The sequence below is a fragment of the Larus michahellis genome, chromosome 3, assembly GCF_964199755.1.
Source record: "Larus michahellis chromosome 3, bLarMic1.1, whole genome shotgun sequence".
Taxonomy (NCBI): Eukaryota; Metazoa; Chordata; class Aves; order Charadriiformes; family Laridae; genus Larus; species Larus michahellis.
Window position 1 is genome coordinate 15,336,685 of NC_133898.1, and position 143,318 is coordinate 15,480,002.

Genomic DNA, 143,318 nt, shown 5'->3' on the forward strand with positions numbered 1-143,318 from the left:
AATGCTACTTTTTTTGGGCTAGTTTTTCAGCCAGTTGAAACTGCTCCATCAGAGTCAGAGATATGCTAATCAGCAGGAGCTGAAAAGCTCTGTCTCTGCATAAAACCATATAATGCTGTTAGCTGAATTTTTAAACTAACTTTGTACTTTTTGTTTCATTAGCTAAAAATACATACATACGTATATATATATATCTGTACATATATACACAGAAAGAGAGACTATTTCAAGAGAATAAATCAATTTCTCTGTAGTTTTATCGTATTCAAACAAAAACCTATGTATCCTTGGAGATAAGATTGCCTCCCATGACTGGATTTTTACAAAATTGCATTGGGATGAATAGCCATTATCTTCAAGAGTAAAAACACTTAGCACAAGTGCATGGAAATAAACCTGAGCGTTTCAAAGTCCTCTGCAAGCGTGGGCTGTTTTAGCTTTGGAATTTGCAGCGTGCAGGATATAAGGATGCTCAGAAGCTCCCTGAGGTTTTCGCCACAGAGCTGATGGCTGGAGAGGAAGACAGCTCTCCCCGTGTCTGATACCAGGTGGTTTACTCAAAATTCCCAGAGCCTTGCTATTGCTTGACTCTCTTTCTGCTTCCTTGTTTGCTTTGTTTGTTTTTCCTAAATAATGATAACTTGGGTTCTTGAGTGACCAGATCCAAACCCCCAGGCAAAGAGACGTTTCTTATTTCTATTAGCTTGGCAAGTGTTGCTGACAGCGGGGCGTGCAGCAGAGCACCCATCCTGTGGGTCTGGGGTTGGCACTATGAAGGCGAGAGACAAAAGGCGGGGAAGAGAGCAGGAACCGGAGAGCAGTGATTGCTGCGCAGGGCTTTTAGCAGCGGGCCTGAGCTTACTTTGGCCATGCCCAGCACTGTCTGACATGGGTTAGCGCCTCATCCAAATCGAGACAGCTGCCAAAGAGCCCCTTTCTAGTATTTCAGGTTGATGGTGGGGGTGTGAAACTGATACAAGCCCCACTGAGGCTTTCTGGAGCCTTTAAAGGCACTGATGTACTTGTCCTAGGGATAAAGTGCAGGCCGTGCCCTTGCTCCTACTCATCCTCTCTCCCTTTTCTCCTTATCCTCCTGTGAGCATGACCCACAAAGCCTCCTCTTCATCCCTTCCGCAGGCTGGGGGTGGGAAGCACGGCTTTGGCTTCCTCCCCAGATGTGCTTCTCCTCATCTCTGGCTCGCAGGAGGGAAGGCACAGCAAGTGGAACCTGTTTGTCCTCCTTCCCGGGGCCAGCGAGGGATGGCAGCAAACGGATCCCTTTCTGTACTGCTGTGCTTGAGTGGCTCATGTAAGCCAGGAACAGCAGGAAGAACCCAGGCCATGAGCTCTCTGGCAGAGCAGGACAGATGACCATCTAAATACTGCTCAGTGGCAAATGGCTTTCCAGCTAAGTGGAAGCTGCTCAGGAAATACTCTGTTTTCGTAACAGAGGAAGGTTATTTTTTTGCCCAAAGGACAAAAAACTTGTTATTTAAAAAAAAAAACCCAGCCCTCTGAAACCCAGAGAAAACAAGGTATCACGGTTGATGCGTACTTGCGTGGAACAATCTATTTCTTGCCAGGCACTCGTATCCTACAGGTATCCTGGTTGGAGTGTTTGGCTATCCAAGCTCCATGCTGGTGCTTTCAAAGCTTTCTTGCTGATGAAACCCACATCAGCAACAGCGGAGGAAATCAACAGCCACAAAGGAAGAAAGAAAAATCTGAATTCTGAAGAAAGGAACAAGGTATAGAAAGAGGCAGGAGTTGCTGATGTTTCGGGTCCTGCCTGTGTCTGAGCTTTTGAAATTCAGAAGGACTCAGCTGACACTCTACAAACAAAAGTACATTTCCGTTCACTCAATTTTTAAATTCTCCAGAGGTAACAAATGTTGCAAACAGACAGTTCTTGGTATTAGTTCTATTGTACATGATGAATGCACACCGCACTCCCACGCTTGTGCAGAAAAATTGAATAGTCAAAGCAGAATCTAGTTATACATTCCAGATATATCTACTGCTGGGTTCAATATATTCATTACCTGGTATTGTTCCATAGCCCCTTTCGTCAATAGACACGAACAGCGCAATATACAATAAAGGTAAATTGGTGTTCACGTGGTTATGTAGATTTGCTAACTCCCTAAGCAAACTGTCAGTGGAAGTCATCTGGAAGGACGGGTTTCCGCATTTCCGAAAAGACTGGGAGTGCAGATGGGGTCAGAGCATTGCAAAGGCTGCCCCGTTCCCAGGAGAAGCTGGGAACCTGCTTTAGCTGTTGCACTGGCTTTTGGGTGCAAAAAGCGTGGTTGGAAAGGGGGCCACTGAACTGGCCCATTCCCTGACCCGTGGCTGTTCACCCAGCTTGCCCCAGGCGTGGGTTTCAATGCAAACCTTGCCCCAGGCAAGTGCAAGAGCGTGCAAGAGACTCCCACCCACAGCCCTTATACCAGCATCACTCCGCTCCCCACGCTTCTGGATTACAGCCCAGAGTCCTGTCTTGATATCTCTTCAGCCTGCAGGAGGTATTTGTACAACAGCAGGATCCGGGTTCTCTGAAATCTGTCCGTACTTAAGGAAAAGTTGTACTGACTTCGGCTGTGTTTTCCAGTTTTTCCTTAAAATTTAAGAGTCAGGGCTTCCGGGTGTGTTCAGGCAGGCGCAGAGAGATTTTTTACAAGCCTTTCCAGCAGTCTGATAGCTAGCAAAACCAGCTGCCTTTTTTTGGAAAACTGCCACTAAAGAGTAGGAGCCTGTACCATCAAGTGCGTGACACTATTTCTACAATATACCGTGCAATATGTCTTGGGCGCCATCTAAAACTGGCTGTGTTTCACTGGGGGCATAGAGATGGGGGAAAGGAATGGACCTCTACCAGCTTTCCTTCTCGTTCTGGATTCACATCTCGTCATCGCGCTTTCTGTATTTATTTTCTCCTGTATCTAGTCTTCTCACTACACCCTGGCGTGCCGTTCCTAGTCTCAGCTCCCGCGACCGCTGTGGTAAGAGGGTTACAGTCCACCCTGCCACGAACTGGGTCCGCCACAGCTTGGAGGACGTCACAGGCAGGCATTGTGCCTGCAGCTTGTGCGGTGGAAGGGGACGGGCAGGGGCAGAGGAGCTGGCTGAGAACGCGGCCGCAGTTGTACCTGGCGGTCTGTAGTGGGCCGTGGTGGGGGGAAGAGAGCTGCAGAAAGCGCGAGAGGTGCCAGCTCCACACTCCAAGCAGGGAAACAACAGGGAAAGATGATGTCATTCACCGAGTCATATAATTACATGACGTCACAGAGGAGGCAGAAAAGTGGGTGTCTGGCAAACGGTGCTGCTTAGGTAGGCTTGATGCCTGCTGCATAGCTTCTCTTTGGAGTTTGTATTTCCTTTGGCTTTGCCAGTACATCGGTGGCTTTCCGCTGTACTGCAGGAGTGTTTCCACAGTTCTGTGGAAAGAAATCTGTAGATATTTACATTTCCTTCATGGCGAAACTAACCAGAAATCTGTTTTGCTCCAAAGAAGTTGCAACTGTTATTTTCTTTCTTAATGCTGACAAGGACAAGGAGGACAGATCTGCAGCACTAACACAGCAACCCTGAACGCTCCTGTCTTTCTCATTGCAACCTTTATCAAAAGAATGGATCCATGCAATGCCATTTTCTGTTCTCATTGCAATCTTTCTCAGAATAATAAGTTTTTAACCCATCGTGTATCCTGCGAAGAGATAGTGGAGTGGCTGGGGACCCCTATTTGAGGTGGTCTGTAACTTGCCTGGCCACTGACCGCCTTCAGTTGCCTCGCTGAGAAGAGAAAGGAGCCAGATGGAGCCGATGAGTGGAGATGGTGTTAAAGATGTGACACCGGGGTGATGGTTCATTTGAGCCTAACTTGGGGCTGTCCCCAGCCCTGGAAGACAGGATCTTTCTCTCTTCCCCCAGTGGGGCTTACTCTTAAATAATTTGGTTGTACTGGAGCAACTGTGGGGGCCCAGTGCTGCTCTGAATCACTGCAGTGCTGAGATGGGGTGGTCTTCAGAGATGGATTCTCAGCTGTCCCGGCAGCACCCAGGGCTGGAAAACATGGTGGAGCCCTGTAAAACCGTGGCTACTGGGAGAACCTGAGCAGGAAACAACCCGTTGACCATCTGTTCCATAAATAACTTGTGGTCTGCTATCTGGGATGCTAACACCACTTGGTATTGAGCTGTGGTAACCGTTATAGCGAGACGTAACGGCTCGTCAAAGTTGTCAGTTAGAAGAGAAAGGCCAGTGCTCCGGCTCTCTCCTGGGCTCACATTTAGAAAGCCCGTGCCTAATTGTGAATTCAGCTGCAGGTTCCTCCTCTCATCCCAGCCAGGTCGCTTAGCAGTCCCTTGGCTTTCCTGTCTGATCTTTTGGTTCCCTACTGGCACAAACCAGAAAGGAAACAGTGCAGTGCTCAGCTCTTCAAGGGCTGACATAACCAGAAAAGCCAGGCAAACCTTGTCTTTCTTGCTGCCCGTGTTGAGGAGGAGAATACATTTTTAGTGACTCTAAAGGCTTTTGTGACTCCGTCACTTTTTTCTTCTTTTGCTGTGTTAGAGGAAAATTAATCAAGGCATCCGAAACCATTCTAGGTTTGAGGGCATCAAAATAAATCAAAAGTCATTTCTAGGGAAGTTGGAAGCCAGTTTTAATTTAAAAACTTTCTTTCACTGTAAGACATTCCAGAACAGCCACAAAATTACAAGCTCAGAGTTAAAACCAAGCATTGTTGCTGACCTGATTTTTTTCCCCCTTTTCCTCATCCACTGGTAGAAAAAAGGGATTTTTCTATTTCGAAAAATAGAACTTTTATTTTCCTGTGTCCTCCTTCCTCTTTACCAGTGATTTGAATTTTGGTGCAATTTTTAGTGCTGCGTCACTATAGTAATAGCTGTGATAGAGACACTTAACGTAGGATAGGTAGAAGATGACGATGGAAATCACAAAGACGGAGAAGCCAACGGGAAAAGCAGGGGACTGGAGTTGCCCGGAGAAAGGCCAGTTTCCAAACTAGGTCAGCTCGTGTCCTCGGCTCCCATGCAGGAGAGGAATCATGTACATGGATTGCAAAGCAATGTGACCCGTAGAAAAAAGGTTCGCTTAGCTCCAGATTGCCCAGGGGCATTTAGTTGGAATTCAGCCCTTGCCAGCGGGAAGGAAACATGCCCTGCTAGCACATTGTGAGGCGTGAGACCTTGAGTGGAGCTATGGAATGTGTCAGGGGACCTGCATGAGACCCCCAGCCCCTGAAGTGGCGGCTGGAGGATGGGTAGGTCAAAGGACCCTGATGGAAGCCCTGCAGAGTGTCATACATTGGACCACTGGGCACCTCCCCTTGTCACACAAAGCATCTCACAGGCTGGACAAGGGGTGCTCTGGAGAGTTTCTGGCAAATCTCTGGAGAAGAGCTTGTCTCCCCACCTCTCGCAGGGGCTTTCTCAGCTCTGCTGCCCTCCCCAAGGACGGCCCCACCAGGTGGCTGCAGTCAGCGTTGTAGAAAGAACAGGCAGCGGCCACAGCAGTCAGCACTGCGGGAAAGCTGGGACCCTGGAGACCCTCCAAGGCTCTCCAGTCCCAGCCTGGCCCCGTGTGTGTGTGACTTGCTGCCCAGGAGAGTGGTTTTACACCCCTTTTCCCAAAGTGTTGAATTTCCTTTAGAGCATTCACCGCCAGACCCCATGCTGTTTCTCGCTGGGGTGTGAAATACCAAAAAAATACTTTTGTAAACGTCTCTGATTTCCTGCGTTTTTCCTGAAAAGGGCAGGTTTTTAATGCCCTTAATCGCTTCTATTTTAATCAAGGCATTGCTCAGTGTCAACAATTAAACCCAGCACATGACATCAAAAGCTGGCTTTGGATCCTTTTTTTTTTTTTTTTTGCCACGGGGAGGGCCGTGCGCACAAACGTGTCCCCGGCTGCGTTGGACGCTCGGTGGGTGAAGGTCATAGGTAACAGGGCAGGACTCCTTTCTGGTGCTCCTCCAGCTGTGTATGCCAACGATAAAGCCTTAACACCTGAGCATGATAAAGCTTTAACACCCAATTGTGTTGCTCTTGAGCATTCCTGCCTAAGCCCGTCACTCATTCTGTTCCCATGAGGCTCTTGGCAGGATACGAACGGCTCTTCAGTGCTGGAGGTTCCTTCCCTCTTTCAGGAAAACCAGCAAATTGTCTTCCTGTTGGACTTGCCTTACTTCCAGCGCCTTGGGGATGGAAAGCTGGCACAGCATGCGTGCTAGAGACATTCCCCCAGCTTGGCTGGTGTCCACTGAGAGGACTCCGTCTTTAGCCACGGTGCGTATTTCCAGGGAAAACAGCTTGTCAACTGTGCTTCCCAAAGAAAGGGGAACCAAGTCATGCCTCTTCCTGCCTTTGTGGGTTTATCAGTGCTTTCTGACTCTGTCATTGTAGGTGCCAGTTGCCTCTTAGTGGCTGAACCCCCGTGACTCTTGGGCTCCCGTGCTTGCTGTTCCCAGTAAAATGATGTTTTCTCTCTTCTGACTGTGTCTGCCGTAGACTATTCTGGAGTCAAGAGCTGCTGTTTTGCGATGAATCCTCAGGGAGGGCTTTGGGATCATCCCTCGTCCCAGAATCCTTTCCAGCAGGCATCAGGACTGAGTTCAGAAGCTTTAGGAGCCAAACCAAAGCATAGAATCACACAGAACGGCTGAGGTTGGGAGGGGCCTGCGCAGTTCATCTGGTCCAACCTGCCTGCTCAAGCAGGGTCACCTACAGCAGGTTGCCCAGGACCATCTCCCCTTGGGTTTTGAACATCTCCAAGGCAACCTCCCTGGGCAACCTGTACCAGGGTTTAACCATCCCGACAGGAAAAAGTTGTTTTCTCATATGCAGCTGGAATATCATGTGTGTTAATTTGTGCCCGTTTCCTCTGGTCCTCTTGGTTCACATTCTTGAGAAGGGCCTGGTGCCCTCATCTTCATTCCCTCCCTCCCATCAGGTTTATATATATCCATATAGACAAGATACCACCCCCCCTCCAACACACAGACGCCTCCCAGGTTTTCTCTTCTCCCTGCTCAAGCGTGACAGTTTAAAAGCACCAGGAAAAATTTGGCTTCCTTGAGGCTTGTTGGTTTTTGTGTAAGGTGTGGGTGGGTGATGTGTCCACTGTCTTACAAAGTGCCTGCAGTGCTGCTCCTCTCTCTGGAAACGGCTCAGAAAGGGGAACAAAGCCACAGACCAGCTCGTGCACAAAGAATAAGCTAACTTGCCTAGATCCCTTCAGCTGGGAAAAAAAATGGCTGAGGGAAGACATGCCAGGGATCTGAAGAATGATGAATGTCAAGGAGAGGCCATGAAGGGACCGACCTGCATTTCTACTTCCAGCGAAAGACCCAGCTGTTGTCTAGGTCAGAGTGAACACAAAGAGGTGGTTCTTCATAGACCATGTAGTTAAACTATTTGCTCCTGGACACTGTAGAACTTAAATGGTGTACAATCACAGCTTTTCTTGTTAAAAATCCTTCCAGAAAGACTTCTTCTTAAAGGTGACCACACCTGGGAACTGTGAGCCCCACTCCTCCACGTGGTTTGGGAGAACTGCCCATCTCTCACTGCGCAACAGCCTGGAGCAACAGCTTTTTTTCCCCTCCAAGCTTGGCAGCTCGTACGGCTGAAAGTAGAAAATGGGCTTATATTAAAATGTGAACATTTTAATTTATGCATCTGATTGATATTATGCTGTAATTAAATTATATTCCCATGGTGCGTATAACATCAGGGTTGTAGTAATACAAATAATTAGTAATTAACTCTAATCAGATCAGTTAGCAAATGGCAGATTCCAGATGAATAAGCTGGCCAACAGTGTGTGTGGTGAGGAAAGCCAAGGAAGAAAGAAGAAAAGCTAATTTGTGCTGATGGATAAGGGAAGAAGTGAAAATAACAGGAAATTGATTTTCAAGAGAACTCCCTTGCCAAAGAAAACAAGAATGCAATTTTAAAAGATCCTCTAAGCGATAGTCATCGCTCCGCAGCTCAGTTCTTGGAGGATACTCCACTCTGACCTGTCACACCCTGCCCTGAGTCCCTCCCAAATGCTCATGCCTCTTACTATGCCCAAAGGGACCTCCCTAAGCTGCCTCCCAGCTGACAATCCCTTGACGATGACAGGCAATGATGGCACTTCAGTGCCTTCCTCCGCATGCCAACGGCACCTTGGCACGGGAATTTGGGAATGGGTTCCTAACCAGTTGCACCCAATAGTCCCCAGGTAACTGCAGTGTTGCAGGGGCAACTTTGAGCTGCAGAAATGGCTGGAATAGGAAGGCACAGGCATATGTGGTGGAAAGAACAGTCTGAAAACACACCTGGGCATGGGGCTCGGGAAGGACTACAGCACAGGTCACAGGAAATGAGAGGAAGTATCTCGATGGTGCTGCAGATGCACAGAGCCCAACTTGAGCACACTAGGGCACGTCTCCCAAGGCTTCCTCTCTAGCCAGCAGAGAATCACAGCCCTCCAACACGTAATTCAGAGCATTAATCTCTTGCTCTGAATTTCCTTCAGGAGGCACTGGTTTCTATCTGTTACCTAATGCAGAAGTCAGCAGAGACTACCCCTCCCGGGCTGAAGCTAGTTGTCAGGAATCCCTTTCCCTGATTGAGTCCAACAGGAGTTCAACGTTCTGCTGCAGTACAGGTGCCGGAGACACAGGCATGATCTTCATCTCAGCTCTAAGGATGCTGAACTAGTTCCTGATATAGTTGCAAGTCTTTGGAATTCAGGGTCTGGCGAGATCCCAAAGGCAGGAAAAAGGCTTCTGCCTGTTGACCCAGAGAAGTTGTGGATGCGCCATCCCTGGAAGTGTTCAAGGCCAGGCTGGATGGGGCTTTAGGCAGCCTGGTCTAGTGGGAAGTGTCCCTGCCCATGGCAGGGGAGTTGGAACTAGATGATCTTTAAGGTCCCTTCTAACCCAAACCATTCAATGATTCTATGATTCTATGACCTTGCAGAGCCAGATCAGCTGAGGGCATCGTGTCTAACCTTCAAAAGAAGACTGATGTCAGGACTGAATGGGAGCCAGGGGCTTGGGCAGCGTGGGCTGCACAGAGGGAGTGTGTGTCCTGGTGTCTGTTCTGAGAGCACCAGCGTGGAGCAGGTCCACCGTGTCCTCAGTGCCATGAGGCTCTGTCCATCACGAGCCCCATCAACCAGCACTGAGGTTTTGTTTCTCTGAGCTTCTGTTTTCACTCCAGTTGTGTGGGAGCAGCTTCTGTGAGGGGAGACCAGGGGATGAGAAGACCAGATGAGAAGAAGGACATAAGCAAAGGGTTCAGCTTAGAGACTTTTCCCCATACAGATGGTGCTCAAGCCCCTGCTGGCAGGGCTAGGTCCTCCCCTTCAAACCTGGGGAGTCTTTAGGGTAGGGGAAAGTGTCTGAGGTATATGATAGCACGCAAAGAGGTTCTGCTATCACACAACTGGGACATCTTTCCCAGGCAGAAGCAAATACTCCTGCAGACATAGGTAACAGAGGCCAAATCTTGGCACGGGCAGGCTTCTCAGTCCTTCTTTCACACTGCTGCTGAATGGGGCCAGCTGATGCTGCCTCAAGATGCGTTTTGGGTTGGAAGTAGCCTGATTTCCCCTTTACATCTTCCACGGACCGAGAAGCTCACTCCATTGCTCTTTCTTTCCCTTCCGAGCCCCTGCCTGTCTCTCCACCAGGTGCAGGCTGAGCCTGGGTAACGTGGCCAGATGTGCTGTCTTTGCTTCCCTTCCACAGTTTAATGCACAATCCAAGGTGTTAGGAGACCATCCCATGGTCTGCACCACGGTGGCACAAGGAGGGTAAAAGGAGCCATAACAGAAACCCAGCTCCACGTCCCTGCTGATAGGGACACACAGCACACGCAGGATCTGATATAGGTGGCTCGGGACACGCTCTGCTGCCTCTTGATGCAACCGTGTCTGTGTTGGTTCAACATTTTTCACCTGTCCTCTTTCTGCCTGACTGTATCAGGAGGGCATCTGTGCATCAGTCTACTAGACTGTCTCACCCTTCAACTCCAGGATCATGGTCTTCACTGCAGAAAAAAAGAAATATGTGCTTCCAAGGATAGATTACTCAATGGAGAGGGCTTCGGGCAGCTATTCTTCAAGGGGCCAGGGAGAATTTCTCTGCAGAACAATGGAATATAAAAATCTAGGAATGGGACATCCTGTGTGATAGGTAATATTTCAATCTGAACATCTGTTTCTGGCTTGAAACAGAGCAAAATATTGCATTTTGGCAGTTCTCTCTCTCAAAAAAAAAAATAAACAAAATATTTTCAACATTTTCAGTTTGGATATGTCAAACAAAGTTTTAATTAAAAGAAAATCCAAGATGTGCTCTTGCCAGCTGGACTGCAGTCTGATCAGTATCAAATGTTTTGGAGACAAATAATTTCAAAATAAAATAGTCTGTGTTACATCTCAAAAAGGTCAGTGTGAAATATTCTGCCATTCTGAAAGGGTTTCGCTTGTTATTTTCTTAATTATAAAATGTCCTTGAAACAATCATCTTCCTGCAGCCAAGCTTTCCTTTTGATTAAATGACATTTTTCTAATGGAAAATGTTCTAAGCAAACATAAAATGATTAGAAAATGTGACCAGCTCTAATTGCTGCTATGTGCCAAGAGTATGCCAACAGGTCCCTTTTTTGGAGGGCAGCAGGAAAAGGGAGGTTGCGTGGGCTTTTTTTTATTTGGTGATTCAACAAGTCACTGGCTGCTCGAAAGTCCCTGGTAAGAGTTCACAGGCAAAGCTCCAGAAGTGGTCAAATGAATTAATTAATCACATGAAATAATAAAGGAAGGGGAGGACAGGTCGCAATTTGCTCAACCGAGGACTGCCTGCATTTTCATATGTCTCCTTTCTTGGTTAGAGAGGGTGTCCACCGCTCTGATGTGATGAGGGAAGTTGGCATAACAAGGATTTGCGGTACCCCAGTCTGCTACCAGATCCAATGCCAACCATCGTTCTCAAGGCTCAGGTCACCTAATTACTTTCAGACATGACCTTTTTCTGCAGCTTCTTCTACTTAATCGACTGTTCCGGAAGTGCCACTGTTAGATGTCATCTTAAAAATTCTTTTCCTCTTGCAAACAAGCAAGTGTTCAGCCTTCACGGGATGTTTTGGGTTACTTGTTTCATGGCGCAGTTTTGTGAGTTGCCTTTGGCTACCGACAATATTTGTTCCTTGCGCACCTGTATGGTGTGGGGAGTTTCATGGGAGTTTCTTGGGGCTACTGGAGCCCATAGTCCCTGGGACCAGTCCTCAGGGGCACAGGGAACCGGGGCTTGGGATTCCCAGCCTTCTGACTGAAATCCAACAGGTCAACCCCTTCTGGCTTTCCAGTGTTTCAATAGAGGAGTACAAATCAACAGTAGTGACAGAAAATTCCTGGGATCACCCTTCCCACAGGAACGCTATAGACTTTTGCCTTAACCACGTGTGCCAGAAGATCCTGAGGAAAGAGAACGGTGCAGTGGTTCATACTCGTCTTTTCCTCAGGGATGGACCACCAAGCACTGGAATAAAAGTTTTTCTCCTGTCCCTAATCTACAAAGGGGTTTTATCTGTCACCCAAGGGATGGAGTGAGGCACACAGGAGCTGGTGGGGTCCCAGAGACATGCCATGGGGTTTGGCTACGTGTGATCCAGGTGACAGGGCACTGGCTCTGGGATGCTTCTCATCACACCTAGATTGGCAGGTTAGCATCCATACCTGATAATATTCCCTGTTCCTCAAAAGGGCTCGGGAGCAGGAGAGAAATGCCCTTTTTACTGCGCCATGGACCAAGGAATTTGCACCTTTGATGAGAGCAACAGAGCATTGCACAGCTGGAGAACAGCCTGCCATCTGCAGCCAACCCAAATGAGGACACAGCTAAAGGAGGGAGTGACATGCAGAGCCAGAGCTTCACTGTTGGAGACGACGAGAATTTTCTTCCAACCCCAAGGGATGCTATAGACCTTGCTGCAACACAGAAAGCTGTTGGATGGAGGCCAAGAGGAAGGTCCTGCCCTCCCTAGACATTGGGAATGGGGCTGATTTTTCTACAGGTCACTTTATTTTACCCTCTCATGTGAGATTTTCTTGTTTGACTAGTCCATCTCTGCTAGTCAAAACTGGGGACACCCCCAAAAGACACTTATTGTGCTCCAAGGAGGTGGTTGAGCACCATGCCATGTGACCTTGTCCATGCTTTAGAGACCTCTGAGAGAGCCTCTTTGAGCTCCAGTTGCTTGGTGACTGTGCTGCAGTATTTTTGTGTACATGCTCCTTCCTTTATGTCCATGCAGCAGTTGTACCTATGTTATTTCTCGTCTCCAAGATGGCACATTTCCTGGATGAGGCTGTTATTCTGCCATGGCTGTTTAGTTACTCAGAATCAAAGCAGTTTAGTAATAATACAAGCTGTTGCTTCATGAACTTGTTTTTGAAAGAAAATCTATATTACTTAGTCTGCATATTGTGTCATTTGAACATTTATTTATTGTCGTTGGTCTTGCCTCTTCGGTACGTCTCAAATGAGTAGAAAATAATGAATATGCCAGGACTATAGTAGGTGTTCTTAAAATACAATGGACAAACCAGTTCTAGGACAGAATGAAGAAATGTGGCCCCAGTTCTAAATGTGAGTCGATCACAATACCCTGGGTGCCCAAATTGTCCTCCGGCTTTGGGGAAATTCAAAGAGAAGAGTTGCGACTTACTCTGGAAGAACGCCTGCAAAAATGGTGGCCAGCCCACATGCGTTTTCTCTTTTTGCTATGATTTGCACAGGGAAAACATCATTTCTGTGGGCGATGCAGCAGGTTTGTGGAAGATAAGAGGTTGGGGGAGGAGGCAGTACGCTGGAGGGCAAAGTTGTCTTTCAAAGAGAACTGGGCAGGCTGGAGAAATGGATTGATAGGAACATCATGAAGGTCTGTGAAAGCAAACGTGAAGTCCCACCTCTGGGACATAATGACCTGGTCTTGTGAAGTGTGCATATTTAACCAGGAGTCAGCAGGTGCCCCTGCGACACAGGTGGCCCACTGGCTGTATCAGCAAAGAGTGCAGCCAGCAGTGTGGGAGGAGTGATTAGAGCAATTAGAGTGATTATAGTTGCCTCTACCTGGGACTGGTGAGATCCCGCCCAGTCTGGGGATCCCCGGTGAAGAGACAGAGGAACAAACTGGAGCGAGTCCAGTGGAGGCCACCAAGCTGGTTAGGGGCTGAAGCACAGGGCAGTGGGGAGGAGGCCGGAGTGGAGACCTTCAGAAGTCTCTGGGAACCTGATTTATTCTATGGTCCTATATGCAGACCACCACCTCTTATTCCTAGAGATTTCGGGTGACAGGGTGGCTCCAGACAGTTGGTAGACAGCTCAGATGAGCTGCCAGTCCCTGGAGAGCAGCACAGACTCTATTAAGGCTTATCTAAACACATAGAGAAAATCCATGGCCAAGCTGGATCAAGACCTGCCTTCCTAGAAGCTGGGTCCTTTCTGCTGCAAAAGATTTGGCAGCTAAGGATGTGTCCGTACCACTTCCATGCACGACCATCAGCTTGCCCCCACCCAACGCTAGCAAATGATGCATTGGGAAAAGGTGGCAGGGAGAAAAAAAGCAGCCAACAGCTGACTCAAAAGCATGTAGCAGGGAAGCAGCAAAGCCCAGCTCTCGTGAGCTGTTGTCCATTTTGTAGATGATTATTGATCCGTATCGTTGGGCTTTTTTCCTGTTGAAATCCACTGCAGCATTCTCCTTGATGGAGAGCAAGTCAATTGGTTTCTCTGTGTCTTTCTGTTCAGTATCTCACATGTACATTTATGTGCGGTATCTATGTGTATGTGTACATGTATATATGTATGTATATGTATGTATGAACATGTAGTGTATGTACGCACGTGTACATGTACATATATTGCACCAAGAAATGGAATGAGTCTGACAAAAAGGGGGAACACCTCCGAGTTTTCTGTAAGGACGAATTGACTCTGAGAGGTATGCAATACCTGACCTTGTGTTGGGAAGGGAAGGCTACTGTGACCCACCTGGTGCATCACTTCAGGTGCTTTACCTTTGCACAAGCACAGTCTGTTACTTGTCAGGAAAGGCTGTAGGGGGTGTGTTTGACCACGTCGAAATAGCCCACCGTAGAGTTATCGGCCAAGAGAAGGTGGCTTCCTTCCCAGGTGCACGGCACTGGTTGTGTGCTGTTGTGGATTGGATGTGGTAACTTATGGATTCTCTCCTACCTCCCTCCTCGTAAAATCTGTCTCCCAGAGCTCTTTACCACCTCTCTGCTTCCTTCCGCAGACAGCTATACCCTGAAATGCCTAGAGCAGCCTGTCGTAAGTACACCTGGACATGTTCAAAGAGGAAATGTGATGGCATGAAGGAGTAGCACCTGCCTTTTGACCATTGCATGCAGCAGGGTCACCAGAGCTGCCTCATCATCAAGAAATAAGAGGCATCTGTTGTCTTCACCATATCACCATGAGCTGCAACAGGGTGGGTGGCTCCTGCTTTCATTCCTTTCACACAGCTGTGATCCTGGTGTCCACAACACTGTGTCCTGCCCATGAAGTCTGAAGTAAAACCCAATGTTCTGTGTCGCACAAGAGAAGCGGGACGATGGTCTGCGGTGACCAGGCTGCCTGAAGAACCCCACCGTGTTGGTAATGCAGCAGCTGTGAGCAAAGCCCTGCAGCCAGGAAAGAGCATCCTTTGCGATAGCCCGGTACAGAAAGCAGAGTTGGTGCAGGATGCTGAAAAGGGCTGGATTGGTTTAGTCAAGAAAACCGACACTGTTCTTGTTGTCCATCTCTGCTTCTTTTCTTGGATTTGAAGTCATCTGAGCTCAGGACTAGCTACTTGGATGGCATCTTGCTCCAAAGAAACCAGGCACATAACAAGGTCTCTCCTAGGCGCAGCCCTTCTGCGAGTATTCACCCTGCGGTCTTGTGTTGATAACAGGCAAGTGTAACAAACCCTGAGACTATTGAAACCCGTTCTCCCGCAGACTGTGTGCATGATTTATGTGATGTATGTGCCTGTTGTGCAGTCTGACAGAGGCTCCACCACCGGTCCGGGTTCTTAGCAGCCTGAGCGTGTGTTCTCTGATGTCTAATACACGGTGCACTCCCTCCTTGCGCCCTTTCTCTGGGGGCAGTGACTGGGGACATCTCTTCTGTTGCACCGCTCCTTTACTTACTCCTTTAATTGTATCAAAGATGTCCACACCCTCTGTCAAGTTCTGTTGAAAATGCTGACTAAATTAAGAACTCCCTCAGGTTAGAAACGCCCTCCGGCGAGCCATCGTTGCATGCAGTGATGCAGGAAGAAATTAAGGGGAGATTACAGAGGAGCCGCTGGTCGTTGGCTGCCTGTGAATTTCCTTTGCAGCTCACCAGGTGGCATTTCCCAAGCTGTGAAGGGTGCATGGCAGCCAGCCCAGAGAAGGCGGTTGCCACCGCCGCGGGCGTGCAGGCAGGCTGGTGCCTGCCCCAGGTCTGTTCCAGCCTTAGTGTACAGTGATGCTCCCAAGCAGCCTCACTGTGCCCCCTTTTTGCCTCCACAGGGAGCTCTTGCAAGCTGGCCGTATGGTGGGTGTTGCGTGGAAGATGGGAGAAATTCATTTCAGACTGACAGAGCAATAAAAAAACGCTCAAGGACAGGGAGTTGCCCAAATTGAAGGCATCGAGAATCAATGGAGGTAGCAGGGGGTTATGAAATCCCGTCAGATGGCAGATGTAATGTGTAATTAGTCTCTGACCCAGCACATATTTGCTGAGAGTCTCTGTGTTCCCTTGAGCTCTGAGACTTTCACAAAGAGGGGTTTTTTCTTCCCTCTCCGTGAGTCTCCAGCGCTCACCATGCATCTTTTGAGGTTAATCCACAATGACATCCTACATTATATGATTAAGTTGGAGCCTTCTGACCCTGGACTTTACAGCTTGATATTTTTCCTTGTAGTAAATCTCAGCTATCGCTACAGCTTGTCATCTGGTAAAGATATCAGTGCCACTTCTTTGACACCTCCTGGTTGAGCCAATAGGGGATGAAGGTTTCACTTCAGAAAGGGAGGGAAGCAATGCGGCAACTGTAGTCTTTGGGTGACTGGCTTCTCTCATTTCTCTCTGGGATGGCAGAGGCCTTTTGTAAACTGAACAGGATCTCCCTGCATCTAAATACAGGAGGGCAGAGTCCTCCTGTACTACCCCAAAAGTGATGTTTATTAAAAATAAACTTGCCTTTAAGCCTGGAGAGAGCATAAAAGGAGCAATGGCTTCTGCATAACAGGTAAGTTTAAGGGGCAAGTTCAAGCTGAACTGAATGACAGGTACTTTAACTCAGTTTCAAAAAGCTGCATTGAAAAACGAAAGCACCCAGAGTAATTTTCTTGGTGTCCCTCTATACATAAGTAAGCTTTCAAGGGTCTATCTTCACCTGTCAGTACTTCCTCCTGACTTCTTCCAATTCATCGTTCACAGCAGACCTAAGATCCCTGTCTCCTCCCTGGTCACACAACCCTTCCTTTCCCGAAGGAGGGGGGTTACAAACAGAGAATAACCATCAGCAACAGGCAGCCAACAATGAATAATTATCATCTGCAGAGTGCTTGCTTAGTTCAACAATTGCTGACAGCACTTCATAGCCAGTCTCGAATGGTATGGCTCTAAACAGCAGGAGTAAATGGTATAGCAATTTATTAAGATATTCCTCTATCTGACTGTGATGTCCTAGCTCATACAGGTTTGGATACTGTAGCGTCACTCAGAAATACCAGCGTCATCTGGGAAAGGCAGATGCGTACCCTGGTCTTTCTGCCAAATTTGCCTGAGCCCACAATAGGAAGTTCATGCCAGATTTATTCTGGCTGGGGGAGGACAGGTGGGACCTGCTCTGACACAGAGCATATATATGGAAAGATAACAGGACAGCTTATCTCTTGATACATCTGGAACCAGTGGAGCGCTTGCCAGCCCGTGGCCTGTAGCGGTTTGGAGCTGGTCCTCAGGAAGCAAACGCTGGTGGTGTGGTTTCAGTTGCCGTGTGGGTCACACAGGCTGTTCTCTGTGTATAAAAGGACACGAATCTCATGTGGCCACCCAGTATCAGAGCTGTGTTTCCAGCTTAAGCAACAGGGACTTGTGATTATATTTTTTACACTTCTCCTTCCTTCTGCTGCTGAAAAAGGCTAGAAATGCCCCCCCCCCCAATATGTGCATGAAAAGCTGAGTCCTGACTTTGCCAGCCTAAAGTTTTCATCAACATCAAACAAGGTCATAGGCAGCCCAAGGCATCACTTTTACCTTTGGTTCTTGCTTTTGCTCTTGCTGTCAGGTACCTTATAAAAGCTCAAACAACTTTTCTCTCAGCTTCCTAGCTGGGCCCATCAGGATGGCAGGACTTTACACACCTCTCAAGTTGATGCAGAAAGAGGTATTGGTATGCAGTAGAAAAATTTATTCTGTAGCTGGCATCTTCCAGGAGTATCACTGCAGGTGGTGAGGTATATAGCACACCCAAAATCGGGGTGAGCCTCTCTGTCTTCAGAGACGCCGTGTACACATGCAAACCTGAAAGTGTCTGATGTTCCTTGTGTGTGTGTGAATGTGCACTGATTTCTTGATGAAACCATACATCTTTGCAAGGTCCCCCCAGTTATCCACTCTGCTTCTCCATCTCTGTGAGGGTCAAGCCCCTCTCTTCCAGGACGGGCCCACTGGTGTGCTGGCCTGAGGCTGCTGGCCCAGGACACACCACAGACCTACAAGAAAGTTTGTTTCAGGTGCGCGGGTAAAGCAAAGATAGATACTAAAATATGCCTCTGCAACAGGCTGCTTCAGTGTCTCAGAGGGTTGGTAGTTTATAGCTGCCTCCTTAGTCTGGTGCGTTGAGGTGACATGGACAGTGTTTTGAAAGCCAATATTTAGAAAGGCAGCAGATGAAATCACAGAATGGGAGGGTTGGAAGGGACCTCTGGAGATCATCTAGTCCAACCCCCTGCCAGAGCAGGGTCATCTAGAGCAGGTGGCACAGGAACGCGTCCAGGTGGGTTTTGAATGTCTCCAGAGACGGAAACTCCACCACCTCTCTGGGCAGCCTGTGCCAGGGCTCTGCCACCCTCAAAGGAAAGAAGTTCCTCCTCATGTTTAGGTGGAACTTCCTATGCTCAAGTTTGTGCCCGTTACCTCTTGTCCTGTCCCCGGGCACCACTGAAAAGAGCCTGGCCCCATCCTCCTGACACCCACCCTTTAAGTATTTATAAGTGTTGATAAGATCCCCCCTCAGCCATTTTTTTTCCAGACTAAAGAGACCCAAATCCCTCAGCCTTTCTTCATAAGAGAGGTGTTCCAATGCTGTATCAGCTGCTGTATCAGCTCCTCATGTGCGCTATAGACTGAGCAGAAGAAGATACTCCTGCAGGAGGGGAATCCTTCGAGGCAAATGCATCCTCCTGCAAGCCTTTAGACAGCACCAGCGCAGCCCATGTGGTCCTTCTCACATGGTTCTTCTTGCTCTTCCACTAGCTGCCCCTGCTCAGAGGCAGTTCCTCTGCTTCAGGCACGTCACAGCATGTGGCAACCCCAAACTCCGAGTCAAATGCTACCTCTGCAGCATTTCCTTCAAATTTCTCCTTCCTTCATCAGAACCTTCCTGACATTGAGGAGCAAACCCGTCTCATCTGGCTTCAGAGGTCCTTGCTCAGCAGAAGCTCAGACTCTAGCACTGGTGTTGGTGGCGCTTTCTAGTAGTCTTCATGACATAGACTTTTCTTTAGAGGATTATAGCTGTTATGCTGCCAGAGATGCTGCAGCGGGCCATGCCAACATCACTTAAGAGTGATGGAAGAGGCAGGTCCTTGTCCAGCTCCTGGCTGACCCACAGTGCTGGGTAAATACCCATGTGGCAGATATTCAGCAAACTGGACACATACTAAGGCATGAAAGCTATCAACGGGAACTTTATCCCCACTTTGGGCTGCAGTGAGGCCCAGGTCTACCTGCCCAGGATGCAAGCCCCCTTTAGGTCCCCTGCTCACCTCCCTGTCCTGCCACGCCAAGTGCCAGCCCCATGTCGCGTGGTGGGTTGCTCCAGCGTGCGTAGCACAGAGGTACATCCTCAATTTTCCGCCAGGTGATGCTCTCAGAGGTGCTCTTGCTAGGCAGGTGTTTCCCACAGCGCTGCTCCTGTTTACTGTCCCTTGGGGGTCCCTGGAGACATGCAAGCCTCCATTCCCCAGTTTGGGATGCTGTTTTTAAGTGTAGGTGCAACAGCCTCTGTGGCATTTTTAAGGCTGCCCATCTGGGAAAGTTTCTTCTAGCTCCAGAGATGGCTTTTACCTCTCAGGTCAATATTCAGCCTGCAGAGCCATCATCAAAAATCATAAGGCAGACCCCTGAACCACAAGATTGGTTTTAAAATGACATTATTATTATTGTTGGGCATGTATAAGGACCTTAGTCTCTGTATTTGCTTTCTAACTTTTTGAACTGCAGGTTAAATTCAGAGCCGGGCTGGGAAATATTAGGTCTTTTTTTTTTTTTTTTTAAATGAAAAATCTGAGTTTATTATTCAATACCAAAGCTCAGGCTTTAAGAGAGAGTGCTAATTACCCGCAAATCATGCTGACGTAAGGGAAGAGCATGTTATGCATGGCAGCCCGCTTCCTTGACTGCGTGATTCTTTGGGTTGATCTGTGTGCCAGCGACAAAGCACAAGAGCCCGTGGTGAAAGCCAGGTCCTAAGTGGAATGCCTTACCTTGCCCAGATTTGAGCTCATGGAGCACCTGAGTGTTGCAAAAGTGAGTGGGTGTGCTCGCTGCACATCTCGCGTGCTGCGAGGGCCTTCACACAGGGGTAGGGTGGTGGTGTCCTCGGAGTGCTAACTTGAATCCCAACCATCGTTCTCCTTTCTTGTGATGAAACTCACCCAAACACACTTAAATCTGCGTTATTTAGCAAATGGATTGTTCACGTGTGGTGCTCAGCTTTGGGGTCTCGGCCCCTAAAGACTCCCGAGGTGGCGATGGATAACAGGAGCGCGTTTTTCCCAGTCTGGATGTCACCCATGGGCTGAGTGACACAAGCTCTGCTGGCAAAGCATGGGGCCTTTGCTGCGAGTTGATCCATCCCGTTGACACCTAGCTCCCAAGGACCTCCAGCCATGGATATCGCCGAGCCACCTGACTAGCACAGGAGTCACCACGTGGAAGGGCTACGTCTCTGCCCCCTAACAGTGGGAGACCTTGGCCTGGCTGCTGAGGAGCACGAGGCAGAGGGAGATACCCGCGTGTGAACGCAGAGGACCAGCCAGCTCTCCTGAAGCTCTCAGGACCCTGAAGGGCTCCTGTGCGGCACCTCAGATGAGACAGCCACGGCGGTGCTGCTGGGAGTGCAGCTGAGGGCAATGTGTCCCATGCTGCTGCACCTCCTTTCACCCCCAGTCTTTGTGCTTATTTTAGAATAAATACAAATGGGGAAAGGCCCAGATGGAAATATCTTAATTTAACTTAAACGAATAATCAGTGTTTCCACTTCTTGTCTTTGCTTGGGGCTTTCCTAGCCTTAGGTACAGGCTTTCCTAGCCTCAGGCAAGGTTTTCTCTGAGACAAGGTGTTACTACGTTGTGAACTGAGGCAAAATAAGCACTGGACTGAGGTATGCGTTTGACATTAGTCCAGGCTTAGTGTACACGACATTGTTGTCATCCAAGTCTAGCAACACTTCACCCTTAAAAACAGCCAAGAAAGAAACTTCCCGTTCTTCCTGAAAGGGAAGAATAGTTTGAACTGGGACAAACGTGAACGAAAGTGGACACAGCCACCTGATTTCCAGGGGGAAGCGAGGCAAGAACTGCAACACGCATCCCAGGTTGGTTTATAAAGACATGACGCACTGCTTTGGAGAGCCCGCTGTAAGCACCGTAGCTGGAAACCCTGTGCATCCTCCTGGAAGAATAAGGAGGCAGCAAATTGTGCCCTTGTCCCTCACCTGTCCAAATCCAGATACTGCCCACTGGGGCAAATACAGAGTGGGGACTCTAACTTGCCCACTCACTGCTGCCTTGCTTCAAAGGGAAGGGGCCTCCATAGCAGCTGCTAGGAAAAAAGTTGAAGGGGAAGAACTACAGAGTCGACTTTACCTTAACAGGGTAACCTGGCCAAAGACCTGTATTTACTGGGCCCTCAGCTTTAGCGGTGGCTGAGAACTGATGAAGATGACTATGGGTTGCGGGTCTCTAGGCTTGCTTTGAAGCCCAACAAATCAATGCAAAAAAAAAAAAATTGTCAGTGACTGCAACAGGTTTTGGGGTCCAGCTACAGTATGGGATGGTCCATGTGGGTCCTTCTCCAGGCAGCTGAACTCAGGGTCCTGGGGCAATTTTCCGTCAGTCTAACGCTTCACATCTGTCCAAAGAAAGTGTCACACGGAGCATCAGCAGCTGTATACCACATGTTTTAATAAACCATATAACTAGCAGAAAAATAGTTTTGGATGTGTTTGTCCTCCTCCCCGCCTCACCCCCGCCAAAATAAAAAAAAAAGCAAGTTATAACCAAAATAATGCCAACCCCAAAACAGAAGAAAAAAAAATGTCCCAGAGCAAAGCTGACACACAATACAGAGTTGGAAAAAAAGGTCTTTGATGACATTCGTGGCTAAAGAAATTGTGTTTGTAAAACACAAGGTGGTGAATAATAAAATGCTTATTGTTTTGATCAGTTTCTCTCTCTCTGTGTATATATATGTAGATACATATATATCTATGCTGATACACCCTGGGTGGGATGAAATGGTACATCTGTAAGGCAAAAAAAATGAAAGCGTGACGGTGGGGAAGGAGTAAAGAAGAAAATAAATGTATTGTTTCAGTCAGCGAAGTAAGGACAATGCTCCGTTCCCTTACAACGTACCATTGCACTGCTCATCGAGGGACACGCTTGTCTCTCCATGGCTATGCTGTGTCCCTGCTCCACGGATGAACTGTGAGCTTGTAATCCGAGTGGTCTCCTTCACTGCTCCGTGTATGAGCAGTACCTCAGAAATGTATGAAGCATTCCTTCCCCTGGTTAATTCCCATGCTTTCCCACGATTTTTAATTTAAAATTGATTAGTATTTCAGTTTGCGTTTTTTTTTTTTTCCCCCCAGGTTTCTTGCATTGACTGCTACGCGGGTCTCCACGGTAAGGCGGAGCAACGCCGATGAGCAAAACGCCACAGGAATGTGCCATTGTCACGATGTGACTGGATGGAGGAATTCTTTTTACAGCGGATCCCATGCTACTTCGACCTCACACTCAGTCTGCGGAGCCAAGTCATGCAGTAACCTCAGCTGTTCTGCACTGGGTGGGCCTGTGGGTCACATCTTAATCCAAAAACAAGGATAGGAAAGAAAAAATATTTTTTATTTCCTTTTCTCCTTCCATGGAAACCTGCCCACACAAGAAGAGTAGGCAATACCATTCTGCGCTGAGGTCTCTGTTTCACTCTCAGGCAAATGAGTCCTGCATTCGAAAAAAAGAAAACATATTCTTCCTCCTGTTGTTATATTGCTCTTTCAGAGAACCAGCCACTGTCCGTGCTTTCCCAGATCTCAGTGCCGTGCTTAACGAGCAAACTAAGCACAAGCTCATGCTGGCTGAAAAATTCAGGTGACCAAGAAAGTATTAAGAGAACAGCTCAGTTTGCCAGCTCCTTGTAAACACCGTATTGCAAAGAAGGCAAAGGCAAAACACCCCTCTCCACACCTCCCCCAGCTGCCTTCCTTGTGGTTTTGGTTTTGTTTTTTTTCTCTCTCTCTCACTTTCCTTTTTCTTTCTCTCTTTCACTCTTTCTCTCCTTCTTTCTTTCTTGTACGGGGGTTCATGAAGAGAAGCAAGACTTGTGCATCACAAACGATGGAACTATCCCCACCCCAGCCAGCTTCCCACCCTACGATAACGCACAAGCCCATCTTATCCTGTACCTGCCCCCAGAAGGTGTTTGTTTGTCTCTTGATCTTTTTGGAAAATCATGCAGTCTGATCTGCTGGGGAGTTCTGCAGTGCAGGCGCCGGGTGGCTGGTTCTCCCCCTTTCCTGAGGCTCATAAGTGATTGTTTTTGGACAGATAGGCAATGAGAGCCACAGCCACCCCAACGTAGATGCCAGTTCCGATTGTGATGGACAGGACAGCCAGGAAGAGTGCTCGCCGGGAGCTGGAGCTTGCATGGTGGAAGTCCCCCTTGGCTACTGCTTTGTTTGTCTGCAAGATACACAACAATAACAACAACACAACAGGTTTATTTGTTTCACCTGGAAATGAAGATGTGATGCTCATTTCTTGGCTGAAACATGATCCTGGGATATGACAGTAAATTGGAAATCAGATAATTTTTTAGTTGAATGAGGTTATTTGCACAATTAGGATGAAGATGAAACCAGCGGTATGTCAAGTGGTACTTTTAAGTGCCTTTAAGCCTATACATATCCTAGGATTTAATGCTATGCATCGTGATGACTTCTGAGATGGCTCAGCCTCCCCTGAGAAGGCGGACAGATGGGCTGCGAGACAAGGGTCTGCAGTGTCCCCTCCAGACACAGCTACAGCCCCGCTTCTGTGAGGTGGCTGGATTCCAACCTGGCTGGGAAAGGTAACAAGGGAAAAGCCCTTTAAATGTCCCACTTGCACAAAAATGTTCTTCCAAGTCAGGTGAAATGTTCGATCTGCTCTTACCTGGACAAGGACAAGAGACGCTGAATTTTCCCTTCCATTGCGGTCCTTTTGAGCATACTAGCTAGGTGGAATGACTGGTCCAGGTTCACCACCTCAGAGAGGCCAGACACCACCAGTGACCTTGCACCCACCTCAGGCCCAAGCTTTAGTGCAGGACAAACACCTAGGAAACCAGAGCTAGTAGAAACTCTCTCAGCCTTGATTCAGATGAACACTTATGCATACGAGTAGGGCAGTTCCCTTGATTATCAGAGGGGTGACCCACATGCTTAGTGAGGCCCCTGGTGTTGGACCCATGGTCTTCTCTCTTGCGGGGTGGTGCATTCAGATGGATGTGTCAGCTGAAGGAGGAGCTTCCATTTTGATGGTGTTAACAATGGCTTTTGTGTCTCTTGCTATGGTTCTTAGTAGCTCAAAAGACTAATCCAAAGCTCTGGTAATTGTATCACATCTTCTACATAGTTTTGAGTACCCAAGCAGGTGCCTTGAATTCAACATGATCACCTGGAGTTCCCAACGTTATATACAAGGCATTTAGGCTTGAGCACAATGAACCTCCTGAAGTTACAGCTTGTTAGTACAGCTGTCAATGATGAACACAGAAAGCAGATTCACAGCTGAGTGGGGATTGTCTCCTGTGATGATCACACAGTCACACTGGCATCAGCAGGATGGCCACTGCAGAAAGCTGTACCTGGAGTTTGAGACGTATTCAAATATCAGTTCTTCTAACACACCTTCCAGGCACCTTTGCTCCCAGGAGGCAAGACAAAACAAAATGCCTGTTCAAAACAGGCCAAGGAGAGCTAAAATTGGACAGGACTGATGTCCCCATTGACAAGACCACTCAATGCCATTACAGTGGATCTCAGTCTTGCAGCGTGATGAAAGGAGGACATCATTGTTATAGACCGTGGTGTGATATCAGCAGGGTCACCTGGCAGCCAGTAACAGATTTGTCACCTACAAGAAAGGTATATGCTTCTCGTAGAGGCATATGAGCTCCATAAGTTCTGAGACAGCCTTTGTTCCCTCGTTGCGAGCGAGGAATTCGTAATGCTTTAATTGTATTTCTCCACAAATGCTCAATTTGCTGGGACACTTTTGCTTCAGTGTCATCTATTGCTCTATTTTTGTCTTTTTTTTTTTTTTACTGTCTTGCTACTCAGAGCAATTTACAGAAGCCAAATGACAAGCTTCCATGCTGAAAAAAAGGCTTCTGGCCTTTCTGTCAATGACTTTATTAGGAGAACCGTCTCTTCTCATTCATCAACCTAATTTTTTAAGCATAATGCCTTCTAAATGTTTCAGGCAGAAACAATGTCAAACAATACATATTAGAAGAGAGAGAGACTAGGCTGCAGGCAGGAGGAAAATGATCATTTCAAAGCAGCAATATATAAACAACTCCCAGGTTTACATCTACTGTCATGCCCTTTAGTTTAGAGGGGAAAGGCATCCGACTCACGTTGCAAAGGATGTTCAGCCAGACCTCTCACCAGAGTGACCAGGGATTTAATGAGCTTCTTGTCTGGGACCTCCAAACACTCAAAAGAAAAGCCCTTTCCAGAAAAATGCCAGGGGCTTTGTGCATCGTGGACATATTTGTTGGGGTCGCTTGAAAGTCTTGGCATGGAAAGCGGAGAAAGCTTTAGAAAGAGTTGGTCGTTCAGCGCTCTTCAAAGATTTTCTTTAAGCATCCGCTACCCATCACAGCGTTAATAAAAGGCTTGAGCTGAGAGGCTCCTGTTCACCGAAGTTAAGTCGGACTTGGCAAGCAAAGGTAAATGCACAGCACTGAAGCTATCATCTGAGCTTTTGGATAAACTGAGGTAAACAGTTTCAACCCCAAAATGGAGGGAAAGTTTGAAAATGCTGGAGCATTTCAATTTGACATTTCTGAAATGTCGTGTTATGTTATGGAAAATCCTGCAACATTCTGGGTTGACCTCTTTTAAGTGAAACTTTGCACAGCTTCAAACCAGTTTTTTTTTCACTGAAAAATAGATGGAAACTCAAAGGGAAAAGAAACCATTAACCAAAATGTCAAATGATCTGAAAACTTGACAGCATGTCTTGATTGGATTCAATAAAAGAAGTCGGATCTACCCAAAATGATGTGTTGAGTGACCCAAAGGGATTCAGAAGGCTGATCTGTCAAGCACTAATAGGCTTTTTTCTGATAGGATCTTCAACCTAGTGAAAAATGTGCTCACAAAGACCAGCTTTTTTTCTTGATGAGCTCTTCGACGACAGCCCTGATCTTTGTGAAGGGATTGGAACCTATGGTGAAAATCCAGCTTCTCACTAAAATGTTCAGCCCAGCCCAAACCAGGTGTCTTGTATTAGTCACGTTCTGACATAGAGTTGCTGAATTTTGCAGTATTATGATATATGATATGATATAGCTTGATTTTGCTTGGGGAACAGGCCTCCGCTGTCACAGAAGTTCTAGTTTCCAACAAATTACCTAACCTGAGTGTGGTTTGCTTTTTTTTTTTTTTTTTAACCTAATGCATATTTTGTGATCTGGCAAAATCAAATCCCTCCTCTATCAAATTCTGAATGTAGAATGCATTGGTAAGAGCACATAGGAAGGACAATCCTATATTCCTCCTTTATTCCATTCAGAAAGGTTTCCATTGGGACGGAGAAATCATCAACACAGGAACCATCCTCCATCAGTGTAAGACTAGTCTGAAAGGATTTGCTTATCACTAGGAAAATTCTTTGTTGCCCTTCCCCAATTAGCAAAACCATCCCATTACTCCCCAATGTCACTGTATGCAAATTACAGCATTTCTGCAGGTTTAAGCTAAACAGATCTCGAAAATTGTTACTGCACAAAATGCAGTTGAGGCCAATTTTAAAAGGTTAGCATCTGGCAACTAACAAGCAGTTTTCCTTTAATTTATTTTTTTTTTAAAACGGGGAGCAGATCTTTGGTATCTCTGTGAAGTTTGAGGGAGTCCCTTGGTTTTGGTACCCATCCAACAGCTTATGACCCAGCCCACTTGACACCTGACCACGGAGAAGTGACAACCTGTTTGGGGGCTTCCATGCTAGGGACGCCTGTGTTCTAGCAAACTCCATGTGGGAAATGAGGACAAGGAATGTCTTGTGTAGTTCAGAGAGCCCAGTCGGACCCAGTCTCACCAGCTTTTCCTTGATGTTGTAGAAAAGGTGAAAATAACGGTCCTTAAACCTAAAAAGAAACCAAGACATCTAAATGCAGACAGTGGTCAGGCTGTTCACTTGCCTTCACAGCGTCTGTACCTCATGTACTGTTAGCTGAACGACAAAACTTGTCTACTTAGAAGGACTGGCCACCTAAGCATACAATCGAACACTGCAGACAGACAAGCAGATGCAGCGATTCAAGTTTCTGGAGCCCAAATCGGTGCAAGTACAGAAAACGATATCTGTTGTGGACCCCTCTTGGGAATTGCTGCCAGCCACAACACTGGCACCTCAGGCATCGAAACAAACTGAGTCTTCCTTTTCAATACATGTTTTTGGGTCAAATGATAAATGCTTTCACAATTCCGCTGTCGTTAAAATTAATCATAGAATCGCAGAATGGTTCGGGTTGGAAGGCACCTTAAAGATCATCTAGTTCCAAGCCCCCTGCCATGGGCAGGGACACCTCCCACCAGACCAGGCTGCTCAAAGCCCCATCCAGCCTGGCCTTGAACACCTCCAGGGATGGGGCATCCACAACTTCCCTGGGCAACCTGTTCCTCAGAAAAAAGAAAAAAAAAATCCATTTTAGCTATTTTTTTTTAATAATGTATTTCAGGTAAAAATATTGAGTAAGGAAAACACCCCATCGAATTTTGGCTAAAAATGAGGTCAGATTTATGTTGTGCTGGTCTGCACACTAGTGCAAGGCTGGTGCTGTCTCCACTTTCCCTAAACAGCCCCATCCTGGGTGGCCACAGTGCCTGCGGTGGACGTGCTCTGTGCAGCCCTGGGTGCCACAGGCGCCCCCATCTACGCAGAAGCCTCGCCTGCGACGACAAACCTCTGCATCCATCCAGGTTGTTTCTGCTCAGTCAGAGGTGGGGATGGGGTAACGTGCGCCACCAGGGCCCCGGCCAAGCCCCTGGGGCTGATGTGACAAATGGTACAAAGACACCGCTTGTCCAGCCGTTCATACCCAGCCTGGAAACGGATTTTGGTGAGCTCCTCTTCGCAGACTCGGCTCTGGACTCACTGAAGCGATATTTGCTTGTGTTACTTCTTTGCCCTGAAAAGCAAAGCCCCAGCTATGAATGTCACTGGGCTGAATACTTAGCTGGTATTGACTAGCCCGTCGTGCTTGACTCTGGAGGGTAATGCAGCCAGGACTGGGGCAAGAATGAAGATCCAAAGGCCCTACTAACAAAGGGCTTAATTCACTACAGCCTCTTCAAGCTAAGTGCCTTAACTTAAGTTAGATGAAATATTCTATAAACGGCTGGGAGAAGTCTCAAGACCGCGAGCTCTTGTCCTCGTGGGGGACTTCAATTTGCCGGACATCTGCTGGGAATACAATACAGCAGGGAGGGAACAGTCTAGAAGGTTCCTGGAATGTGCTGGGGATAACTTCCTGACACAGCTAGTGAGAGAGCCAACTAGGGAAGGTGCCCTGCTGGATCTGTTGTTTGTAAATAGGGAAGGTCTTGTGGGGGATGTGAAGGTTGGAGGCTGTCTTGGGAACAGTGACCATGAAATGATAGAGTTTTCAATTCTGCGAGAAGCAAGGAGAGGGGTCAGCAGAACTGCTACCTTGGACTTCCGGAGGGCAGACTTTGGGCTTTTCAGGAGCCTGGTTGACAAAGTCCCCTGGGAGGCAGTCCTCCAGGGCAAAGGAGCCCAGGAAGCCTGGGTGATTTTCAAGAAGGAAGTCTTAAAGGCGCAGGAGCAGGCTGTCCCTGTGTGCCAGAAGACAAGCCGTCGGGGAAAAAGACCGGCCTGGCTAAACAGGGAGCTAGTGTTGCAACTTAGGGAAAAAAAGAGGATCTATGGCCTTTGGAAGGAAGGGCAGGCCACTCAAGACGACTACAAAGAGGTAGTTAAGCTATGTAGGGAAAAAATCAGGAGGGCCAAAGCCCAGCTGGAGCTAAACCTGGCTTCTGTTGTCAAGGACAACAAAAAAAGCTTCTATAAATATATTAGCAATAGGAAGAGGACTAAGGATTATCTCTGTCCTCTAGTAGATGGGGCCGGCAACATAGTGACCAAGGATGAGGAAAAGGCTGAGGTACTTAATGAAGTCTTTGCCTCAGTCTTCAGCAGTAGGACCGGTTGTTCCCTGAGCACCCAGACCCCTGAACTAGAAGACAGGGATGGGGAGCAGAATGAAGCCCCTCTAATCCAAAGGGAAATGGTGAGGGACCTGCTTCAGCACCTGGAGGTGCACAAATCTATGGGGCCGGATGGGATCCACCCAAGGGTATTGAAAGAGCTGGCGGAGGTGCTCGCCAGGCCACTTGGTATCATTTATGAGCAGTCCTGGACAACCGGGGAGGTCCCAGCTGACTGGAGGTTAGCAAATGTGACACCCATCCACAAGAAGGGCTGGAAGGAGGATCCGGGGAACTACAGGCCAGTCAGTCTGACCTCGGTGCCTGGGAAGGTCATGGAACAGATCCTCCTCAGTGCCATTACACGGCACATGCAGGAGAACAGGGTGATCAGGCCCAGTCAGCATGGGTTTGTGAAGGGCAGGTCATGCCTATCAAGCCTAATATCCTTCTATGATAAGGTGACCCACTTAGTGGATGAGGGAAAAGCTGTGGATGTTATCTACTTGGATTTTTGCAAAGCTTTTGACACTGTTTCCCACAGCATTCTCCTGGAGAAACTGGCTGCTCATGGCCTGGACAGGTGTACTCTTCGCTGGGTAAAAAACTGGCTGGATGGCCGTGCCCAGAGAGTGGTGGTAAATGGAGTTAAATCCAGTTGGTGTCCAGTCACAAGTGGTGTCCCCCAGGGTTCGGTGCTGGGGCCAGTTCTCTTTAATATCTTTATCAATGATCTGGATGAAGGGATTGAATGCACCCTCAGTAAGTTCGCAGATGACACTAAACTGGGCGGGCGTGTTGATCTGCTTGAGGGTAGGTTGGCTCTGCAGAGGGATCTGGACAGGCTGGACCGATGGGCTGAGACCAATGGTATGAGGTTCAACAAGGCCAAATGCCGGGTCCTGCACTTGGGTCACAACAACCCCATGCAGCGCTACAGGATTGGGGCAGAATGGCTTGAAAGCAGCTCGACAGAAAAGGACTTGGGAGTGTTGGTTGACAGCCGGCTGAATATGAGCCAGCAGTGTGCCCAGGTGGCCAAGAAGGCCAACAGCATCCTAGCCTGTATCAGGAATAGTGTGGTGAGCCGGACTAGGGAAGTGATCATCCCCCTGTACTCGGCACTGGTGAGGCCCCACCTCGAGTACTGCGTTCAGTTTTGGGCCCCTCGCTACAAGAGGGACATTGAGGTGTTGGAGCGTGTCCAGAGAAGGGCTACAAAGCTGGTGAGGGGCCTGGAGGACAAACCTTATGAAGAACGACTGAGGGAGCTGGGGTTGTTTAGCCTGGAGAAGAGGAGGCTGAGGGGAGACCTTATCACCCTCTACAACTACCTGAAAGGAGGGTGTAGAGAGATGGCGGCTGACCTCTTCTCCCTGGTGACAAGTGATAGGACGAGGGGAAACGGGTTCAAGTTACGTCAGGGGAGGTTTAGATTAGATATTAGGAGACATTTTTTCACTGAAAGGGTTATTAAACATTGGAATAGGCTGCCCAGGGAGGTGGTGGATTCACCATCTCTGGAGGTGTTTAAAAAAAGGGTAGATGGGGCACTGAGGGACATGGTTTAGAAGTGGCTCTTGTCAGGGTAGGCTAAAGGTTGGACTCGATGATCTTAAAGGTCCCTTCCAACCTCAACAATTCTATGATTCTATGATTCTAAGTAGTAAGTAATACAAACAGCTATTCTAACGGGCTTAAAAGTGGCTGCGGTAGTAAGCACTCTCCCTAATCAAAATTATATTATATCCGTGGAGTTTTACGGTACCTCTATCCATTCGCTTCTTCCCTTCCCTGGCAAGACTGTGACTGGCAGCCAGATGATTGATGAACCAATTTAATGCAGTCTTTGGGCAGCAGCGGGACCAACAGGTCCGATAAACAGAGCGGGGGACAAGTGCAAGACATGGGATGAATGATGAGTGGGGGATAATTCATCACACAGCACCAGGCAAGTTCCCTCACTGCACAGCCAGATGAGAGACTTTTCTTGCAAAGGGTTTGTATCCCTGGACTGCCCCTACCTCTTGTTTCCCCCTTGGTCTGTGTCTTCTGGATGCCCAGGTATGACTATCAACTTGCCAGCCACTGGCGCAGGTTGTGACGAAGGCTGGGTAGTCCAAAATGAAAACAGGGGCTCGAGCTAATACCAGCCCCCACCAGTCCTCTCTGTAGAGGCTTTGGAAGTAAGCCAGGGGAGTGGGGAGGGTCAGGGCAAGAAGGGGTAAGGAGATCTGGAAGGTTTATCTTACTTTGTTTAACTAACAAAATGAATGTCCTGTTGTTTAGAAACATTTTCGAGGAACTTCCCTGGAGTTTCCATTTGAGCTTCTGCAAAACATATTCATCATGTCTCTGGGCTGCATGTTTTATAGGCTGAGAGAAGATGAATACTGTACCTCCACAGCTGCAAGGCCAAAGAATTCTGCTACATCCCATAGTGACTCATATATCATATGGACAAAATACTTTCTGGTACGCTGTAGCTGGAAACAGGAAACACATTGATCACAATTATTAATCCTGTCTCATCTCTCTGAGGCTGGAGAGCAGGAACGGCTCCATGTAGGAGGAGAAGAGGGTGTCCTGACCCCTTTGGTCGGGTGATGGGAGGATTTCTTTTCACTTCATGGGAAGAAATGGCCAGCAGGGAACAGGGATGCACAGGCTCCATGCAGCCACTGGCCAGACCCTGAGTCTTACTTCTTCTAGTGCCATGCAAAAAAACGCTACAGAATGAGGAGCAACTCATAAAGAAAATGCTTTTGCTCCCATATCTTCTCCTATATTTCTTCTAGTCGAAGGCTCTGGCTACTCTTTTTAACTTGCCCAACTTGCACTTCTGGTGATCTCAAATTTCTGGGCAATATCTTCCACCTTCAGGCTTACACCACTTATTTTCACTGACGGTGAGAAAAAGACTCCAAAGTCTTTGCTAAAGATAAAGATGGGAAAAGAGTGAAGTCAGGATTTGTCTCTGAACCATGAATGACAGCAGGGAGGTGCCAGTTGGCAGGGGAAAGCATGGGGCTGGTAGACATCCAGCGCAGGGGCTGGGATGTGGGAGGAGATTTTTCAGTCCTGAGGAGAGCATCAAAGGGACTATGGAGTCCCATCAAACAGCTCCACAGGCAGAAATGGTGATCTAAATAAGTGACAAATTGTGTTTTTCTCTGTCAGCATTTGCAAATTCCATTGTGCCCATACTGTAATAAAAACTTCAGCCTGTGGCAACTTGCCTTTCAGATACTGAAGAGCTCCTCTGGAGGTTTCCATCATTTTGGCCCAGGAAATGGACACGAAGCTCAACCAACCATTCCCTGTTTGGAACTTGCTGTGGAAGCAGTGGGGAGCAGGCATCACCTGAAAGGCAGGCACTCCTAAACAGATACACAAATCTCCGGCGCTCAGTGCTGCACTTAATCTCTGCTGATGCTGAAGTTTCTTTTCCTCTTCAAAGGCAGGCATCCAACCTAGTCTAAACTAGCCTTCTGACTGCAGTGTCCAAAACCAATTGCTGGATCATCTTCAGGAAATTCCCGTCCACAGTCCAGCGTTGATAGCTAGAGACTAGATAACTTGCTTGGGATTGGTGTCTTTCCTTCAGTGAGGGATCAACACCGTCAACCCCACCCTGAGCATTTAGAAGATAAAATGTGTAAGATCTTGACCATATCCTGCTCTCTCACTGTCTGGTAGCACTGAGATCCAGTTGGGATGGCTGAGAAGGACCTCGAAACAGCAAACGCCTGGCTCACATGGAACTTCGCCTGTGGCAATGCTGAGATACTCTGAGTACTTGGGTAGCAGTGACAAAAGGATGATCCAGGGATGTCACCAGAGTTTCATTAGCACACGGGAAGGGGATAAACTGACATACGCAGCTGCTGCTGCAGCTTTTCTCCAGGCTTTGCCAGATGTCCTAAGTGCTGTGCTGTGCCTCAGAGTGACAAAACAAAATCCGGGGTGAAAACTTGCCCCTGAAGGATTTCCCTCAAGAATGAATCCTCATTCTAGTAACTAGGCTGTTGCCCTCAGCGGCCAGAGCACAACACCGTGCAATGTGAGTGCACGACAGCGGACACTTGCTGCTTCCCGTTAGCAGCCCCCCTGACCTGCCTCACCCCCTCCTTTGCCATGACTGCTCAGCAAGGCAATGGAACAAACAACAGGCTCGTTGCAATGGAGACAAGAACGGCCACCTGCATGCGGGCGGTGACAAGGACAGCCTGCTGACCATCCTGTGTCTGAAGTAGTATCTTGCATCGCACTTCAAGGACAAGCGTAGTTTAACCAAACGTTCCTCCAGCAAGCCCTTCAAGTGGCGTTTCCTTCTTTGAGAGCATCACCTTCTTCGCTCTGCCACAGTATAGGAGCTTCCAGCCTGTCCAAAATCCCACCAAACTCCTGAATGGGGATGTGTCAGATGAAAACAAGTGGCCCGAGTAAAGGGATTTCTACTGCCACCAAATTAAATGATGCTGTGTTCGTGGACGGAGATATACTGGGAACAATATTTGTTCCTGGGAACCCATGAAAGGCTCAGGAGAAGAGAATGTGAATGGGGAGAAGAGGGTGTAAATGGAGACCAGCACGAGTCTGCCTCTTCTGCGCCATCGATTTTCATAACAACTGGGTTTGAGCCATCGGATCATTTTGGTATCAATGTTTTCTGCTGGAATTTGAAAATATGATGTAGGCGAGGACATGATGCAGCCCCTGGCTGGTGCTGCCTGTGGCGTTTGATTGTGTATTCAAGTGCAGATAAAACTATAAATGTCCGTGTGAGATTTCGGCACTTGGAAAAACAAGAGCATAATAATGAGAACAGCAGGCGTAAAAGGCCTGAATGAGCAGAACGCAGAGAGATGTTTTTAGACAAGCTCCACAGCAACAGCAGTTCATTCGATTGCGCTTGAGAGAATGAGACCTCAGCCTGTGATACGAGGGCAATTCTGTTTTCCTGGCATATACAGGAATTTGGATGTTTATGGTAAAGAAGATGATTTCCCCCCCTTCTGCTTTGCTTCTAGCCCTGAAGCAGATGTTGCCATTTTGTGATGAAAGGGAAGAAAATTTGGGAAAGGTGACATGCGGTGAAGCCTTGTTTACACACACACGGACATGAGCCCACACAGACTTATACACGGCCGATGTGTCTTTGTGTCCACACACACAGACATATACATGATCTGCGTAGAGGCTGCATGCAGCTACCTACATACCGCTTAAGTTCATCAACCGATTTTTAGTGACCAATTCAGTCCTTCCTTTATTTTTCCTGTTTAGGTGGCCGTTTGTTTATTCTTTGTTTGAAGACACAGAGTTTAAAATGTGAGCATTACTCAGGAAGGGAAATCTGGAAGTGATTCCTAGTTTTCAGGTTCCATTTTGTGAGCGGCGAGCAGTTGCCCTCAGCTCAGGGGACATCACAAGGTACTTTTTGCCCGTAGTGCCCCTACCCCTGTCCCAAGATCTGGATTGGGACTGACTGGACAGTGCCACAGATGAGTTTGTATTTCGAGAGTGTCAGAGTCTCCTGATATGGCATCTGGTGCGTGGTCAGCAACAGAGGTCACCAAGAGGCTGTAGAGTCTCAGTTCTTGGACGTATTCAAAACCCCACTGGACATGGTCCTGAGCAACCTGCTCTACCTGACACCGTTTGAGCAGGGAGGATGGTCTAAATGATCTCCAGAGGTCACTTCCAACCTCAACCATTCTGTGATGCTATGATTTTGTGAAGACTTCACAGTTGTACAAAGTTGTGCGATGTGTTATTCAGCTGTCAATTTCCTTATACACAAATACGCCTGGAGAAGTTCCTCTCTGTTTCACAGGCAAAAGCAGGGCTTTTAAAGCCCTGTGATGACTTCGTTAGGGCTCCGCTGAAGGACCTGCTGGAGATAGGTTCCTGAATTTGGAAAAAGCTGCATTCACGCCTTTCTACCTCTGTCTTGTTATATAAGGTTGGTGTACAGAGTGGATTCCCTCTGTCCACTTTCAACCCCACTGCTCCTTGACCCTCCAGCTCCATTTGTATCAAGGTGCAGTGAGTGGTCCCAACCTGGGTAGTAGTGGATCTCAGACCTTACCTTTGGGACCTTTTCCGTCCATGAGGATGGCCACATGACTCCACACCAAGCCATGTGGGTATGTGTCTCATGTGGAGCAGTGGCATCAATCCCCAGCTCCAAGCTGGGGGCTCATCATTTTGGCTCAATTTTCTATGCCTTGGGAGGTATGAACAGGCCATTATCCAGTATCTTTCCAATTCAGAATGTCCATAGTACTAATCGAGAGGGACATTGTGATGCACCAGCTCTGTGACATTTGTGGTGACCTGTCTTTTTTTTGCTTTGGTTGCTTCTGTCTACCTCTGGTCCTGTTCCTCATTTGCGGTGGGAAGAAGGCCACGTTGGTAAGTACTTTACATTCACTGTAGTGGCCCTGGTCTCTCTTCCCTCCAACATGAGTCACACAGCAGGGGAAAGGGTAGAAGATGTTCCATCTTCTATTGGATAGAGAAGATATTCTCCATCCCTCATGCCTGGCCCCCAAAACCGTCCTTGGATGGGGAAAGAATGAATAAGGAGAAAAAAATGTGCTGTAAGACAGACATCCTACCCAGACACCCACCAGCATCTACTAATGCCAGCAACACCTCTGCACAGGCCAAAGAAACTGTAGGGCATGCCCATCTCTTGAATCAACTCCATACCCAGCAGAGGAGCACTCAACAAGATCTCATTTTTTACTACAGGGCAAGTTCATCGCCTGATCTGAAACAATTCATTTGTATTTGTCACCATTTCTGTTGGCATGGAAATGGAAGGTCTAACCTTGTATTAAGCTGTCAACACCCTGAAATGACTATTCTGTCTTTCCTATGACTCAGCGTCTGCAAGACAAGAACTCCATGTTCTCCAGCAATAACACATCGCGGTGTTGCCATGCCAGCAGATACCAGTCCCTAATTTCTTGTGTATAGAAGTCCTCTCTCCTGCAACTACAGTACTCCCAGGCACACGGTCCTCTGTTTTAATTGTGCAATGGCTTGCATGTGTGGGGAGTCTATCAAAGGGCTTTATCTCAGCCCTTGCTCTTCCCCTGTAGACTTCTTCCCCTTTGATCTCCTGTAACTCAGTTCTGCTTCGCTTGTTGCTCCTCTGCTCCCGGTTCACTGTCTCTTTCTTCTACCCAAACAGCCACCCTGCTTTTGCATTTTGTGGACATTATCTCCACCCTTTAAAATGTGCGCAAGCTGTCTGAAGGGTGGAAGGTGCGGTTTGTTGCACTCTTATGCTCAGTGTTTCAGCAGGAAAAGAGCTCTCTGCAAGAGCTGGGGCGTGGGTGTAGAGAAGACATCCAGGCAGCAGCACTACCTTCCCAGGGGCGGACAGCTGGAAGGAGCCCAGCAGCAGCCAGAGTGAGCTGGAAAGGCTTTGCTCATCCTTCTGCTGCACGGTGAGCAGGGCAGAACATTGGTGAGAGATCAGGGGAGCTTTCCAGAAGAGCTGCTGCTGAGGAGTGACTCACCTGCCTGAGCACTGACAGCAGCCTCTCCCAACCCAACTGGTCTGCTGGCGACACAAACAGACCAGCGAGACCCCAGACCTGCAGTGTCTTAAGCAGAAGAGTAAGTAAAGAAGCCCTGCAGGTCTTGAAGCACAGAGCTGCTGGTTTCACCTCTGTGATGACAAGAACATCCTGCTAATGTGCCTTCATTGTGTCTGAGTCAGTTCTTGTTCCTGCCCTCAGGAAGAAAGCAAAGAGCCTTGAGATGTGTATCCCCAAGGATTCTCTAGCTTTGGTACTCTCCATTCTTCCAGCATCTTACTAACGCCTGCAATAACCACCCCATAATATTGTTTTCTCGCTGCAGGCTTGCTCCCTGAATCTCCTAGTGCCATATCAAGAGAAAGGAGCAGGCTGGAGGAGTGCTGCAGCAATTCTTACATTGGCGTGCTGGGACCATTTTATTTTTGATTCATTGGGCCCCCAGTCAGAATATGTGCTGCTTTGATGATAACGGGTGGAAGGAAGAGGCCATCTCAAAGGTCTCTTCTCCCTTTAACAAACTGCTCCATGGGGGTAGGGTTCTTCCTCAGTGGAAACCCGTAAGCATACAAACATAAGTCCTGATTGTCCAACAGGGAGAGCACAGATTGCTAATAAGGATACTTCTTAGCGGCTCTGAGGGGTCATCAACAACCTGGCCAAGTTTTCTAATATCAAATTGTTCCAGAGTGTACAAACATGAACGCGAAGTCTGCTTCTTTTCTCTTTCCTTCTCCTCCATTCTGTTGCCTACCTACAACGAATACCTCCGCTCCGCGCGATTTAATTGGCATTGCTGTGTCTGCCAAAAGTAATGAAAAACGAAAACCAAAAGCCAGTTGGCTTGGCCAGCAGCAGGCGGGTCGAGCTCGACCAGCGGCTGCTGCAGAGGGCAGGTCCCCGTCAGCGGGAGGGGGGTGCACGTGTGTGCCTGTCCCCATCCGCCCCTCCTGCGCCCAGCGGGACCGCTGCGGAGGGGCAGGGAGTGCACAAGCACATTCGCCGCGGGAGGACGTGACCCGTACGCCACGCGCTTTCTGTGAAGAGGATTAAAAGCCTCGGCAGGACGCCCTGGTTGAACAGAGGAGTCGTTCTGTGAAATGCAAACCTCGGGAGTCAGGGCGGGCTCCCTTTGATTGGAAAGGATTTTTTTCTTCTTGCTCTCCAGTCCCTTCCCTTGAAGGCGCTGGGAGCAGAGTGTGCCACTCTGGGCATCTGTCAGGATGACAGCCACAATGGAGAAAACCCCTTTCACACGTAAGTCCTTTTAGTTTGGCCATCTCGTGTCCAGGACTACTCCATGCCATACAGGTGGGCAGGGGAATGTTGTAAGCCTGCCTTTGCTTTTCCTGCAAAACCCAGTTGAAAACCCATCGCGCCTGTTAAATGCGCCACTTTTCGTGGGAGGGATGAGGGTGCCACACTGCTGCAGCGTGAGATGCCATCTGCCAGCTAAGCTGCTGATGGCACACGAGCTGGCGCCCTTTGCCTGTCCCAGCTTGCAGTAGGGAATGCCGAGGGACAGCAGTGAGCCAATGGGCTCTGCCTGGGCCTGGGGTGGGCTAGGGACCAGTGGGCCTCGGCATCTGACAGCCACATGGCTCAAATTGACTCGCACCAGGGTTTTCCCAAGAGCTCAGCCAGCCGGGGACAGAGGGACAGTGCGGCCAAAGCCAGGCTGTTGTTAAAACCTGCCTCCTAGGTGGGTCCCTGAGGAAGAGTGAAAAAGATGTCGTCTGCCCCTGGGGACCAAGTCTTCAGAACTTGCTCAGAGCGATATCACCCATCTGGTGAGGGGAGGTGAGGAGCAACAGACCCGTCTCGTTCACGCAGCAGCAGTTTTACCCGAAAGGATACGGGAGAGGATGGGCCAGCTCCAGAGGTGGGAGCAAGCGAGCAGGGTGAAAGTCTGGATGCAGATACAGACCGGGTGGATGGTTAAACATCTTCTACACTGCAACAGCGGAGCTGCAAAAGGAGGGCTGCGCTATCCTGGGCCGGTATCTCTGTTGCCAGAGAAGAATCTCAGAAGAATCTGATTCAGAATCTCAATCTCAGAAGAATCTCAATCTCAGAAGATTTCAGCAGGAAGTCATTCACACGGGGAAGGGGTTTGGTAATTAATTATTTCAGAGCTTGCTCGCTCTCCTCTCCTCCCTCTCCTTCTCTCTTCTCTCTCTCTTTCATCTCTCTGCCCCGCTGGGCTAATACATGCTTCTTGATGGAAGTACATCCTTTTCGAAAACATTCCAATAAAATATTCATGAACAACCGTTATTTGCTCAGTGCTAAATGACTTCATGATAGCTGTGCAGTCAGAGGTCTAAAGCAACTGTCTACCAAGGTGACCGGTGCTCCCCCACTGTCTCCTTTTGCTCCCTCTCTGTGTCTGTCTCGCTTTTTCTAAGCTGTAAACCCTTGGGAACGGGCTCATGCATTTTTCTTATAATTTCCAAGGTGTTAGCTTTGATTTGTAGAGCACCTAGCACAATAGGGATCCTTGTCCTGGACAAGTGCTGGTGGCAGTAAAAAAGATACTGATGTTATCAAGAGCATCCTGGCCACGCTAAATTAGTTGCCCACACTTTTCTCCTCCACTAGAAAACAGGACAAGGCCAAGCTCCAACCCTTTTTGGAGCAGGATACAAATGTTATTACAGGGTGCTTTCCAAGCCTTTGTTCCCTTTCAGTTCAGAGACGAGGTTCTCACAGTAGCAAGGATGCTAACCGCAAAAACGCTCTGAGTATGAGGTAAGATACATTGCGCTTTTGCTTACATTTCGCTCTCCCGGTACAGAAAAGCTGCCTGCAGATGGAGGAAATATTTCTTTCTAGTGTAATTGCAGGTAGAGCTAGTCCTGCTCAGTGGAGTTACCTTGTGGTTCCTGGTGCAAACAGCAGCACCATATGCAAAACTTCCAGAGATGGGAAATCACTCTCACAGGGCGCAGCTCCACCGCTCCTGATGGGAGTGGGTGCTGCATCGCTTCGTCCCTGCCTCCCTCAGCAAATGTCTCTGTGACATTTCAAAACTCCAGCTGAGACAGATTTAAGACGTGCTCTGTGGTGTCTGCATGCTGGAGGGTGAACAGCAGTTGAGAGAAGTTTCCACTTGAAGGAACCCTTTCAGGGGATGCGGGCAAATATGTCCCACAGGCTGGTACTGGGTAAAATGAGGGACTTAAGTGTCCAGGGACATCTGCGGTGATGAGGAAGGACTGGAGTACCAGGAAACAGGAGATTTTGAAGCCATAAGGCCTCCTAACATCTCTGGAAGTGGTTGTGGAACAGCCACGACTGTTTGCAATTTTGGCAGCAGGACAGATTGCTAGTGGTGTGCACACCACTAGAGATGCCTTGGTCTGTGTTGGACTCTGGAGTGGGCTGGACGTGACTCCTACCTCTCCACTGTGCTGCTTCCCCTCTTGGGCAGGATGGCAGATTAAAATTTCCCTTCTGCAGTTCAGTGTTAGGTAACCTGGCAAAGAGCCCTGGGCAGGGGAATCATAGAATGGTTGGGTTGGAAGGTTAAAGATCATCTAGTTCCAACCCCCCTGCCATGGGCAGGGACACCTCCCACTAGACCAGGCTGCTCAAAGCCCCATCCAGCCTGGCCTTGAACACCTCCAGGGATGGGGCAGCCACAGCTTCTCTGGGCAACCTGTTCCAGTGCCTCACCACCCTCACAGGAAAGAACTTCTTCCTGATATCCAATCTAAATCTCCCCTCTTTCAGCTTGAAACCGTTACCCCGTGTCCTATCATTACACTCCCTGATAAAGAGTCCCTCCCCATCCTTCCTGTAGACCCCCTTTAGGTACTGGAAGGCCGCTATAAGGTCTCCCCGGAGCCTTCTCTTCTCCAGGAAAGGAGACCGGTGACAGCAACCTGCAGAAAAAAATATTCTGCAGAGCTGTCTCTTCAGTGCCTAACACAAAGGGGTCCTAAGCCCAGTGGCGAGATATCAGTGAGGTCAGGTCCTCACTGCCAGCAGATGACTTTCATGTGCCCGTCCTTGGCCCAGGTACACAAGGATGATGAGGGGCCACCAGCTGATTTGACGGGAAATGAACACTCACAGTCAAGCAGGGGCTGCCCTGCTCGCTCCCGAGGAGGGAGACACGTGTCTGCGAATGTGGCTTCCCTGCACAGTGCAGGAAGAACTGGATAATGGAGCACAGCATTGTGCTTCGGGGCACATCTTTGCAAGGAAGGAAATTTGGTCTGTCTCCCAGCGCTGTGTCCTCAGTCAGAGCCACCAAAATCCGTCGCTCAAGTTCTTTGGTGCTTTTAACTCAGGCTGGCTGCTGGAGCTGCCGAACTATCCATGGGAGGCTGCTAACAACATTGCTATTGTTTCTTCTCCTGAGAAGGCCCGGGGGGGACAATATGTTCCCCGGGTGGGAAAGACACACCTGGAGGTTCACCTAAGTGGAGCACAAAGGACTGGAGGAAGTGCTCTTCAGGCTCCTGGATAGGAGACTTGGCCCCAGACAAGGCCAGGGATGTAGCGATCAAGGTTCGTACAATAATATGTTCTGGTGGATGAAAAACTGGAGGAGATATGGGGCGTGCAGGACCTTCACAGGGAATGAGAGAACACACGCATGGGTTTGTGGATCAGGCAGGCAGCACAGGTACATTGCTGAGGTGTTCACTGAGTGATGAGTGATGACCAGGGCACTTTTAACCCCACATATGTACCAAAGCAGCGGAGCTGTTTTCTGGCACATGGAGGTGGGCACTTCCCTGGCCATCACCACTTTTGGGCTGGACAGCGTGTGAACTGTGAACCAGCTGAGACACAGGCAGTTATATCGCTCCACAGAAAGAAAAACATCAGTATTGAAAATAGGAGAAGCTATATCACCAGGCTGGAATGAGTCCCCTTTCAAATGAGCCCTTCGCTAGGGAGAAAGAGTGGTTTTATTATTTGCAAGCTTATGGCTTGAAGTAAAGCACCAGGTCACGACAGCAATCTCCGGTGTGTTTCAGTTGCCATCACTGCTGTTGGAGCAATTAGGCTGAGTCACTTCAGTGCTCTTTAAAAATCGTCTTGCTTTCTCTTTAACTTCATGTGAGGGAGATCTAAGGTTCTGGCCCTTGCCCACAGTGAGGAAAGTAATGAAAGGGATATCTACAGCAATTTGAGCCTACCTTACTCTCTGCTTTCAGATTCCCAGTGCTTTTGGAGAGCCTTAAATTATTTCCAGAGTAAAACACTGTCTTTCTGAAACACTGGAGTGCTAGTGCAAGGGCATATCTTCTCAGACAGTTCTTTGCTTTGTTTCTCCCTCTCTCTTTGGTCCCGAAAGGTTTCGATTTTGCAGAAATGCCATTGGGAGGGTAAAGCAAGGGAGCTGTGCTTATTTGAGTGGAGCAGGGCTGATTTACATCCACCATTGCGTTGCCTCCCTGCTTTTCATGCAGCAGCAACTGGCAGCCCTATGGCATCATGGCCCTGCACACAAGTCGGATGGAGGGGTGAATTTACATCACCAGTCTCACAGCCTTGGAGGGATGGTTGCTTTTTGATACTTGCCAGCAACAGGGCTTGTGAGGTCTACTGAGTGTCTCCAAGCGGGGTCCTGAGCTCAGGCCCTTTCGCCAAGAAGTCCTGTTCAGTTCTGGCTTTCCTGGGGTCTGATATGAAGCTAGGTGAAATGGATGGGACACTTCCCAGTAGCTTGAGAAACTTGGAACAGGTGCCTTGGAGAAGCTCTTCAAATCTGAATCCTTAGAGAAACCCTTTAGATCTGAATTCCTTTGTAGGTTTGTGCCCGTTTGGGGGCCAGCTCTTTTGATATCTCCCAGCTTTGGTCTGGAAAATCACTGTTTAATCTGGCTGGGGTGGCAGAAAGGAGCTGGCTGAGCATACATAGCTCAGCCATGTATGCTCATATCATACAAATGATAATCCTCTTGAATCTGTCCACGTGTGACTTCTTACAGCCTGGGATTATATGTTGATGAGAGTGCCTTTGCTCTTCAGCTCTAATGGCAATTTCTTCCATCTTCAGTTCAGCTGGTCCTTTCTATCACTGGATTTCCTACTTCAGCAACTGCAAAGGCAGACTGACTAAGTCCATTGCAGACAAGAGTATCGCTCAATATTCCCCTTTCTGCAAAAGAAGCGCTTTCCTTTCAAGGTAGCAAGAGCAGTGTGAAGCTTATCCATGATTGAGCCTTGCTGATTATTCCAACAGGATATACCACTTCATGTCACAAGGATATTCACCTAGGGGTAGCATTTCTCATACCCAACTTCTTTCTTTACTTCCATTGATGTTATACTGTGATTTATTGTTGTGTTTCCAATTTCCAATAAAAATTCTGAAGTTTTCAAATGCCTTGCCGAAAGAACAGAGATGTCTGGGAGAACACGGCTGGGGGGGGCTAGGGAGAACACCTGACACATTCACATGAACACCTCTACCGGGCTGGAAGGGTTCATTCACAACGAAATCTCTTACTGAGCCCCAGAGAGCTCTTTTTTCTGTAGCGTACGGGCATACGAGGTAGGACATGCACGTGGTATTGCCACGGATAGGAAGCAAGGCGGAGCGATGCCTGCAGCAATGCAGCACAAAAGCTGAAATGCATAGTCCACATGCATCATGGACTATGTGCCACAAGGTCCTGTTAGCACTTAGAAAACAAATATATATTTAAAAGGGAATGTAATAGCTATAGAAAATTGGACATGGGCACTGCTGAAATGACTGAAATCCAAGCAAACAAGGGTATGAAGATGTGTGTAAACCCAAAAGAGGTAGGTGACAGTAGTGACATTTATGGCCCAGGGTCCCCCCCACTGGCATCCCTGTCCCTCTTGCACTAGGTACTCCGCAGAGCAGAGAGATTCTCCTTCCTTGGAGCCCTCCCTATCAACAGCCATCAGTTTAATTTTGCTGCAGTAAAGCCCGGAGGGAGCTCATGCCTGAACTTCCGAGGGCAGGAGCCATTCACATTTGGAAGAAGGCTCTGGGGTTATCCAGATCTGTTGCAAACCTTTTTTTCTTTGGGATGCTAGCGCACCCAACGTGGCCTGATGGCAGATGAAAGGTGACCCAGGTTTAGTAAGATAATTAGAGAAGCTAATTTTCAAACAATGTGCACTGAAATGTGCCACTCTTGACGTTGGATAAAACATCCGTAGTCACATTCTGCACCGATGCAAGTCTGTGAGCTTATAACGAGATTTAAGTTAAACAGGGAAACTTGTTGTATAAGAAAAGAAGCTATTCTCTCAGGGCTGCCATCCTAAAGCTGAATGGAAAAACATCATTTGCCACGCGTTGGAGGATGGGGATGGACTGTTTATTGAAACCTACTGAACAGCCAAAGTATGGCCACTAATACCTGGCAATATTTACATATATGTTGTGGTTTAACCCCAGCCAGCAGCTACGCCGAATGTTCGCAAAATCAGGACTTGTTCATATGTTTTATTAACTGACTGTTACCACCATTCTGTGGCTGGCTGAAAGTGAGGACCGTTTCTGCAGCTTGGACGTATAGACTGACCACCGCGTAGAAACACCAGTTTTAAAAGCAGCAATTTTTTAAGAAGAGAAGAGAGCTCACGATTCAAATTATGGCGAGTGGATGGAATGTCAATAATTTATTTTATCTTTTCTTTCCCCCCAGTTTTTACAAAATATGTGCATTTGTATAGTTGTGGCTTTCAAGGGTAGAAGGCATTTTTAACCAGCGCTGAGCTTCCAGCGGCAGAATAACTGCGTCTCATAGAGTACTGAATTCAGGCCAGCTACACACCAGAGTAATGCTAGGAATATTCCCAGGGTCTGTGTCTTAATTAAGGGTCTCAGTTTTTATATTTACTGGCACCACACTGAAATGAATAATGTATCTATGGAAAGAAAGAACAGTTTAGATCCCTCTAAGTGTCTTGAAGTGAGTGGATGCGTGACAGATGTATCAGCAGCATAAAACAGTGTCACCGTAAATACTGGGCAATAGCTTTAGTAATACGGCTGCTTAATAATACGTATTGGTTTCCTTCTTGAAAAGGATATAGTTATTCAAGTTGCAACCGCTGCTAAAATTTTTCATTATTCTAATTGGCTTATTAATTCCGGGCAAGTTCTTTTCTAGCTTATGAAGGGCCAGAGCACAACACGTACTTTTCTTTACATGCTACAGGAGCACAGGTGCAAGAAGCAAGAAAGCTCTTGGAAGGGTTCCCCAGGGTCGAAGCATACATAATCTGCCAGCTTTCAATGTTCCTGCCATTAAAAATAATGCTAAATAACCACAGTAATAACGTATTTTTTGCATGCCGGGTGCTGCAAGATTGCTGAGGAATATAAAGGAAGTGGCATTTTGGGAAGATGCACGCCCTCCTCCTCTCTCACCGAGTCAGGCTTTTCATCAGCTTCTGAGCGTGGGGCCGCATGACGGCTACGAAGTCGTGCGTCGGCAGCACAGCCTACCCAAGGGGAGCCAGCCTGAGCAGCTGGGACATATGCCTGCAAACCAAAATCACGTGAAGGCCCTCCAAGGAAATTCAGGGATGCATAGGCTAGAAATCAAGGCTGATATGCTGATGTGAGAAGCAGAGTCTTTTTCTGTTACCAGCGGTTCTGCTTCTGAAATCGGATGGACGAGTCAATATGGTGGATGGCTGGCAGTTAATGCGTTGGATAATGGGCTTGAACCCAAAGACGTTTTTTCTGCCGCACCGGGATACCTGTCTAGCAATAGTAGAAAGGTGGGTGACTGAAGAGCAGCCTATTCACGTCAGTGTGGAAAATCTGTTAGACTGAGATCTCTTCCCTGAGCAGACCCGGGTTTATCTGTCACCATACGCCAAACCTGGATATCACTCCCTGCAAGTAGAGAGTGGAAAGGAGAGATTGGGAATCTTGCCGACAGACATCCCGCTAACTTGTTGGTTGTCTCGTGCTGTTGACTCCACTCTTCTGGGACAAACAGGCACTGAAGCGGAGCCTCCGGGAGGAGAAGAGCCACCAAGAAGGAGAAGTCAAGGATGTTCCCTGAAGACGGAGCATGCATTTATAGCAATCATTCAGGAGGTCAGTGACACTTCCCCTTCACTCGCAGATGGTTAGGATAGCATTGATATTTTCATTTTACACGTAGCTGCTTATCTGGGAGTTGAACAGTGTCAAATGCAGAGAGGACAGAGGTGCTAATTGCTTATGCCAGTCAATATTTTAGCAAAGGAGAGAGAAAGTGAAAGAGAAGGGGGGTGAGAGAGAGGGAGAAACAAATCAGTTTACAAACCGTAGCATTGGGGAAGTACTCTGTAATTGCAGGAGACTGAAAAAAATAAAAAAGGCCTGCTGCAATTAAGGGCCCAGAATAAATAGCAGGAGAACACAAGCAGCTCTTTTTGGCACCCCTTAACTTCTCTGGAATTTGAAATGTATTGTCATTTTTATGTCATATCCAAAAATCTCCTACCAGCCAATTCAACAGTATGGGAAGGTCTTCACATCACACAGTGGACTAGCAAGGGTGCTTTGATCCAGAAAAGCACTGAGCATTTGATCAACTCTGACTTCTACCCTGCCCTACAGCAACCTTCTCAAACCCATGGGAGTGCTACCACTGAGTCTGTCTCACCAGCCCCCGTGGCAGGGGGTGTCATTCTCCCCTTGCCTCGAAGGCATCTGAAGACAGAGGACAGAAAAGCAGAGTCACGTGTGGAGCTGGGTAAGAGCACACAGGCAAGAAGAGGGAAAATGCAGTGATGACAAACTGCTCTAAGAACCTTCCACTGACCGGCAAGAGACTCAGGCACCATCAAATAAGGGCAACAGGGGCCAGAACCCCAGTGGTCTGCACCCGTATTAGTATTAGAAAGTCCTTGTTAATACTCTGGCAGTGCAACTTGGCTGCTCACAGTTGAAGATAGAAAAGTCCTTGGTGTGGTTTTGGTTGTGCCAGATATCATTGTCCCAGATGACGCCTCTGCATGGTGAAGGAGTTAGAGCAGAACGAGACCCCTCACAATGTTCATCTTTGACACACTGACCTTGACGGCAGGTAAGAGAGCAGAACAGGCATAGACAATTCCTGCCCACAGACTTCAGCGCCAGAGAACAGCCCTGGGCACATCCAATCTATTAGCAAGGATGTAGTCAGTGCGGTCTAATCCACTGCTTCCCACTTCACTGGATCATGGGCCAGAGTTTCTGAGAAAACGTCACGCCAGACTCATCAGTTTGGTCATCAGTTTGGCCTTGTGGGCAGAGTGACCTGGGAGACCCAGGACGCGGTTTGCACTCAGCTTCAGCAACCACTTCACAGTTTTAAGCCTAACTCCCTTCAGCTCTTCCTGCACTTGACTCTTGAGGCTGTGCCAAGGGACACGTCCAACCCTTGCTTGAATTGACTGCTAGGGGACACCTTGGGTGCATGCAAACCTACGTGCACTTGGACACACGCACATATGTATATATGTAAAATATCTGACGTAAATAAAATCACTGTAAATCAGACGTCAGGACTGGAAAGAGTTCAAAACCCTTTGAACAAGTTTTGAGTGAGGATCACTCTTGTTTTTAGGGAAGAAATTACAGTTTTCCTGCCATTGTCAGCTGATCTCTGTGCTGAGCGTGGGGGTGGCATTCGTGTTTCGCAAACAGGCCTGGGCTATTTGCATGGAGCTGCAGCTCTTCTCACTGCTGTTAAGCTGCCTTTGAAACTTTCTGAAACAGTTTTTTTACACCCACCCACACAGAGAATGACACACTCCCAGGGCTGTTTGGGGAACTTAGCAACACACTTTTGCTGGGAAGCCACACAGGCGGCAGCAGCCTGATGGGGGACACCTCTTGATGCCTGCACCAGCTCTTCCCGCAAACTTCCCTGAGACAACTGCAAGGATGATAACGCGCCTTGTCAGGGGTCTTGCCTCAAAACCCAGGACCTATCCTGTACGCAGCGCACAGAGGGAGCAAAATCTCAGGTTGCACAGTAGAACCTTGGGTCCCAGCCTTGAGATGGGTGGCCTGCTCTTGCTCTGGTTGGTGTTTGGACACAAATGGGTGGAAATGGCAGCTCCTCAGAGCCAGGGTACTTGGTGACAAGGCACAGCTACAGCTGGGAGAGGATACAAATGTGGTAAAGGACCAGCCCAAACTGCACTGGAGTTTGTCCATGTCTTTGGTGCGCAATGCTACCTCTGCTTGCTGCAGGGGATGGTGGAGGGTTTCTTGAGCTCCTTTCATACACACAGAGATTAGGAGATGCTTCTGCAGGAGGTGAAGGGAGATGGAGGGCCAGTGTGCCTCCAGTCTTTCAAGAGGTTTGGCAAAATGTGACTCAAAAAGCCAAGGGTCCCCTGTGAGCTTAAGCAACATTGGCAGCCACATATGTGAGAGGTCCCTATCATGGTTCCTGCTAAGGGAAAGCAATAGGTAAGTCCTTGTGGGATAGCAGAAAAGCTACGAGAGGTTTAGGGACGAGAGAGGCAGAACAGGCAGGCAGACTTTGCCGGTGCACCAACCATGACAAACCTCGCACTTTCCCCAGGCTCTCCTCTGGCATCCCCTCCCCCAGTCTGTACAGCTGGCGGGGTGAGTGCCTGCCTCTTCCAAGCTGCAGCTCCCCATGACCTCTGCTGGTGCTCCCCTAGCTTCCCCACTGCTACAAACAGAGACCTGAAGCGTCCCAAGGACAAGACACCTCCAGGTAAGTTTGATTCTGTGGTTCCATCTTATGAAACAAAGCCCAAATGGTGTTCAGGCTGCTTTTTCGGTACCCAATAACCCGAGTGAGGAATGTAGTGCTCTCATTTCATACGTGTTGATCTGAACCCTTGGAAATCCCATCTCTAACGCTGCCAGGCTTGGAGGAGAGACCACGCTTTGAGATACAAAGAAGCTGGAGACCACTGCTTTCTCCATCAGCAGTACTGCTGTCCCTCAGCTGGTCTGAACCAGGAAAAACTAAGAGCCTGCATAACATGAAAGAACAGAGACAACAAGTGAGGCAAGGCTCCCCGATACCTGGTCTCCAGCAGTGGGAAACAACTGATGCCCCCTGGGAAGTGTAAAAGGGCAGGGCAAAGACATCGTGCTATTTCCCTTAAACAGTCCTCTAGCCTTCAAGGGAGGTTGCCACGGAACAGGAGTGATTTAGAGATCTCAGATCCCTTCGTTCATTTTGTTCCTTTGTTCATTTCTTTCTGCAGGGAAGATCTCAACAGAACGACCAGCCTGGCCAATATAGTCACTGACGGATCTTAAATATTAATAAACATATCTGCCTTCTGTAATTTGAAGCAGCGTTCCAGATAGGGGTGCTGCACCAGCAGCTGTTCGCTTGCGTGATCTGGTTGAAGAGGACGCGCATGTCAAAAGGGGGACGTGCAGAATGCAGGATTTGCAAAAGAGGAGGATGAAAATAGCTGTGGCTGCTAGCGGAGCTCGCGCTAAAAGTGCTCCTGTTGTAAGTGGATAAGTTGCAATGGAGGAAATAGCTGTCAGCTGGCATAGATCTATAGCCCCAACAGCCCAGAAATACAGAGCCCTGAGGGGGAATTCGTCATAGCCCTTTCTTCACCAGTAAACTTGCAAGGCAGAAGCTTAGATTTACAGAAGCAAACAGCAGGGCCCGGCTGGGAATTTTCTCTCAACGTGTTTTATGTTTGTTTGCCTGTATATGGAATTTGACAGAGCACGACTGCTGTCTGTGAAGATTTTCCTGAGGACGTGTAAAAAAGTGCCGAGAAAAAGGAAAATGCTTCAGTTCCGATACTCTGCTGCAGTGCTGCTCCAAGACAGCTGCAGTTTGCCTGCCGAATGTCTCCCTCTCATCTGAGGACCAGCGTCCCCACTGGGTCTGCCTCTCCACCATGATGCACCATGGCCAGGAAGCCCCGGGATGCTCCCGCAGGGAATCCTGTCAACACTCAAGAACATGAATATAAGGCAGGAGAGTAATTCCGTATGGAGACATGTAGCTGTTTAGCTGCAAACGTGGGTTTTCTTTTATTTTGCTTTTGCCTCGTGCATTCTCACCGAAGCGATTTTTCTTGTTGTTGAACTCTTTTTTTGCAGGGAGCTAGAAGAAACAAAAAAAAAAAAAAAAAAAAAAAGAAAAAAAATCTCTGCTTTTGGACGAGCTGTCCAACCCTTTTTGATGGCTGTAAATATATCAACACAGCCTGCTGGTATGAATTGATAACTATTCTTAGTCATTCAGCATGGGTTTACTGAATATTAAGAAACCCACACAACAAACAGTTTTCCTCCTGCTGGAGGAAACTACTTTTTATTTTCAGAGTATAGGGGGCTAATATAATAAAGCACCAAATGAGTAAACGCTGCTCCAAAAATACACAGTCTTGAACTCAGCAATCCTACAAAAGCGGTTAGCTCACCCTCTAGGAAAGTCACCAAAATAGTACATTATGTACAGTTTCCATATGACATCAGACCAAGCGAACACGAGCAAGTTAGAAATGCGACAGAGCTCTCTGGCCAATTTGGTGAGATTACCTTCACCAATCAAGGGACACAAAACCTGCAGGAAGAAGCGAGACACAGAGTCCCAGGCGAAGATGAACACTGTACTCGAAAGCAAGGGAATCAAAGAAAGTCTGACTGTGTAGATGGCACAAAGAGCAGCTCACAGATAACAAGAATAATTCAGGGGGAACCAGCCCGGAGTCCTGATCAGAAACAGAGTGTACGCCTTAAGTTGAAAACTAAACCCTGTAGTCTTAAATGCACTTTTTTTTATGGCAGATGGAGAACTGTCACCCGGCAAGGCAGGGTCTCCAGAACTGCAAGTTGATTTTTAATAATCAGACCCACCTCTTTTCCGTCTCTTCATGAAAAGCGTCAGAAGTTCAGAACTGGAATTTCGTCCTAAGGAACACTTTTGAAGTCCGGGAATACCTGTCAGGATGGAAAATTACTATTTTGCTCCAGTTGATGGAGAAACTCCTCCCACTACTGGTGGGAGGAGGCGGGCACCAGGTCTTTACTGCAAACTCTCCCCTGGTCCTTGAAGAAACGGGCTGCTTTTCAGTCCCACCCCCCTGCCTCTGTGGCTTGAAAGAGTGCTGGCATTATGCTTTCTAACAAAGTTGCGTGCCAATCTTGACAGGAGTAGCAGCCCGCCCCAGGATTTGTAAATAGGCCAGTTTGGAAAAGGCTGCAAGTGCACCAGTTATCAAGTAGCCAGTAAACTAATTCAAGACTGAGAGAGATTGCTGCTGTGTGAAATTAAACATTATTACGCTTTTTTTTTTCTTTTTTCTGAAATTAGTTACAGAGCACAGAGCAGAGGCGTGTTAATAAATCAGTTCCACTGTATAGCAAACCAGCATCGGAGAGGATTTTAGCAAAACCACTGATAAGCTTGTAGAAATCTTAAGCTCTGCCTTCTTGACTGTTCGTCTAAACTCTTCTCCATCCTCTGCCCAGGAAAAGTGATACTGCAGTTCCCCCTCTTTACCTCTAGAAAGCTTTTCCTGAAGCTGAACCCAGACCCACCTGGCTGCAACCTAGGACTGAGGGTTTTTAGCCATCCTGGACTGGATGTGGAGAAGAGTTTGTTTCCTCCTTGTTTGCACCTGCCTTTCACACACTTGGAGAGCGTTCCTGCATTTCTCCCTGTTCACTCCTTCTCCAGACTTTTTCTCCGCTCTGATCTACAGCAGCAAGGAGTCTTAGCTGGCATTCAGGAGCTGGTAATACTGCCACACACTGAAAATGTCGGCAACAGCAAGAAGGAAGGGCTGGCACAGGCAGAGATAATAATATGTACTATGCTGAATTTTATGTCAGGACCAGAAGGCTCTTTATTACATGATTTTCTTCTTTACAGCTCCCAACAGAGCAGCAAATGCGTATATTAGACTGTAAACCTCTACAATGCAATCTATGTAAATCACAAATATAAAGCCATGTAATGTTCCCTCATGGTGATCCAACATCAGCATCATCAGCACTGTCGAGGCCAAAGGGGACCCATTATTGCCTCTACTGGCATGTCTTTGCTAGCAGAGATAACAGAAAGGACTTCTCCCTTGCTGTGGTTGCACGCCGCAACCCAAGTGGCCCAGACAGCCACTGTTGGCTAAGGGACCAGCAGCTCATTTTGTCACAGAGATGCTGGCATGAAAGCCACAGCTAACCCACAGGGGCTGTGCAAACAAATCCCTGCAAAGTCATCCCGAGAAGTTCCTCTGTTGTCTCCTGCTGGAGGTACCTGGGAGCTGGAGGCCGAGCTGAGCCGAGCCCTGGAGAGTGGGGACCCCAAATGCTTTCATAACAGCTGGTCAGTGGCTACTGCTTGGAAATTTCCACGTGGTCAGGAGAAAATGGAAGGTATTCAGTGAAAGGGATTTTCTGGGATGGGATGGGATGGGATGGGATGGGATGGGACATAGCCAGTGGAAGGGACCAGGGATACCTCTGGGCACAGCCATTCCCAATCGAAGGAGACCTACTCGAGAAATTTTACATGGCGAACAAAGGAAGCGCCAAGCCAAGTGTTACCCTTGACTTGAGGGAGAATCATGGCGAAATGGGTTTAACGACCCCAGAGGACATGCCTTTCCTCCTACCTGGAGTTTTGCACCAGAAATGAGTTCCCTGCTCCTAACCTGTGCACAAACTGACCAGCGCTCCTATGTCAACACCACCATGGAGCAGCAGACGGTGGAGCTTTTCACTGCGCCACTGGCTTTCCCTCTGAGGTGGTAGATCATCATAACCTAATCTTGAGTTTGAGGGAGGGGGACCCTAAGCTGACCTTCAGCCCATTTCTTGCCCACTTTCCCACCTGGGGCTTGAAAGAAGGTATGAAGGAGGCAAAACAGCGGTACACGTAACCATTGCATGGGAATGCTTGCAATCCAGGACACAGGTGGCATTTTTCCAATGTTAGGGGTGTTTGTGCCTCTTGCAGCGCCTGCAGGGAAGCTGCCCGCAGACAAGCTTCCGTTTCACGCTCGCCTCTGAGGAAGAGGATTCACTTACTGCGAAGGATGCTGTTTGAACGCGTTTCACTAGAGGAAAACCGGCTTGCGAACCCATCGGCAGCCCTGGCTGCCAAAATGATCAGTGGCACATAATTTCACGTTAAGAGGCATTTGCCTCCTGGGGACCGTGTTAATGGAGTCCGACTGGGTGTTGATTTGGTTATCCTTCGCGGCTAGGTATACAGAGATCATTTTCCACCGGCAGGCAGGCTGCATGCTAATGATCCTCCCCCGCAGGGGCTCAGAGGCAGCCAGCTCTCACAGATATCCCTGCCACGGAGAGCTAACGGGAGAAGCCAGGGCGTCCCTGCGGGGCAGGCGCAGCGGCAGGGTGGCTGTCCCCGCCGCTCGCTCGTGTTACAGAGGGAAGGCTTAGGCCATGCCCACCTGCTGCTGGGGCCACAGCAGAAGTGATCCTGGGAGCTGGGGGGATGAACTCGTCAAGCGTCCCGAGAGCAGAATAGATGCAGCTCTTCCGAGATGTATTAGGCTTTCGCGTGCTGTCCTGTGGGTAATGGTTTCCAGTGGGTTCTCATGACATTAGAGGACACGCGTGGCCCGACAACAAGGGAGTTGAAAAGGCAACTGCCCAAATGGACACACTGGCAGTTGCCGGTGTATTCTGATGTACAGATGCTGTATTGACAGCTTCTGCAAAAATGCTCTCGGGGCCAGAAGACCTAGGCTTGCAGTCAGTAGGGACAGCAGAGATGTCAGGACAGCCGTAATGAGTGCGTGAGGAGGAGAGGCAGGGAGTGCGGCTGGCTTGTGTGTGATTTCAGCTCCTACCCCCGAGGCACTGGTGCGATGCATCTGCTGAATAAATACACCCCTCGCCCGTACCGCGCTTAGGAGGCCCAGACGTGAACCGGTATGCCACAACCCCGTAGCCCTGAAGGATGGTCCCTGCCCCACAGGAAGGCAGTGATTTGACGTGCGCCTCTCAGCCTTGTCTCTGGGGCATCAGGGTCCAGGTATGCCAGGTTCTGTACAAAGGTGTGATAACAGACCCTTTCTCCTCCACCAGCTTTAGTTTCAAGGCCTGCCTCTCGCACGCTGGATTTCCAGCAGATCGCCTTTCTTTCTAGCAGCTGTATTTTTGACTCTTCAACCTGAGGCCTTTCCAGTCACAGATTCCCCCTGTTCCGGGATGCTCTGGAGCTTTCTTGTTCCCGGTGAGTCGAACCGGTAGCTCATGAAAACCAGTAGCTCCGAAAATTAAACCACTAAATCTAAAAGGAAGTCACCAAAAGCAACACATGACAAAACATTTGTGGGAAGCGATGTAAACAAGAAGACACGGAGGGGGAATGGGTAGGGGTGGAAACAAGCTCTTTCCCTGTGGAAAGGGTCTTCCACCCCAGAAAGGTGAAACCAGTTTCGGCCCCGTTTGACGCCACATGGCATTGACTTTGTTCGCATTGACATCACGGTCTGTGGTCTCAGACCCAGGGTGATACACACAACTGACTAAAGAATATCTTCATACTCCCCATTCTTTAAGGGAACATTGTGTCTGTCTCTAACGTGGTTTTCTTATTTACCATTCTAAATAACAACCCGGTGGTGGCAGACAGATGGGCAAGATGAACTTAAAGGTCTTTGCCATGCCTAATGTCTATGATTTTATGAGTCATTTCAGTCAGAAAAAGAGGAGATGAAATGTTTGAATGGAGCTGAAAAGACATGACATCATGGTTCTGTTTCCTTCCTTTGGAATTAGTAATAAACTGAATTATGCTCAGCCACTTATCATTAACAAAAAATCTTTAACTTGCTTTCTCCAAAATATGTTTCCCCTCTCTCCTAAATCAATTCACCGGAGAAAAGCAAGAGGCTTGCTCTTGTATACGCAAAGCAGAACAATTTGGTCTTTGAGCAAGTAATAGGATTTCAGGCATCACAAACGAATCAGCAATGTCTCAGCCATATGTACACCCAAACAGCAACTGAAATATTTAACTGCGGCCTTTAGCAGCACTTTCTGTTCTGGCTGCTTAGTTGAACATCCTGTCCTGCTGGGCTGGCGAAAATGCCCTGGTGAGATCCGCTTGGCATGGCTATTTATGCCTTTCAGAGTGCTGCTCTCGCTACCTTATTTCATTTTAAGGTGAGAAGTCAGGATTTTCCTCAGCGGACTTTATGGCACAGTGAAACATAATTTCACATGAAGTGGTATTCACCCGCAAAGGGGCCTGAGCTGGTTCAATGAATTCACATCATTCAGGAGCCTTTCAGGGACAGGGGCTCACCCCGCTCCCAGCACGTGCCCCTCCTTTCTCCACCTCCTTGGAGCACAGGAGCCCTTCCTCCCAGCACAGCCTGCTCCCTCCAGACACCTCCAAACCTCAGCCCTGCTCCAGGTCTTCGCTGCAGAAAGGGAGGATCACAACCTGCCAAGAGTGGTGGAAGGAGGAGCGTTGACCATCTTCTGCTTCTCCCACGCTCTGACGCTGGTTGGAGCACTGCCTGGGTTACAAGAAGGGCTTTGAGACAAAGACACAGCAGCAGGCGATGGCAACCAGCTGTGACCTGCGGTTTCACCTGGAAATGCTTGCTGTGACACTACAGGGATACTGGAGAACAATTCACCTCCTCTTGAAAGCCTACCCCTTCACTCCTGACAGCTCAGTGACCCTTGAAACTTTACATGAGGAGAGGGGCGATGGAGCCTTCCACCATAAGCACAGGTTGCGTTAGTTGATTTGCCCCTTTTGCAGTGATTAAAATGCTGGCAATGAGGAAAGAGCTTTGCAGATCGTGTCAAGGTTGCTGCTTTGATTTTTCCTCTCTGCTTGTCTCCCAAAACAGGCTCCGTGGTTCTGCTACACACGTGGTGCAGAGAATAAATATAAATAGTTACTATATATAAACACAATATTTGCTTCTGTAGCTGCAGGGCTGATAAACCAACCCCAGAGATGTCATACCTAAGCATTACCTCTTGCCTAGACTTCTTGTCTACCTTACGTTGTCAGAGCTTCCTCATCAAATTGGACAGAAATCCTTTCCCCACGCATGGCCAGATTTCCCTTTTTCTCCTTAAGAGAAGTCTCCCTTTGTCCTTGCTGCTTTGCAGCACTCACACCAACGCCATTCACTCCCTTCCAGCGCTGCCCCTTGTCCATTAGTTGTTGCACAGCCTGGCCCCATCTCCTCCAGGTTTCCTACCACAAACTCTCCCACTCAAGCTAAAAGGGCAGTTTGTTCTCGGGTGTTCACAAGCTCAGGCTAAAGGTAAAAAAGCAGACACCGAGACACCAAACTCTGCAAGGCATCATGTTAATCTACCTCTGTGACCGAGATCAAGTATGAGGATATGCCAAAATGGCAATAGAGCAAGCAGATCTCTTGCCTACAAGGAGTGATGGCCATTTGCTCCTGTTGCTGAATAACTCTTCCGAACTATTCATGGCCAAGCAGGTTTCAGGTCTTATGATGTGTATCATCTTGTACAAGCCCAGACATTACAACTCACCTTACCTGTACCCTCTACACACAGGAATGCCTTCCCAAATCAGTGGTCCATGTCTCCAGGAGACCTCAAGCTCCATATATAATTTCTTCAGTCTCTGCAAATGTGGAAGTGTGAGTACCTGTTGTCGGGGCTTTGAGTGCAGCAACGGGCTCTGCAATCGGGTGCTGTGGGACCGGTCCCTGTGATGACAAGGACGTTGCCCTGCCTTATTTGTCACCCCTGGCTCCCTCTACCCCTTCCCTTGTGGAGTGGCCCTGATCTTGCTGCTCCCTGATGCCTCTGAGCAAGGCAGACACTGAGAAACTATTTTCATGGGATGAATGGAAATTTGTGTGGAAAAAAGGGTGTTATATAGACTACTGAAGTTTTATCCTGACATTCGTTTACGCCTACGGTGTCAGTTTGAGGTTATTCTCTGTACCGAGCCTAGTATAATTCCCTGCTCCATCTGCTCACCCTAAAATGGAAGCTCTGGGATCCCTAACTTGGATACCTGGGAAAGATACGAACCAGACAACATTTCCGTCTCTGTTCTGCAAAATAAATACCCGGCAGGGTATCTAGTCGTCACCGCTTGTAGTAGCACCACTGCCTTCCATCTCCTGGTTCTCTCCCGAGTAATCACACAGTCACCCAGTGCAAAAGCGGTTGTCCCCAGCAAACCACGCAGCGGTACAGAGCCACGTCCCCTGCGGGAGCGGGGAAACCACGCGTCCTCCTGACCGTTACAACAAACGTCCCCAGACCGGACACCTAATAGGACAAGCAGCTCGCGTATTTGCCAGGGTTTACGCATGGTGGCATTTCTACATTTTACCCCTGACCCTCAACATGGCAATTGGTAGGAAGAATAATCTTACTTGCTTTGCTAACAGCTGCGAGCACATACGGTGAAGATTCCAGGTTGGTGAGGTACGGGCTGGTAGATTAAAAGAGAAGCTGAACATACTGGAAGGGTGATTTAATGCCGACAACACTGTCACCACCCTGTGCTCCTACTGGAGATGGCAGATGATGCGCATTCTGCCAAAGAGATTTCACAGAGGTTGTGGTTTTCCTTTGCACACAGCTATGACAGCAACCTCTCAGCTTAATTAGCAATTGCCAAAATATGTCACACTTGGTAGGAGGTAAATTATTTTGGCCTTATCAAATCATTTCCAACATGCTGTTTCCTTTGTGGTCACAAAAATATTACAGCCTCAAATCCGCAAGGGAGCTGTTACAGAGAGGGGGGAAAGTTTTTGTGATAATAGCAGGGCTCTGTAACAAAAGAGTGAATGCAGGGCAAGAGGAACCTCTGCTGCTCCAGGTTTCACTGTGACGTTGCTCACTGGGAGATGGTCTAGATCTGGCTGACTTCCCAAAATGAGTGGAATCAGCTATTTCCCACAAATCACATTATGGCAAACAGTAAGTCAACATAATCTTCACACATATCCTATTTCAAAACCAAAACGGAGCCTCCCCAGCTCCAACCGGGAATGCACGTCTGATCTGCGACATTGAGAGAAGTTCAGATTCCCACCGCTTGACCCTTTTTTTCCTAAAGGCATCCTGAATTTATAGGCTTGATGCCAAGCCTTTAACATCTAAAGCCAGAAACCTCAGATATGACTCTGGTGGCTGCATCAGCAAGCCTGGCCTCTACAGAGGAGACGGACGTTTCTCTTCCTTCCCACTGTTCACCCTCTTGGCTTTTTTAAGAACTGGCTTGGACTTGTGGTTGTTGCGCTCCCACGAAAGACCGGTTCGAATGCCTTCATTGCCTTTGCTGTGCAGGAACCTTCCTGAATCCCTGCCGAACACCAGACTGACTCTTTCCTCCCTCTTTTCTAGAGGGCCCTCTCTGATGTGCCAGGTCACCAAAGACAACAAAAATTTTCATCTTCAGTGGGTTTGCTTTCGCCGCTTTTTGCCCGCGAAGCGGCTAATGAATACAAGGTTGCTTTTTCAACGCTGATGAGTAACTCGGCAGCTTGAATCCCACTGGCTTTCAATGGGATCTGTGTTGCCGTGTTTCTGTGGGGTTTAAAGATAAGCAGGGAGGTCCCTGGCACCAAAGGACACGTGCTGGTCTCAGCACTGCAAAGCGGCACGCTGCCATCGATGTGCCCTGCCATGCCTACTCCTCAGAGGGCTCCTCAGCTCCACCGGCTTGGTCTGCTCATTTGCCTTCCTGTGTGCAGTACATGGCGAAAGGCGGATTTATTTCCCCTCTGACACAGCCACACTCTGGTGTTCCCCTTCCAGCTCTTCCAGCGCTGTCATTTATACAGTTCTCACCCACCAACCCCAGCGGCATTCGGGATGGCACAAGAGGAAAGTTAAGTTCAAGCTACAGATTGGCAGGGGTATAACTACGCCCAGCAGGACACAGTTTTCTCTTTCAAGCTAATTGTAGCAGAGCGTGCCAATATATTTGTGCTTCCTGCAGGACAGATTACTCCCTTCTACGCATTCTGTTATATCTGGGAAGATCTTTCCTGGTACAAAGGACATTGATACTAAGCCTGCATTCCAGGGATAGGGCTGCCTGAAGTGTGCTGCTTTAATGAAAACAGTATAACTTCTGCTTGTAATTAATCCCTAATGGGTTTTGGAGATTGGATCGTTCATTTATCCCGGGCCACAATAAATGGGAAATTTCCAATTCAAGGAGCGTCGGACCCAAGGGGCAGAGAGGGCAACACCAAAGTGTGCAGAGCCTGCTGGCAAGGATAGCAGCAGAGAGACCAACCGTAGCATGGCCAGAGTGTTTTAGGCACGGTCCACTTCCAAAGCCGTCCTGTAGATGCCCCTCCTTTTTTCTTCTGCAAATGAAGAGGAAGCAAGATGGAGGCTCGACCCTTTTTGAGGCAAAGCTGTACCACAAGCCGCCTCCGTTGCCAAATCTAGCAGAGGCACAGGCAGCCTTCAAAGGTACTTACTGCTGCTTTACGTACTGACACATAAAGAAACACAACTGAAACCTGTGCCATTATTAAATGCATTAGAGGTCGGATCACCATACAAATTTCAGGAGAGTACAGGTACTTCCAAGAGTGAGCAGGTGCTGTTGTTGTGGTATTCCTACCACAGCTTGTTCCCGCTACCAGAAAGACCGATGTTCCCTCTCAGCCTGTTGGCACAACTGCTTGATGAGGTAAGGAACCTACAGCAGTAATGAACATTGGAGAAATTTTACTCAGCTCCCTTTTCTTGAAGGCTGGAAGTGGTCATCTGACCAAGCATGAGGAGTCCTGGGTACTCAGTGGTTATGGAGTCAAGCGACGCTAGAGAAAGGCATCATCCGCAGAGACCTGCATCATCAGGAGGTGCAGGAATGCTCTTATAACCTTTCCAAAACGAAGGCCTTTCTGCTCCTGAGACCCCAGTCTCCTCAATGAAGGGGAGCTACTGTAAAGCCCCGGTTAGACATGGTGTGGATGGAGCAAGGGCTGAGTTGGGTCGTGTGTTCACACAGGAGTACAGGAACCCCGAACTGAGACACTCATCCCATGCCACAACGCAAAGTTACTCCTTGAGTTTACCTTGGATTTTGCTTAAATGCCACTTTGTTCTTCTCTGTTTTCAACATTTCTGCTAAGCAACTTGAAGAAATGTACAGAGAACATGGCAGTTCATGATGAAAAACCAGGCAAACAATGTTACCAGCTCCCCAGGCTGAATCCAACACCCTGAAATACTTTGAGATTCCTTGCTGTTAATAAAGAAATGAAGGGGAACTAATGTTGCTCATTCCTTTTCCAGAGTGCTTACATGGCGCTGGAAACCTCCATAATGATCTGTTTTCCAATCAGCAGATATATAAAGTGTGTATTATGGTTTTGTTGTTATTACACAACACAGAAGTTATTAGAAATGGGGGAGGGAGTCATAAGGCATCACTTCTGTGACACAATTAGAATCAGAATATCTGAAGGCTTGAAACAAGGTTGAAAGGGGGAAAAAATGCTAAAGTGCTTTAGTGTTTTAGCATCACAGAACAGAGTGAGATACGGAATAGGAGCCAATGGCCATGTGATTTAAATATTCGTTTTCATTATGGGAATACTGAAAGCCCTGGGAAACGAAGAAATTTGCTTTCACCACAATTTAGGAATATCCACTGACTGTCGCAGAACAAGGCGATCTTCACCTGGAAGGAAGGAAAGCTTTCAAATAGAAGTGAGGCATCTGGAAGACACATCAGGAAAGACCCAGATGATGCTCAGGGTGAGTTCAGCTCAAGCTGCACGAGCCTGTTGCAGCTGTGGTTCAAACTGAGACCGGGTGGATGCACTACAACTTTAGCAAATAAAATTTGGACAGTCTTTGGACCAATGCTGTGGCAAGGTCCCATAAGGTCACTGAAGTTATTGCTTTACAATAGCTTCTGTGTAAGTGCAAGCTCCTAATTAATTGCTTAATTAGTTGTAGTCTGTAGAAACCTGCTTAGAACAATGCCATCTGTGCGACAAGGTCAAGGAATGAGGACACATTTGACACAATTACTGAGTGTGGTGTCTTGAATGGAATCCAGAAATCCCAGGCTGGGACAATTACTATTTAAATTAGTTCAAAGGCCCACATGTCTCTGGACATCAAATCCCATTTCCTGGGGTATCACACCTGGGAGGATTTGGAAGTTACTCTGTCTGCCATTATCAGGCCAAGGAGCACCTTCAGTTTTTGTAGCATGTCCTCGCCGTAGCGAAGCGCTGGGGGCAGCTACCAGGCTCTGAACTGTGGACAGGGAATTCTCCACCAACTTTTGGTCCCCATTGCGAAGAGAGGACATGATTCCTTCCAGAGATCCCCCATCAGATGACTGAGCAACAAAAAGTCCAAATCCCAGTGAAAGGTGGCACCCTGAACAGACCTGGGAAGAAAAGATTTGGTCTTTCCTGCTCCCACCATCACATTTCTACGCCTCTTGCAAGAGAGAGTAGCTGTAAGGAGAGGTCCCTCATGGTGACAGACCTCACGATGCTGGGGTGGACACTAACATCCACTGGCCGTCTTCGGCTCTGGGGCCTGAAGATTCTGGGCAAGAGCTGGTTTGAATTGCATCCTTTCTGCTGGACTTGATGGCAAAGTACTCACTCCAAGGAAGGCAGGATGAAGAACAGGGTTGAGCAGGGATTGCCAAATCCATCTCTGCTTTCTGGTGCTGTAACCCCTCTTCTTTCATCTCTGGCCTTGCCCATCCTCTTGGAGGAAGCCGAGTCCCTCTGTGAACATGCATGGACTTGGATTCACCCAAGCAACCCTGACTCTTTCACGCTTCTTGGAAATAATACAAGAAATGTCATTCATAATTCATTGCTCATCGTGCCCCATAATGAGTGTATTTTAATACTAAACTGGCAAGGGGGAAGGGAGAAGAAAGATTTTCACTATATGAAAAAGTGAGTGGGTTTTTTCCCCCCAAGCACATAAAATACTGCATTAGTTTTATTACCAACAGTACATTAAGATTATGTGTCTTGATAGGTACATTTTAATGCCCTGCCTACCTCTGTGGATACAGCTGGAGGCAAAGCATCCGGCAAACGCTATTGTTCAGATTAGAAAACAGCGTTTGGGAACAATGCAATAATATTAGATAATTAACTAATCTTTCACTTCTTAGAGAAAGATTTCAACCATTTCAGGCATAAGTGAAACAAGGGCTGCAAACAGTGTGCCACTGGTAAGAGGTAGGGTTGAGACTGCTACAGATGGAGGCCAGAGCTATTGGAGGAGGAGAGTACCTGTATGTCTGTATGCCCTCGGCAGCCCCAATTTCTAGTGGCTGCCTCAGGGAGACTGTTCCTGCTGGGCTCAATATTTTGTCCCGAGTCATGGGAACAAAGTGCAATCTCTCCATCTGCTTTAATGGGACAGGCTTGTTTCTTGTCGGTCTTGCCGCCTCTCAAGCTTTTTGGCCAGCACAGAGCTTAGCTTTACAGAGGTCCCCCTGGGCGCTGCCACTACCAACAGAAAACCTATCTTTTACCACGCTGCCTTCCAGGGGTCCCACGGTATGCCTTCTTTATATGTTTTAGTTTTCGCTCCACGAGACCCTTGCGCTCAGTGGGGAAGTCTGTCGGCTCACTGCCGGGACAGCCCTAGCAGCCGTTTGCTCCGGAGGAAAAGCTCAGCACGTAACCGCCCAGGGGGGGTGCACGCTGCTCAGGCACAACGGCGGAAAACAGAGAGCCTTCTCCCTTCCGATCTCAGATATCGCACCCGTTTACACTACAGCTGCGTTCCTTTCCCAGGTTCTGCCTTGCAGTGGGTCCTGAGACGCATCTGTTTTGATACAGCGGGTAATCCGGTATTTATTTTAGGCTGAAGGGTATCGTCATTGCTGGAGAAAATGCAGTGCCCCGTTCTAGGCGCAAGCTGCACAGCTGCAGGTAGGTCCCAGTCCCTTCCTTTTCAGCTGGTTCTTGTCGTTCATCCCAAATACGTAAAAACTTCATTTCTTTTCTGCTGCTGGGAAGTCAGACAATTCAATGAGGAGTTGCAATCGTTTGGCAGGCATCTTTGGGTGCCTATATCACTAGACTCAAGCCTTCACTTCAAAGTATTTTTCTGCAGCCCGTTTGAAAGAGATCTGTAGATTGTAATCAGAAGTGATCAATTCACTTTTTGTTGTGCATCCAAACAAAGCAGTAATTGAGTAGCCCTCACCAGAACAGCTGCTGAGAGATAGCACGCCGTATATTCACGATTCGAATATAGCCCTGGGTCTCTGGTGCATGATGTTGATCGCTGAGATGAAGAAAAAAAAAAATACCTGGGTATTCTGCAGGCCGATAAAAGGTTAACCTTAAGTCTCTGCTGTTGAAAACATCCATTCATTTGCTGCTGCATACATTAAACTTCAGATGTGTGTGCCGCCTCTCATTTGTTTTTGTTTCGGTTGCTGTCGCAGCGTGAGATGAAAGAAAGGTCTGGTACATAAACAGCACCCAAGGAACTACTCTAGAGACACGCTGTTCTCCTTGCCACAGGGGAATTCAAGGGAGGTCATTTACCACCTTGGATGTGAGGAGCCAGGCTTTTGAATCAGACACTGAGGCAGCATCCAAAGCTTTTCGGCTTTTCTGACAACTGCAGCAGACACCGGGATGGCCAGGTCGGGGGCACCACGTGCCATTCCCAGATCTGCAATGGGCCTCTTCTTTTTTCATGCCTCTCTCAGCAAGGCGACCTGCTAGGGAGGTGCAAAATCATGTGCCCTGGTTTTGCCCTTGGACTGGGAGCATGCTCCTTCTGTGTCCTCTCCTGGAATATAATACCGCCTGGACATTCCACCTTTGCAGATCTGAAAAATCAAGTACTTAGCTGGGGCACGTGAGGATTTCTGACAAAAGCCCCTCCATATGCCTGCTAACAATTCTAACTCCGTGCATCCTTGCCGTCTAAGCTAAAAAACACCAAAAAAACCACTGCCTAAGACTAAAAAATTGTTTAAACTTAGTGAGAACCGCCAAAATGTCAGGGGGCCCGAGCCCCCTGATCAATTGATGTGGAAGGTATCCTGCCCTTCAGATGCCCACACCAGACTGGCCTCCGGGTGATTTTGTGACTACTGCAGACACACCAAGCTTAGTGGCAGCCGCGCAAATAACCTGTTGAAGGCCCATCATTCTGCGCTGAAACAATCCTCGCTGTTTCGTAAACCTGTGAAATAATGAGCCAATAGATGAGCAACAAAAAGTAACAGCAGGATGAAAAGAGGAGGCCAGGAAGGAATAACGTTTTATACCCTTGGAGCATGGCAGTATCGATACGTCCCTGGGCTCTGGCTGGCTCAGCATGATATGCAAGGCATAAATGTCTGGCACAGAACGATTCATGTACAAAGTTTGCCATTGTTCAGGATGTTCTTGCTAATAAAAGAGACCCCTCACCTCCTCAAACATTTTGAATTGGTCTCTCTTCCGTCCTAAAACTTCCTTGTAATGAAACACCTGCATAATGTATTAAACCCTCCAGGGAATGTTATTTGCGAGCTACCTTTCCAATTATTTAAAATTAGCTTAAGGACTAAAGCAATCAGGCCATTCATTAATCTAATCCCTTTCTGTAGCTGTAGTTCGTGAATTGGAAATGCGACCACAAGATCAAAAAGACAAGGAGGAATGAAGAGGAAATTATACAAGACACTTATAAAGTCCCCTGGCCCAAGACCTCACCCATGAACTCAGCAGCTGCTGACACACAACGTACTCTAAATGTCCGTTTTCTTGCATGCACAAACACCTCTGTTCTCAGGAGGTGTCTACCCTGAAGGGAAAAGTCGGCAGGAGGAAAGCCTACAGGCGCTCCAACCGCCGGCTGGGAGCCAGCTCCCGCCTGGGAAGCAGAGAATTAGAGGTGCTGGTAGGTAATGAACCCCCCCTTCAGAGCAGCTCTCATGGCCTGAGGCAGACCCTGAGGAATCAAAGGGCCGTGAGACATCCTCTGCCACTCCTCCGGGACTGGGCTTTCCCTCTCCTCTGAAAGCAGCAGAAGTTGCAGGCCCTAAATACACCAAACCACGTGACAAGCTTATTGCAAAGTCAAGGGATATCACCCAAATGTCCCTAACCGGGGGCCAGGGACATCCATTTCGGAGATGCTCTTCCAAGAACAAGAGACCCAGCGCTCTCACACAGCGACGTGTGTTCCTGGCTATCTCAGCAGGTAGTTTCTCTCTGTACCACGTTGAGAACAGCAGCCATGTTATTTTATGCCGGCACAGGCTGTGCTGTTCAGCATTTGCCTCCATCCTCTGCCCGGCAAATCTGCCATCTGCCTGACGGGAGCAAGGGGAGGAGTGTGGACAGGCAGCCAGCAGCCACCTTCCGCAGACCAGCCCTCGTGAGTGCAGCCCTGGCCGTGCCCTGGCCGTGCCCGTGCTCCGCACGCCCCATGGGGTCAGCTGGCCTGGGGCATTCTCCTCCCGGCTTTTGCCTTTCACTCTGAGCCCACACAGAGACACTCGCTGTCAAGGGAGAGCTCCAGCCCCACACAAAGCTGCCCGAGTTAGGACAGAGGTTATCATACCAACCTATTCGGTGCCCATAGCTGGAACCACCTGCCTCATGGACACGTTCACGTGAGCCACAGTGGCAGAGGAAGTCCCTTGCGGTATTCATGCAATCTTACATTTAATCCTTCTTAACAGGGGAAATCTCTAACACGCCTTTCTTCAAGCAAGACCTGCCTGGAGGAGGAGTCAGCTGGCCCTACCCTAGCAATCGCATGCCATGCTGCGCTCCCAAATTAACTCTGGTCATCACAGCCTCTCTCCCGGTCTCAGTTTCCCCATCCTCGATGCACTTTATTCCTCCTCATAAAGGCTGAGGGATCCTCAGTCTCGCTACTGGGCAGACTGGGTGCCTGAGCCCAGGTATTGGAGGGATCGACGTTGCACAGATGTCTATATATGTGCTTATGTGTGCATAGACAGGTAGGGAGGGAGGGAGGTAGATGGATGGATGGATGGATGGATGGATGGATGGATGGATGGACGGACAGGTATTCAAGGGGACATCCATCCTGCCCAGAGAGAGAGAGAGGAGGAGGATGAGGCTGCTGGTGATGTCTACATTTGTTGCATGCTCTTTCTGTGACCTGTGTGGCCAGCCATGCATGTATGTAAATGTGTGATACACGTGGTGTATGCGTGTGCTCTGTCTGTGTGTGCCTGCCGGGAGGGCACCTTCAGCCTTGCTGCTGGTTGGACCTGGGGGCACGGAGTGGCAGCAGCTTCGCCCCTCTCAGGCTGCTGGATCTGCCATGACATATTTTCCTGTAACATACTCTACCTCTGTGTCTAATGAAAGCGCATGGTCAGCAGTTTACTGGGCTTGTGTCTGTTGATGATGGACCGACTCATGCTGCTTAGCCCAGGGGGACCAGTGTGCCCAGCACTGCTCCCTGCCCTGGCGCAGACCCACCTCCAGGTTAGCGTCAGCCGTGTCTACAGACCTGCCAAGGGCAGGATGCCAGGGGCACACACAGGCAGCCCCTGCCCCAACCCCAACGTGGACAAAGGGGTGAAAGCCACCAGCTAAAAGCAATCAGTGCAGGCCATGCTCCTCAGACCTAGGCTCGAGTACCGATGCAAGTCAAAGCACAAGATATGTACGTCTGAAGAGCCATATGCAAGTACAAGACAGCTGTCTTGTGGTAGCTAAAATTATGGTGTCATTCGATGATCTTGAAGTGCTTATCCTTGCAAGCGCTGTGTTTTAACAGGAGTGCACACATACGCACTCATACAGAGAGACAGTTTGCAAGCAGAGCTGTACGAGCAGTTTGCAAGCAAACGTTCGCCCCACGTTTCCGCATACAAAACCTTGTTTTCAGTGGTTTCAACCTCTTGCCAAGTTTCAGGCCTGAAATCTAACAAGCCAGTCCTCCACAGCTATTCTTGTGTTATGAATGTGGCTGGAAGAACTCAGCTCTTTCTTAAGGTGATCCCTGAGGGAAAGTCCCAGAGCGTACAGCTCATCCCGGCGAGAAGTTAAGTCCTGTGACACAAGGGTCTGAGAGCCATAGGCACGTAGGGGTGAAGTCATGGACTGCCACAGCATCGGTCAGAGGACCTGTCCCTCTGTGTGAGTCCCTGGCTTGGTCCTCTCCTTGGTAAGACAGAGTTGGCTAACCAGATCTTCCACACAGAAGTGAGTAAAGGGGGAACAATTCCCACCAGCTGAAGAGCTGGCATGCCAAGAAATAGTATATATTAACTAAACAGAATCTATATTCATCAGCTATTAAGACTGAAACAGACTCAGAGGAACCCAGAAGTCATGGTGTCCGCCATCTACCTTGCAACCGGGACACAGGCTGATGAGCGACGGACCTCCCAGGGCCGGGGTTCTCACGCAAGGACAGCGGCCATACCGTCAGCCCTTGGCCACCTCAGCAAGACATTGGCGCAGAGCTCTGCTGGGATGAGTTCTGCCATAGAAGTTCCTTAGCAGCTCCACGTGAGGAGGAACCAATTTTGACTTATCTTGACTCATTCCTGACACCAGGGAGTTTAATTGTCTGGAGGTTTTGTTCATAACCTTTTACAGCTCAGAGCCTATGAAACATCATCAGAAGGGTGCCTGTATGTGCCTGCTCTCACAGAGCCAGACCAAGACCGCAGAGGTTTGCTTTTTAAGTGATCAGCCCAGAATGCTCAAGGCTTTGCGTAGCCCCAGGACACAGCCGGTACCCTGCAGCCCAGCTGCGTGACCCGAAGCACCAGCCCAGCTTCAACTCAGGGATTGTGTGATTTGGTATCCTGGTCCCAGACACCAAAAAAAAAAAAAAAAAAGGACTTATTCATATTATATTTAAGGAGGTTAAAGCTTATCTTCTTTTGACAGTCAAGCCTTCTGTCCAAGTGCTACTTAGTCCAAGAAACAATGCAATGCTGAAAAATCAAAAACCTCTCTTGAAAATGCAAAAGCCCCCTGTCTGCTCTGGTGGCATTGCTTTAGCAAGGCTGACCAGCACATCCTGCAAGCATACAGCTTGGCCTGTTACTGCACATATAACAAGTACAAAAAGATAGTCCAGGTTTTTGTTTTCGCTTGTGCCTTTTCATCTCAAACACAAAGGATTGCAGCATCACCCATGCAAACCTGCGCTCATGGCTGTGGGTGTCAACCCTTATATAGCCTATCATATTCTGTTTTCTGATGGAGAAATGTGGGGCAGGGAGGAAAAAACCAGGGTGGGCTGGTAGAGCGGGGAAAGATCTTACCAGCCCCACCAGCCAGTTTGGCGGAGTGTGGCACGTCACGCCGCTGTCCCGTCTCACGGTTTTCCCAGTTGACGTGGGGACTATGAGCCACATTTCTAAGGAATAAACAACAGATAACACCTGGCTCTTATTTCCCTGTCCTTTTCAGCAGCGTCTAGATGTCAAAATCTGGCGCGGAAAGTGAACAAAGAAAGTGAAACAAAGAAAGTGAAATACGTTCGCGTGTGCTGAGCACCTGATCTCTGGTCTCTGATAAAGGTTAAGTTCATGCTGTCTTCTCCCTCCCAGCGGGGACACAAACTTTATCTCTCTCTTCAACCCAGCGACCACTGAAACGTGCCAAAATACACTTCTTTTTCAAAGCCCCTACCTCTGAAACCTGGATAGAAAGCAACCAAACGGTTGGGAAGTTATCACGAGGAAGGACAAGCTACCCCTTCGCCTGGCCGCGTATGCCTGGCGTCTGTATGAAAAACTGGAGAAAATCCTTCTACCCGGCGCGCAGTCCCTACTTTTCTTCAAAGATAATCCGAGCGATGGTATTTGGAGCTGCGCCCACTCAGGCAATCCACGGGCCGGGGAAATAATGACAGAGGTGCCCGTGCCTCGATCGCCGTGAGAGGTAATTAGGGCGCGGAGCGAGCGCAGAGGACGGGATGCGATTGCTCCTGGCGGGGAGGAAAGCGGGTTCGGAGGCTTTTTTAAGCACCTAAGCATGCCGAGAAGTGTCCAGTGGGATTTTTCAGGTGCACGTCTATGCCAGCCTGACACAGGTCCGTGGAGGTTGCACAGAAGATGGATAAAGGTGCTGTAAATACTCCCGTTTCTTTCCGACCCAGCTCGCGTCTCTCGGACGCTTTGGTGGGGACTTACCCGGGGGTGAAGGGCTCCACAAGACCACCCGCGTCCCACGGGAGAGCGGGTACAAAGTGAAGCTCCTTCACACCAGCACAGACTTAGGTGTCTGAAAATTAATTTCTTTTTACGTGAGGGAAAGAAATGTGTGCCGCGGTATTGCTCTCCTTCCTAAAAATAAATGCAGGGAGAAAAAGAGGATTCAGACAGAAAGACCTTGCAGGATAATCAACCCCCACCAAGCAGAAATCCTGACAGGCCCTGATAAATTGTCTGATAGGTTTAACAGTTTTGACAAGACAAAGAGATTATTTTTTTTAACTTATTTCTCTGACTTAGGAAGCTTCGGACTTGCCTGCAACCTGCAAAGCTAAAAGCTTCTGTAAAAATGTAAACTGAAGTACCTGCACGACTCCAGAGGGTGGAGATTTACAAGTAAATAAACACAATGAGGGTTTTTTTTGATCAGACCCCGTTTGTGGAGGAGAGTTTTATGGTGAAAGGCATACAACATTTACATTTTCCTCTGCAAAGGCTTCCCTGCAAACTGTAGAAAACCCCCTCTGACTGAGCCCTTCGGACTCGGCTATAAGCTGTTACGAAAGCAATTAATCCCCAAAATTGCCAGCGTAAAAACTTGCCCTGTGTGTAGAAAAGTGCAAAATTAGCCAACGAACACTGTCTGTTGTTAAAAAATCAGCGTACTCAGAGATGTTACCCCTCCTGAGAAGTTACCCTAAAGCAGTGGCCTCCGGACATGTCACCTGAATGGCTCATGCCCGCAAAGCCCCCTGCAGCTCATCTGTGACGCCTCAGGTGAGACGGGGACCTGGACACGACTTGGAGTGACGCCAGCGTGACCAGGAGGACGCTTTGTGCCTGTGAGGCAAACGGGAGTCGCATCCCGATCTCGCGGTGCGAAGAAGCAGGCGCGATGGGAGATGGGGTATACGTGGCGGGAGAACACGGCCCCGTCCCTGGCAGGATGGGAAGATCACCGGGCGATGACTTGCTCGTGAAAATCGGGTATCTCAATGGGAAGGAGCTGCTTCTGCTCTCACGGAGTGAATTTCTGAATCCACTGCCCCTCCCTGCTGGCTCAGCTGAACCTGATGCACATCTTCGTTTCCACCACGCCGGCGGACCCTGCACAGCTGCATCGTTCGATACAGATGGCCTCCAAGAAGCCCTAAGTCAGCAGCACATTGGCAAGAGCTTTGGTGGAAAAACCAAGTCCCACACAGAGCAGAAGCGGCCCCTGCAAGGAAGCACGCTGCTTTGACGGAAAAAAATAATCTTTCTATTTGTAAAGAGCATCTCTGAAACCTTACAACCTTGATCCTTGTATAATTCTTTTTGCACCATGACATAGACATACGCAGCGCAAACGCGCTGCCAGGTGCTGCAGGAATAAACTGAGGGCGCCTGTCCCTTCGCGCCGAGCTGCACTGAAAATATATCTCCTGCAAATCTGGCCTTCCTCTGTAAATGCATTGCACACATAAAGGAGACCAGTTGGGTTTTTTTTTTTTAAAAAGTTCACCACCAGTGCTAAATTATGGCACAAAGAAGCACTCCACCACCTTTGAAGTTCCTACGTGGTACAATTTTTTCCCAGACTGGGCCTTTTTAGTAGAACTACACAGGAGACTTTTGGAAACGTGACATTTTCAAGAGCTCAACTAACTGCAAAAAAAGTTTTGAATACCAAGTGCCGAGTTTTGATATTTAGTTGGAGTTCTGACTTTTGATGAAGGATGGGGAATGTTAGACTGTTAGGGAAGGGGGAACGGGGAAGGTTAGAATGTTAGAGTACCTTTTTGTATTAACATATCTCAGGTTTTAATCAGGAGTTTAAGATAGAAAACCTATATAAATAGAAATCACATGCTAATAGGACGCAATGTTTTACTACCTCACATATAAAACGTAATTCTAAATGGTTTATGCTCCAAAGTATGAGTCGACACCACTGTCGGTATTAGCTAGGCGCGGATTTCGGTGGTTCATATCAGTTATTTTAGCCAGTTCCCAGCCAGAGAAGGTTTTGGCCTCAATTTGAGCTTAATTTCTCTACTGGAAAATGCCAATTTGTTGGACGTGGAGTTTCGTAGAAGTGCCAGTTTCAGTGAAGGCTGGTGGTTTCTCGGGGCAGTGGTGGACCTGCTGGAGGGGAAGGCGGGCGGCGAAGGTACCTGCCCGGGAAGTTGGGGAGCGGACAGACTGACGCGCCTGTGCTGGACTGGGATGAGCAGGGACTTGAACATCTTTCTGTAAGAGACTTGGGAAAGGAGTTCTCAGCTGAGTCAGCTGCTGGAGAGAGTTAAGAGGAGAGACGGGAGGAAAGGAGCGTGCAGGGGTGGCATTATTAGTACCATTTTTTAGTGGGGGGGGGAGGGGAAGAAAAAAATTCTGCTTCCAATGCGAAAAAGAAAAGCAGAATTCAAAATTCCTCAGAAACGCAGTCCTTACTCCAGCTGGATTTAGCCACAGCTTGCCTTGGTGAACCCAAGAGGTCAATTAACAAAGATTAATTTACTCCCTCTCAACCTAATAAAAGCGAAGCACCTGCCTGACCTTCCTTGCTGGCGGCTCCCACTTTTAGGCAGCACGTTCAGCAGTTCCCCATCGTTATGCTAAACCAAACCAACACCTGAGTTTCCATTTTCCAGGGCCTAAAGCCTTCAGCAAAATATCATCATCTTTTGCTGCCTTTGTGTCACCTTTTCCACCTTCCTTAGGCTCCTGTCAAGGCAGTAGGGTCTTACGGATTCATGCCGGTCCCTCGGATCAGTTCGCAGCTACTGTGGATGCCCTGTCCTTCCTACGCTGGCTCCCAGCACACTTAGCTTCTCAGCTGTGCTGCTTTTTACTACTTAATTATGTTGTTTGTTTTGCCTTTATTGGACTGTGCTGTGCTTTCATTGCGTAGATAAAACCGGCCAGCAAACCCCAGGCCTCCTGAAGGAACGCTACCCCACGGGAAATTAATGAACGCACTGTTTTCCCCAGCACAGAGGAAACACGCTGCTAATGGTGACAAACTTCAACCCCTCCTTGGCTGCAGCACTGGTGAAAAGTCCTGCCTGGTCCGTGTGTAGGAAGACACGTGGCCATTGAACCTGCTGATGAATAGCTCTGCCGGAAGGACCCAATGGCAGGATACTAAAGCGCACGCAGCTCCCACCCAGTGCTTTACTTTTTGCTGTCATCATCAGGCAAATCCCTTGACCCAAACTTGAGAAATCAACAGCACTCTAACAAGGAAACCTGTGATTTGCCACTGGACGGACTTTAATTGTCTCAGAGGCTTCCGAGTTCAATGACAGACACTTCATTTAAGGCAAAAAATAGTAGTGCTGTACCTCTTTCTTTCATATTGAAGACTAGGATTCTTCAGATCCGAAGTGCCTGCTCTGGCTTGACAAATAGCCAGCGCTGGCAGGCGTTCAGAGCAGGCAGATTAGAAAGACAGGCGAGAGGGTGAATGATTCTGGTGCTGTGGAATACAGACTGTAGTTTGCAATAGGGATTGCTACCACCAGTATATAGAAATATAAGTGAACTTTTCCTTGCAGTCGCTGATGAGACTTCCAGTGTGACTCCTTTTCTGTCACATTACTCTATCTGTCATGCTGGGAAACTCAATAATTACTCTGCAGGCACTTACGAAGGCATACTTGTCGAAACAAATGATAGGGCACGAGGTAATTGTTAGGCACAGGCTGGAAACCAGAAAACCCGTCTCATGAAGGAAACAAACCAAAGCACTGTCACTTTTCTGGTAAGAAATATTTCCATATTGAAATTGGACAGGAAGAACAGACTAAGCAATTTTTCAGGGGGAAAGGAAATGGTTCCTGGAAAGCAGAGTTGCTTCTGCAGAACAGAAATGATTTTTCTGCTCCTGGAAGGTTATTGGTCTGCTTTTATGGATGATCAGCTTAGGAATCAATAGATCAGTTTTTCCCAGTGGGAAATCCAAATGTTTGAGATAGCAGGGGTGTTTTCCACTCAAAAGTCATGTCCACTGAAAACCCCTAGCTGGACATTCCGTAAACTGGTATGGAACCTGACCAGTGTCAACTAAAACCTAAAAGAGTTTGTAAGACTCCTCCCTCAGCAAAGTGTCTCACAAGACAACCACCACTATCACAGAGACATATCAAAGTGGGCAACACACTACCCTGTTTAACCACCTCCCACTACCCTGGAGAGCATCTTGCACACATTTGGGTCTTGGTGAACTTTCCTTGCCAGTGTGGGGTGATGGCTGGTCCGTGGATGCAAAGCTCTGAATTAGCAGGAGATGTTTTAACATTACCTCATGAGACAGGTAAAAGGCAGCAATTCCCAAAGGCCAGAAGCAACAGAGCATGGAGAACACAGTGAGGCCGAGATGATCTCTTGGTGGCATCATCAGGAAATTGTCTTCACTTTCGGTGTCACTTGAGTAATCGCTCTGGAATAGCAAGGGAGAGAGAGAAATGTAGAGGTGCTGGTTAATGATATCACTCTTTCTCCTCTGCCATGGGCCAAGGTGGTGATCGTCCACCCATAAAACTCCACCCAGTCACGCCAGGGCAATCCCTCAACATCAATACTCCAGCACTCATGGTAGAAGGCTTCTGGTGACCCACCCTGGGGTCTCTACCATGCAGAGGTCTCTATTTGGGACTAGCTCTGAGGGCACTTGTACCCTATTCATCAGGACCCGTGCACCCGTTCTGATATGATGTGGCCCCACAGCGACGGGAACACAGGAGTTAGCCTGCCCTCCTGCAGCGTCCACACCAGCCAGTGGTGTCCTCCAGGAGGACTTCAGGATTGGGACTGTGGCCATGGCACATCTCCATCTCTGCCCCGCTGAAAGGCTCACCAGGGCACTAACCCCCTGTTTTAGCAGCACCCCGAGGGGAGGCTGAGACCTTATGTCTGCACCGAAATCAAACAGGAGAGCAGTGGGAGCACAGCTCAGAGGCAGGGTTATCTCTGCAAGTCGCAGGTTGGGACTGCAACCAACGCCTGGGGAAGCCACTCTAGCCAATGTCACAAACTCAGCACTCTTTCTCTCCTACTGCATGCTCAGCTCTGGCTATCAGGTGTCCTCCATACAAACACCAGGAGAATCTCCATCCACTGACTATGTCACAGACTCCATCACTTTTGCGGGAACTTGAAAGTGAGAAATGAGAAATGACAAGAGATTTTGGAAATCACTGCAGGGAGCTGCAAAGGGCCCATTTTACACGTTCATCTTTCATGAATGAAAGAAAGTGACTCTCCAGCCAGATGAACCAGGGTCAACCTGAGTGAGCTGGCACTTGGAAACGTAATGTCACACATCTATGCAGAAGGACCTGTAAACATTAGGTGCTCTGCATCTCCCAACTCAAATGCCAGTCTTCTGGAAGGTCACTGCGCAGGTGGCCAGGAGAATGTCAGCCAGACACTACCCAATGGGGATAAGGTGACAAATGTGCAAACCAAGGAACAAAGGCAGCAAAAGCTGAGAGAGAAAAAAAGTATGAGTTGCTCCAGCAGCAATGGGATGCTGCCAGATTTACAGTGTGTAGGCAGAAGCACCTGAAACTGAAAGAAGGTAGATTTAGGTCAGATATTAGGAAGAAATTCTTTACTGTGAGGGTGGTGAGACACTGGAACAAGTTGCCCAGGGAAGTTGTGGGTGCCCCATCCCTCAAAGTGTCCAAGGTCAGACCAAAACCATTCAACCCAAGCCATTCTATGATTCTATGATTCTATGATACTCTGTTCATCAGCAGAGCAAAGATCCCGAATCCAGTTACTCCAGGCTTTTTGTTGAGTTGGTAAAGACACAATTGAGGAGTTACCCTCTTTGAAAACAGCTCTTCTGCCAGTCAGACAACATCACTGTCTTCATGATGCTAGGAAAATCTTAGGATGAAATAAGGCAAAATACATCCTGATGCAGCTGCAACCACCTAAGTGACAAGAGACAGGAGGATCATGGGTTCCCAAGGAACAGCAGCAGCTGACAGTCTCTTCAGGACGCTGGGGGATTCACTCCTCGTCAGACATGGCATCTGGTTCCAGAGGTTTCCACTGCAATTGCACAGCCACTCCTAACCACAATGCACAGCCAATATTTACAGAAAGCAGCGCCTTTCCACTGCAAGTCAGGCTCTGTCTTGGAGACGCATCTCTGAGCTTTAACGTGAAAGATATGGAATCTCAGCAAGCTCCACAGTCCTTCCCCTTGCCGAGTGAGCTGCGCTCTCTGCAGCCCGTGTGAGGTGCTGCTGCGAGAACAGATACCTGTGCGAATGGCCCTGCAGCAGAACTGACACATCTCTGAAACTGTTGGGCACACAGTGGGGATTTCCTGCCTCGAATGGGTCCTTTGTCGCAAAAGTGGTTATTACAATGGCAACAACCCTCCACATCCTCACTGACTACTGCGGTGTGCCCCTTGCCGACACACTTGGAGGTCGGCTGAGAAGGCAGCGCAGGATAAAGCAATCTCAGTCTCAGTTCATCCGCAACCTTTTATGAGGAAGAGGTGACCTCAGGAGCACAGGCAAGACTGGAGTTACCAGGAGATCAGGCCCCAGAGGACACCTCACCAGAGCGTGAATTCCTACAGAAAGCACAGTGCCCTGCCCAGATGAATGTTGATTACAGTGAATGACAAAGAGAGCAAGCAGCCCTTCCCTTCCCTTCCCCTCCCTTCCCTTCCCCTCCCTTCCCTTCCCTTCCCTTCCCTTCCCTTCCCTTCCCTTCCCTTCCCTTCCCTTCCCTTCCCTTCCCTTCCCTTCCCTTCCCTTCCCTTCCCTTCCCTTCCCTTCCCTTCCCTTCCCTTCCCTTCCCTTCCCTTCCCTTCCCTTCCCTTCCCTTCCCTTCCCTTCCCTTCCCTTCCCTTCCCTTCCCTTCCCTTCCCCTTCCCCTTCCCCTTCCCCTTCCCTCCCCTTCCCCCCTGTTAATATGGGAAAAGGACATGAAGACAACGGCCTGTTTCCCCAGAGGACTAGGTGACACCATCAGAGGGAAGGCTTTCACTGGGTGAACCATCTGGGACACCCCCCCACAAGCTCTTTGTCTTATTTACGCATGTTTTTTCAACGGCGCACGTCTCCGCAGCCCTAAAATGCATTAGGCACAAGCGATGTGGGCAGGACATAAACTGGATTTCTGCAGAAACTGTGGACGTGACAAGGGATGAAGAGGAGAAATTAACTTTGTTGGGAGAAAGGAGGTGTCTACTTCCCAGACACAGAGCGCGTGGGATTTTGCAGCAGCTGGAATTTGAGTGCTGGACAATTGAACAGGAAACCTTGACCTCGGTGTTCAAGGGGGCTGCTTCTGACACTAACCAAATGACCTCCACAAGCAGTCAGCCTTGATTGTAACCACAAACGTGGCCACCCTGGAGACAGACAGGGTGAAGCTGAAACGTCGATGAATTTCAGTCCGTGAAATTCAACTAGCTGCTTCAGTCAATAGTAATGCTTCCTCAGCAAATGGGTGCAGAGGGGAGGGGAGAGACAAGAGGATATTTAAGAAGGGATACTGCATCACATAGACACCTCATTCCTGAAAGGACCATGGCTTGGGAGAAGGAATCACCTGGCACAGAGCAAGGCTGGCTGTAGACAGAGCTGCATGCAGGGTGCGTGCCCTGGACGGTGTTTCACGAGGCAGCGACCCTGAGAAAACCACCGGGCCAGAGTGTCCAGTCGAGAGCAAGCTGAAAATAAACCTCTTCCGTGATAGACCACAGGAGGAGAGAACATGATCCACAGAGAGGGAAGGAAGGGTACGGTACTACAGACATGTACGTACTGGGTCCAGTTCTGGTACTGCTACTTCCCGAGTATGGTGGTGAAATCAGGAATCAAAAGGCAGGTACATACGTCACGCCACAAAAAATCAGCTCCACGGGAAGAAAGCAGAGAATCCAACTTCACTTGTAAGATAAATTTAAGATGCAATTTCATCACAGTCCGTAAGTGCCTGCATGAGTAGATAATTTCCGATCAGAGACAGGCTCTTTCATTTGGCAGAAAAGCAGAAGAGACCCCAGCAACTGAAAGCAGAACAGATGAAGAGCAGACACAAGGTGCAGATTTTTAACAGCGATGGTGATGACACTTTTCTGCAGTTGTAATGGATTTTCTATTGCACAAAGCCCTTTCTTAAATTGAGGCTTGCTATCCCTAAAAGCTATGTGCTTTACCGCATTATGAGTGAACAGAGGCTCTGCAGACAGCCTGCCGCGGGCTGCCTGTGACATACCGGAGGCTGGACTTGATGGTCACATCGTCCCTTCCAGTATCAAAACGGTAGGCACACTGGAGAAGTCAGACAACGTCTGCCGTGAACCACAGCTGCCAGCAACCTCTGATGGATATTCAGGAAACAGCCCTTTTGGCATTACTCCTTTTTTTTTTTCCTTCAAAGCAACCAATCCAGCAACACGCAGGCGCTGCACACGAACCTAATTTCTGGTGTGGCCCTGTGGGACCTGCTTCAAATCCAGATGCTCCAGTGGTCTGTTTTTGACAAAGACGGACGCATGGTGCAGCTGTCAGATAATACGTGCTCTGCTTCCCTCCACACAGTGCCTGTTTCAGTAATGCAGTTAAACACGATGCCCTATTCTGACCGAGCACTCTGCAGCCCTTTCCTCTTCTGCCAGCAGCCTGAGTTCCCCCAAAACGCAGCAGATGGCGAGGGCAGCGCGCCGGATGGTCGCTCTCCCGCCAAGGGCTGTAGTTCATCACCGCTCTGCCTCGACACACTTACTCCTCACTGCGCCGCATCTGGCTGATGCTTACTTAAGAGGTGATGTCTCTAAAACCTGTTGCTCCCACGGATTCTTTGCCCTGGCGACGTATTATTTATTTAATTAATTTTTTGGCCTATTCATTTCTTTTTACCATTTTGAGTTTTGCAATCGCTCCCCTTCAGTTTTAAAGGTATTTAAATGATCCATAATCCACTAACCCTGACCTGGACCAAGCTCCTCTTGTTTCCCCAACTCCCAGGCTAAATTGCCTTGTCAGTCGAGCAGCCAGCCTTCTAGAATGGGCTCACAGAGGTCTCTCCTTGCTTGGGAAGCTTTTCATATATAACCTTGCAAAATCAAAACGTACCAGGGGAAAAAAACCCTGGATGCAGCTGTCCAAGCCCATTCTTCCCCCCTGTCCCCCTGAATTTTGATCACCTCCCTTGTGACGTTTTCAGCCCCAGTTACTCATCAGTAACTCGCATTCAACACCTTGTCACTGGAAGGGGATTACTGCAGACAGCAATTAACACATCCATAGTAAAACGGGCCAGCTGCCACAGTCTCCTAAATCACGCTCTTTCTCTGGGAGAGCAGTAATCACAGCCATAAAGTAAATATCCCTAATCTCTGTGTGAGCGACAGGGGCTCCCAACAACCCTGGGCAGTCATGGGGAAGGCACATGTGGGTCGCGGCACGCTCGTGCCTTTGCAGGTGGGCCAGCGGCCACCACAGAGAAGCGGCTCGCGGCAGCTTACGCTGTCAGCTGGTGAGATGGGCGATGCTGCGGTGAATGCAGTGCACTTCATCGATGTTATTCTTCGTGGCACGGGGGCACCACTTTAGGGCCTCCACTCAGGTAGAGGAAGATCTCCACAGTCTGCAGACACAGGTGCCTGCCAGGAGGAGAGCAGGTGGTCCCTGCAGAGCAGATGGTCTCAGCACTGCCTGTTGAGGAAGACTAGGGAGAGGCCCCTCTTCAATGAGTCACTTCAGCAGGAAGAGTAGCAGTACACAGCCAAAACTGGGGAGGGGGTGACCCTTCATGATTGTCCTCTTTTGGCATTAGAGCCGACACAGCTTCCTTTGTGGTCCAGTCCTCAAAGTGTGCCCCATCCCCACCTTCCGCAAACGACAGCATGGAGCTCATCCAGAGCTCACGCCGCTGACGGGCTGGAGCCCCGGGACCTCCCTGCGTAGTGTCAGTCTGACAACCCAGGGAGGTGATGATGAGAAAGGGAATCGCTCTGGGCCCTGGCTGCTATTAACAAGATTCATAGAAGGACGCTTGGAGGCTGCTGAAGGTGATTTCCCAGCCATGCGCCCTTCACCTAGGGCTGGCTAATAAAGGTTAATATCCCTTGGCAGGGCTCAGTGTCTCCAGACTCCAGTGGCTTCTCCTTTAAGGGGGGAAAATAAATCAAATGCAAATGAAGTGTAATCGCTCTTTAAACCTGTTAATAATGTGCCTGTGAAGGAATCCAGGGACATAAAGCGTGTCCTCTGGGGTCCATAGGTCCAGTAGTCCATTGAGCTCTGTGCTCTGCCTTTGACAGCAGCAGCAGGACACGACATAAACCTGGACGCTTTGCAGCCCACCCCCTGTGCTCCCCCAGCACCCACAACGGGTTTGTAAGACATATTAGAAAGAAAAGCTTTGCCAGTTCCTTTTAATGTCTGCTTACGGATTCCTCATCCATGAATCTGCCTAATCCCTTTCGAGCTTGCTGATCCACCACAACCTCTTGTGGCAGCAAGTCACCAAGCGTTCACCACTCCGTGTGTGAAGAACGATTTTCTGTTATCTGTGTCAAGCCAATCTCTTGCTAGCTCCCTCAAGTGTCCCTTGCTTCTAACATTTCAGGTTTGGCAAACAGCAGGTCTGCATTCAGCTCGCCCTTTACCTTCACAGTCTTGTGCAACTGGCTCGTACACCACCCCTTGGCCACCTTCTCTACAAAACAGAGAGTCACAACCTTCTTCACCGTTCCTCGTAAGGAGGCTGCTACTTCCTCTTGATCATTTTCTTTGCCCTTTTCTATCTCCACTAGGTCCTCAAGAAGTGGGGACCACAATCGTCCAACCTGTTTGAGAAAGTGGGTTGCACTGAGCTTCAATACAGCGGCAAAATGCTGCCGGTGCTCTGTCTTGTTCTCAAAACTGTTCTTCAAGATACGCAACATTTTTGTGACTGATTGGCTTGCCCTGCACGCTGGTCTGTGGGACTTCACAGCACTGACAATGATTTCTCTGCAGTCTCTTTCCTGAGTTGTAGCTCAGTTACAAGCTCAGCATTGAGTTTACGTGGATTAGATTATTTTTCCATAAATGTACTAGTTTCCATTTATTTACATCGAAACGCATCTGACACCATTCTGCCAGTCAGTTTTGTGCAGTCTTTCCAGAGTTGTTTTCCACTGGCATGCCATCTGAGTACCCAAGAGAAATTAACAATACACAAATTTGGACGAGTCTAAGTTTCCAGACACAGGTGCCCAAATGCCTCGATCTCTCCCTGTGACCTTATCCCATGTCCCTGTATTCTTCTGAGCATGTGCCACAGGACACAAGAAACCAAAATGGCATTGCCAGATCCACAACACATCCCCAGGAGAGCTTGGGCAAGACATTTATTGCTCCATTTTCTTCAGTTCCTCAGGTGCAGAATGGAGAAAATACCGTTTTCCCATCTCACAAGAGCACTGCAACGACCATTGAATTCATTAGTGAAAACAAGGTGTGAGACCCTGAAGGGAAATGGCCATAAAAGCAAATACCATGCAAGACCTGCCTCAGATGTCATCCATGCTACAGCCGCCCCTGTCTGTGCTAGATTGCCTCTTTGCTGATGCCACAGAGCTCTCTGGAAGGGGAACCCCACCATGTTCAGCTCCTCAGGAGGTGTCCAAACATGCTTTCAGGATACTACTTCCAGGGGAAGCTCTGGACAGAGCAGCTCGGCTCTTCAGGCTGAGAGAGTTGGGGTTGTTCAGCCTGGAGAAGAGAAGACTCCGGGGAGACTTTATAGTGGCCTTCCGCTACCTAAAAGGGGGCTACAGGAAAGATGGGGAGGGGCTGTTTGCAAGGGCATGCGGTGATAGGATGAGTTTTAAACTGAAAGAGAGGAGATTTAGATTAGATATCAGGAAGAAATTCTTTACTGTGAGGGTGGTGAGGCACTGGAAGAGGTTGCCCAGGGAAGCTGTGGCTGCCCCATCCCTGGAAGTGTTCAAGGCCAGGCTGGATGGGGCTTTGAGCAGCCTGGTCTAGTGGGAGGTGTCCCTGCCCATGGCAGGGGGGTTGCAACTAGAGGATCTTTAAGGTCTCTTCCAATTTTACCCATCCTGTGATTCTCAGCACAAGGCAGGACAGTCCGAGCGTGTGCAAGCTGGGCACATGGAGAAAAAGCACGCATGTTGTGGGGCTCGACGTGCACAAACCCCCTCCAGAACTTCTCTTTACATTGCAGAAAAGACATGGCCTGGAGGTGCTTGGGAATGTTGAGAAGAGGAATTAGGTGGAACAGGACATGGCTTAGGATCCACCTTCTGTCTCCACACTTTTATGCTCGCGTCAAAGGGATGACTTTCACAGCAGCATCCAGCAATTGGTAGGGAAAAAAAAAGAAGGAAGGTTTAGCTTGAAAGCACTACATTTCCTTTTTTCTTTCACTCCCCAGAACATTCTGTTTATTTCATTTTCAGAGACTGTTTCAGACATGGCTGGGAAAGAGAAAAAGGGGTTTAAGAGAGAGCTCAGATGTATTCTTTTATGCGACACATATGAATAATTTAATTTGCTGCCATCAATAGCTTGCGTTTCTGTAAATAAGCCATCTATCTAGGGGTTAGGAGGAAAACTAGCAGGAGTGTAATATGACAAATGATGTTTCTGGATAAAAGATGGCACTGCATTTACACATGAACTCTAACAGGAGGGTGTTGCAGCTAGCGCCTCATGTAATATTTCACTGCCGCCGCATTTGACAAGTCGTCTGTCCATTAGTTCTGGCGTAAAGAACTCATATGATATTTATAAGCATTCCAGAGATACCTAAATAGGGAATCATTTCATTTCAGGGATGGGCACCGAAAAGAGAAGTTTAAAGCTTTGACAGAACGTACAGCCTTCTGCTTTCGTGCCTGGTAATTGCTGGAGCAAAGTGGGGCTGTATATGCTAATGAGAGCTGTTTCGGAAATGTTTTCGCCTCCAGACAATTATGATTTTCATAGGCAGTCTGAATAACATTGCATCAGGACCTGAAAAAAAACCAAACCACTAGTAAAAAATAAAAAATAAAGAAGTTAAACATGGCCACGTAGTTACAGCGATGTGCAGGACCCTCGCTTAGGATGTCTCCTGCTCCTCTGCTAGATCTTCCAGGTTCTTCAGAGTCCCTGGGCTTGGGGAGGGAAGAAGGTGCCTCCTTCTAGACATTGGTGAGTTGGATAGACCCATCCTGAAGGGGAGGAGAGCAGCAGCCCCTACAGCTTGGCTGGGTCAGCTCTTCAAACCAAACCCAAATTGCTGTCAGTCAAAATAGATGGTGTTCTTCAGAAACTCTATCCACGGCAAAGTTTTCTGCAGGAAAACAACCACCTTTCTGGCTATCAAGAGCCAAATTCTCTTCAAAAACGAAACCCTGGCAGAAACACACTGACCAGCAGGGTCCATAAAAGCTGCTTCTCTCTGAGTGTGTCCCTGGACTTCCGCAAGCACTGCATGGAGAGGACTGCTACAAAGGGGTGCGTTAGATTTTTCTGCATTTCTAAGAAACTAAATATCCAGCCATGAAACCCCCCTAGGCAGGTGCTTTGCAATGACACAGGCAGTACCAGGGCGATGTGGGAGAGGCCAGAAAGGAAACAACTCACAACCCCGAGGTTGTTCTGTCTCCCAGAGGGCTTTTTACAGAGATGCCCCAGTTGGGAATCCTCTTGCTTTGCCCTGTGGAGAACAGGCGGTAGCCCCCAGTTTTCAAGAGACAACAGCTCTTCTGCGCAGAGCTCCCCTCTTTGCTGATGTTTGCAAAAAGGGGCTATTTTTAGAGTTTTTCTCCCAGAAAGAAGTGCCAAAGCAGATAACGTTCCGACAAAACCCCCTTACAAGAACTGAGCCCTGATCTGCTCTCATACTATGCAGCTCCCATCCCTTGATGAGCTGTGGCATGACAGTCAATGTGGCAACGTACTCAGCAACGTGCCGTGCACCCTCGATGGCAGAAGCAAATCCTTCACGGTTCTCACAGTGGGGAAGCAAAACCTTGCACCTCTGCTGCGTCATCCTCTCTCACTGTTCTCCTTTTAACTTCTGCTCCCTTTCCACCCCACTTCGGGTCTATTAGTAATTTAAAAAAAGCATTTGCTTCTTGTCAGTAACCAGTGGGGGGAAAAAAAAAAAGCTTTCCAGCGGGCCAGACTCGTGCTGTGTGATTCAGGTGCTGTTGTTCTCATTTGGACAGATAGGCAGGTTTTTGTGTAGTTAATAATCTGGCGTGGTTCATTCCCCTACTCAGTGCCTGCTGTCCTCAACTACTTTTCTTCCATTCCCAGAGTCTCAACACGTGAAGCTATGTCTCCAGTGAACTGTTCTAGCCAAGCCCAGGAGGCCCTCATGCGTCTGGCCACATAGATACAGCATCTGTTCAGATGGGAACCAGAAGAGCACAAGGCAGCAGTCACCTTTTTTTGCTGGTCTTGTGCCGTCAAACGCATCTCTCCCCTCCTCTCCTCCCCGTTTTTCTGCGCGCTACCAGATGCACCCACAGAGTCTGGACCTTCTGGGATGCTGCCAGTTACTCCCTATGCTGACATTCCTTGTGCTAACTGCAGTTGCTCAGCGGGTTGGTTCTTTGGGTCTGGTTCGTGGAGGAGCGTGAAAATCACAGCGCTGCAAAGGGCTGGCCAAGTAGCGCAACGATGGAGACTGATACTGGTCTAGAAGCAGAGGCTCCTAGCAATTCTGGCAATGCATGTGTTTCCAGGCAGGCCGGCCCTTCCCCAGACCTTGCCTCATGGTCTCCTCCCTTTCTCCATACACCTCTCTGTTTATTGGCGCAGCAGCACCCGGCGGGTCGAGGCGAGGCTGGGAATCCGTGGCGCCAGATGCGGTACACCCATTTAAAAAACGACACGTATGACCTTAGGAGGCTACAGTCCAGAGAAACAGGAGAGAAAGAAGGAGGAGCCACGGAAAACGATGCACAGCACTGTCACACCATGGTACCAAAAGTTGTGAAGACTCTCTCTTTTCTCCCCTTGAGGTCTGGGAAGGGGAAGGATGAAGTCATTGTTCCAGACCTTCAGTTTTACAGGTGGTTTTCTAGAAACACAGGTTCCCTATGAAAAATTGATCAAGCTCCTGTGCTACCACTTTGAAGAGACATCCTGATCCAGGGCCCAATATTGCAAAGCCACCTTAAAAAGCCCACCAAGGAAAGGGAAAATGTTTTTGGTATAAAACATTTTCCCTTGTCCTGCATAATTTCTTGGCCTTTTTAAATCTATCCTCCAACTGTTGGCTAAAGAAGGTCTTGCTGGATTTGGATTGACAAGAGGGAGACTTTTTTTTTTTTTTTGTGCTGCCTAAATATGAGGGCAGATGTGTCAATAACGCCGTTAGGCAATTGCATGCCTGCTGCAGTCACTTGCGTCGCTACTGCATGAGAGAAACTAGGGCAAAAAGGCAGCAACCGGGGATTTTGTTTTGATTAAGAAAACGAGACCTTCCCACAGCCAATTTTGAAATGCTGTAGAAGGGTGTGATTTGAGCTAACACACTCACATGCCTCGGAGAGAAACTTTTTGTCTCCCTGCAGAGGCATTCGATACAGCATTACTGGCACACACTGGGAAAAACACCTCTCTCTCCCTGCCTTATCAATACAGAGAGAAAAGAGAAGAAAAGAGAGCTTGGGCTGCCCCTGTGCTGATCACAGGGTGAGACACGGGTATTAGAGGAAGCGAAAATAGAAGTTTAAGGACTTGTTAGGTCTCAGTGGAGAAAACTCCTGCAACAGAGAAACAAAAGAAAACAGTCTCTTGATCTCATTTTGGAGATCGGAGTTGAAGCTATGCCTTTGCTCCGGACAGCCACACGGTCTTTGCCAGGTTAGGAGTCTGCGTCCAACACTGGAGACAGTTTTGGGATCAGCAGCATTACGCACCCCCTCCATTTCCACACGCACTGGCAAACTGTGCGGCATTTGGGCGGCTGGTTTCAGCCAAAACCAAAAAGATTTTTGAAAGTAAAAAATGCATTATTTGAGAAAGAATGAGGTTGCTTTCCATAGTCTTCCCGATTTGGAGAACAAAATGTATCTTACTTTACTGTGAGCAATCAGTGAAGCACGGGAATCTAAAAGAAAACATTGCATTTGGGATCTAATGAAGTGTTTCGCTCCATGAGGAAAAAAAAAATATCTTTTATTTCAGAGACATGGGATTCATTGCAGCTTGAAACCCAAAGACTTCTGATTTTACGTTCATTTGGAGACAGAAATGTTTTGTGTTTAAGCCAGTATGCAAAACAATGTGCTTTATGCCCAGTGCAAGTCGGGAGGAAGTAAGAGATGACGTTGGCCTGCTGAGTAAGACAAGCTCCATGTTCATGGGCAGATGGTCCTGGCCCCGACCTCACAGAGCATTTAAGCACATGGGTCTTCGGTTTCTGACCAGCCCGTTCAGAGGCAGGAGGGAAATGCTGGTCTCCATTAGGGCCAGTGGGAATTTTGCCATTAGTATCCACAGAGTTGGGACTTTGACCAACAAATAAAGATGAGCGATCGCTCACTGTCCCGGATGGAGAAGAAAGCGATACAGCTGATCCCATGCAGACCAGCCTCCCACGCAGCTGATCCCCTGCAGGCCAGCTCTTGGAGGCTGTACACTTAACCCCAAATATGCCCTCCTCCTCCCAGCCTTCCCCACATATCCCAAATGACATCTGACCTCTAGCTCCTGGAAATCCTCCTCTTCCTCCACATCATAGGAGAGGGTGTGAATCTTGATGTCATCTGCTGAGAGATCGATGAACTTGCTGTCCGGGTACTCCAGGCTGTCTTTGGTGGGAGAACGGTCCTCGATGAAGGTGGTTTCACAGCATTCCGAGCCGATGCTCTCGCCCCACGAACGCAGCACGTTCTCAGAGTAGAGGATGATGTTGGGCCGGTAGTGAGACTCCACCGTCTGCTGCAGCATGTTGGGGTCCAGGAGCTGCTGCACGGGGTCGTTCCTGCCCTTCTCCAGGCAGCTGGGAGAGGAAAGGCTGCCTGCTCGGTGGCTCTGGTACTGGGGGGTCGGGTACACAGAGACCAGACCATCTCGGCTCTCTGCCACTAAGTTCCTTGTATTAATTAAACCATTCCTTTTCCCAGCTTCAGCGATCTTGTTGTGCATTAGCACGCTGTTCTGCTCAACCAAGCCATCCATACTGGGAGGTGTCTGAGGGAGTGGGACGAGCGGTCTTTATTTTGTTGTACCTTAGAGACTGGTCACACCGGGGCAGTGGCTCCCATCTTCCTGATAAGGAAAGGAAACAGATACCAAGGTGAGGACAAAGGCAATGAATAACATATCAGGGCACACAAATCCGCTTGTCTTCGGTATCACCTCATGACGAAATCCAGCCCTACATAGGCACACACCCTGCCTTAGCTCTCCAAATGCATAGCCACTTGGAGAGGCAAAAAACCCCACCCCAAATCCATGGGTTGAACAGGAGCAGATGAACAGAGGACTTCCTGAGATGTCTTGGTAATGGTGGGCCCTGTCAAAGAAGGGCTGTGATGCCTTCTTCATCCTCCCACAGGTACGCCACTGTCATCCTGAGGACAATGTGCCTTTCCTCTAAATGCTCTGGTAAGAGAGATGGGGGGGAAAAACAAGGATAAAAGATAAAAGTACCATTTTCAGTTCTCAGAAACCTGCAATTGCGAAGGGCAGGCAGCTGGGACATTCAGCTGTCAGTCTCTGCAGCCACCCTTCACCTTGGCGAGTGCCTTACTACCCTTTGAAAACCCAGCTGAAGGAAAAGAAGCAGGCAGCGCCCTTCAAATCGACTGAAAAACCACCACCTGAAGGCGAGATCAGATCTGACCCAGAGGAATTATAACTCGTCTAGACGGGGCCTCAAATCCCCTCCGTTGCTCTGGGTGCTCTACCTCTCCCAATGCCTCCGAGGCTGCCCCGGGGCGACAGATTGAAGGGCTGCGATGGGGCTTGTCAGCGTGACCATCCCCATGCAGATTCACCTGGAAGACATGGAGGCACAGTCACTTGAGGACCAGGAGCCGGTTGTCTCCTTTTGCAGAGGAACAACAGCCGCCCCCTGTCTCACCAGCCCACCAGCCTGGTTCTCTTTTGTGTGGGCTGCACTACGGCGTGGGGAAGCAAAGAGACAGTTCAGCAGGCTAAAAGTACTTTTTTTCTGGCCCAAACACGTTCTCACCAGGACACCAGTTTTGCTCAGGTGCAGAGAAAGAAAAATGCCTTTTGAAATACCGGTGTATCCGCCTCAGCAACAGTGAGCTCAGGGGTTTGTTTCTGGGCCCGACCATAGAAACCACAGAAATGCTCCTGGCTTCAAACAGCTTCACTGTAGATCCTCTATGGCCAAATTCTGAAGGTAAGATTACCTGTCCCCACTGCGCGGTCTGGAGGAAAACAAGAATTACCCACACACACACACACGCGTTGTTTTTACTTGATGCTTTCTATTTCCCTTTCATATCAGAGATCATCTTAACGCAGCGATGGCTAGCAAAAGCCTGATTTTATTTCCTCTAAATAACTCCACTGCTCAGACATCTGCGGTCTGCCCTTTGGCTGGCAAGAAACATTTAAACCATTGCTAAGAGCTGGTCGTCTGTTCTTATGCTACAAACGAAGCAAGAATCTTGTTTAACGTACAAGAGAGCTTAACTAAGTACGCTGCAATGCTTGCATTCACAGCACTTGGTTTAACATGCAGAAAACCCAGTTTATTGTGTTACCAAATCATTCAGTGCTCGTCCTAAGTGAACTGTCAGGAAAGCTGCACAAGTCAAAATACACCACCGTGGGATCCTGTGGAATTTACATGAGACAGTTCTCAGCCCCAAACCTGGGGAACGTGCTGGCAGAATTAAACCAATCTGCAGATTAGCTTGGAAGCTCCGACTCAGTTTCACCCCAGGATTAGTCCCAAAGCCCCCAGCCCCTTTGCAGCAGATAAGACTGAGAGCGGGTGCCCTGCCTTTCCAAGGAAAACTCATTTCCATATGCAGCTAAGCCTGTGCTCAGTGAAGAGGACCATGCCCTCTTCCCGCTCCCGGTCGGGTAACATCAGCCTGTCTCAGCACAGACATATTGGTGCGAGGTGGAGATGCTTTTGGAGAAGCAAGCGACCTTCAGCAGGTGAGAGCGGGTGGGGAGGCCAACGTGTCGCACATTTGCCTTAGGACCAGTGCTTCCATCTGCCGCTCCCCACTGAGCACTGGCAACCTGCAGGACCTCCTGACAGCTGCTAAACTGTCCCAGTTTGGCTGTTTAGGAGCTTCAGAGGCTGGGTGGGACTCAGCCACAACCTCAGCTGGGGAACACCCGGTGCTTTACCCAGGTTGGGTGGGACCACTTGCTTAGGAGATTATTCTGCTATGTCTCCAGCTTGCCCACAAGCCTTCCCCTTCTTCCTCCCGCACCTACCAAAGAAACTAAACGAAAGTACATCACCGCAGGCAAAAGCTGAGAAAAACCCAGCAATTACAGAGCACGTTGTCAGTTCCCCCTGAGCTGGCTTGAAAAAAGTGCAAGGCTCCCTGACATGTGACACCAATCATCAACCCCACTGAAGTCTGAGAGACTTCACGCAAAACTGTAACCTGGCTCAGAAGCATTCTTAGCCCTGCCATTTGTCCAAGCAAACTGAGGTGGTCAGCAAAAATATGCCACAGATGTAGTAGAAATTGGAAGAAGATGTGCAAATCAAACTGATCCCCTCTCAGAAGAATGGATGAAGAGGTCAGTAGTTGGCCATTGCGTCAATGGCTGCAGCAAAGCTTGGGTTAGGCCTTCCACCTCCATGCTGGCACCTCATTCCAACAAATGGGTGTTGTCTGGCTTGAGCAGCACTCAGGAAAATGCCATTTTAAGGCAGCTTTACCTCATGCCTTCGAGCCATGCTGTCAGATTCCCTTCACGTTGTCTCTGCACTCGCCTATCATCTGCTTGCAATGGGTGCAAATGAGGCTCTACGGGCATAGTGACACCAGACGTAGGTGGTTTGCAGACTGCTACATGTTCCTCATGCAATTTTAGGTGGCCATCTTGAAAGGTATGGATTATGAGGAAGGGTGACTCCCATCTCTTTAAAGTTGAGGTGCATGGGGACTCTCCAAAATCATAGGAAATGAAAACTGTCCCTCAGTTCCTCTCACACTCCTCAGGAACAGGAGAAGAATAGTAAGCAGAGGCCACAGGGGAAAATGCTTTAGTATGCTTAAGTGACCTGAAACCCAGGAGCACTTCAGAATGTCACTGGGAAGTCGGTGTTGTCAGGAGTCAGGACTGCCCCAGGCAAGAGTGACATCCCTTGCTCCTAAATGTTCATCAGCCTACGTGATGCAGGAGACAAGCCCCTTTTGCAAAAGGCTGATTAAAAGGGAGCCCAAGGCTCAACAACATTTGAGAAAGTGATTTGGTTCCAAAGTCTCTGGAGTGCCGACAGGTAAGGTTCTGCAAAAGACCTAAACAGGAACTGCTCATGATGGCTCGGGTATGGTATGGCTGATATCACCATCATCGCAAGGAACTGAGAACAACTATGTTACGGGCTCAAGCATCCTCCCTAATCACCCCCAAATTTGAGTTTTTAGGGTTAGCCTAGTGTTAGCAGACCCCATAGCCTGGCTTCAGCCTGTGCCTTCTCCCAGACAACACCTACACTGCAGTAAGTGCGTGCCATGCATGCTCCTGAAAAGCCCAAAGGGGAAAATCACTTCACTTGGTCAGGTAAGAGAGCTTAGTGGCATGGACACAGTAGATGTTGGACCATTCAACCTACGCGCGACAGGATGGATGCTGGCATGTCTCACTTACTAGATAGGAGGGAGCCCGTGGTGCTGCTCAGTCCTACCGTGGATCTCAGCATCTATCTGGCCGGTGCTTACCTGCCATGCATTTAAACCAGCCTTGTAAACCAATCTTGCAGATTCTGAGTGACACTTTCCCCTTGGGATGGGGGAGGCGGGGGAAAGAAAACATCCGAAATGAGGCAAGGACAAGAGAGGGAGCATCCTTCCCACACAGAGCTCCTCCAGAAATAGGGCTAATGCATTGCTCAAGACATCCTCTCCGGAGTCCCACATAGCAGTGCAGCTCGCGCGCCTCGGGGAAGGTCAGCAGAGAGAGACGCGGATGGCAGCAGGCAATCAAGGAAAATTGTTTAACCCTAGCGTCATTTCAATCTGTAGCTGGCTGGCAGCCTTACCAGAGCCTGACCCAATGTTCTCGGCCGTGCAAGCGTATTGTTTAGTGGTAAGGAGCTGGTGAGACTCTTATGCCTTTTCATTATAATATCTTAACAGGAAAAACAATAATAATAATTATAATAATAATAATAATAATAATAATAATAAGGTGGCATTGATTTTTCTTTTCCAGGTGAAATTCCTGAGTGGCTGGCCATTAGGTTTAAATCAATAGCACCTTGATTGCTGGTGCATTTTGATGTGTAGCTGAAACAAGGTCAATTGCTGTCTAGGGAAACTGAGAAACAGTTGAGGTACCCAGAGATTCTTCATCAATAAAAAGGCAGGATTAAGAGTGTCGGCAGCCACAAATGAAATTTCACATCCTCATGGATAAGAAAGAACCTCCCCCGGGCTTTTCTCTTCCCAACCACCGGCTGAAGGAAGTCAAATCAGATTTCCAAAGGCCTTTGTAACCTGCTGCTACCCCAGTGTTGGTAGGAGAATTAGAGGCAAAGGCTGGACTTGATTTCACCTACTGCAGACACCCAAGGATGCTTCTTGGGGGAAATTAATTGCAGTTACGCAAAGTGCGCGATACTGGTGGGCTCAGTCTCTCTTTGGAGTAACAATACACCTGTAAAATACAGGGGAGACCCTCTCAGCTTAACCTACAGATGAGTGAAGCAGGTGAAACAAGTCCCCCAGTTCAGACAGAGAAGCAACGGACAGTGTCAGGTGTCCAGGAGTGATGCTTAGGGCCATCACTTGTGGATGTGATGTGCTTATGGCACTTAAAAGGCAGCAAGTGCTTATGCCGTGGCTCAGAGCCTGTATCCTGCCTGCAGGGACTCCTCGGAGGTGGACTCAGTCACCATCTTTTCATTAAGGGCTTTCCCTGACTTGACCCGGGCCAGGCTCATGTGTCTGTGACTCGCGGGCAGGTCCTAAACTGAAGATTGCCCCAGTTTCCAGGTCAAACTGCAGCCCAGAGGATCCCGGATGGCAGCACGACTGAGCAGATGACCTCTGATAGACCACCTGAGGCAACTGGAGGATGCCTTCTCTGCAGGGAGCCAACACTCACAGCGAAAAAGAGCCACTCTCATTACCGGGGAGCGCAGTGAGGTTTCAGAATGATGCTGACAGGAAAATGAAACTCATCAGAGCCCTTTAAATAAGAGAGCTGTTCAGTCTGCTCCAAGACGCAGAGTTAATTTAACTGCTTTGATTCAGGTTTCATTTGTCTTCGCACAGTTTGAATTTCTCCCCACAAATCACTCACTGGTACTCAGGCTAACCAGAAATAATTCTGCATTTTCAGACTTGAGGCTGGAACTAAAAGGGAAAAACAAGTTCAAGCTATTGACAAATAGTAGATCAAACTTCAATCTAATTTTTACCTTGGGGATTAGGCATTTTTACCCAGGTCTCTGGTATTAAAAGTGAAGCCATTAATTATTACAACCTTCAGTCTTTCCAATTTCTTGCATTTCTTTTTTTTTTTTTTTCTTTTCTCTCTCTTTCTTATTTTAATAAGAAGCTGCAACCAGTGCCAAGATATTTAGTCTGCAATGCTGTGGTTTATTAAGCTATCACTTGCGTTACAGCAGAGCCCAGCTACGGTAGCTGCAATGAGAGCTACGCTCTGCTGGTGTTCTGCAGACTCCCGCTATGATGACAGTGGCTGACAAGCTAATTAAGCGAAGGGTGTGAGACGGAGATAGGCAAGCCGTAGAGAGGGCAAGGAGAGGAGAGCTAAACGCTGTGCCCCGGGCTCTGGCAGACAAGGAGCAGAATACAGCTCTGCTACTGCCCACCGTCCCGAAACTCCTTCGCTCTTCCGTGGCCCAGCAAGCCCCTCCATGGGGCTCTCCCCGTTGCGCAGCTCTAGCACAGCCTCAGGGTGTTTCAGCCTTCTGGAGGCGCTTGACAGGTACCAAAAGCCCTATGTGAACAAGCAATTCCGTTACCTCTGAAATACCAGGCTACAGTTGAAAAGCCCCAGCCCTTTCCTCACAACAGATCAGAAAGACGTTCATCCAGGCAGACCAGACATCCCCGTCCCCAAAGGCCTGGTTTGTGGTCAGGAAAACTTGGAGATGAAGGCAAGCCATGGGGAGGCTGAAGGCAGAGTCCTCATCTGCTGTCAAGCCTTACAGCCGTACCCATTGTCATTCCCTACAGATCTTGCAGAGGATCAGCCAGGAGAAAGGGCTCAAAGAGCTCATGTGCATCTACATGGGAGTCTTGGATATAAGGGGGAATCTTTTCCCCATGAAGACCGTCAATCATTGGAAAAGGTCGCCCAGGGAGGTTGTGCAGTCTCCATCCTGGGAGGTTTTTAAGACCCAACTGGATGAAGCTTCTGGTGTGCAACCTGGTGTGACCCCATAGTTGACCCTGCTTTGAGCATGGGATTGCGCTAGAGACCTCCTGAGGTTCCTTCAACTTGAGTTACCCTATAATCCAAATCTCTCTGCTCCTAACAGATTCCCACCTGTCTCCCATTCTCCCAACAAGACATCCACTGCTCCCACATTCTTCTGCCAACCCCTCAGTGACCCTAAACCCAATGCCAGCATCGCAAGAAAGGGCAATAACCACACTTTGAAGGGTTGTTCCACTAGCAGAAGCTGAAGCAGCCTCATGACTACCAGATTCAACAAAGCGTCGCTGGGTTTGGTTCTGGTTCCCCCATTGCCAGCACACAGAAAGCAGGGGGGAGAAAGCTTTCTTGAAGAACAGGCAAGACAAATGGTGAGAGCTGCAGCTTGACAGAAACCACATTGTGAGAGGTTTGGAGGCTGCAGGTTTCCCTGGCGCAAGCTTCCAGGTACGAGGGACTTTTTAATCCATAATGCGGTAGGCTTCGACATAGTTTAAGGTATTTCAAACATCTAGAAATTGCAACAACACATACGGACCCTTTGCTTGAGAGAATGCACAGGCAATGTGCGCATCTGGAGAGCTGATTACAAAGTGAAATATTCAAGGAAAGGAAGGAAAAAACATTTCCCGCTTGTATTTTTCTTCTTTGATTTAGCTGGGCTCATTGAAATAGGTTTTGTTTTAAGGGAACGTTGCTATTTCAGCAGCTGAAATTCCTTTAGACCTATTAAGTAAACTACAGGGAGTTTGGTAAGGCAATGCAACGAACTCATGCTGGGAGAATTAGGAATGCATGCGTTAGTGATAGTTAAATGTTTCATTGCTAACAGTGGAAGGAAAAAGACCTCCATGCTATTTTAGTATTACCAATATGCAGCAAATCCTCCGTGAGACGTGGGCCCGTCCTGCCTCGAAAAGGAGGGACTCAGAGTACAGTGAAATGCCCAAGGTCACGTCAGACACAGTAGCAGAGCTGGAAATAAAATCCAGGTCTCTTGATTGCCTGTCCAGAGGTATATTTAAATGTGGAAACAATTACCATATGCATATTAGATCTGCCTGAATAATTGATTACTTGATTCAGTAGCTGAACCAAGAACTGGGTGGGGGGAGAAAGGAGGAATTACCTTGTGTTGACCTAAAACATAAAATGTTATCCCTGCAACAAAATATTTGCTTTTGAGCAGATGGAAGCATCTTGCCTGAGCCAAAATGAAAAGTAATGTTTCGTTTATTCATTTTTAATTGAAAGAACTGGCTTTAAGTTTGCCTCAAGTTGCCTCCAATAAAAAAAAATGACACATTCAGGCTTTTCTAGCAACCCTCCTTCCCGACTAATTTTGGCAGCCTCGACTTTTTGTTGAGTTCACAACTTTTTTTCATTTGACAACAAAATTTCACTTTCCATCTACTGAATATCTGACCTGAATAACAGCACCTGGCTGTAATGTAAATAACCCTGGCTGTTGTGGAAGGCGCCACTATAAAAACACCTTGCACAACTTACGGCAATTATTTTGCAAAGTGAAAGCAGTCAAAAATAAGGCTCCGTGCCTTTTTAAGCGAGAAATTCATTTCACCAACGCAACCGGGGAAAGCTCGGTGTTGGAAAGCTGTTATCAGCTACCTAACTGCATCTGGACGCATGAGTGCTATGAATCAGCCTTGACCAAGTGGCTGACGAGCTCAGTGCCAACCCATGAAACAGCTGGATCCTGTCCTAACTCTGCATCTCCACATGATCAAAGCCTTTGGTGCACGTGCCCGACACACGCTTCTCTCATGCCTTCTCCTCCTCTCCTGGCTGCAAATGCGTGCCCTCCACGCTGAGCCTGGCTATCCAGCAGCACGTGCAGCAAAGGATGCCTTCGCACCAGCTTGTATCACCGGGTTCTTTGCAGCACTGCTGTTCAGAGGGTCCTCAATACCTCAGAACAGGACCATTGGACAACCCCAAGTGTATCCAGCCTTTTCACAGCCCTCTGAGCCCCCCGCCCCCATTTCAAACTGGGGAGATTGAGTCAGCTCTGGAGCCCCCAGCGTAAGAAGGACATGGACCTGTTGCAGTGGGTCCAGAGGAGGGCCACGAAGATGATGCGAGGGCTGGAGCACCTCTGCTATGAGGACAGGCTGAGAGAGTTGGGGTTGTTCAGCCTGGAGAAGAGAAGGCTCCGGGGAGACCTTATAGCGGCCTTCCAGCACCTAAAGGGGGCCTACAGGAAGGATGGGGAGGGACTCTTTGTAAGGGAGTGTAGTGATATGATGAGGGGTAGCGGTTTTAAACTGGAGGAAGGGAGATCTAGATTAGATATTAGGACGAAATTCTTTACTGTGAGGGTGGTGAGACGCTGGAACAGGTTGCCGGGGGAAGTTGTGGCTGCCCCATCCCTGGAGGTGTTCAAGGCCAGGCTGGATGGGGCTTTGGGCAGCCTGGTCTAGTGGGAGGTGTCCCTGCCCATGGCAGGGGGGTTGGAACTACATGATCTTCAAGGTCCCTTCCAACTCTATGATTCTATGAGGAGTGATTCTTGCTTTAAAAGACGTGTCTCTCCCAAGAGAAGGCCAAGCTGACATTTCTTCTCCCTCCGTCCATCCCAAAAAGCTGTTCTGTAAAACTCTGATTATGTCCAGTGCGATAAAACTAACCCTCATGACATAATAAATAGAGAGACACATAATGAAATAGCTCAGGTCACTACCTTCAGCAGTGTGGTCAGGCTGAAGGATCTGTTTGCCAACTCGAAGAGCAGAAAATTGTGCTTCCGTTCACCTTCGAAGTAAGCGAATACAGCTGTTCTCTGGGGTGTATAATTGCATCCTTAATTGTTCTGAGTGCCCTCACTGAGAAAAAACTTCATCCAAAGTGAGTCCCACAACGTTCCTGCATGGAGCGAAGAGCACTGCTAGCCTCTGCCCAAGCACTGCTCCAGCTTCTGGGGAAAACTTGACTCAGCCCCACACTCATCATTGCCAGGTTTGGGGCCAGAACTGTTGCTTTTGTGGGTTTAACCACGACCCATGCTTTTCAGAGTGAAAACTTACACACAGCTGAACTGCTTGTCTGTTTACTTGATAGACTAGCTGCATCCTCAGGTGACAAGATGCGATGCCTCAGTTCTCTTGGTCCCTACGCCACAGAGTCGGGATAGTTCTGGAGAGTCGATCTAAGATTCAAAGGTCTGGAAAAGACTGTGTTACAACCAGAAAAAACCTCTCCCTGATTTTAGTGATGCCTGATGTTGTAACAGAATTAAAATTCTCCAGCCTAGAAGAAGCCACCTGATGCTTTGCCCTGTAGAAACCTGCAGCAAAGCGAAGTCCCTGCTGCGCACAGCAGAGCATCTAAATGAACCCCAGGAGGCTCACCCTGGAATATCAACATCACAGCATCACCTGGTCCTCTTGGTTTGCTTGCAGGCTGACTCCAGTGCTTCCCTTTGACCTAAAATCCCCAGTTAACTGTGTTTCTAACCAGTCTGGCCAAGAGACAGAAACACCCAGATGTGGCTCCAGGACTGGTCCTACTAACTCCCTCAAGTCTCATTCCCGATGGGCAGCCAAGCCTCCATAGAGCCTGGTCCTTGCGTACACCCCGCTCATCTGGCTCCACTCGTGTTTCCACCTTGTATGCAGGAAGCAAGGCAGGACAAGACACCCGTCTCACACTTGTTCTGCATGTCATACACCAACGCTAAGCTCTAGGCTGGGATTTGAGATATTCCTGAGGGCAGGAATGATAAATAAAGACAGGACAGAACAGGAAAACAGCCTAGTGGTGCAGACCTGGTGCAAAATGAAGGTTTCCCTATCTCCTGCCCCAAGCAAAGCACCCCAGGGTCGTAAGTCACTTTGCTAGAAAAATGCTTCTGTGCTACTGTAAAATTTCTAGTGCCAGTTCATCAGGGTGAGGATGATTAGATTAAGCAGCCACTGCTGGGGCAATAAAATCAGCCTTGCTCCATCAGCCCCTAGAAGAATTGCAGAGCCAGGAATACGCTGTGGGACAAAAGCTTCACAGAATAAGTGATTTCGACATAGCGAGACTGGTAGCTGGACGCAGATAGGGTGGGCAGGGAAACACTGAAAAGTAGCATCAGTGGGTGTAGATTGACCTTTACAGACCTTTCTTAACCCGATGTTCATCCCTCCCTGTAGAAATCAGAGTTGAAATGAATAATGGGGCCCATTAGACTCAGAGCATTGCCAGAGCCAGAAGAAAAATCCTATATCCTCTTCCTTCTGGGAGGAGAAGGGATGTAGAAGCTAAGAAGTTTCTACAGGGGAGGCACGGGCATTTGGCTGGCAGCACAGCAGCTCAGCATTGCCTCTGTGACCTTGCACGCCACATGCAGTGGGGAGAAGGGAGAGGATTTTGTTGCAGAGAGCACAAGAACAGGAGCTGGAAGGCGGGCGGGTGGCGTGGGGACGCTGGGAGAGGACTGGGTCAGCCATTGCACGCAGAGGGCAGCTGCCGCGGGAGACGTCCTGAAGAAGCAAGCTGAGCACAGATGTCCTGCAGGACCTGGCACCGGGCAGGATGTCTCATGGGACCTAGGATGGGCAGGTCCCCCCTCAAGGAGCTGAATTCTTTGATTATGCCGTGATTGTCTTCCGAGCAAATCACCCAGTTGCAAGCACCATTTCAGAGATCTTCCTTCTCCCTGGGGATTTTTAAGGGGTCTGAACACTCAATCAAAGCACATAAACCCCATTAAACCTCTGCTCAAATTATGCCAACTGGATGTGAACAGTCAGTTCATTCTTCTCGTGCCTCAGTGAACTAAAGTTTCAGAGCTTAAGGAGAGAAATACTTTAAAGCACGGATTTGAATGGATGATTAATGAGGGAACTTCACACACTCAGGTTTTATTTAGTCACATACACACAGATACATACCTACAGGGATGCCATGTATAAAACTGGGAGTGCTAAAGGCATGCATGGACTCACACCTCTCCTGTGCTGCACCACTATTTTAAAATGCGGTTTTTGCCGGTGCAATGAAAATAACCAGGGTTTGTCACGCTTCCGATATTATGACACCAAATTCAAAGCACAAAATCTTTTGATTCTTAGGTGCCACAGGTTGGACCAGCTCCACATGAATCCTCAGGGTCACAGACATTTACATCTGCCGAGGAGCGTTTTGCTGTGATCTCATTGCTCAAAGTAGTTTCCCAACTTTTACTAGAGGAAGAGTATTCAGAAACATTCGTTTTGGTAGCCAGAGGATGTGTATTCAGCCATGAGCAGATACACACTCACACACTTACACACAGACACTAGTCATTCACATTTGTCAGAGCAAAGTCCCCGAACACGCAGAGTATTTTCCTCCTGTTTAAGTCTCCGCAGTTCTATCCCGTTTTTTCCCAACGGCACTGTACAAACAATAACCTGTCCAAAGTCGACTCTTCACAGTGAAGAAAACAAAATTTGTAAGTCCCACTATGTGATCTGCAATCTTAATGACCACATAGGCAGTATTAAAAACTCTCCTGGACAGAAGCGTTTATAGCTTTCTGCAGATATGAATTTACAGTAGAGAGAAAGACAAAAAAACTTATCCAGCTATGTCACACCTTTTCTCTAATACTATCCTTAGAAGCAAAAGCATTTTAAATCCAGAAAGCAGTGTTCATCAAGTTAAATGTGTTGTGGTGGTGCCTGTATACACCAGTACTGCATTACATCTGCATTTGTATAACGAAGAGCCTTCCTGTGCGTGTGAGATTTATTCCAGAGCGTATGGCACCAGTGGTGTGAGATGTCTGCTTGCCCACTTAATAAAAGGAAACTTCATTTAATTCCTACAAATGTATTCATCCTACGTACACCCTGGCACGACCTGTAGTTACCCAACTGCCAATAAAATGTCACCTTGGCCAGTAAAATCAGAAGTGGCTTATTCTTTGGAGCGAGGTAATTTGAAACTAATATGAGAGCATCTAAATGCAGCTACTTTGAAGATGATAGCTCATTAACTATAATTAAGAGCAAGTCATTTAAATACATGAATGTAGAAAAGTGCATTCTCTGCTCTGACTGCGTTTTATAATACACAATAATCCCCCTGAAAGTACCAGTTAACTCATCTTCTTGGGTTTAAGAATATCAAAGCATCTTTTAATTGTTGTTAATGCCCTGTTTATGCGGGATTAATGTCTAATTATTTGTGATTTGAATATTTAATCTCCCTGGAAAGTTTAGATCTTTTTTTGGCTTCTTTCTCTCTCACTACACGCCGAGGCTGCAGCCTCCCCCTCCAGTTATTTTGAAGACACAGTTCAACAGATTGCTCTCCAGAGCAACTCCTGCCACTAGGTAGCTCCATGTTCTTACGGGGCGACAAAACCCACCACCACCACCACCACCACCGACGCCAGTCCCCCATAGACCTTTGCACCTCTCCTTCTGCAGCCGTGCTCTGGACCAGCGAGCGCTGCCAGTCCTGTTCCAGAACTCCTGCAGTGCCAATTCCAGAAAGGTCTCACTGCATTCCCCAGCCTCTTCCTACCGAAGGGTTCCCCCTTGGTGCCTTGCGGGATGCTTTAGTGATACCCGACCCAGAAGGATGGGGCATGCATGGGGGGCTTACCCAAGGTCACCCCTCTCTGCCACTGAATAGCAGGGATCACTCCTGTCCCCTCGCCTTAACCATCCCTCTCTCCAACTTGGCTGTCGCTGCCCGCAAACTAAAGGATGGGAAGGAAAAGAAATTCAATCCGGCGCCTCTTGAGCAGGCTGCTGAGGAGAGAGGGCGGCTGTGGCTCCCTGCCGCCTCTCGCCCGGCTCGGGCTCTGCCCCGGAGCCGGCCCGTGGCCGTGGAGCCCCGCACAGCCCCGCTCCCCCCCATCCCGGCGGGATGGCAGGGTGCGGGGAGGGAAAGATGCTCGGCCACAGTGAGCCGGAGGGGATTTCTCCTGGGGAAGGGAAAGGAAAAGCAGGACCCCGCGGTCCAGTTTCTCTTCCAGCGCTCCCAATCCAAACCTTGCCACGGCACTGGAAAACCCTGATTCCTCCCCTGACCCCCGCCAGGCGGGCCGTGCAAGACCGGGCGTGCTAATTTCGGCTCTCGGCGGGGCACCGGGGAAGCACCGCTGCGCCGCGGGCGTCCCCCACGCCCCCCCTCCCGCCACCTCTCCCCGGCTGCCTGGCGCGGGCAGCATCCCGGGGGCTGCCCCAAGTCCCTGCGCTCCCCGGGCTCCCTCCGGAGACCCTCTTGCCGCGGCGGCTGCGGGAGCCGCTGTACAGCGCCCCCCCCCCCCCCCCCCCCCGCCCCGCTCCGCTCCGTGCCCGGCGGCCCCGCTCCGGAGGCTGCGGGGGGAATTTGGTGCATCGCTCCATGAGGGGATGGGGTGGGATGGGATGGGATAGGGGGGAGGGAGGGGGGGTCACTCACCTCCTTGCAAGGTGACCCGCAGCGCGATGCTCCCGCCGGGGGCTGCAGGAGGGGCGGCGCGGCTCCCGGGCCGGCGGCGGCTCAGCGCCCGGCCGCGGCGCACGGCAGCATCCCGGCGGCGGGGGACCGGGGAGGGCGAGGGGCCGGGGAGGGCGAGGGGCCGGCGGGGCTGCGCCTCCTGCACCGCCCGGCTGCACTGTGCGCTCAACTCGCGGGGAGGAGGAGGAGGAGGAAGAGGAGGAGGGAGAGAGGGAGGGAGGCAGGCGGAGGGAGGCAGGAGAACCAGCCCTGCGTGGCGGCGCGGCCAACTTTCCTCCTGCAGCAGGAGCAGCCTCACATCCCCCGGCGTGTACCCCCTCTCCCCGCGGGGGGGACACGGCAAAACCCTCCCCTCTCTGCCCCCCATCTCCTCCTCCTCCTCCTCCTCCTCCTCCTCCCTGGGCCTTCCTCCCAGACAGGGTCTCTCCGCTGCTCCCCACACACCGGAGCTCAGCGCCCCTCCCCGGGGCACCGGCTCCCCTCTCCCCCCGCCAACCCCGGCTCCCCGGCTGCCCCCCCCACCGTGCCCTGCCGCAGAGGCACCCGGTACCGCTCCCCCGGCCACACCGGCACCTGCCAGCACGGAGCCTGATGCACCAGCTCCCCGAGGCGATGGGGAAGCTCCAGCAGGTCTGAAGAACTTTATTTTATTTATGTATGTGCTTTATTTTTTTAGCGTAGTGAACGGGCACGCCGGGCTGCATGCTGCAGCGTTGAGGGGGTGTTCCTTGCTTTCCTAATAACTGTGCACAATACGGGTAAGCAGGGTTCATTCATCCCTCTTCCCACCCCCAGCAGGCCTGCTAGCCAAGTCATTTGCCTAAAAGCTTCTCTGTCACCGCTTCTTTCTAGATGCTTCAACATCGATGGCTCAAGATGCCGTTGGAAGATCGCACGCCCGGTTTAGATCACTGTTTTCCTTCGCCACTGCAGGGAGGGAGGGAGGCACGAGGCCTCATAGCCCCAGCGCATTTTCGTTGCCTCCACCTCTCTACTTGGGTCCAGGCTATGTTCTCTCCCTGCTTGCTTCCTGCTTGTTGTTATTCATACTCCCAAAATAACCCATGCCAGGCCTTTGCTGAAGGAGAATGTTCAAGATTTAAAACACACATTAACCAACTTGAGCCCGTCTGGGGGATTTTCAGCAGAAAATCCCTCCAGCCCCATTTTTTCCCATCTTTCACAACATTTTAGTTCTCTTTCAAACTCTAACTTTTTTTTTTCAGTATATCTTAGCGATACTCACAGAAGATTTTTCTCTCCGTCTAAATATCTGTTCCGTTGTTCATTCCTGACTTGCTTCAGACTTCAGGGAGGTTTTGTGTCTTACAGAAAACAATGTCTTCCTTAATGTAATAGGCACTGGGAGAGAGTAAATACGTAGTCAACAGAAAAAAATAGCCCCAAAATTATGATCACCCTGATTCTCCAAAGTGCTTTTCACCTTTCCTTTTTTGGGAATGGAAGCCCGTAAAACACATTCATTATGCCTTTATGGAGTAAAGACTTTTAGGAAAAAGACTCTCTTTCTGTTCTTCTTGTACAGGAACGGAACTGTAGGGAGGCTGGCTTGCAACCAAATGCCTTCTAGCTGCTACAGCGCAAATTCTTATCTTCAGGCATTGCTGCTACTGAGGGGAGATATCAGCTGGCTTGGATGGCTGGTGAATTCCTGGCAAAATACAGTTTCTTAGTGACCACAAGTATTTGTGAAACAGGATGAAATGGGGCAAGATTTCCAAAAGGATTTGTTGCATTTTTTCTTGGAAGAAAGAAATGGCATTTATACAGAATGGAGCGAGGAAGGGATTTCTGGGTCATCAAGTCAACTTTTCTGGCTTCCAGGCAGCCACATTCTGTGATCCTATTTGCTTCTTTCTGACACTTCCGAAATGAAGCGTTTTCCACGCTGTTATCAAGGTGAGGTTCAGTGACATCAGGGAAGTAATCATTTTCTCTAACACTGTTCCTCCACTTTTCCCACTCTCCCAGCACCAAATTAAGCACATTCTTCATTCAGTCGGGGAAGCCCATGGGCCTTTGTGTCCATCAGGAAGTCAGGCCTAATTTGGTTTACTTGAGTTTTGCAGTAGAACCAAGAAAATCTAAGTAGCGGAGCAATCACAATCCAACAACCCAACTGGTTGTAATTTTGCTACAGACCAGGACATACTCGCCCTCTGTTGTCTCTTCTCTTGCCAAAAAACACCCAGGAAGGAGTTTACCAGTGCTCTAAGTAGCGTTAATCATGCCACTTCCCTATTTGCATGAAGCTTGCCATAAATTGGCCTATCCTTTATGCTGAGAAGCGAATGGCTGATCTGATTTCGGTATTTGCAGCTCTCACTGTGCAGCCGGTACCCTGCAGGCTGCCAATGAGTCTTGCATTGCCCTTGCCACCTTTGGAGAAGGTTTTTCAAAAACCAATAGAAAGGTTGCTTGTTTTTTTTTGCGAGGTGAATCGCAGCAGACTAGTTTGTGATTTGGGGGGTTCCTCTTCAGGTATAGCGGCATCACTGAGAGACCCCTTCAACACCGGGTAAACATGCCCAATACATCCTTAATGCATGGTGCCAACACATCTCACAGCTTCTTGGTAAGAGCTGGGGGTGGGAAGAAATTGGGGAGATTCATGCTATGTGTCTAGCAATGGTAAAGAACCTTTTCTTTCCGCTTCTAAAGGCACTTTTCGTCCCTCCGGGGCTGATGCAGATGCACCTCAGTAGGAAAGCTTGCGCGTAGACAGAAGCGCAAAGCTCTGTGGTGACAGAGAGCAGCATGGAGAGATGTTTGAAAGGGGCAAGGCAGGGGAGGAAGGGCAAGTCCACCTCCCTTGGGTCTGATGACTGTTGGAGGCTTACTGCAGCGGCTTGCTGTTCAGAGTTTACGCCAGCAACCTGCTAGGACAAACCACGCAGCAGCCAGGGACCCCGTCTTGCTTTGAGAACAGGGATCTGAGTAATTGCTCCCCAGGGCCTCTGAGCGGGACTCAGCTGTGGCCTGAACTCCTGAGAAGCTACCATTCAAAGACCTGATGAATAATAAAGAACAAGAATAATCCTTGCAAAGAGGAAGGGTGGAAGGCAAAGCCACCTAGAGCAGAGGGAGAGATGGGAGGGATGCAGGGCAGCCCAGGGTGGCCTGAGAGCCTCCGTGGGTCCTGTGGTCTCCTGCTGTCTGTGAGGAGCTAGGGATTTGGGAGCCATCAAGGCAGGAAGTAAAGAGGAAAGGCCACCTGGAAGCAGAAATTACCAGAGATGTACAGACAGCTTTTCCTACAACGTGGGGTTTTGCAGAAGGTGAGGAGGGATGAGACTTCACAGGTATATATCATTATAGCTTCAGGGAAACCATTTCACCACTTGTTGCTTTAATCAGGGCTGTTACAAGGACTTATACTGGCCAAGCATTTGACCACTGACTTGAGTGGAAGCCCTCTGAGTAACAGCACCTGCCTGGAGAGGCACGCGGTCCTGATCGACTGCCTGCTCTTTGCTCTTCTGGATGCTCTGCACCACCATTAGCAGTGACTCTGTGAGAGCCCTTGGAGGCAGAGCTGCTCTGAAAGCCTCCTGGCCAAAACCTCCTGGGAGGCATCACAGAGTGGGAGCAGGAGAGAGTCCCTGTCCGGAAACCACATGCCAAATGCTGCAGTAAGTGAGGGCGAGCTTTGTGGTGGTCACAAGGACTCGGGGAGCATCATTAGCTGGACATCTGTTGATGTGCTAACATGCTCATGGTGGGAGAAATGTTAGGCTGCGGTCCTCAGCTGTCCAAACAAAGTCTGAGGGTCTCTGGTGTGGTGTATGCTCTGTCAGGCCCAGGACACCCTGAGTAGGAAAGTGTAAAGACAAAGAAGTGCATCCCTGGGCTCTAGGAAGAGCAGCAGCACCACCTATCACCAGAGAAGGAAGAAGGAGGGAGGACAGACAAACTGCTGCTCCTTCTGTGTTGCCAGTACAAGATTGGAGCCCAGACCTCCTCGATGACCAAAGAGAAACTTCGTTCTTCCAGCGGAAGAATCTGGCTTAAATCTTTCCCAGCAAACTTTCTGCTAAAGGCTCCTGCTGGCTCTGTGGATGGTTCCTTATTTGTCTATGAGCTAGCGTCCTTCACTGCAGGGGAAATAAAACGTCGCTTAATGCCTCTAAAGCAACAGCTGGGTGGTAGATGGCAGTCTACCCCAAGGTCACCTCAAGCTCAACAGGAACAGGACCCAGTTAAGGTGGCAACGCTTGTTGACTCAACTGAGGTAGCCCAGTCAATGTGCTCAGCCTTAACAACTTGGGAGTGTGGTTGTGGGGTGATCTTGCTGTGGTGCAGAGCTAGCAGAGGGAGATGGACAGGATGGAAAGGAGAAGCTTTGGGGAAAGAAGGGCTGAGAGCTGGTATTTCCAGTGATAACGAGCCAGAAAAAAAAACCAACAAAACAGGTCTACGAGACTGCAAGAATTGATCATCGTTTAGAAGACACAACTGGGCTGTGGGACCCTGGGCTCCAAAGTGTGCAGGGCTTTTGGCTTGCAGGTCAGCACATAAGGGTTCTGTCTGTCGAAAATCCTGGCACCATAAGTACTGGTGTGGTCTGAACCACATTTCTCTTGATTATAATTCAGAGTGATGGTACAGAGCAACCGGGAAGTAGCCCAAAATCTGTAATCTCTTCCTGCCAAAGGCAAGAAGAATCTTTCCATTTAATTGGATCAGACCCCAAAGGCATAACCAGGAGTGCTTTTAACTTTCTGAGAAAGAAAAAAGGGTTAGCTGAGATGGTTGATCTGCGTGGGTGCTGAAGTTTGTGTTGATTTATTTGCTGGTAGTTCTGAAACCGGAATAAAAATAAAAGCTTGGGTTGACCCAAGCTGAGCATTTTTTTCTCATTCTGTATTTATGGCAAAAGGAAAAGTAAAATATATGATTTTTTGGCTGAGGGAACCACGTAGCTTAGCTCAAAATCAAATGTTTCATTGCTTTGAACTCTTCCTTACTCTTATAAACTGGATATGCACGCTTACTTGCAACAGAGGAAGGATCTAAATGCAATCCACTGCCATTCTTGGCCTAACCTAGGTATCATCTGCTAGGAGGATGAAGTAAACAGGTGTAGGACTTTGCATCTGGTACTAAATTTGGAAGGACCATCTTTTTACATACCCAAGTCCTCAGCCCAGTCCCTGGAAGGGGTTGTCTGTATCTCCTTTGCTCTAGACGAGCTACATGAATTCAGCTGAAGTGGCCCAGTTTCTCATATGTCCAGGAGCTGAGAGACTCAGGAGCTCAGAAAAAAATTCGCGTTGCTTTTATTTTGCCATCTGTGCCTCGTCTCACTGCATGCAGTTCTCATGTTTGAACTTTTGGGGATTCTTCCAGGAAGCCTTACAGCAAGCGCTGGCACTGACGCTTCCCTATTCATAAGGCAGCCCCTTGACCAGTACGGATGGCTCCGAGGGAGAGGGAACCGTATCCTTTCTGTGCTGCCTTGCACTGCCGGCTGGCCGAGGTAGCCAGGAAAGGCATAGGTTAATGCTAATTGGGATGCGGCCATCTGTCAGACAGGAAACGTGCCAAAGCCACATGGTGATTTTTTATAAGGGAAGGAACCAGTCGTTGGTGACAATATTTAGGTGCTACAGACCATGAACAGAGTCAGACGGATATCTGAGATGATAAAGGTTCCCCCTGGATATGATCTCCTGAGTTGTTAAGCATCTCACATTAAATGCCTTTTCATCCACTGTGAAACTCCAGTATAACTGCTTTGTTTAAGTCAGGCACTTCTCTGGAGCAGAGTACCATGAAAACTGACCTATTATTTGTCTTATGGTATTGCTCAGGCTCCAGGTTTGTAGGGACATGTATATAAACATGGTGGGAAACAGCCCGTTCCCCAAAGATGTGATACTTTAAGTGGGCAGGACAGGAAAAGCTGGGGGTGGAGGAAGGCACCTAATCCCACTGCAGGTCTTGGACCCTGATTTATATGGGCATGTTGACGCCTAACTGGGCAGATTGCAAGTTAAATTAAACTCACTGGGTCGGTTCAGCCCCTTAAAGAGAGATGCCCAGGCTTGTGGAGAAGCCCTGTGTCATCCAGGCAGTGTCAATGGACTCGGCACGAGACATCTGGGAGAGCTGTACCTCCCTGGAGCAGTGGCTGAAGGCAGGAGGGTGCCCCAATAGTTAGGGAGCTGATCTGAGCCCTGCGGGTCTGATTTCCACCTCGGCAATTGAGATTTTAGGAGAATGCCAGGCCCTTTTCTTGCTGCCTGCAGCCTACAGAGTGTGGGTGAATCCTCATAGCTTAGAAGCCTCAACAGCAGCTGTGCATGAAGGACAGGATGACTTCCAAATTCTCCATCATCCTGCAGATTTAAACTAGTCAGTGCCTGTCCTGTAACATTAGGAAAGTGCTTTGGAGCTGGCAAGAAACAAACGAAAAAGCATTTTCCTTTCTGCACTAACAGGCCATGAAAATAAAGAGAAGTTCAGATTCCCACCCCCAGTCTCCTGCTGCAGCTCCCGTGGCAAGGACACAGCCCCAGCGCTCCTCAGGATGTCTGCCAAGAGCTCGCAGAGGACGAGACCTGTTAAGGCGTGCAGGCAGACGACAGGACCTGGCCTCAGGTTTGGCTACCTGGACGGATGATGGGACGCCGCTGCACAGACAAGAGAAGATGCTGAACATGAGAAATAACGGAGTGAGAAGCTGAGGGAAGTTACGGATAACTCCATGAGAAACCATCGGGTTTCACAGGCAGGGAGGAGAAAGACACTGATTTGAAAACTTGTAGAAGGGCAAACTTGAGGAGACAGGCCAAAATGATAGGACATTATGGTTAGTAAGTAGTGTAGATGGGGAGAATTAATCCATCTGGCTGATAAATACCTAGTTACCAGGAATGCTCATTGAATTAACTGATGCCACCTTAAAATGCAGAGGGGAGCATAAGTTTGTCATTCTTATTAATTTCATTGTGCTTACCTACCTTTTATATATTATGAGGGGTTTTTCTCCCCTGGAGTAGCTGTTAAAGGGAGAGGACGGGTTTTCCACAAAGGAAATGTCTTAACCAATACCCTGGAGGTGCTCTGGTGAATCCCTGCTTGCCCTGTGCAATGCAGGAAGCATCGGAGGGACTCATCCACACGCTGTTTTCAGAGCGCAGTGGCTCACCGCCAGGCTCACGTGGCACCCTGCTCTGACTATGGAGATGCTTCTGAGATGGGCATACTCCACTTGTCCTAACCTAGACAGAGCTTTCAGGCTTAAGGCACATGGGGGTGGGTAGGGACATGGACAGGGAAGCTCTTCAGGAAGCCTGGAGCCTTAAAGACCTCTATCATTTCAGGGAAAAAAGGCACGATCTTGAAAAAAGGCAACTTTTTGTCTCTTGTCTTTCCTGTCCATGGGAAGAGGTCTGGATCCCAAACTCCTTGTCCTTTTCATTTTGCTCATCGCTGTCCCCCAAAATCAGATGTCTTTTTTCCCACAACAGTGAGGGGATCACCTACAGCTTATGGTTCTCTGCTGGTCTCCTTGTATACTCTTATAGGCAAGCAGAGTTTTGAGATCCTTGCTCACAAAAGATCTATAGTGGAAAAGGAAGACATTTTCCATGTAAAGACAATATTCAAGGTAGTCAGGGACAGATCAGGCCTTTGGTGTTCAAGGAAAATCTCCCAACTGAAATCAATGAAGGGTTGTGCTTCCAAATTAATTGCATGCTTCTGTCCTTAGCATCTGGGCATGGAATCAAAAGTGATGAACCAACAAAGCAGCACTGAGCTGTTCCTGCGAACAGTCACCATCAATAATGAGAAATGCTAGGAGAAGTACTCTTTGAAATTCAAATCACAAGGAGCATCATTTAAAAAGGAACTCGGGAGAAGCAGAAATACCATGCACCACACATTAATTGTCATGCATGTGACAAAATCCTCTGTATTGCTGTTACTTAGCAGCATCAAATTTATTCCCATATTATTAATGCTATACCTGGGATGAAGTAATTAAACTGGCAGCCCATTTCTTCTGAGCTAGAGGCCAGGCCTTCAGCTGGTGTAAATCAGAATAGCTCCACTGCGGAGACTTGGATTTACAACCAGTTGGGGAGCGGAGCCATTGTTTCTAAAAAGGAAGAGCTGGAAACGAAGTCAAAACCACTCTATGCTGTCCCTTCTGCCCCAGAGTAAGGGTAAGTGGGGCTGAAGTCCCTGCTGGCCTGGAACCGCTCCCAAAGCGCACTGCAAGCAATCTGGAAACTCCTCCCAGTAGATTCAATAAATTAAATTTGGAAGGTTAAATATTTAATGACATGCTAGTGATTTCTTCCAAATGGGCGCACTTAGTCGCTGCTATATCATATTCCTTTCATAACCAAATTCATGAGAAATGCTTACAGACGTGTTTTGACAGAAATGCTATATTACGTGTGCAGGAAAAGAGCTGATGCAGAGTTGATCACCCTGTCCTCCCCTTCCAAGGCTTCTAGCCACAGCTGCCTTTTGCCCACCTTTCAGCCTGGCTCACAATGTGCTTGTACCTCCGTGACAGCGGGATGACTCCACCTGCATCCACAGCACCTTTCACATCGCGTCCCCAAATAACAGGCCTGGCCTGTGGACGGGAGAAGCGGTCAGTGGGATGGGTGCACTGATGGCACGGCCCTTTCGAGTTCTGACTGCCCGGATGCCAGACACATCATTAATTCGGGGGGTGGCACCTTGCAGAGCACAAGAGATTTGGGAAAAGGGAAAATCTCACCTGGGCAACCTAAGGTCTGTTTGAAAAAAACACAGAACCTAAAGGAAGGAGCTTACTGGGAGAAGGACCACGTCTCTCGTATGCAGACTATGCCTTCCCGTGTTGTATATGAAGGGAATAAAACATGCCTTTATGTGGGCACATGCAAGAAAAGTGGGGGTACGCTGATTAAGCCCCAATGCAAGGGGGAGAAGAAGAAGGTGGGTTTTGGCATTTAATTAGTCTAATTTCTAACTACCGTAGCTGACATCAAAGGAAGATAAGAAGCGCCAAGTCTCCAAACGAACAGAGGGAAGGGGTTTTCTGTACAACAGGTTGCAGATCTGTGGAGCATCGCGCTGAAAAACACTGCGAATATACGGTGCAGGAGGAGATAGGATAGGTTTATGGAAGAGGTTCAGTGAAGGATATTAAATAGATAACGTCTGGTTTGGAAAAGCCTGGAGCTGCAAAGGGCTGAGGGCTAGCATAGGGTTTAGGAGAAGTATCACCACGTTTGCCATGTTCTTGTAGCTTTCCCTCAGCATCTGCTTTTGGACACGTTTGGAGAAAGACAGACTTTGGTCTAATCCAGGTCGGCTCTTCTTAAGATTCTGTGGCATCCCAAACCGTCAGAGGTACTAAGCATGCATCATCTTACTGTCTGGGTGCAAAAAAACGTGTGTGCGTGTTCAACGGCCACCTCTTCCAGATGACTTTTTTTAGCTTTTTTGCATTTGTAAGGTAGGATTTTCTGAGGGCTATATACCCATCTTTAGTCGAGGCTGAGTTTTACAAGCACCATCTGGCCCTTAATTAAAAATGGTAAAATTTTCCATTAAAATGGCTTTTCAGCAGAAATTGTTTGAGAGTTTGGGGTTTTTTTGTGGTTCTGTGTTTGATTTGTTTTGGTTTTTTCTTTTCAGCAGGTGTTGGTTTTCCTTGAGAACTTCTGCTTTTAAAAGGAAGATTGAACCCTTCTCCACAATGTTTAGCTGTTTCAACTTTTCACTTCTTCATTAACGGAAAACTGCAGTGTTCAAGGTTCAGGGCATATTTTAGGAAGAAATATCACAACTTCTGATGAAGAACCCTTCCATATTTCAGGGCTCTTCTGTTCTGAATATTGTGTACAACGAGATATTGATGCAAATGAAAAAGACTTTATTCAATTTAAAGATGCGTTCCAGGTAGGGTTTTTTCTTAATAAAAAAAAAAAAAAAAAAGAAGAAGAAAAAAAGAAGCCGCCTTGGATGTTTACACAAGGCTTCCTGTTGATCTGAGTGGCACTGGTGCCCAAATCTGGTAGACGGCTTTGAAATTCATCCCCGGGCATTTTGGCCTAAATAAAACACCAGAAGTCTCTTAACCTTATCGCTTCTTAGTATACTGCTTATATATCGCTGCTGCTTCTGCTGACAAAATACCAATACATTACACCAGTTTTTATGGATGTTTTGTAAATTTTTCTTTGCTTGATTAGTGCAGATTCTTCCTTACAAAATAACTTAACTCCATTAAATGCCTCTTGCCTGCAAGCAGTCAATCTGCCAGCTTTATCCACCTCTTGTAATCTACCTGTTCTATTAATTACGGGAATCACTGTGACAGTAGCACTCCTCTTTCTTACATTTCTGTCTAACACTTAACAGAAGGGAGGCAGAAAGAGTTTGGGGATTTACAGCAGTCATTGCTTCATAAATAATGAATCATAATAATACACAAACACGGATTTTTATGGTTTTTTAGTCCAAAAATCTCCTTTGCTCTGGGGAAATGCAGAGCAGGGTCCCACAGGAAAACCTTCTACTGATCAGCAAGAGGAAAACTTACAGCTGACTACGCTGAGCGCACAAAATGCAGAAATCAGCACAGTCTGCTCGAGACGGTTGACGAAGCGGAGTCAGGGAATTGGTACTTACAACCGCAGCGCTGATCTCAGAGCCGGTCAGTCGAAGCTTCCTGGGGTGTGCTAGTGCTATCACTGCACGCTATTGTAATTCCCAGCTACAACACACCTACAGGTAAGTCAAGGAAGAAGACATTTGTGCTTCATGCAAAACAGCTTCAGCTGGGGTGAGCTGGCATGGCTGACGAGATTAGGCGGATTGTCATCATGCAATACCCTATGGCCCATGACCCAAACCTAACATTACTTTCTGAAAAGCGTAAAACATAAGAAAAATTGTCTTTATATTTACACAGAAATCAGGTATATGACTATATTCTCCTTGTTCCATATGCCAAAAGACTTGGATGTAGACTGCAGGGATTGTGATTTCGGGTGAGTTCAGTAGGGGTTTATCTTCTGTCTGTCTTTCTTCTCTGTCTGATCATGTCTTCTCCAGTCATTATCATGACTTTATGTCTTTTTGGAGGCACCTGCAGAATTTCAGTGGGATAATTTTCTGGGACGCACTGAAAATCAAAATGGCTCGGGTTTAGGCCTGGTTAAAAAGGTGGCATGCAAAAATCCTGAGGAAATCCTTATTTTTCATCTCTGTGAACATCTGAAGCTTCAAGGAAGATGTTCACTAAAAAGGCAAATTTAAAAAATGCTAAGGTGTTCACACTTTGATGGAGTGTGTGCCTTCGGTGTGTGAGAGAGGGCCTTTCTCCTCCCTCTGCTCCTTTGCTGCTAAAGAACGTCACGCCTTGGCTTCTTCAAACACAGATTTTCCAAGTGTCTCAAGTACCAGCTGGAGTGTTCTCCAAAAATCACTCGCTAGCACTCCATGCTGGTAAGGCCACTGTCCTTCTCCCATTGAGGGCAGTGGCAGAGCAGGATCATTAATTTCTTTAATTCCCATGGACCTGGGGGGTCTGCAGATTGCTCCGCAAAGACCCTTGAGTATAGTTTGGTTCCAAATGAATCATCGGGCGAGACGAATTGTTGGCTGCTTGATATAACCAAGGTAGAGAAAGGTAACCACAAGGCCTCTGCCACAGGTTAGAGCATCTCTTTGGGCTGGTGCTGTGGGTGAGCTTCAGAGATTTGAAAGCAGGGCTGGATGCACCTCAGTGTGCGTCATCCGGAAACGTGAGCTGCTCTCTGATCGACACTTCAAACTCCTCAAGTCGCGCTGTCTGGTTTGCAAGCGGGTTTAAGTACAGTCGCGCTGCTTTATAACTGGCAAATGTTATTAGTAACTTCCGTGGTGTGTCTCCAGCCTAATCCAGTTTCTCCTCTGGCATTTTAATGTCTTGGATCCACATGATCACACTGGGAGGATAACGTCTGATAGATCTTCATGTGTGATGCTCAGCCGCAATGTATGCTCTATATAGCTGCCACTGGGAGTGTGGCCATAGCAATTGTTCAGGGCCTGCCTGGCAGACATTTGCCCAGGAAACATTGCTTGAGGCTAATATAAGCATTTTCCCAAAGGGAACCTCAGCAAGTTCCGCATTAATTTTTCTTGTACGCCAACTTTTGAACCTTGGTCTGAATTCAAGAAAAAGACCAAACGAGACACAGCTGTGGTCACAAAGCATTTGTGTGTGGATTCCAGAATGCTGTGCCAACTTGCCAGAGAAATCTACATCATTTGCATCTTTTATGAGATCATACTGACACTGATGTTCTTGGGCTACTTGATACCTGTCCTAAAACCCAGGCCACAGCCATAAAGAGTGTCCCCAAGTCAAGGACGCACCCTGCTTGTGTTCCTGTGATGATGAACCCAGAGGGAAATCTTCCCATCTTGCTGTTGTATCCATGTGAAGGTCATACATCACACGCAGCAGGTTATTGAAGCTGCTGCTGCCGCGTTCACTGCCTCTGTGTCTGTGGAATCAAAAGCAAGTCTCCTATCTGTGAAGGCAGCATGTAAAGGGCAGCTGAGTCGCTGGTGTCTCACTGCCAATAGCTGTAGGACACACAGCACCCATCGCTGGTCAACCGGCAGTGAAACTGGATTGTTCTGGGTGGTTTACGAGTCAGCAGCAGCTGAATTTTGGCCAGGAGAAACTGGGCATCGCTTTCCCGGGAGCAGACATGGCTGCAATTGGAGGACAGCTGCTGCAGTCGGAGAGCAGACCTTTGCCTTTGGCAGTCATCTCACAGCACCCCCCTTCCACTCCGCTGGGGTCTTGCCAGATGCAGATGCCTTGTGTGACTGTGGCTGATTCAACAGCGTAGGCTTGTGGCTCTGCTGAAACAGAGTCGCACTCCGTTGTTCAACAGGACTGAAGTTTCTGTAAGATAACCTTTCCCACCAGTGGATACATCTCCGTCACTTCTGCAGTGAAGGAGATCTGTTCTGTGCAAGATGTACCCAGCCCATCTGCAGGTGCCACTTCAACATGAGAGTGGAGATAACCGTCTGGCCTGTGGACTAATATGGAGCCACTGCCAACAAATGACAGAGGTAGCTATTGTCTACAAGTCAGCCGAAAGGCATGATGAACATGAATGCTATCAAGCAGCCTTTTGAAGAAAACTTCTGTGCTTCACTTAGCTTTTGCCTTTGTGGAAACTTGAGTTCGTCATTTGTCACTGTGGGTTTTTCTTCTAACGCATTGGTCAACCGTAGCTATTTCATCGGGTTTTGGAGCCTCATGAGTTCCTCTGCAGAAGTTAACATTAGGACACAGCATTGCATTCTTGGATGTCACAGCACGAAGTACAAGGGAACCTGAATGAGATAGGTCTTACACCTTCTGAGCCCTCAACGTGACCAGGAATTTATATCAATGTTTGCTTCAAAAAGATCCGTCTATCTTTCAGGACCTTGAAAGATACAAGTTTTGTTGATGTCCCACTGGTGATCACTGTCCCACATGATCCTTCTCCATTGGGCTGTAATTCAGCAGCTGTCTCCACCAGGGCAAGTCTACCTTTCTGAGGCAGGAACACGTGGTAAGAAACCTGTGCAGGAAAGGCAGAAGGAGAGCAGATGCTCTGTGCAATTGATGCTCTTTCTTCAAGCTCTTGCCCAATGCTTTTACAGCGGGGCAAACATGGACCAGAAATTCCACCTCCTGGGAAGCAGCTCAGAGCAGGGGTGTCCGGGGTGAGCCATGGCCTCTGTGAGGTTATAAAAGCCGTACTTGCTTCCACTGGTTCTGTGAGGAGAACGTGCATTAGGCACCGAGTGCAACAGTGAATAAGTGTGTAAGTAAGAGGCAATATCTGATCCCACCGACCCTGCCTGTTTGCCAGGCGCTTTGCCTTTTCCATGACCCCTCTGATTCCCCCCCCATACCTCAGTCGTGGAGCCAACAGGAGTCAATGGCAAACCTGAGCCGCCTCTTTGGCCTGCAGCTTGCCACAGGTGTTAGTGGAATTTGCAATAATGGGACCTCTGTGCGGGAGGTAAATGTGAATCACACCGGTTAAAGGGCAAAAGTTAATGCAACCTTCACCAAGGGAGGTAAGATAATTTACAACTGTATATTTCGATCTTTCCAGGTCTTGGCTGAAGTCAGAATTTCCAAGAATCATAGCATAGTTTAGGTTGGAAGGGACCTTTAAAGGTCATCTAGTCCAACCCCCCTGCAATTAGCAGGGACATCTTAGAATCATAGAATCATAGAATCGTTGAGGTTGGAAGGGACCTTTAAGATCATCAAGTCCAACCTTTAGCCTACCCTGACAAGAGCCACTTCTAAACCATGTCCCTCAGTGTCCCATCTACCCTTTTTTTAAACACCTCCAGAGACGGTGAATCCACCACCTCCCTGGGCAGCCTATTCCAATGTTTAATAACCCTTTCAGTGAAAAAATGTCTCCTAATATCTAACCTAAACCTCCCCTGATGTAACTTGAACCCGTTTCCCCTCGACCTGTCACTTGTCACCAGGGAGAAGAGGTCAGCCCCCATCTCACTACAACCTCCTTTCAGGTAGTTGTAGAGGGTGATAAGGTCTCCCCTCAGCCTCCTCTTCTCCAGGCTAAACAACCCCAGCTCCCTCAGTCGTTCTTCATAAGGTTTGTCCTCCAGGCCCCTCACCAGCTTTGTAGCCCTTCTCTGGACACGCTCTTCAACTAGATCAGGTTGTTCAGAGCCCCGTCCAACCTGACCTTGAATGTTTCCAGGGATGAGGCATCTACCACCTCTCTGGGCAACCCGTGCCAGTGTCTCACCACGCTGATCGTAAAAAATTTCTTCCTTATATCTAGTCTGAATCTACCCTCTTTTAAGGTAGATTTCTTCAGAGTGTTATATTTCCTCAGTAAGGAAGTGTAAAACCCACCTCAGCGCTAACACAGACCTGACGTGTGCAGGTGGGCTTTGCAGGAGACCCAGGTCCAGCTGAGATGGATGCTGCTGCATCCTGACAACGGACAGCAGGAGTTAATCTGGCCCCTGGGAAGGCCGTAGGATGCCGACACCAGTCTGCTCCAGGCTGAGAGGTGGTTTCCACTCAGACACTGAGAGCTGTAGCTCCCAGGGGACCCTATATTCGGGCCCGGCAAGCGCACAGGGACACAGAGGAGCAGCGGTTACAGCCTTGTAACCGCAGCCACAGCAATTCAGCGTGGATACGGACTTGTCCTCACTGCTGAACGAAGTCAAGCTGAATCCCGAGGCTGAGAGTCCAATTGGTCCCTGGAGTCAGGACAATCCCGTCTTGAGGATGTGAGGCTGCGTCAAAGTGGCGGCTCCCTCTCCCTCGCCCTTCCCACAGATCCCGTGTCTATCCCGGGAGGTCTGCCGAGCAGGGGCAAGCGGAAACGTGCAGCCAAGTGCTAAATGTTTTATGCAATTGCCTGATAGATTTTAAACCGTGCTTACTTGGCAACACGCCTCCCGGGACGTGTTACGTAAGATTAGAGATTTATTTTTTTTTCCTAAGGCGGCACCATGGCTTTGTGAACCCGCTGCCTGCCGGGAGCAGCGTAAGAGCCTGTATTTAAAACCGGAGCTGCGGCAGCGCTTGCCCCACGTGCTGCCAGCTCTGCCTCTCCGTCCCCACGGCCCGTGGCGGGACGGCGGTGTGGCACGCACCTTCCGCGGCAATAAATCACTGCCCTGTGCAGTGGCCACGTCTCAACTGTTCGGCTGACATCCTTCCCCTCCAAGGCTGGGTCCAAGCACGGGGAAGGGACATCCACGTTATGTGTGGTTTTGTTAGTGGCCTCTTAACGTCTTCTCAGGTGTTTCCCCACCTCAGGGAGCCGGTGCTCACTTGCTCTAGTCCGCCAGGTCCGTTACTGGGTGGGAAAAAGCATTGCAGGGCTCCTCTAGGGATGGAAGAGACCCGCTGTTGCAGGAGTCTCCAAAATCACCTTCACATGTGCTAAGGAGTATTTAAAACCTGTGGAAAAAATTCCCCATGGAGAACTAAAAACAAACATCCCTTGTCAATACCGCACAACTGGCAGTAAATTTTGCTTAGTTATCTACAATGGTTACACATCTTTTTTTTAATTAAACAGGGATGGAGAGAAATAAAACTATGTAACCATGATGAGATTGGTAGTTGTCTTGCCAGATTTTCAGGAGCAACCTCCGAGGAGGCTCAGAAAGGAGAAAGGATGGCATAGTAAACAAAGAATCATAGAATCATAGAATTGTTAGTGCTGGAAGGGACCTTAAAGATCATCTAGTTCCAACCCCCCTGCCATGGGAAGGGACACCTCCCACTAGATCAGGTTGCTCCGAGCCCCGTTCAGCCGTGACTGAGTTGCAAACAGCAGCTGTGTTGCGTGAGATGGGAAGAGCTCACTTCTAGAAAATAATGTGTTTTTTAGGGTACTTCTTTACAGTCCATTCGAAATGTGAAGGACCAACCGACCATTACACCCAACAGCGTGTGCCAACCTCTCAGCTCTGATGGATGGCGGAGTCCACCAGTCAGGCCTCGGGGAACAGACGTTTGCTCTTCTCAGCATCCTGCCAGGAGAAGTGTCCTGGCCAGACAGAGGTGTTGGCAGGCTCCAGCCCCTTGCACAGCCGCAAGGAGGAAACACCCGCCGCTTCCCCAGCCCCTGCAGCCTACAGCCCTGTCTGAGCGAATCTTTCAGGTTTCTGTCTCCGGGAAGTCCCGTTTGTGGTAGGTAGAAACCTGGAGCTACTGAAGGCAGAGGAAGTTTTGGTGCTGACCTGCCCGTCTACCTTTTGCCATTATTAGTCTGCCCGTATGCTGAGGGCCAATTCAAACAACAAAAGTTTCCTGGTGGTGACATGAGATTGCCTTTCATTTGTGTCACGTATCAGGGCTGGAGTTTGAAGTTCCCTGGCATACTTTCCGTTTGTAACTGGCTGTTATCTCTAAGGGGAGCTTAACTGGGAAGTTGCAGTCTGATGACGCTATCCACAGGGAGAAGAGGAAGGGCCAACTCATTTTCTCTTGGTGAGAGACGTTTGGCTGTTTGGGAGGTGCTGTGGAGCATAAGGAGGCTTCTTAAACTTTTCTCATTAGCTCATTTCAGTAATTGAGACTGGTGCTGGCTGCATGCTTAAGCAGATGATCAATCTCAGCTCTGCATGCCATCAAACCTCTTACAAAAGGGGAGAAGATGGGCTAAGTTGGAATAGTGAATCTGCCTAGAAACAAAAATGGGAGCTTCTGCTTCTTGCATATACTGAGACGTGGCTTGTGGGTGCGATGGGAAGACTTGATGACTAGATGTGACCTAGGTATGTTGACGTGAACGCCCCAACCCTCTCATGAATAGTGCAGCTAGCCAAAGAGTGCTTCTGGGTCCCCTTTCAGCCTTGCTCTATTAGGATTTGAGGCAGATGATGAGTCTCTTCTGCCTTACTGTCTCCAGGAGAGCAAGGGAAACTCCCTCCTGCCTGCCTCCACCTGCCCACGTGGGTCCCTTCAGGGTCTAAAAGGGAGCGAGATCAAGGTTGGAACTTTTATTTCTTCTTTCTTTCATCCCCACTCTGTGTTCCTTAAGCAATGAAGGGTTTCTTTCTCCAGTACACCATTAGATTAAAGGTTAGCTTCATGGGACTGCAGTTATAAATCTGATGAAGAAGCAACACCCCGAATAAGGAGAACTGGGAGGGAGTCTTACCCATGTCAGGCAGTATTTTCTGAGTTGTCTCAGTATGGGAAGCAGGGCTGGGCAAAATGTATCTGTTGAAACTTTTTACAAGGCAGAAAAGTCATTTTTTGACAAGATGAAAACTCCCCCCCTCCCCATATTTGCGTTACTTTTTTTTTTCCCCATCATATGCTATATTCAGCAATCCATACTTTCAGTGAAGTTCTTTCCAAATCAGTTCCTTGTAACATCTGCTTTTTGTGGCCTTCATTCTTTCAGCTCTCTTGGTCCCCAGCTTGTGGCTGAGGGTCAAGGGACAGCAGAGCCTTCAGCACTTCTTCAGGAGGTGACCACCCCTGTGCAAAAAAATGTTGCTTAGAAGCAACAGGGACCCCAGCATAAAAAGAGTTAATATTTAAAACAACTGGGTTGTACTGACAGGAAGATCTGGTGATGTCTGCTGCTCCCCAGGGACTACGTTAGAGATCCGGTTGAGCCATGTCCGTCTCTGTGTCGTAGTCCACTGAGGAGAAACCAGGATGTCTCTTCAGGCCCTGCAGGCATGGGGTCAGCAACTTCTGTGCAGCCCAAAACCTGCTGTGGATTATCCTGCAGGCACCAAGGTAGGTTTGGCTTGGCTCCCCTCAGGACCAGCCCAGGAAGGCTCTTCCAGCTGTGCTCTGACTCCTGGTCCTTCTAGCCTTTGGAGAGACTTGGAGGAGGAGGAAGGAAAACCATTAGCTTACACCTTAGAACTGTTCCCTTCACATTCACCTTTTTTAGATTGACTATCGGTTATTTTAGTATTAAGGATTAACAGTATTTTCAGACAAAAGAAAGCATCTGGGACAAAAAACATCTGCAAAGGATGTCTTTCGCACGCGTTCCATAAAGGCAGTGGAGTTTGTACTTAGCCGTAGGACCTGGCTGGCCATGGCCTGCAGCAGCAACCGCCCCAGGTAGACGCCTGGAGCAAGAGCTACCTGACTGACAGGAGGCACCAGGAGAGCTGGAGAGGGTGCTGCGACTGCCGGCGCTGGCTTGCCACGGCACCCGCCCGGCACACCAAGCTGAGCCAAGCCACCGGCCGAGGTGGCAGCAGACCACCGGCATGGTGGCTAGTGAGACACGGAGGTGGTAGGTGAGGTTGACATGAGTGTTTGACCAGATGCCCACTGAAGGCTTTGGCCGAGCAGGGAGCCCATGAGAACAAAGCTGGTGACTGAAGCGAGCCAGTGCCCTGGGGTAAGCAGTGTCCTCTGAAATAGTCCTTGCGCATTTTTATAGATTAATTATGTTCATTGAGTATAAAGAGGTCATTTACCTTTTTTTTTTTCTTTTTCGTATTTTAGACAAAAGACCTGCAAGGAAAAGTAGCCTGTGGGCAACGCTCCTGGTACACACCCAGTCCACCCCGTACATCAGCCGGCCACCGGCGCACACGAGTGACTGGGCTGAGTGCTCGACATGACTAATGGAAGGAGAAAACACGTGTGCCCAACTGGAACAAAACCCTGAGGTCCCTGATGGAGGCAACTCACTCATGCGGTGGCTGCGGCATCTGATTGATTCCCCTGCCTGCCCTGAGTCACGGGAAGACAACCAAGGGTTATCCTGGCGGAGCAACGTGGCCCACCCTGGAGGGATGCGACTGGGGTGACCTGGCTGAGAGGCTGCTTGCATGAATAAACCAACCCTATCAGCCCTGCTGAGCTGGTCACTGACATCACCTGAGAGACAATAAGAAAACCCAGAGCCATTTTTCATATCCAAAGAAAGAACCCGGCCAAAATCAAAGGCCAGTGTAGGGTATTTCTGAATGCATTGAAAACATCATTTTATTACTCTATTTTTATTATTTATTTATGATATCACCAGAACCACTCGGAATCCACCCAAAAGTTCTAAAAGTACCAGAAGCGCTGAACGCTCTAGGGTACTGTGAATGCAAGAACCAGCCTCATCCCAGAGGAATGGAAGGGTCAAAATATGTTTCCTATGGTGCAGAGTGGAAGTAGTAAACACGGGAACAAGTGGGATATGTCAGAGGAAAGTCGACACAACATCGTGTTCTCAGATTTATTAATGTTCTTGGGAGGACTCTGGATAGCAGGGAGTCTTACCCAGTCTATGTTTCTTTAAAAATATATTAGGCAAGGTCCCTCTACAAAGATCCCTCATAAAACCTGTCAAGGAAAAACTGGGTCAAGCATGCTACAGACTCACAACCAGCTCAAGGCAGGGAGTAAGGGTCTGTTTTCACAGCGCAAGGAGATTACTGAAGATGTCTCCCCTTCTTCTCATTGCCCTGTGCTACCTGCCATATCCACAAGGGAAGTGAGGAAGAACATGAGTAGGGGAATTGCCAAGACTGCAGATGATACGGAATTACCTAGGATGGCGATTGCCATTAAGTGAAGAGCGGCAGGGGGGTTTCTCGAGTGAGTGGTTTGCAAAATGGCAAAGGAGACTCGATGTCAACTGGAAAGAAATTATAACATGGGAAGGTAATCATAATATATGCTTACTGGCACTAATGTTGCACTGGCTATTAGCACTCACAATGCAGTTTTGGAGTTACTCCGAATAGTACGGTTATCGAAAATACAGGAGAGAGACATGGATACGTGCATTGCTTTCTCCATGACCTGGATTAGTGTACTTCAATCTGCTTCAGCTCCAAGTGTGGGTGGTGGGCTCTGTACCAGGGTCTGGGAGCAGGGTGGTGAGTTAAACTTGCACACTCTGCTCCAGCTGGGGAGAGAGGTGTACAAGTTATTGCTCAGGTGTTTGGCTTTTTTTTTTTTCCACCCAAGATGAAGAACCAACCCAGTCTATTGTGGGAGAAGATATTGAGAGCAGCGGATCAGACTGCACATCTCTGCTTTGCTGCCTTGCTTCTCTATGCCTCTCCACTTTCAGTAGGGATTTTATCAGCTGTCCCGTTCCTGTGCTCTTCACTGGTGAAGGTCCCCTACACCCGTCTTCTGCATCAATGTGCGGAGAATATAAGCTGTCTCATCCTTGCACTGCTGAGTCTTGGTCTCTTCAGCCTGCGCTGTCACCCCATATGTTTTAGTTCTACAAGTTCTTGTCTTGATCTTTGATATGTTATTGTCCTGGTTTCAGCCGGGAAAGAGTCCACTTTCTTTCTAGTGCTTGCTGTGAAAGGAATGCCAACCACGCGTACTGTTTTAGTTGTTGCTAGGAGATGTTTATGCTTTTCAAGGATTCTTTTCAGCTTCCCACAGAAGCTGAGAAAGAATATAGACAGAAGAGAACAAGGGAATGGCCAATGGTATATTCTGTACCATAGTCATCATGCTCAGTATGTAAATGGGGATTGACTTCAGGGGGAGTCCATGATCACTGCTCTGGACGGTGCCAGTTCACCAGGTGGTGAGAGTGACTTGTGTCATTATTATTACTGTTGTCATTATTATTTTTATTTTCATTTTCTGTTATTGTTCTATTAAACTGTCTTTATTTCAACCCACAAGTTGTTTTCCTTTTCTCTTTTCCCTCCTTTTCTCACTCTTCTTCCCGCCCAAGGCGGGTGAGCGAGTGGTTGCGCAGCCCTAGTTGCCAGCTGGGGTTAAACCGTGACTTATGAAGGGAAGCCTTTCCAAAAAGGGAGGTACCCAGCCTGAGAAACACATTTTGTCCGTAAGACTGCACACTGAATGGCACTAGGTTTCGAGAAGTTGAGCCAAGAAGGAGATAAAATTTGAGCATTAGAAAGAAGGACCAAAAATTAACGAAGAAATTGCTTTGCTTCCTCCTGCTGTTCTAATGTCTTCTGCTGACTTCTAACTCCCTTCTCATCAGCATCCAGAGCCTCAGAGGAAACACAATGGCTAAGACACAGCTAACTTACACCAAGACAACAATGAGCTGAAAGTGCTAGTACCTTCCTCAACATCAGATGTCCCCCCTGTCCCTTAGTCTTGTATTTTGAAAGGCCTGTCGTCTTACAATAAAGCCAAATTCCAATTTACACAATGTTTTAACTCCGCAGGAGCTAAAAATCCCAGGACACTGCAGTCTTGCCTTAATGGACATTTTTGCACCTGCTAAAATGGTTCAGATTTGCCCATCGTTTCTTACAAACCCATGTGCCCCATGGAGCAGGTTCTTCAAAAGGCACGGAAAAGCCCAGGATCAGGCAGCATCCTGCCTGTTATCAAAACCTTTCTTTTATGTGAGAGCCTCACATACACCTCATGGACAGTGACAAATGAAGCATCCCATCTTACCGTTTGGCTTTTATTTTCATTTAATTTACTTGTGATCCTAGAGCTTCTCTTTCATTTTGGGTCCTTAATCCTTGCAGAGCATCCTGAGTACATTGGTTTTGTCAGCAGGGCCTGCTCACGTAGCTCACGCTCCGCCAATCATCTTTGCCCTAAAGAATCTCATGTCCACAGACTGTTTCTTGTGGTATCAATAGAAAAAGAAAAACCTCCATCCTTCCTTTGAGAAGTTATTTGTGGTTTTCCACCTTCTTCTTAAGAATGAAAGAAAAAAAGAAAAGCAAAGAGAAGAAACAACAGATTTTCCTTATGACATTCTCTTTTGCCAACGGTTCTTCACTGTGTACCTTACTTGTCTTTCTGATGCATCCCTCCAGCAGGATTACGCTGCTTCACCAAAGTTCTGTCCTGTCAGTTCTCTGCTGTTTATATAGTTATCATTAAATGTTCCTGTCATATCTGAACCTTGCTGGTTTTTTCTCTTCATCTTTCCCCAGCAATATGTAACCTGCTCTCGCTTGAGTACACGGTCATTAGCATACACAGCACGGCGGCCGCTGTTGTTATTCTCGTTATTACCATAATGGCTGGGTCCAGAAGAGAGAAGCAGCTTTAGGCGCTGTACAAACACAGACAATCCCTGACACAAAGAAAAAGCTCTAGCGTTGTTCAAAATAATTCTGAAATCGTTCCTGTGAGTACCCTGCTCTCCCTTTAAAATATTCAATTTTTCCTATCGGAAAGCTACTACCAAATGCGATGTGTTCATCCCTCCGATTTTTTTACAGAGTTGGCTATTTTGCATTAGCTGTTCTTCACCGCCTCGCTTTCCTGCTCGTTTTAGTAACCGCGTTGCAGCTACAGCAGGTGAATCCCCACAAGGCTTCACTTGCCAGAGGTTTTCTCCGTGGTTTGGGGAATCCAGCCATACAGTAAGTACGGCGACAACGACCCACAGGTTCCCAGCTTTTTGAGAAACCCAGCCTTCATTTCATAGTTGTCCAGTCATCTGTCCCCCTTGCCCACTCCCTGCGCAAAAAAAAAAAAAAAAAAAAAAAAAAATTAGCCCTGCTGCGTTGGCTTTTGTTTTATCAACATTTTGCTCTTGAGATCGTACCTTCGCCTCGGAAACGCGTTTACTCCCAGCCAGCCACCACTGGCCGGTGCTGCGCGGTAAATCAGCAAGTTGAAGCCGCGCACTGGTTTTGCTCGACCCGCTGTCAGCGGAGGGACACAGCACTGAGCCCCAGCGAGCAGGATAGAGTTTGCCTTTTGTCGTGGTGCCAGAGCTCATCTGCATAGGAGATCAAAGGCAGTGGCTGAAACACAGAAACAGCTTGCAAACAATCAGGCTGTGCCCATTAATACGGATTGATTACATTGTTTTCTTTCTGCTTAATTCATTCGGGAGACTGTCTATATGGAGCCACCCTATAGAAACGTGGATGGGCCACTGTGGCATAGAGGAGCACGCTTTTGAGCCTTCGGTGGTAATATAACATTGGGCTGGCACCCAGGGCAGATGTGAAAGCAGCATCAACAGGCCTATAGCGTAAGCAATAAACCATGACGTATGGGTGGAGCATGATTTCTAAGCATGGGGATCAGAGGGCAGAAGTGCAGTGAGAGGTGTCTGGCTCTCAGAGAAGCAGGCACTGGACCATGATGTCCTGGTCCTTCTGTCAGCATGAGTTTGGTAGCTCCGTGCCTCTTCACATCCTGGCCTCACCCTCCCTCTGCAATACATCAAGCCACCTACAGAGCAAGCCAAGGAAGTCTTTCCACTGTAGGAGCAGGAGGAGAAGAGGCACTGCACCACAGGCAGCCCGGGAGGGAGGCAGGACACCGTCCCATCCTAACAGGGGGGCTGGAGAGCTGCATGGACAGCACACAACAAGGCATGCTTGTGAGACTGGTGAGTTTAGATTGGATATTAGGAAAATTTCTTCACCAAAAGGGTTGTCAAGCATTGGAACAGGCTGCCCAAGGAAGCGATTGAGTCACCATCCTTGGAGGTGTTTAAAAGATGTGGAGAGATGGAGCTTAGGGACATGGTTTAGTGGTGGACTTGGCAGTGTTAGGTTTATGGTTGGACTTGGTGATCTTAAGGGGGTCTTTTCCAACCTAAATGGTTCTCTGATAGTGTCCATTCAGGAAGGTCCACAGCCTGTTCTGCCCCCTGGCAACTCTTCTGGGAGGTTACTGCAGTAATACCGTTTGGGTTTATTGTCTTCCATTATAATATTTCTTCGAATGAGGGTGAAAGAAAGAGAAGGACATCAGGGTGGGGAAACCTTAGTACATGGAGTTTCCAAAACCTGGGCTCTGTCCCTGGCTGGGGAGGTATTCTCTGGCCAAGACGCCACTTTTCACATCTGTAGAATAGCGATAATACTCACGGCTGGTAGTGGAAGGATTAATTGATTAATATGTAGAAGACGCTATATTAATGCAATGTTATCACCCCTGGAAAATAAAGAAAGGCTAAAAATAGTGCAGTACATTTTGACAGAGCTTTTGTTATTTTCTTTTTATGTTCAGTTCCTTTGAGTCTGTCTTTTTCCTTGTTGGGAAATCCTAATTAACATTTTCATTTCCATTTCATTACCGGGTCCAGGTTTTGGTGCTCTGTAGGCAGCCACTAATTGCTCAGTCCCCAAATGAGATGAAGGCTTCTTGGTGCGAGGAGCACTACAGGTACAGGGGGAACAAACCCTGCCCTCAGTGCTCTGGATGGAGGCAGCAGAGAGGAGCGGACCTGCCTATAGTCAGACCGAACACGAGCCAAGGGGAGTCCAGTTTGGTATCCCCTGTCACAAGGCATATGCCTGACTGGTGGAGAAAAGACACAAATATAGATGCAGACCCAATCTCACTTGGGACCTGCCATGGAAACAGCTAAAAGATCCCAGCCGAAAGCTATCTGTACTATAATTAGAACAAGGGCTGTGTGGGAAACAAACTTTTCCTGACTGTGGCAAGGCAGAGCTCTAGGATCCCCACCGTAAAGAAAGGCACAAGCTTTCTGAGACAGTTTTCCTGGTCTTGAACTGTTTTGGCTTTCTATGGAAGCAATCCTGAGGTTGAAAAAGTGCATTGAGCTCTTGTGCCCAAAACCTCTGGATGCCTACCTCCAGCGGCTCCCGTATCGGTGCGGCTAATGCAGGGGATCTATGGAGGCAGGGAAGGAGCGGACCGAGGAAATTCGACATCCAGGTGCTCCTCTGTGAAACACAACAACCACCAGCTGTAGAGGGTCAATACAAAACATCAAGCTCTGCACCCTGCCTCCGACAGTGCTGACATTTGGTGTTCCTGAGAGGGTATAGACGGGGCAAATACAGAGCTGCACTTGCCCAATGCATTAATTTTATATAAAACATTTCTGAAGGTCTGTGTATAAAAGGCTGCAGTGGGAGAGGAGGTATTTGGGAAACAGGGCTAGAGGAGGTGATGGAGGGGGAACAGGAAAATAAGGAACACGAGGAAGAGAAGGAACGGAAACAGGAAGAGCAGGAGAAACACCTCCTCCTCCTTCCAGCTTGATTTCCATGTCCCTTCTCCCTGCACTGCAGGTATGGGACATGCCTAGCACCTTGCTAACACTGCCTGTGCCACTAACAGGCTCAAACTTAAAGTAACGGGCTTGAAATTTAGGAGGCTGAACACGCGGCTTGGCTCCCCTCCTCTAGGCAAGTCCAGCATGATGGGGCAGAGATGTCAGTTAAGTCTAAATGAATAAGGCTAGAGCAGAGGCTGAAGCACTGTGCAGTAGTCATCAGCACTAGCACTTCCCCTGTCAGGGCTCTGACGTATTCCCAAGCAGCAGGATGAGAGAGGGAAAGAGAATTTAGCAGTACGGACAGGGACTGCGCGGTGCCACTTGCCCTTTGGGCATGGCCCTGCTCATGGACTGTGAAGGTGTAGCTCGAGGGGCTCCTGGGAGCACCAAGATGGTAAGACTCGGAAGGCAATCTTTACTGCGGCATTTGAGACATCCTATCCCATATTTATGACAGCAAGTGCCTCCTGACTTCGAAGTGCCAAACGGAGCTTTGGGTAAGACCCGAGATAAAGGAGGTTCGGGGGCGTGAGGTTCCTTCTCTTCATTTTCTTCTCAACGCTGCAAAATGACAGTGTCGGTAATGAAAGCTGTTAGCACTTGCATGAGTGACCTGACTGTCTTCATCAGACAGACAACAACACAAAAGTTTTAACAATGCCATTAATAATTATACGTGGGCTGACTGATACGGGAGCCTCCCACCTCGCATGCTCTCTGCCGAAGGAGCTGTGCGAAGCAGGATCGTCTGCATATGAATTAATCATGGTGTGAATCTCCGCGGCTGAGCTTTGTTCTGCATGCGGTAGCGCACACCAGCTGCATATTGAAAGGCTAAAAACTTTGCTCCCGCCCCTCCAAACTCCTGCAACTTGCTTGGCGATAGGGGAGAATATTAATGCGGCGCTCAGCTGTCACCTGGTATTCCTGACACATCTGAGGGCTCGTACCGCAGTACAGAGCTCCTCGGGGAGCGGGCAGATGAACGGCTAGAAGAAAACGATCAGGGAATCTGTAATTCACATGTTTGCTCATGATTTGAAGGAGGGTTCTCATTTTTCTCGCTTTGTTCTCTGCGAGACATTTGTAAAGATACTGAATTCTTTCTGAAAAGGAAACCTGCTTTGACGTTTCTGAAAGCTCCCTCTTTCCCAGCTCGTTCTGTTTCCCGGCTGCTACAGGCAACCACAACTATGGTACAAGTCAACAAAACCCCACAGATCTATAGATGTCTCCAGTGACCTGAGCTTTAAGCCTAAAAGCCCTTTGGATTGGATACAAATGCTTTTGCCTTATCCCAAAATTGACTTCTGCAAGAACAGCAGAAGATGAAGTGGTTGTCCAAGCCCAGGTGCGTCTTATAGTGATGATATAAATTAGTTTCTAGCACTCATCTGACTCTAATAACCACTGAAGCTCAAACTGAAGCTGAGCGCAGTCTACATGAATCAGACGGCGTATTTCTCAGCCCCTAACTCTGCAACGGCAAACAACAGTGCTTTGCTCGGTGCCTTCAGCTGTGTAACACCCGGTACCAAGTTAAACAAATTGAGCAGGAGAATGGTTTTTCCAGCCCAGGTCAGTCCTCCCGCCTCTCAGAATTTGGCTTGATTCCGATTTTTCCTCAGCTCAGGGCTGAAACCAGCTAAACCGCTCAGCTCTTCCAGAGCATAAATCCAGCAACGGGAGTGGAGAACAGCTCTGCAATTGCGGTGTCTGTTTGGAAAAGCAGCAATTATTCTGTTGGCTTTTCCTTTTTCTGCTTGTGCGTTTTATTTGTTGTTCATCTGGGTTTTGCATTAGTTTTCTAATTGCTTTCTATTAGCATAGCTGGGGATTTCCATCGGGTAGCATGTTGCAGCTGATGATCGCTATGTATGTTATAAATGCTGGCAGCTGGGTTTCTGGGGTTGTTGGTTTGCGTTATTTCACGTAGAGCTGCTGTTTCCCGGGTTTGACAGAGGAGTGGTAGGGGTGGTCCTGCTGCAAAGCCTGTGAGCTGTCTGAGTTAGCGGGTAGATAGGCGCATTAAGCATGTTGTCTCTTTGTATGACAGCAATAGCCCCGTGTCCTGAAGAGCACATTGCTTTCACTCTCGTTATTTGCACTACAGGTGGTTTCTCAGAGTGACAGCCAGTCGGCCTTTGAGCCACCGCCCTCAAAATAGAGCCTGGCTTTCCAAAACTGGAGCATGGGCTGGTTTCCGGACCGTGGTTTTCACCCTTTACCCCTCAGAGCTGGTCGTAACCCCTGTGGCAATGTTTCCTTTGACTTTGATTTGTGCAGGATCAAACCCCGAAACAAGATGAAGAAAAAAAAAAAATGGAAAGAAAATAATGTTTAGCCCATCTTTGGCAGAGTAGAGCTTTCCAGCTCACCCCCCTCCCAATAGCCTGGGTGTTTTGAGAGGGGTGAACTGAAGTAGAACTGAGTCAATTGAAGGGAAGCGAACGTGGGTTTTACCAGCGTCTAGCAGTGGAAGCAACAGGCTCTGCATATTTATTGATTACAGTGCGCGCTACATCCTGGGAGAGGGTATTCGGAGCTAATGGTGGGTGTATTTGTTATGTCTGGTTCAGAAATCAGAATGAATAAATGATAAGCAGTGGAATGCAATTGGACTGCTAACAAGTTATTTTGACTTGCTTAGATGCGAGAGAGGGAGAGAGGGAGGGAGCCAAGCTGGACTGTGAGCTCTGCACTCGAACAGAGAGGCTGAGGACTCGGTGAAGAGCACACTGGACCTTGTCACCAGACCTGTTAGCAGGTCACCGAGCAGCTGTCCGAATAGATGTCCTTGCAAGTCATGCATATAGTCTCAGACCTTCAGGGGGCACTGATATACGCAGAGGGTTGGCCTGGTGGGGATCTGGAGCTGAGTGGCCCGCGAGCATGTCCAACCATGGTGGCCTCACACCACGCCCAGTTATCCTTGATCGATACAAGTTGTGCATAAAAGTAAGAGGGCAAAAAAGGGGAAGGGAGACCCTTGCTTTTTAGAAATTACCTAGGCCATCCCATCTTAGCTCTCCCGTGTTCACCATTTCCTTGTAAATATATTTGTCCATGTTCTTACTGAGGGTGCTCCTGGAGCCATCCTCAAGACAGTGTTTGCCTCCTTGGTAGACAGTGAGTCTGCAGTCATGGTTTCAGTGGAGTCCGAAGGCAGGTGTTCGGTGCCCAAAGCGCCCCTCAGACCTGATGATATCCTACATGTCATAGCCATGTCTTGATGGTGGCCCCTTTTGCAAACGTCCACAGCAGTCTTTCCAGTGCTTCTTGGTGGTCACCAACCCTGCTAAGCAGAAAAGTGCACTAGCTTGGCCACTGGTCAGGCCTTGGTGAGTTAGCACCTGGAGAGTCCGTCATCATATCAGTGATGAACTTCCCACTGAGCTTTGGCCTCAGAAAGAAAGCTGAAAATCTTTACCCTTACCTTCTTCCATTCCGCTAGCGTGGGCACCTTTGGCATGTCTCCTCCCTGCCGGAACACCAGACTAAGATCTGTTGGACATTTTACTAACTTCTTATTCCATGTAGACTTCCTGCAGCATTATTGTTTGTCAGTGTAATGAATAAGTAAGACTCTGGACTCATGGGAAGTGCCTCGGTAATTATTTTCACTAGTTTTTGTTTGTTTTGTTTTGGCATCTTTTCCCCAGGAAAATAAATTGTAAATCATCTGTCAACACAGGAAAGTTGGAAAGGGGTCCAAATTTTTTATTTTGCTTGTTTTCCTAACATGAAGAAAAAAAGTCCTTCCATTTGGATCACAGGCACTTTCATTCTGCTGTGGAAGGATTTGCTTGGGGAATAGAAAATATTATGTACCTACTGCTTGTGATAAATTTAATCCTCTCCCCAGCAGCAACATTAGGAGCCTAATTTGGATTTACAACAAAGCCTAGATAGCAATTATTTCACTGCAGCAGCATAAACAGCTCCCCATGTGAACAAGAATCAGGCCCAGTGTGTCTCCATGGATATCAGAGGACACTTGCGAGAACTAAGAATTTAATTCAATAACATCTTCATTTTTCTGGCGGTGTTCTTGTCACATCCGAAGTTGGAAGGAAGACCCCCCAAAACACTTCGTCCCCAAATGAGTGACTGAGAAGGGGAGTCGAGGTTTCTAGAGTCCTAAGACTCTTTCAGGGTGTAGGAGGCAGTGACTTTTCACCGTGTCTACTGAGGGTAAACAGGAAGAAAGTGGTTCTGTTGTGTCAGGGGGTATTTAAACCAGACATAGACCATATGGGGGCATGAGAATTCATCAAAAGAGGAGGTCTCAGGGAACTTCAGTGGAGCTGGCAGGAGAAAGTTCTCATGGGATGGTCCAGATAGATTGGATTCTCCCTCAGAGCAGAGGGAAGGAGTAGATCATTTCTTGCAGTCTTCTGGAGCCTGACATTTCCCTTTTTCTGAGATTGTGTTTCTTAGGTAACTGCTGTAGCATCCTTCCTTATCCTCAACAAACCTTCCTTCACCCAAATCTGATCTGGTGTCCTTCACCCTCTGCAGGTCCCAGTGGTCTCCAGGTCTCCAGTCTGGGCTTCTGTCCCCCCACCCATCTTGCAGGAACTTTGAGACCTTCGCTTCTGTTGCCATGGATCTGTTCTCCTCTCTCTTCTCCATCATACGAGAAAGCCTCTCACCTCCAGAGAACAGGGACCATTGCTCAGGGGACAGGCCCAGGACTGCCTGATGAAGATGTTTGAACTAGAGGTAGTCTTGCCGTAGGCTGGGACTCAGTGTATCTCAGCTTAGCAAACAGGCAAGAACATCCAGTCCCATAAAGATGTCCTGTGTGACAGTTTTGCTATGTAAGAGTGGGATTCTGAGATGATATTTAATGATGAGACCTCAAATATCTTAAGAACACAAAATTTTGTTCCCAGTCCCAAAAACCTAATCTGGAGGTGCTCCAAATGCACTGCACAGACCTTACCTTCAATCAGGATCCCTGCCCCACACCCCACCTGCCTTTAGTGGATCCCTGAGGCAAGGCCTGTGGGGAAATTGCAGCTTCCAGGAGAAAATGAACCTTTTCGAAATGTACAGTGACATTGCCATGTGATCATAGAATCATAGAATCATTTAGGTTGGAAAAGTCCCTTGGGATCATCAAGTCCAACCATCAACTCCACTCTACAAAGTTCTCCCTTACACCATATCCCTTAACACCACACCTAAACGAGTCGTAAACACATTCAAGGGTGGTGACTCCACCACCTCCCTGGGCAACCTATTCCGATGTGCCGGCTTCTTTCTAAATATGTGGAAAACCCCACAGGACAGCAGCTTGAAAACACAGTTGTGTGATCGGTCTTTGCAGCCTGTCAAACCAGCCATAAGCACCTCCTGCCTCCTAGGTAGGAGCAATATAACGCATGTTGACCTCCAGGCCACATTTAGGCAGGAGTGGAGACTTGCTCACAACTGGTAGTTGCTGCTGTTTGCAACAAGCCCCTCAGCTAGATGGCCAAGTGCTACAAAAGCTCTGCCCCTGTCCTTATGTGTCACCACTGACTTGGGGAACCCCCCCTGCCCCACTGGTGAGAAACCAGCTTGTGCTTTTTTACCTCCCTGATCCTACCTGTGGCAGGCTCCAGTGACCACAGCGATATCCCTACTTGTTAGTCTGAGCTCAAGGATTCATGTAGTTGAGTGAGAGCCATGGATTTTATTTCTTTTCGGCATTACATGGCTGCAGGCAACGGTTTGACACAAAAGCCCTAAGGAAAACGAGAAGGTACCAACATTTGTTCTGTCTTTCAAACTCCTGTCTTTCAGCTAATTGAATTTTGGAGAGCTGGCTTCTGGGTTTTCAGCTCCTGAGGGTAGTAACTTCGTGAAAGTCTCTGTGGCTTGTTTGTCAGCCGATGTCCTTCGGTGGAGCTCCCTCCACGGTAGAGCAATGAAAGGCAATGCCAAGGGACAACCTGACTCTGAGCCCCAGAGCGTCCTGGAAGGCACCTTTCTTGTTGAGGAAAGGTCTTGGGAGAAAGGGATTGCACGCAGTGAGACAGAGATGATACCCAGAAAAGGCACTGCAATGTCAGCATGGGCTTGGTGCTAAGTTGCAGACCTACAGAAGGCAGCAGACCTCTGTACTCGTCAGCAGTTTAATAAGGGCTGATGGGCTGATGGTTTTACCTGCCATTATCATCAGACTTTTTTTTACTTGTAGCCTTTCTCTCTGGAAAATAAAATAATAAAAAAAAAAAAAAAAACCAACAAAAACAACCCAAACCTCCCTGCCTCTGTTGTAATTGCTTCATATAGGATATTTTCTGCTTTGACTTTGTACCATTTTTTGCCGGTAACTCGCAGAAAGTGAGTCACTCCGAGCAAGCTGGAGACAGGCCAAGGGCAGGCCGGGGAAGGGGATGCGAATGCTGTTTTCCCTGCTGTGCGGCAGATCCCTCCGGCTGTGCCGCCGGCGGGTAAGCGCTGCTCTTGGCTCTCGCGCGAGGCCATATGGTGGGAAGTAGGTGGGAAAAGCCTTCCCCATCCAAAGAGAAGTCCTCTTCTGTTGTGCGCGCTCAGGGGGTGGTTCCCGTGCGCGTTGCAGCTCTCCTCTCCTCCAAGGCGAGCCAGAGCGCCAGGGCTTGGCTGCAGGGATGCTCGAGGTGGGAGAAAAACAGTTCTCCCCTTAGAAGTTCTGTTTGAAAAGTCCCTGGGGCAAAAGGGGGCAGGTGGATGCCTGAAGGCTTGGGCTTATACAGCCACCAGTTTCTGCTGGTTTTACCGCATCCATCTTGTAGATGTGGAATTTTGGATAACGAGGTGAAGCCTCTGTGCTCAAAGGGCAATTAAGACTGGCTTTGCTGTCTCTTGTGCAACCCAGGGGGGGTGAACACTTGTCTGGCTATCACAGGATGTATAAATAACGGGGTAGTCTTGGGGAGACAGGACAGCCCTGCTTTTTGTCAGCAGGGACAGTAAAATCAAGATAACAGAGACTTTGTGTAGTTCTTTGTTTCCTCGAGAGGCTACCATGCCCGGTGATGGACCTTTGCCTCATCACCTGCGAAATGCATATTGAAGTTGACACCCCTGTATATGCTAATGAAGATTTTAGAGATCACGCTAAAACACAAATGACTATAGCACTCATCTCTCCACCCAAATCATACTACACGTCACCTAGGGGAGGGAAACCTTGTAATTTTGGGGGATAAAAGGATGGAGAAAATGACTGCTAGACTGGGAGAGGAGAAACTTGATACCTGACGGACCAGTCGATGGGCTGCGTTCTCTTCCTCCCCCCCGGGCAGGGACACCTCTCTGGGTAAGCGCTGCGCCTTTCACCCTCTGGGGAATGTCACCCCGTGTTGTTGTGTTATCCTTATTTTTGCTAGCAATATTAACCTTAATTAATTAGCGTTATTGTAGTTAGTGAATTTATCAATGGCAATCTCGGATCTGCGTCCGTCGCTCTCAATAAAACAACCGATTTGGATTAATTGTGAATCTGATACAGTGAAAAGTCCCTTGCTGGGACTCTGGTAGTAAATCAGTGAAAGTCCTGGGACTCTGACAGACAAATACCGAAACTACAGTCCTTTTAACGTGACGGTAGGCCAGCAGATATAAACTCCCTGAACTCCGGAGAAAAAAGAGAGCTGCTGCGTTTTGCAGGAGAGACTGGATTTAGTCCTGCAGGGAGGCGGCGGCAGGCTGTGCGTCTCCGTAGCCCTGCTTTATGGCCAGCCATCTGCGGCAGGGCCCGGGGAAGGGACGAGGCAGGGCACCCCGTCTCCTTCTGCGCTGGTGGCATTTTATGCTCGCGGTGCCCTGGGTCCCCGCGTGAGGCAGGGCAGGATGGAGCCCTCAGCTCGCTGGGAGCAGCCGGGCTGCGAGGAGGTGCCGGAGGCAGGATTTGTCAGGAGAGGTAATATTTTTTATGGGAGCAATTCACAGAGGTGGATAAAAGGGGCAAGCTTTAGAGCTCCCACGTCCTTCTCCGTGTCTGAAATAGGAGCAGCGAGAGACAAGCCGGGGAACTGAAATTCATAACTCTGGACACTAAACATCACGGGCTTTATAGAGATATTGGGTTTATGGCACTTTATAATTCTTATCCCCTCCTCTCAGCTAACAGCTTCTTGCTCCACCAGCAATAAATTACCTGCCGCTCTCCTTTTCTCGCTCCCTCTCTCTTTCCCAGGAGACTGAATGACTTTTTTACCTCTCCTTATGCTAAAAACCTCCCTCCCTGACTTACTGGGTACCAACTACCTTTTCTCACCCAAGGTGTCACCACATTAATTAATCAAATTAAACCCTGAGCCGTTGTTCTTAGCTTGTATTTAGGGCTGCAGCTCGCACGTCTATCCCAGACCCGAAGGCAGGTGTGTGTGCCTGAAAAGCATCTTGTTTCACACTGAATACATCGGTTGCTTTAATAAAAGGCACTCTGCTTAAATAAATTGACGTGGTACCGCCAAATAAAGCGGGTCGATTCCTGCAGGCATGGTGAATTGGCAGTTGTTGTACTGGGAGCTTTTCTGGCACACAGAGCTGCTGCGTGGTGTTTGGGCTGCGGAGTTTTGGTAAGGGCGGTTTCTCTAACCCCCGAGTGGCTGTGGGTTAGTCCTGCGTTGCCAACGGCACGCGCACGGGGGCTCGTTTCCAAAGCTGGGCACTTTGAACCACAAAATTTAACACCCGCCGCTGGATCCACACCATTCTCACTTCAGGGCCTTAGTCACCGGGCACAGGCAAACGAAACATGGAGCATCCCTTGGCTCTTCCCACTGATGAGCCTGGGAATGGCAGAGGGAGGCTTAGGTCTGGGCCAGCCCCCAGCCGCTCTGGAAGCATCTCTCTCTCTCTTCGTTAGGCATCTAGCATTTAAATAGTGTGAATCTGGGCCTCACGATTACTAAAAATAGGGCTGGCTACATAGGCAAGAGAATGCCGGGGGGTTGTTAGAGCCTTTTCCATCAGAGCAACAGCAACAGTGATCTTTCCCAGACAGTAGCTCCCCAGCCCAGCCAAGCATCCCAGGCTGCCTCCTGCTCCTTGTGAAAATACAGATTTCACAAGACATGGCAGCGAAATGTGATCCAGCATTCGCAAATTTGATCAAATACCTCAGATACGACACACCTCTGCGGCTTTGGCAGAAGCCTAACGGGCTGTGGGTGCTGATCAGCCGCTGCGGTGGGTGCCTGGCTCCCTGGGTGGCTCTGTCAGAGTTAGTGCCGAGGCTGGACGAGGTGAGGACCCTGCCAGACCTCTGAGCCCCTCAGCCTTTGACTCCATGGGCTCCCTCGGGGGCGCGAGGGGATGGGTGAGAAGAGCAGATAGAAATGAATCATTGTTAAATGATGAATCACGGAATCATGGAATCACGGAATCTTCAGAGTTGGAAGGGACCTCTAGAGATCATGTAGTCCAACTCCCCTGCTAGAGCAGGATTGCCTAGAGCACATCCCTCAGGGCTGCATCCAGGCGGGTCTTGAAAATCTCCAGAGAAGGGGACTCCACAACCTCCCTGGGCAGCCTGTTCATTTTGGGGACCAAGAGGGGCTGGGCAGCCACACAACCGTTGCTACATCCCACGATACTGATACGAGCCCACGGGCAGCACCCAGCACATCTCCTGGTACATCCACGGCTGTCCTTTCCGCGAGGGCTATAGCCATGAGCTGGCTTCAGCCAAACGAGGGGCTGGCCTCTGAGTTTTTCTTGGCCCTGGTAATACCTGTTTTGCCAAACGTGGTGAATGCGAGCTGAGGACAAATGGGGCAAGTTTGAGAAAGCCTTTTCGTGACACGATTTCTCCATCTCGTTAAAACAGCGGAGCTGAGTGCTCTGTAAGGAAAGACCTCTGGAGGACCAAGCGGTCCCTCCATTCCTCTTCTTATCTCTCTTACCCCTGGCTCTGCGCAGCTTTGGGTTCAGTTGTGTCCGGTTTGTGTCCAGTTCTGGAATACCCCTGCAAAAGTGTTTCAGGGAGATGTCAGCCGCAGCCGGTTTTGGACAAGTTCATCTGGCTGCCAGGGGATGCCAGCCAGGGGTGGCGACAGTAAGCGTGAATTTGGTGGAAAGATTAAGCCAGAAAATGGGGAAAGAAATAGGACAGCCAGAACTGTTAATTTAAACACTTCTTTTAAGAGATCTGTTTTGATTTTTCCCTTCAAAACAACCTTTTAAGGACAAATTTGGCTCTGTGTGTTTAAAATAAATAAAGAGCAATTAAAGTGAAGAGTCACCATCTCATTTCAGTTAAATCAAATATTTCTGCTCACTGAAAATATTTGAGGAAGCCTGAAGTTTCATTCCAGACAACCTAAAAAACATTTCTACAATTATTATTATTTTGGTTCAGCTACTGAACTGAAAAATGATTTATTTGCACAGCTCTGATTAAGGCAAAGAGAAACTTATTTAAGCACTTTGATTAATTATGCCTCTATTCCCAGCTGAGCAGAAGTGGGAATTCCAAGTCAAAGGAAAGTATTGCTTCTCTTTTCTTCATTATTTTGGTAAATGGCTTTGAATATGCATGTATTCCCTTCCACTAGGGCAGGGCTTCTGCACGCTGCTAGGAGCAGCTTCATGACATAAGAGTGGTTTACTTTTTGTCTGCACCGTGCCTGCTGTGGCAGGGGCCGAAGTAATTTGTTTCCAGGTCTCAGTGGCGTATTAATATTAAACAAAAAATAGCAGTGTTGCTTTTCCATATTCCCCACCTTGTGTTCCGTGCTTCTTACTCTCATTCCCAAATGTTTTACTGGTGACGTACGATCATGAGGTCTGGAAGAAGGGATGGGGGGAATAAAAGAAGGGTGCAAATTTGCATGCTGATAACATTGCAGCTGAAAATTGCAATGTTTTGGTTAATAGCTTCTGTGTTCCTGCTTGGAAACGTGCTCCCCTGCTTCTGTTCCCTCTGCCATGGTTGCAGGTCCTACACCTTCTTTTCCCCTCTGCAAAAGGGGAGCGGGGAATTTCTCGGAGGAGGAGAGCCCACAGGGGCTGGGGAGGCTGGACCAGGGGGAGCCCGTGAGGAAACCAAACTACGACACTTCGGAAGCACGAACGCAATGCAACCGGAATGGGGGAAAACCAGCAACTGCTGCCGAAAGTGAGCAGGGGTCGGGGGAGAAGAATAAAAATGGTGAACTCCGTCAATGTGGGTGGGAGGGCTCTGCCCAGCTGTTGGCACAGCTGGCCGTGCTGCCAGCAGTTCTGCCTGCAGCTACTGGAGTTCATCAGAGAAACAGGCGTCCATTTCCCCCACACGAGCGCTAAGGCTACGCTTGTCTCCTCTGCGTTCTTTAAAACGCATTCCATATGATAAATGGCCAATCGATACAGCCGCGACTTTCTATTTTTTTCGCTCAAAACATTGATCAATAGATGTTGCAGCTGTCTGCTGTCGAAGATGTGATTCACTGTGAATCTTACAAAAGCTGAACCGTTCCGAAGTCACTTCTATTCTCCTTAAATTGCATTTGAATTTGCCTTGAAACAGCTGCTCGATGCTGCCCAGGGCTCGACCATTTCTCACAATCAGAGTTTTCTCCCATAAGAAAGAAAAATGTCTTCAAGGCCCTGATCTCAGTGATGTCCCTGTGTGTGCGTAATTCCACATTTTTAGGGACTGGCTCCAGAAGAGCAGCCCGTTGTCACGGGTAGCCGAGAGAGAGCAGAGAGTTGTCATGGAGAGCAACACATTGTCGTGGCTTTTGTTTTCGGCGCTGACTAGACAAAATGTTTTTGGCTGGGATGAAAGAGCATCGCCAGCTCCTTACACATGTCAGTGCCCCTGGGACCTTGTCGGGAGAGAAAATTCCCTGCTTACTGTCAAGCAAGCTGCTGCTTAAACGCATACAGGAGCAGGAATGCATAGTTTTCCTTAAGATTGTTGAAAATACATATCGATAAGTACTTTGTAAGGAAAATACAGCTTTATTTTCTGGACATGATTGATAGAGCGCGAGTGCAAGAAGGCTTAGCTCTCCTCGAAGAGAGATGTGCCGCCGCTTTGGCAACGCGGTGGAACTACGACAACAAAATGCTGGAGGTGGCCGTCGGCACACCCCGTGTGAGCAACTCGCACATCCTCCTGGTCCATCCTGTTCCCCTGCCAGCCAAATTGCTGTTGAAAGGCACCTGGCCGATAAGACATTTTGTGACGCTGAGCACCTTCAAACCCTTGTCTCACAAAGAGGCACCAAGAAAGCCACAGGCTCGCTGTGGCTCATTGCATCCCTCGCAGGGCTGTGGTCCCGGATTCCTCTCCTCTCTTCCAGCGAGGAAGGGAGGTGCTGTGTTCGTAGTTGAGGACACCAGGAAACAGGGCTCTGGGGATTCCTGTGGGAAAAAGAGGATCTCACATTTACGCTAAAAAGCTCACCACTAGACCCAATCCCCCTTCCTCCCCGTTCCCTCTGTGCAATCCAGACAGGGAGACACGTGAGGAAATAACGGCAGGATCAGATGGAGGGAGCGGCTGGGTATGAATGGACAAACACTTTAGACAGTTGAGGGAATGGGCCCATGCAATACCTTTTTTTTAATACATTGTGGTCGTGGACATTGTTGAAACAGTATGTTTTAGCAATTCCCTTGTAAACCATGAAGTCTTCAACAGCTGCAGTGACGCTCTGACAGTTTGTAGCGTTTTGTACCGCTCAAGAGCAGACTGACCCCCGTCTGAGAGATGTACTTCATGTTTCTGCTGGCCTGCTTCACCTCTCAGGTCCAGGAAAGTAAATAGGCTGAAGTGTGAATAGACACGTAATTTTGAATTCTGTGCTGATCCCTCCGGGCCCTTGTCCTGGTGATGCACAGATGGGCTGACAGTCAATTTCACGTTCAGTACTGATCTCTGCAGACCCTCGTCACCTATCCAGCTAGACAAATAATTTCAATTTCTCTGCTGATCCCTCTGGGTAAACAGATATTTTCAGATTCTGGCCCAGTCCCTCTAGCAGGCCAGTAGATAAGCAAACAGAGGGACAATTCAGGTCCTGCTTTGAACTCTCATGTCCTTCCAAGTTTGGATTAACAACAGGTTTCTTGTTTCCCTTTTTCACCCCTCCTGCCTGCCTCTTGCCTGGCTTCTGGTTTGCCACGCAGCCTCAGAAAGGCTGCACTGCAGCCGAAACCAGCAGTGAAACCTCAGGGCTGGACGGAGGTACATTCTCTGTGCCACCCGGCTGCAACTCGGTGCCACAAACACTTGGAATGAATCAGAAGAGGGACTATGAGCGGGGCAACTAGACACAGATGCCAGCACATGGTTTACAAACCCCACTACTGAGCTCCCCAAGCCACGGGATACTCATCTCTGCTGGAGCAAGCAACTGGACATGAAGGTGCAGATACCAGCTGACACTCAGCTGTGGTTGGCATGGTCTCCATTTGTCTAGGTCCACTGTTAAGCTCTGTTCAACCGACCAAGACAGTTGCCTTTTTAAGCTGCCCTTCCTCCCCATCTTGGATACCCCAGGGGTGAGGCTTACAGCTCTGCCCTTCTCTTGCTTACTACGGCCACCCCTGCAAAGGTGCTGAAGGCCACATCCATACTGATGCTGCTGGGACAGCAGTACTTGCCCTTTGTTGCTGTCACCAAGGTCAAACATGGGGCAGTAGAGGAGTAGGAGGTGATGGAGGTCTGGATAATAGGGATGAAGATCCTTGGAAACAATTCTGGATAATAGGGATGAAGATCCTTGGAAACAATTCTTCTTCCACAGGGGCAGTTAGAAGACAGTGCTGCGTTTGTGGTGAGGACCAGAAAAGGTGAATTAATGGCCTGGATGTGAGCAGATCCTGCCCTTCACCCCCTTCCTTTGCTTCGGTGCAGTGGAGAGACTCCCTGGCCCTCCCTCCTGCCCCAGCCTGCCTCCACAGTCCCAGCTCACCTGAATCTACCTCTTTGCCCCCCAGACTCCTGGTAGGGCGTGTGGTACACCCACTTCTCCGGGGACTTCGTTACTCTGGTTTGGAGCAGAGCCTGCAGGACAGCAGCGCAGCTACAGTTTGGGACTGATGCGTCCCAGCAGACTCATGGCTTTCGGGTACCACAATGGCCATCCTGTGCTGAGGATCGGTGACTCAAAGTCGGAGCCATCCTAGACCCTTGCGGTCATCTTGCGTGATCAGCATCTCCCTCAGCCCTCTCCGTCTCCTCAGTCTGGGCTGCTGGCACTGTGGGGAGCAGGCTCCAGTGCTCAAAGTATATTTCTTTCACAGTGATTTTAGCAGCTGCTGCAAGCGATTTGCAAGCACAGACATATTTCCTGCTCATTTCACACTGCTTCTTTGCCAGGACCTGGCAGAGCACCGAGGTGTCCTGAACCCCGGTCCTTCCCCTCTTTCGCTATTATGCATCAGTACAGGGAACCGAGGTCTCACAGTCTTCACAAGCCAGCTTGTCCATGAGACAGGAGATAAATCCTTGTACCCTGGCTCCCAGCTCATGCTGCCCATGGTGAGCTCTGTTACTTTTGGATTGCTGCTTAGCTGGAGAAATGTTTAGTGGTAGAGAGAGGATTGAGGGATGGAGGGAGCGGGGTTTAATGCTACTGCTCTCTGTCAGACACAGAAATCTCAAAAGGCTAGGGTTTTTTTTTTTCATTCCTCTAAGGCTGGTTGCACAATTTCTGTTTAAAATGTTTTATTGAGATAGCACATGTACTTCTTTTCTAAGGGGATAAATCTGCATGACATTTTTGGCTAAGACCAATGACAAATGCAATGCCTCCCAGGAGCTGTGATTTGCTTCTACTGTCCCATTCTTCTCTCTTTTATGTTTTCATAAAGAGCATCTGATCCCTTTTAAAATAAACGTAATGAAAAACTTTTGCTGAAAAAAAAATCCACATTATTTTGGCCTAGGACTGTGGGACTGCGACTGATGGAAACTGTAATTTGTCCTAATGCCCTTTCTTTTTTTCCTCCTGGGGAATTCACTGCTATATTACAAATCTACACACATATAACAGCAGCTCCTTTGGGAAGGAGAATAATAAGCAACAGGGAGCCGAACTACACACTGTTTTCCGGGATATTTCCTGAGATCCTGACTCAGAGGGTCTGGATTCAAGAGCCGTTGCAGCTTCTGGTTTTGGCCAGATCTTCGGGTTATTTCAGAGATTCGGGCAGGTTTTAGTGTCAGCATATACTGTCTATGGCTTCAGTTTGTTTATGGGTCCCTCCAAATAAGCACAGAGCTCTCCTAAACTTCCCTAAGTACTCATAATCCCATTAATAATAAGTCAGCGTCCTAACTAGTGAGATTAACTTAACCGGTTATGAACTACAAACTAAATATATAGAAAAGGTGAGGTCTTCTATGCATCTTCTGGATTTGTGGCATCCAAGGAACCTCCTTTTCATGCCTGATTGCCTAGCCAAAGGCTGGAAACACATTATTTGGTTAACAAAAGTTGAATTAGGTCTGTCATATCTTGACTCTAGGGACTGGGTCCTTACGAGAGAGTCTAACAGTCAGATGAGTTTATTACATGCCAGTGATGCAGGGAAATTCAATTAATTTGTTTGCTGTGCTTCCCAGAATGAGAAATAGGCATGCCATAATTGTGAACGATGCCATCACTCTGGTTCTGTGTCAGTAAACTAATGTAATCTGATGATGTTTTGGAGTCTCGTCATCCTTCCTCGCACACCCCTGGGTCCCCTGAGGCTCCAGGGAAGATGGGAGGACACTACACGAACACTCTCTCCCTGGCACAGTGTTAGAGACACCTGCTTTAACATAGCGACCACCTATGACCCTGCTGGGAACCATGGGGTAGGAGGCCCTACCTGGGGAAGAAGTCCTTGGCTGGCCTTCCCAATTGCTGCACTTCTGTGGACACAGGATCCAAACGGGACATCTGCTAGGAGTCAGAGAAACTTCTCCATGCAAAAATGTTCTGAAGAATTACTTCAAAGCACTAAGCTTGGGGAAGCACTCAGCCTGAATGACTCCCTCTCCTTCTCCTCTAATGCAGTTTGTCAGGACCCATGGCATGAATCAATACACCTATGGCTCCTCAAGAGCTTTGTCCCCTGGCCTTGGCATCAGGCTTTGGGTCTGCACTGCTTGTATGAAGAGATGATCCCAATCCGTGTTGCCAGACAAACTGCAGGAACAAGTAAGGGAGCAGAGACTGGAAACTCAGGCAATTGCCATGTCCTTATTTGAGGATTTTGTTGGTCTCAGCAGGATCAGGACCCATCTGGTAATATGGGACTGGCGTGTTACTGATGCGAGAAGGCAGAGAGCTGGGAAACTCAAAAGGAAAATTCCAAGGAGGAATCAGGTGGGCGCTGAAATAGTTATACTCCCTCTGCCAAATTGTCCTCAGGAAAAAATATCTAATAGCTTTTTCCCAGAGGAGTGGAAAACTCTGTCCTTATATTCATCCTGAAGGGGACGACAGAAATATCCTTAATAGCTCTGAGAATTGGCGGGTCATGACTTGAAGGTCTCTGGTAAAATTGAAGCAAGTCCATCGGCAGTCCGTGAAGCGCCACATAAGCCGGAGGTCAGTCCAAGGCAAATCATCTCTTTCCCTTTTGTTCAAGTCTTTTTGACAAGAGAGAAAGAGGCTCAGCTACAGGAGAGAAAGTAGGAGAGAGGTAGACCAAGAAGCTGAAGGACAAAATGACAGGAGTGAGGGGGCTTTAGCAGGCATTCCCTTCATCACAGGTCAGGCCTCAGAACATCTCAAGGCTGGTCAAATCCATGCAGGGACTTCAGCACAGTTATTCCAGTCCTGAGCACAGTGCTGAGCAGCAGTGCTGCTCCAGACACAACCCAGAAAAGGCATCCACTGAGCCTGACACCTTTGCGGGTACCACCGAGGTTCATCCTGAAGCAAAAGACCAACACAGAGAAAAGAAAGAAAAACCAACACATTTGATTCACCTGTGGATATACGACCTAGGAACCAGAGGTACTTCTTGTTAAAAAAGCAACAAGGGGTAGTTGGCTAAACCTTTGTCCCTGTGTGGATACTGTTAGGTTATGTGATAAAGAGCTTTGTGTCTTCACACCCAGAAGGGAGCACAAGGGAGCAATGGCAGGAGTGGGAGCCCAAGTATAACCTGTCCCAGCTCCTCAGAGTCCCTTCCCAGGAGCCATCAGTCTGTCAAAGCCCCATTTGCACAAGCCCGGCAAAGCACAGAGTCACAAATGTAGGGGGAAATCCAAATTACAGACTCGGAGAAGGCTCCTCCCAGGGCTGTCCTGGCAGACCCTCAGCCCTGTGGCCCAGGGGTGATGCCCATCCTGGGGAGTCCATGGCAGCGTCTCTCCAGAGCACCCTTTGGACTGAGCAGGGTTACGAGACACATTATGGGCATTCAACTCCATTCATAGTTACTTTCGGCGAGGAGGAGTGCACAGGAATCTGAGTGCAGCAGCTGCAGTCAGACCGTGGATGGGATGATCTGTGTGTCCATGGTGCAGCAACCGGATCAACTGTGGGTGTGCAAGTGAGTGATCCCTAGCGAAGTTCAAGCCAGACCAGCCAGTGAGTAGGTGAGGTGGCCTGGGAGCCCAGTGTGGGTCTATGTCACTGACCATAGGAGAAGCTGGCCACGGGGGGACCAGAGGGTCTTGGCCAACTGCTGGAGAGACTGTGGGGCCCAGGGTTGATTAGGAGACCTGCTTGTGTGTACATACCTGTGAGGCAAGAGGGCAGAGTGAGGATCCAGTACTGGCTACTGGAGGGACTGTGAGTCTAAGCCCATCTGCGAGGAGCTCCACATCTCATGTACCTGTCTGTCTCTCTCCGTATATATATATATATATATAGTTTCCTGCTAACAGACCTTCATCCTGATGAGCTGGAGAGGGATGATTCCAGGGCATTGGTGCTGTTTGTGCTTGCATGGGCACTGAGAATCTGTCTGCGTGGTCAGCCACGTATGCACATATAGGTGTGCTGTACACATGTGCGTGCGTGTACATGCTGGCAGGAGATGCTCAGCCTCACCAACAGCTGGACCTGGAGAGGTCAACACCGTCCTCACTCTTCTGTCTCATTCCTGGATATCGGGGCTGGTAGAGAGAACAAGGCAGTCCACTGAAAAGCAGATGTGCTGTGGGAATCCAGGCAGCAGGGAAGGCTGTTGCTTTATCTTCATTTGCGGG

At 48.5% G+C, this 143,318-nt stretch overlaps 1 protein-coding gene across 3 annotated transcripts; it reads right to left on the reverse strand.

Annotated features, from left to right (window-relative positions):
- Positions 1-21,053: 21,053 nt before the first annotated feature.
- SYNDIG1 (synapse differentiation inducing 1) lies at positions 21,054-99,998 on the reverse strand. 3 transcript variants are annotated; one of them, XR_012585965.1, is made up of 5 exons: positions 99,645-99,877; positions 85,356-85,925; positions 72,962-73,099; positions 22,992-23,268; positions 21,054-21,433 (listed from the first exon to the last, which is right to left on the reverse strand). XR_012585965.1 is itself a non-coding variant. In XM_074578792.1 (4 exons), exons 2-4 carry the CDS (start codon positions 85,833-85,835, stop codon positions 23,110-23,112), a joined length of 777 nt encoding a protein of 258 aa, XP_074434893.1. In that variant the 5' UTR covers positions 85,836-85,925; positions 99,645-99,998; the 3' UTR covers positions 21,054-23,109. The 3 variants fall into 3 exon arrangements, 2 of the variants coding, with proteins under 2 accessions (XP_074434893.1, XP_074434894.1); XM_074578792.1 differs by having other exon boundaries at positions 21,054-23,268; positions 99,645-99,998; XM_074578793.1 differs by having other exon boundaries at positions 21,054-23,268; positions 85,356-85,921.
- Between the last annotated feature and the right edge of the window lie 43,320 nt (positions 99,999-143,318).

What these genes read in the sequence shown, in the direction of transcription:
- SYNDIG1 (XM_074578792.1), bottom strand. Translation starts at nt 85,835, where the DNA reads ATGGATGGCTTGGTTGAGCAGAACAGCGTGCTAATGCACAACAAGATC. An exon ending in AGGATTTCCAGGAGCTAGAG is followed by an intron (nt 73,100 to 85,355) that starts GTCAGATGTCAT and finishes TTGCTATTCCAG; the next exon opens with AGCGATTACTCAAGTGACAC. An exon ending in CCTTTTACCTGTCTCATGAG is followed by an intron (nt 23,269 to 72,961) that starts GTAATGTTAAAA and finishes TGTATCTTGCAG; the next exon opens with ACAAACAAAGCAGTAGCCAA.